Source organism: Tetrao urogallus, assembly GCF_951394365.1.
Source record: "Tetrao urogallus genome assembly, chromosome: 6".
NCBI lineage: Eukaryota > Metazoa > Chordata > Aves > Galliformes > Phasianidae > Tetrao > Tetrao urogallus.
The window spans coordinates 7,905,811-8,049,989 of NC_136819.1; the positions used below are offsets into that span (position 1 = coordinate 7,905,811).

The 144,179-nt window shown below is 41.9% G+C and overlaps 1 protein-coding gene across 2 annotated transcripts; it reads right to left on the reverse strand.

Annotated features, from left to right (window-relative positions):
• Positions 1-14,568: 14,568 nt before the first annotated feature.
• TEAD1 (TEA domain transcription factor 1) lies at positions 14,569-100,988 on the reverse strand (the record flags this gene model as incomplete). Of its 2 annotated transcripts, XM_079536803.1 has the most annotated exons (12): positions 14,569-14,682; positions 15,665-15,817; positions 17,718-17,858; positions 28,863-29,036; positions 37,707-37,831; positions 39,661-39,722; positions 40,305-40,351; positions 40,536-40,670; positions 41,844-41,855; positions 48,827-48,889; positions 51,855-51,915; positions 100,792-100,943. In XM_079536803.1, 12 exons carry the CDS (start codon positions 100,941-100,943, stop codon positions 14,569-14,571), a joined length of 1,239 nt encoding a protein of 412 aa, XP_079392929.1. The 2 variants fall into 2 exon arrangements, with proteins under 2 accessions (XP_079392929.1, XP_079392930.1); XM_079536804.1 differs by lacking the exon at positions 41,844-41,855 and having other exon boundaries at positions 100,792-100,988.
• Positions 100,989-144,179: the final 43,191 nt, after the last annotated feature.

Sequence of the window (144,179 nt, forward strand, 5' to 3'; positions counted from 1 at the left end):
GACCAGTGAAGATGTGCCAAAGTATTGAACATCTTGTGCAGGCAGTGGCTGCTGAGTCAGGCATACCACCAATCCCACTATAACAGTTCGGAGATTGAACACCATAGCATAAGGTGCATATACATAGAAACTAAATCAGATCTGTGAGGGCAGTGTCAGTTTAGGCATGCCCTAGTAGAAGATACTTGATTCTTAGCCTGTAATTCCTTATTGTAGCTTTTCTCAGCACAGAAGGTAGTGTCTTTTGACCTACAACTTGTGTAAAGCTGGAAAACAGCCCTGACCTAGCAGTATAATTTTACAACATTCACACATCTGTTTCTGCTGAGAGCTTTGAAGCCCAGTAACAATGGATATGATAAAAAAAAAAAAAAAAGAGAGAATAAGAAAAAAAAAACCTGCCTCTAGAAATATGACTAATACCCAGACCTGTCTGCACTTGTTAACATGTGCCAGAATAACAATATTAACAGCTTGGCCAAACATCAGAAAATCTCTGCTTCTTCTGATGCTATTAGCTGAGTTATTCAGTAAAAGCAGGGCTGAAAAATTAGTGATGCCTCCCTGGGCCTGAGGGTGGAGTGGCAGAGATATCTCACAGCCTTGACTAAGAGATGCCAATGAGCCTGGCCTCTTAAGCAAGCTACTGCATGCTGCCTTCGGTGACCCAGTCCCACTGGGCCTGAAAAGCTGCCTGTCTCTAAGCAAGGGTTCATCTGGACAATGTGTAACCAATGATGATGCTTCAGAAAGAGGCAAAAATACCATTTTACTTGTAAGACTATGCTCAGGCTGCGTGTGAGCCATTCAGTGTGAGCTACCAGCCACCTGTGAATGAGCAGCATGCCTGATCACTGCTTCTAAATGTCCCACTTCACCAGGAGGGGATTTTTGAACAGAGAGAAAGATAAATCCTGCTGTCAGCTCCTGCATTATAACTTGGACAGTTATATTTGGTGTATATCTTTGCTTGTGTGAAGACATGTCAGGTGAAGGAATTGGCCTTTGGAGTTGTGCCTTGCAGTTCTTTTAAAATGCTGCTTGCTACCTTCAGGTTACAGGCCTCATCATGTCTGCCTTCCAGTGAGGCTTGGCTCTCCTGCATGGCCAAGAGTCAGGCAGATCTGCTGTGCTTGTGCTCAGTCCTGTCTGTCCAAGTGTCAGCCCCTGAGCAAAAAGTGATGCAGCAGAAAGAGTCTGTGATAAAGCCAGAGGTGTTTTATTCTGCTGCTTCGCGTTTCCTGGAAATGTGTCTAGGAATAAAGGACGGTGCTTTAAAGTGCACTTGCCGTAGGCATATGCTTCATTATGTTCTTCATGCAAGCACATATTGAAATTCAGTTCAAAGAGAGCAGGAAAACCATTTTGCAGTATCCAGAGATCAGATTATTTGGTAAGCAAAAACCCTTTTGAGTAATGACTTTTCTGTGGAGAGTCAGATGGTTTCTACACATTTCCAGGTTCCCTGGAACTGTGTAACTCAATTGAGGTGTCTTACTAAGCTTTTAAACCATCTCATGCCAAGGTACCACAGCACAGCAGTGTATCTGTCTTGTATTCCTACAGTCCTGATCTTCAGCTGAGGGATACAAAAGTAATCTGACTGACTACTGTTGAGGTCTATTTCCTCCACTCACCAACTGTCAGCAGTAGTTGGGAGCAACGTTTGAAAGTAACTTGGTGCTTTGAATTTCTGCTTGTGCTACAGCATGGGTACACTGAGTTCTCTGGGAATGACAAGAACCTCCATTATTTTAGGGCATGGCACAGGCCAGCTGATGGAAAGCTTGGATCCAAGCCAAGAGAATACATGGCTTCTTGTACTGGCAGTGATGTGAAGGAATACAGACAAATAAGACCTTGACCTGAAGTAGAACCAACAATTAGACATTTTTTGAAAGTGTGAACTTTGTTGTCTCAGCAGAACCCAAGATGCCAATATGTTATGTTAACTGGCATGTTTTCCATGTGTTAAGCAGGGATGAGGGCTAATGTTTAATTGATTTTAGCAATTGAAAGTGATAGGTATGTTTGCTGTTACAGGGGAGAGCTTTAGAAGAAAATGGAAAAGTTGATATATTACATTTCCCTATTAAGAACACATGTAGACTAAGGTGGTGGATAAGAGGTATTCCCTAATATCAGACTGTTTTTGCACTGGACTGTAGAGAGAAATGGGAGGAGGATGAATAGGTTTTTTTTTGCGGAAGCTGTTCAGGTGGGTCAAAACAACTTTGGTGCCTGGTTTATGCTGATGGATACATTTCTGCATTATGTATACAGATAGTGCACTAGAGACCGCAACAAAAGTGTGAAACTAAATATCTCATCAAATCCTGCTCAACTTGTGCTGAGGGTTTCACTCAGTCTTGCGTTAACTAGTCAATAAAGATTTGACCCATCTCCAAAGGAGACTCGGAAGCAGTTGCTGCTATAGTTATTCATGAAGAGTTTTGGTAGCTGTTCTTTCTGAACACGAGTCTAGAGAATGGAGGACAGACAGCCTTAAGATCTATGGCTGATCAAAGGAAGGTTGGTGGCTGGCAGGAATACTGCAAGAGAGGTGAGAATGTAATGTTGAAAAACTACAGTGACCCAATTTGCCTGCAAGACACCGGTGTCTTCAAATTGGTAGTTATTTTCTCTTGTGCTAATTAGTAGAGCCTACAGTGAAAGTGCATATTCTGTCAACTCAGTTAGTCAAGGAGGTAGACTATGCCTTTTAGGTATTCTTTTAGGATAAACCCTTCCTATTAGGCACAATGTATTATCTAGCGTCCGATCCTTCATTTGAGATACTAGAAAATTTCCTGTTTCCCAGCCGGGATCATAAGTGCATCCAGAAAGATGAAGAACGAAGGCATATTTCTTTTGAGGATATCCTAGCAAAGAGTGCTTGAATGAACAGAGCACCCTGGACAGATGGATCATGATTTGTTTGTACTACCTATATGTCCTATATATCTCTATGTTTCTTATTTATCTTTATATATATTTATTAATTCAAAGACCATTTAAAATGATTCCCTCTATTTAAACATCCTCTAGATTCTATCTGCTTGTTTGTGCCTCCAGGAAAATCAATCAGTACGCTACACGTAGCGTACTGAGCACAACTGTAATAAGGGAGAAAGAAATAAAATAGACAGTGAAATATGATGTGCTCTCTCCAGAAGGGAAAGTAGAAGCCTGAAGCCAAAGTCCAAAGGTTACATACTGTGGTAATGGTCTTATCTAATCAGATTATACCTACTACTTGCAGGTAAACAGATTGAGACATGCTGCAGTCATGAAAGGACTGCAGGAAAGCCTGGTGAGACTCCTGGTCACCCTGTGCGCTGTGCATTGCAGCAACAGGCACGAGAGCTCTTCAAGATCTAGCTGTTGTCTTGAGCTGTCTTTCTTTAGACGTCTGCAAAGGTTCAGGCTGCTTTTGCAGAGGGTCTGAGGTGAAAATTTGGAACGTGCATGAGCCTCCTGCGCTTCTGGGGGAGGGGTTTTGTCAGACATCTAGATCACAAAGTGACTCTTCGTTGTAAGCACAAAGGCCAACTTCACTACCAGGTGGAGGTTTAAATCCACTTATTGCTGAGATTGATACAATCTTGAGATAAAAGAAAGTGGGAACGAGTGTTGCTTTTTGAAACATACAGGGCTACATTTTGGTCAGACTTCCAGTGGTGTTTTTTTGTTCACTTGCTGGCAGAGATGTTTCTGCTATTTTGCCTCCTTCTGCAGCCTCTCTGTACACCTTGTATGCATTTCCTATACATGTCGGGCTGAACCGTGGAACGGTATGTACTGTGCACTGCACTGAGGCTGTTTCTTAGGCCTCAGCAGAGCTGAGCGACACATAATCTGAGCCCGGAGTCACAGCTTTAGCTGCACTGTCAACAGCTGAACAGAATCTTTTTTTGTTTATCTGCTGTACAGGAACCTTAAATTTTTAGATTTTTCGCATGTTCTTGTTAGAAAACCTATCAACCCCCCTCTCCTCCTTTGCTCTTCCCAGCCCCATTACAAAGGGTGATTACTTGCCTGTCATATTGGGACCACGAGGGTAACAATCTACATATCTACACTGTGCAGATTTCTCAGTTATACTGTAGAAGTGCCAGTGCCTGTTGATCTTCTTTGTAATTGTGACCACCTCTTATGCATAGCTACTTGTCTGTCCTGTCAACAGGCAGCCAGAAATGAGCTCCAGACAATGTGCTGTTTTTTTCCGACATGAGCATGTGTTTGAAGACCTGTTAGTTTCACCACTTCCCTCGTCCCCCTGTTTTGCAGGCACAAGTACACCACACTGTCTCCTGTCACTACAGGTTCTTCTAGCAAGGAAGAGCTGGTTGCTTGATCTAGCAGCCCATTTCACAGTTCTCCACTGTGCTGCTCAACTTCCACGGCTTTCGTCTCCTTGCTCTCCCTACCTCCCGTCTCCCTGCCTCTCAGTGAACCTGTTGGCAGCCCTGATCTTGAACTCTCCACACCCTTCTAGATCTGTCTTATCTGTCAATTCAAATTCTGCTGCATACACAGGTTTCCATGCATCTTGTAGGCACACCTGAGAATAGCCTAGTTTTGCAGTAACTTGACTGCAGTCACCGTTTTCCAGCTACCTGAACATACAGAGCTCTGCGCCTGATTTGTTTGGTGGCTTTTTGTCAGTATTTCAGGAACTGCCTGATGTTTGTGTCCCCTTCTGCCACTCACTGTCTCCCTACCAAATATAGACCATGTTAATGAGCACCCTGTATATTTGCCTCAGTTTGGTTCTCTGGGTTCATTTCTCTTTCACTGATACTTTTCCAGCTGCATTCACTTGATTAGTGCTGACTTTTGTCTGTGTCTTTTTAATGTGTCTGACCAGGGATAATGGAAAAAAACTTTTATGCAGTTCTCTGAAACAGCCTTTGCCCTATATCTCCTGCTTCATCCCCAGATGATGACTAATCTCCATACCTAATGCTTCCCTTCCACTAGTATCCAAGTATCTTCAAGCTGACTTTCTCCATTGTGCCTATATTATCCCCTTGGTACTGCCATTTTCAGGTGTAGAGTGTTCTCTTCCCAACTCCTCCTAAACTGAGAAACCACAATGGCCTAGTGCAGGACACAGGCAAAGCCTGCCTGACCAACCGGAGCTGCCCTGTTTGTTTCCTGTCTGTGGGTCTTGAGCCCTTAGACCTCCTCTCTTGGAGTAGCCATTATCTTGGGACCACTTCCAGCACTGACGTTGATGTTCTTCATGGGAAAACATTTGGTTTGTATGGAAAAAAAGCCAGGCTGGTACCACAGTTGTGTACGTGCTAGTTCACTGCCCGCATGCCTCTCTGTATTTTTGCTGATGGGGAGGCGTGTGCCAGTGAGCAGAACTGACTTGTCATCCTGTGCCTGCAGCTAGCAGGCCATCTCCCAGTGGCTGGGAGTCTGCTTGGTGCTGTGCCTGTGCAGCGCTACCTGCTCCTGTGCAGTTATCCAGAGCCCATCACTGGGGAGGGAGTCTCGGGGCACCTCCCAAACATTGCTCACCACCACCGCCCTCAAGGAGATCGTTGGCGGAGATAGGGGAATGCCTGCCCTGCTGCAACTGGTGCTGTGGCTGCCGTGTTATTGCTGGCGACTGTGGAGGTAGACTGCACTGCCAAGTCTTTTCATTGTGGTGTTCTGATGACAAAGCTTAGATTAAAACCTATTAAAAATACAATATAGTCAAAGTAAAACCAATGTAAATATTTTATGATTAAGTAATCAAATGCTCTGTGCTGTGGAATGGTGCAATGCGTGCACAACATGGCTGATTGTAGTACTTCTTTGTCTGAGTTGGTCACACGTAGGTTCAGTTTAACACTAATGGTGAGGCCAAGCATGAAGAAGATGTGGGTATCCTCACCTTCCGATAGATGTAGAGCTGCTTTGAAAAGGAGATGTTCTCATAGTGTACCAAAGGAAATGGGTTATGAGACTGAATGCAGTTCTTGTACATTTTGCCAAGTGTAATGTTAGCTATGAAGATCAATTTCACAGGTGGAAGAATAAGAAAAGACGACTACCTTGGAAAAAGTAAATTCTCTGATAATGCTGCAGAGGATGTATGATCTTAGCAGAAAGGAATTTTAAAAGTCTGGGAAAAAACCTTATTCTTTAGGCTCTGCCAATAATAATAATAATTAAAAAAAATAGAAGGATCTTTAAATATGCCTAATAAACTTTCATATTTGGGGCAGGAAAAGAAATCAGTTGGCAGTGTGTTAGCCTGCTGGGAAGGTTGACTGCACATACAGCTTAGCGCTCTGTTTGAACAGCAAGTAAGTCTCTGCATACTCTGCATTTGCTGGAAGTCTTGAAAGCAGAGCATTATGGTGCACTGCAAGGTAAGCAGTAGTAGTGAATTAGTCTCCTTTTTGAACCATGTAAAAGAAAAAGGACATAACACAGCTCTGGCATCATTTGCTCCGATGGGCCCAGCCACCATTTTAACTGGCACCCTTATCTCACCAGGGAGAGGGAAGGGGAAGAGCTGTAATTCCTGAGGCTCAAAAACTGCACCCTCTGTGTGAATATCTCGAAAAGCTGACAAAGACTTTTGGAAGCAGACTTCTGAAAAAAATATGTTTGGCTATCTGCTCGTTTAACAGCAGGGTTGTTTTTTTACGCTCTAATCTCTACAACAGGGTGAGGGGCATGGAAAGCAGTATTATTTCTGAAATTATCAATCTAAGCCAATGATGACTTGGTACATTTGTGTGTGTTGCATGTGTCTGTGCATTTCCCACCCCCTCCCCAAGCATGTATGTGTAGAAGGCAGTCAGCTTGAACAACTACCGCTGCTGGATGAACTGAGACCAGTTGCTTGTGCTCAAGTGTCTTTGCTCAGTCGGTAGTTTCAGATTATGTTCTGGATATTGCTTTCTCACTCTGTTTTCCAACTGAAACCAAGGTGACGACTCTTCATCAATCAGGGAGGCTACTGGGTACCTTGCTGAGATTTTGGGTTTTTTTTCTGCTGAGCTCCCATGAGGAATGCAACAATTCTAACATAAGGGAGGCTTCCAGCAGCCCTTTACCCTTCAGCTCAAAGAGAGTCCTTAAGAACATACGTCCCAGTAATAGGAAGGACAAACAAGAAACAATTTAGGAGCAAAAAAAAGGTAATTCTATTTACGCATATAAAGGTGGATATTTGTTGTAGACTTTCAGATTTCCTCCCTTCTTCTGATGGAATTTTTGTTTTTGCTGGTCTTGAAACTGTCTTTGTCATCCTTTCTTACTATTTTCTTCTTTGCTCAGATTTTCATTTTCTTTGCATAGTTAATATTCCATTTTTCTTCCCCTCTCTTCCCCCCCCCCTCCCTTGCACTCTGGTTTTCTACAATTTTCCTTTTCAATCTTCTCCTCACACATTCTCTACCCACTCCCTCCTGCCTTTCCCATCTTCACCACACCTCGAGTCTCCAGCACAGCTCCAGCTCTCACAAAACAACAGCAATCATATAACAATTTACAACCATTAGCCAATTGAGTGTAACACCTCTCTACAAGGTAGGTAATCATTTACGAATGCTGCTAAGCTACTGCTGTTTGGTGTGACAGATTGTTCAGCTGCTTCTGCTCTCTCAAAGGGCCCCAGACAACAATAGTAAGGCTGTGAAAGCACAGGGTTGGGATGAACAGCCAGAGCAGTGTGTGAGGAACTACAGACATCTGCTGAGCTCTGAACTGTCTTTTTACTCCTGGTTTAGTGAGCATTAAATGTGTTGTGTGCCTCTATTGTCAAACTGGCTGCATCTTGAGGGGAAAAAAAGAACAGAAGAAAAAGCAGACGAGATGTCTGTGGCCCACTTAGAGCTCATCATGAAACACTTCATAAAACAGGACGCAGCAACTGGTCTGTCTTCTTCGTCCTGTGACCACAATGCTGTAATCATGCAAGCTACACTGTGCTTAAGTAGGGAGAGGCCACTGTATCTGCTGAAGGCAGTCAGTGAGTACAGAACAGCACGATGCTACGTGGGGACTGCCAACCTGAAATGCTGTGTGGCATTTTTCCTAAAGGTAGGTTTATGGTCTTTAACCTAAATTAATTAAGACATGGAGCGTTAATGAAGGAGCAGGTTGCTTCTGAAACAAGTAACCCACTTCAAAGTGCTGAAACCATATTCTTAATGGGGAACAAAGAAGTGAAAACAGGGTCAAAGCAGACCATGTCTGCGTGTTGTTCTCAACCCATTCATCTCCCACACGGGGTGAGCTGTGGTGGCATTTTAAAAATTGCAGCGTAACATCTGCCATCCAAAAGGGGAATTGGGGTGTGTGGGAGGAACATGGTTTATTCAAAAGCCACTGCTCTCCTTTTGAAGGAGAAGATGAGCCATATGTACTTTTTTCTCCTCCCCTCAAGTCCTGGTCATGTTCCCACTGACTCCAGTTGATGTAGGATATCCCCCTTTACTCTCTTTTTTCTTTCTTTCACCACAACCCCACTTAACTGCTCTGTTCCTGTCAGTTCTAGTTGTCATGTGATGAACTGATACTGTTTATTATGTAAGATTCTGAATAGATCATTCCTGCTTCTGGCACACAGGGCGTTGGGTGGCTTTTCTCATTTAAACAGTACGACCTGAATTGCGTTTCAAAAACCTCACTACTGTTTCTTTAGGAAGACATACAAGCCAGAGGTCTGCAAAGCACACAGACTCATAGTGGAGCAGAGCTTCCAGATGTGCCGTCCCTACAGGTACTGGTGAATTGGGCCAGATGTCCATCTGAACCTTTAGGTAAGCACGCAGACATTTCCACAAGTCTGGTCTTGTGCTGCTTTGCTAAGTGCTTTTGAAAGTCGCACCCAATGTTAAAAAGAGATTGATGTGGGAGATTAAGATAAATGCACAAAACACTTTCATTTTCTTTATTTTCAATCGATACTGTATGAATACAAAGTTTCTAGAAAGCTACAAAAATTCTACCACTTTATCAAGAAGGCATCAAAATGTGTCACTTTGCAAAGACATGAAAACACCTGCAGTAACCGACACAAAAATAGCATTTTTAGAGTGATGAAATAATTGCACTTAACTGTCATGGATATTAAAGTTATCACACATATGTACCGCGAAAGCTAGAATACATTTTTTTTTTTTTTACAAAGCACTTTATAAAAAAATTCTCTGCACACAAAACCTATAATTTTCATATTACTATCATACTAAAGATAAATTCACTTTAAAGCCAACACTTAAAACATTTTAAACAAAAAAAGGTACCAGTACCTACACACAGACAATAACAAATACAAGAATACTGTACTGCCAAGAGGTTTGACTGAAACTCCTTTTGAAAGCTTCTGTAAATATGTTAAGAAAACATTGGAGAACGTTCGGTGTTGGTTTTTTTTCAAAGATCCTTCCCTCCCTGTCTAACCTAGAGGTACTTTATCATCAAAAGGCAAGTTCTACATCAAAAGTTACCAGCAGCAGTACAATATTAAAGTAACCACTGACCATATATGAATATGCTTAAGTCACAAACCCATTTTATACACATTACACAAATAAACATAAAGTGAGAATTCCATTAAGTCATTTACAAATGTGAACAAATGCACATGGCAAAGAAAAAAAAAAAAGGAAAAAAAAAGAAAAAAAAAAAAAAAGAAAATCCAAACAAAACAAAACCCCAACCTGTTTTACATAAAATGTACTGAAGAATTAAAGGCTATTCAGGTTTTCAATGTTATAAAATTCTCTTGTCTTTCTTTTTCAGGCACATATTGTATTTTTTGTCTGCAGTCATGAGCCTGAATCAAAGAGGCCCATAAAACAAAACAAAACAAAAACACATATTCTGAAAGGAGGTAACAGGGATCTGTCTCCTTTTTGTCAACTGAGTGCATTTAAGATTTAATTTACACGCTAAACTAATTACATGATCTCAGCAAGAATGACCTGAAAAGTTAAAAGATGAAAAATCTCCAAAGCACGTTTTCTATTTTGAATTATCCAGCCTTGATCTTTTTTAGGGGGCTAAGCATCTGGTCATGAAAGGTAGGAGGGGGGAACAGAGATCATCCTGAGAAAAATACAAAACTAGACTCTGCTATCACATCTGCTGTTTGACCGGGTATGTGAATCAGTATGGGTCAAGTAAAGAACAGAGAAAACATTTCTCAGTATGAATGATCCAGGAAAACTGTAAGGGGAACTGCTTCCAAAGCGAGTATGCCCTAGGAGCTGCAGTGGAAAAATAAATAGATATTAGTATGTCAAATGTTGTATCTGCCTTGAACTGGCCAGTTACTTACATTCAACAGTAATGTACACCCTTCATTACTTAAAATAGCCTACAGCGTGGAGGTTTTAACGGAAGAAGCTACTGCCAACCTGACTGAGCTGTAGTTGCAGTAGAAAGGGAACGCGAGAAACAGGCATTATATCTGCAATTCCTTCAAAATAGTGGTGCAGTACCTAAATAAAATCATTTTGGAATTCAAGTAAGTAAAACTACAGTTGCTAGTAGCAATTTTTAACAGCCCCAAACGGTACCGTTATGCTTATTTTAATCAGACAGAAGTGTACTTTACCACAAGTACGGATTAGTAAGACTGAAATGTTCGGTAGTAACTGAAAATATATGCTCTGCTTGCGGGGTGAAATCATCTTTGCCCTACCTCAGTTTCATCGAATTCAACACGATTACTTGTCTCACAGAGGTAAGTGAGATTTAGACCTTGAAGGATTAACAAAAATAATATTTTGGAGACAGGGAATTTGAATTATCACAATATTTACCACACAGTGTCACAATATTTCTATATATAAAAAGTTAATCTTAGATTTCATCAAATACTTTAAAAATCAAGTTAAAATCGTATTCACAACTATATAATCCCTCTGACAGCTTTTGGTTTTGCTGATATTTGTTCCTTCTAACATCTTTTTCTTAAAATCTTGCCCCTCTTCCCACCAATTTTAGTTGTAGTGTACACAGTACGGCCCCCGTTCACAGAAGATATCAAACAAGACACATCTTTCAGAGGAGCTGATTTTTTTCTACCAAGACATCGATTGGGAGAAAAACAAAACAAAGCAACCCTGTGTTTTGAGCAGCGCTGGCCAGTTTCTCCAACAGCACCTTCATCCACAATGCTCACACTTAACAGTTCAATGCTTAAAAACACACCACCACGTTTACTCTAGCTACTGTCCTCCATTTTCATCTTGTTTTATGCATCTGACCTCCAGCATGCACAGTTTTGTAAACAAAGTCTTCCATCTAAACAAAAAATCCTCACAGACACCGAAATATTATTAGAGGAGAACAATAAAGTCACATTTGTCCACTTTCTGAGATTCTGCAGTGCGTGGATCTCATTATGCAGATACACGGCTGGATGAAGAGAATATAAATGTGAACAATTTTTGTTTTTTCATCACAGATCAATCAGTAGCTGGTTTGTAGTGCTGTCAGAAATGGCAAACAGTACATCATTCTCCAGCAGGTTGATCATTAGCAAAATTACCTTGCTATAAATGGTGCTCTTTTGTGAATGGAGGCCTGCATTTTCAACTTATTCCAATAAACCAAAGGCATTACGGTGATAACTAAATATTTTTGGTCTCTCTACAAATTGTCATTATTATGGCAGCACTTTTCTAAGCTGGAATTTCAAACCAAAGGCACTTTCATGCTAGAGTGCAGAAGAGTCACAATTAATTATTTGGTCATGAAATTTTAAAAGGCAGCATTATTAATACAATCCTCTTTTCACGGAGAACTATGAATCTGTAACCTTTCCTTTTGGTATAGACATTTAATCATGTAGCGATGGGACTGACTTGTACTGAGGGTTGGTTTAGACCAAGCAGTCAAGGAGCTTTTTCTGCGGGGAAAAATACAGTTTATTTAAAAATGGAACCAATTAATAAAACAACGTATCAAATTTATGTTAAGAGGCTAAAGGTATTTCTAATATAACGCTAAGGCACTGCATATTGTAATGCTTTGGCAGCTCTCAATTAAAAGATTCCTACAAAAAGTAACAGTAACAAGATAAATACTTCCAGCTTACAAAAGAGCTCACAGTTTACAGGCAGCCTGTTGGACTACACACCACACACTGAACAGTTGAAGGATTAAGGCTTTTAAGAATTAACACATACAGGGTATGGATCATTTACAGAAGTGTAAAGAAAAGATGAAGGAAGTCGTTTCCCTAATATTACATACGTGAACACCAATAAACATTGTGACTTTTTATACCCTATAGTTATGACATATGTAGTGTGCCAGATTCTACTAAAAAACTGTACCTGGTTTTGCAAATTGCCTTCATACTTGATACGCCTCAAAGAGTTCGCTTGTTATTAAAACAAAAAATCACCAAAACCACAATTCAAACCCTAAATAAAAGACAACTTTAGAACAAAATAAAACAAAACAAAAAAAAAGTAGTTTTTGACTTGTAACACCAAGTGCTTAGAATAAAGGGCTACCGTTAGGCTGTTACAATGCAGTGCTTTTCCTGATGTGATTGTTAGTGTTAAAAATGAGCGTTAGAGACCCTACCATGGACATATTTCACTGTTCTGTTCACAGAATATAAACTGAAAGATCATTAGCCCTAATATCCACAGCTAGACATCACAGCAATCATCCACCTACTGGAGTTAGGTCAGCGGCAAGCTGAGGGATTTGAGCAGTCTCCCTTCCTTTCAGATGTTTGTATCGTGTGTCCACAACAACCCACTGCTACGCCTGGGCAGTATTCTGGTCTAGATAAATTCAATTATTGGCAATTCTGAGAGAGTACAATACAATTTTTTAAAAATCCAGAAATTGAGACTTTTTCAAAGACTATGGCACTGTTGCCAGGGAGTAAATTCTAGACATAAATCATGCATAGGCATGTAAAGGGCAGTGAGGAGGGAGCTGTTAAATGCTACTCTTCTTCGATTCAGAGCTGCAGAAGACCTTCCCAAGAACGCTCTTTGCCGACCTTTAAGGTGACTTGTGCTTGGCCAAGCAGTCCTGAGCCTTTCAGACAAATGTTTTATTACACGAGGACCCACTGCTGGTCCAGCACCTGCTTAAACAACTGCTGCCTGGGCAGCTGAAGGACAGCGCTGGGTGTGCAGAAGAGAAGCAACTGAGGAACACTCTGGCTTAGGTAGGAAGAATGAGAATACTTATCTCACATGTGCGTACCTCAGATAACCACTCACGCCCACATCCTTGTTTTGAATCTGCACAGTATTAAAATATCTCCAGCTGCACTTCACTTCCTGGAATCTTCCCTGATACAGCAGAAGGATGAATACTACCACAGCCAGATACAAAAAGGACAGCAGAACCCATGTGGCACATACGCGTTTGTTTCCTGTAAGATCTTTGCCAGTAGGAACTGGAGAGAGAACTGGAGAGAGCTGTTAGAGCACCGTGATAAAAAGGAAAAGAAGAAAAAAATCTCCATTTTCCAAGCTTCCTTGTCTGATATTGCTTGTGATTTTCTAGCATCTCACAGATATTAAAGCTAATGATCCTTTCAGAAGTGTATGCATTCTTTTCTCAAACACTTCAGTGTTTTGCTTTCAGTTTACGAATTACTCAATGCTGTAGCAATGTCAGTTGTTTCCATTTATCTGCTAATTTCAGAGTTGCAAGGTTTTCACTCAACTAGAAAACATAGTTGTCCATATAAAATATAACTGCATACGCAAGACTACATATAATGTGAGTCTAAATCTTCAGTATTTACCTACTTATTGCAAAACGAGCCATCTTCTTTTCATTAAATTATCAATTTTTCATATTAGTACAATACAACTTTATAATCTTTTAAAATACACTAGATATGTTAAGGGTAAGGGATGATGTTTTCTTTCTCTGTAATACCTGTTTGAAAGTTTAATGGATTAGAAGATTAGTTTTAGCATTGAGAAAAAAAATACAAAATTTGCCTAATTTTAGGACCTGTCTGTTCCTTAACAGGTATTTCTTAAGGCTATATTTTTTCATTTGGTTTCAAACAGAAAAATGTTTCATTTTAAAAAATAATTTAGTGAATTATATTTGTCCATATCTTCCACCCTAATTAGTTACAAAGATAATTCTATAAAGGTAATTAACTTTTCTTATTCATTTACAGTTATAGCTAAAGATTCATTTCAATTTCACTTGCATTGTAAAACATGTATTTTGTGTTGGAAAAAAAACCAAACTATCTTATAAACGCTGTCAGTTTTTCCCCATGGCAAATGCTCTGTCATACATTTTTCTATCAGAATTAAAAATAGGCCTCCACAGACAGAGGCATTAGGTTCTTAAATACAGTCTTCCCAAAGAACGGTGGTTTACAAATTTGAAGAACACTTAGTTTTAGAAATAATTTTTACAACTGTACCAGAATTTCACAGCTACAATTATATATGAACACATTAAAAATGACTCACTAAAACAGGATTTAGAAAAATGTGGGTGAAAGTTGGGCCAGAGGCACTGCCACTTAGTGTTGAGGTTTACAGTCTGTGTTTTGATAAAGAAGTGAAATGAACTGTATATATAAATAACTGCTCAGTCCTTTACAAGCCTGTAGATATGATGCTGTGCTCCATGTTCACTGTTTGACACTTCAAATACACAAGCCATGCAGAGTAGGGTTTCTTGTGTATCCCTGTTCGTTACAACCTATTTGAGAGGAAGGAAGAGGTAGACAATACATTACAAACTTGAAAATGCCACAGCCAAAAGAAGAAACAATTGGTTAAATTTAGGCAATGTTTAAATGTCACTGTTTGAAATGTCCCCTCTCTCTTAAACCGACCTGTGTGACTGCACTCACACAGCAGAAGCTCCTGGCACAGGGTCATGGAGATTCGTCTCACCCTGGCTTCTTGACTGTGAGCCACTGGCTTGCTGTTTCTCAACCCACACCAACCTCAGTCCCAATTCAACAAGGAGAGTGCACCCTTGTCCCCTTGTGTTTGGTTACGAAAAGGCAGCTGAGCTGAGCACACTCCTCTCTCACACACTGCGTGGCTCTGAGTTTGCTGCCTTGCCTCTTCCCCGCTGCTATCAGCCATCAGCCCTGCCTGAATCCTATGGTGGCAGCAGCACTGCATGGATCTAAATGCAACATGAACGCATTAAAAATGACTCTGCAAAGCCACACTGAAAAAGCAGGGTAGCTGGATGACACTAGCTTAAAGGCAAATACACAGACCATTCTTCATATTTTAGATCACCTGTTGGGTGTATCCTCACCATTACTGCATGCTTTCCTGGCCCAAGAACTAATGAACACCACTGACATTTGCAGTATTATAACTGCCATCTCAGTGAGAACACATTATGTGAATGGGATGGTTTCAAGTTACTGCCTCAGGCTCTCTACAAAATCCAAACAGAGACTTGAATTAAAATAAGAGCAGTAAGCTGAATATCTGGGAAATAACAGAGATGTTTGTTCATGTTTTCAGCCAGCTTATCCTTCTCATCCTTGGCATCTATAGTGCACGATTCCAAGGGTATTCTGAAGTCAATGAGATTTTTTGTTCAGTAAGCAACACGACGAAGGGATTCGGAATCTAGTTCTAAATGTTGCACGTTAAGCAAGCCATACAATGCCTGAGAGTATTCTACAGATGAAAAACAAAGAGTGAATCCATACCAATAAAATCGTAAAATTTTCCAACACGCTGTTCATCATGTATTTCTCTGGTAGATGCTTCAGCTTGTGTATGAAGTTGATCATATATTCACACATTGGAGAGCGATTTATTCTGTACACAAATCGACCATTCTCAAACCTTGCATATTCAGTCTAAAAGAAAAGCGTTTAGAGTAAGTCACTTTAGACAGAGCAGAACCATGAATGCTACATTTGTGTTTTGCTTTTTTATTTGTTACTGTTATTCTTATTTACAGAAGAATGAGAAAGTGAGTTTAGCCACACAAACACCCACACTCCCACCTGTGCTATACAGTGCCTTGCTGAAAATTCAAAGACTAATTATTACAAGTTGCATCACAATTTGTTCTCCAACCTGTGAATTAAAAACTGGGAAGAAGATTTACACAAAGTAAACCCAAATCCATTAAAAATGAATTAAGTGGAAAAGTTATGATGAGATAGTTATGACTGATTTTACAGCAGTTTTTGAGACAAGCAGCTGCGAAGAGCAGAATTACGCTTACATATTTATGTATAAATATATACATGTAAACAGAGCTACATATTACTGCCTGATTTAATAGGCAACTTGTAAATTATACAGAGATGCAAGGCTGCAGTCAGAAGAAAACCAGACTGATTGATATTGCAGTGGTTCATGGGCTGGAGGAGGGTGCCTGTGGTTTCTGCACTCCTGCTGCTGATCACTGTTCATACGATCTCCTCACTCGTTTGTGGGATTTCTTGGTTTCCTCTAAGCATGGAATAATGGAAACGATGGAAAACTTTTAATGGCCACCATGCACAGGAACCACATATGCAAGGGCTGCTCTGAAAGTAATGCCTCCTATTTTATTATATCAGTCCACAACAGATATTGTTGGGATGGTGACAGAGGTGGAACTTTCCTGCAAATCCATTACATGTTGTTGCCATGTGACAAGTGGCAGCAGAGGGGCGCTCTGACAAAATGGTGTCTGACATGGAAGTGCGCATGAAGCAAAGGGACATCACTGAATTGTGATGTGGAAAAAATGGCACCCACTGATATTCATCAACGCTTGCTGAACATTTACAGAGATCAAACAGTGAGTGCTGGCACAGTGAGGTGATAGGAGGTGCATTGCAGCAGTGGTAACAACAGTGTGAAAGACAAGTCACTTTCCGGACAGCCATGCAGTGTTATGAGGGCGGCATGCATCTTGTTCATCACTGGTGAAAATGTGCAACCAGTGGCGGTGACTGTGCTGAAAAACAGTGTTTTGCAGCTGAGAATTTGGTTGATCAAACAGTCAAATAGTGTTCCGTCTATCTGTGTTTATCACAGAAATAATTAGGAGGCATTACTTTGGGAGTCACTTACGCTGTACAATGAGGACATGGGCAGAGACCAACACACCTACAGAACGCTCCACCTGCAGCTGTAAGCCAACTGCACATACAGAAATTATTCTGCATGCAGCAGATGTGGCTGTGGGGCTTAATATAAAGAAGACAAGTTGAGTAGATACAGTATCATTCCTCAGTAAACCAAGTATCTACCTGACCACCCCGTACAATTTGGGGGTTTAGAAAAATAGGTAAAGGCCTTGGCATGTTAGAAAACATTCATCTTTCCATTTAAAAGCTACTGGTGGCCATGGAAATTATGCCGTTCTGTGTGTAAGATAACTGTAGGTAGTGAAGAAATACAGACCACCATACTTTGTCATTGCAATACTGTTCAAACACGCCACTTGGTTGGATGAGTATTTAGAAATGGGGGCAAAAAGCATTTTTCCTTCAACACTTTTGTGGTGTGACAGAGAAGGTTGCACTGATGTCAGCTGCAGGCTGAAGGCTGCCACAGGCAGGACGGAGATGGATTCCAAGCAACAGGTATCTAGACTTTCATATACTGCAGTGTCACCGGACACACAGTGATTTACAGCAGACCGAACGTTCCTGGGAAGGAGAATACTTGTTCAGGAAGGACTATAGGAAAGTACGAATAGCGTAAGTAAGAACCAAAAGGAACCAGAGACTCATGGCAGCCCATCCCAATACCCACCTCTACTTTTTCTACTACTTGCTTTCCAAAGGAGCAGACTTTGGTGGAACAGGTGATTGTCATGTTTTCTGAGCTCTCGTACTGACTGGTGACTCCATAAAATGCTCCTGTATCATCTTGAATGTTGCAGTTTAAGTCAGCCTGTTGGAAAAAAGCAACAGCTGTTGAAGATGTTATTTTTCATTTGACGACATCAGAAGCATAAACTGTAAGTAGCTCACTGTGCTTGTTTTCAGAAATAGGGGAGGGAAAAGGGAGTTTGATAGTGACAACAATGGCAGTGGACAGCCTCAAAGAAAGCACCTGCATAAATCATTGAAGTAGAAACCTTAGGGAAGCAACAATTTCTTCAAACTTCTTTAAACAACAAAAGAGAACTGTATTTCTCTTAGCTACGAGTGACCTTTCTTGTCTGGAAGAGAGAGGAAGTCCTTTTCCTTTCTTAAAACAATTAAATCACTGCTACAAAGGAAGATGGCTGTGCAACTTGGGAATCGATCTCTAATAAACTCTGTCAAGCCATATGGCCCCAATTCAGTGAGCTGTTTAACTTCACTGAGCTGTATGACGCAGTTCACAGGCTTCACGTTACCTGTGTGCTTGCTGAGCCGTGCCTACCGGACCAATAAAATAGTACTGAAAGTATTTGATTTCTTTCAGTATTCTGCTGCAGCCTGAATAACGACCCAGCTGCCTTTCAAATCTAGCACCAGAGACTGAGACGTGCAGGATCAAGTGAGGAACAGTGCTACCTTCAATTATTTATGTCCGAGTCTTGTGCACAGCATGATTCATTTGTTTACAAAGCAAGTGCACGGGTCACATGCTGAATCCTGCCTCCCCAGGCTGCAACAGAACTGAAGCTCTTCTGCCACTGTGCTCTTTGTCATCATGAAACCGTTTTCACAAAGCCCTCAACTTGAAAGAGCACTAATATGGACATAGGCAGAGACCAGAGATATCCACAGCTGGATTTGTTGATTCAGGTATTAGCGCTGCTGATATCTTTGGTGCCTGAGGAGAGAGTGGGCAGGGTTTTCTTTTTATGTGTAAACAGCCCATCAGCTACTGAGGCATAACATGTAGAAAATCATATGAGCTTACAGCTACCCTGAGACAAGCATCTGATCACAGAAATACACTTCTGCAGCAGTTTCACTTACAATTCTAGCTTGACTTGTTCTTACTGCTTTTTATTGCTAAAACAGAAATAACACAGAACTTTTGACAAATATCTTCTTGTCTACCTGAAGACTTTTTAAAAATGTGTTTATTTATTAGCTATCGTGGAACATCTATAATTCTGCCTTTGCTGTATTTCAGGTCGTTTGTAACTGCTCTTTAATGTTTGACTAGGCAACAGCTCATTAATTCTACTTAGTGTCTACAATCCATATTTGTGGTACAACCTTCTGAGGCAATATGTTGATAACAGCAATACTGAGCTAGTTTGTGGTATGGAGAAGCCGTGGGTCTAATATTATTTCAGGCTAGTTTTGGTAAATTAATCAGTGGGGAAGTCTCTGGAGATTTACAGGCTGCAACACAAAGAGCCTTATAGTCACGTCTTTTGCATAACAGAAAGAAATCCTACCAGCATTACACCTTGTTTCTTGCACAAGTATTGCACGAGGTCAGCAGTTAGCATTGAACGTACAGCTAAAGCAGCATTCACTGCGCTCCGCCATAAACTGTTCCAAGCTAATGGTAAGTAAGCAATTTGTCATCACAGCTGGTTTGCAGTTACAGCTAAATATGAAAAACTGTAGCTGCCATCAGCTCCTCACAGCTGCTCTGCTGGAATTTCTGAAGAATAAGTATTTCTGATAAAACAATTATACTGTTTTGAACCATCCCATTTTCTTAACAAGTGGTTATTTCTGCTGCTCCTGCAATCACACTTTTACTACACAATGATTTTTCTTTCCCTTTCAAGAATTAGAAATATATTTACAAATTGTATACAAAACGCTCCTCACAATTTCATGTTGTCAGAAGGATCAAATGCATATACCTGACATTGCAAGCTACCATAACAACTACTAGCAGAGACGACAAAATAACTTTTCTTCTCTTTCTTTCTTATTTTGAAGCCCACTGAAAAAAATACACTTGACATTTAACCTGGAAAGCAACACATGGCCATCTGGCACACTGTTGATCACTCCCACAGCACTTCCAGCTCTGGCTGAAATCACCAGGAGTCCTGTGCACACCAAAAATAGACACTGAGGCTCTGAAGCTTGAATGAAGAACACTTGAAATTATCACTCAACTCTTGCACAATCACAACGCTGTTGCAAAAAACATAATCTTAGATCTAAAACAGACATAAATTATCTGCATTTGCTCTCTGATTAGGGAGTCTAGCATGCAAAGAAAGTGTTTTCAATGGAAAGATGACTCTTCCTTTTAAACAACAGTTTTAATGTTTAACTAGCTACCAACTGCTAAGCACTGAAGCTGTAAGACTCCTCCAGAAAGTGTAACACCGACATAAAAACACTTAGAAGTTGGCACCAGCAAACAGTCCTGAATGAAAACCTTCTCATGACAGAATAATCTTCTCTAATCTCTCCTACTAAAGACATCTTGCCCCTCAACACGGGTTCAGATGTTTTTACTAGAGGATGAGTACATGAGCACCAGGAAGGAGCAGGTACCGTTGTGAAGAGGGGACTGTCACTTCAAGGAAGTTGTCTTAATCAGCATGGAAAATAAATCAAATTCCAGATTATCTTTTTATCTCTGCTACCTTTTTTTCCTTCTTTTCAAGAAAAGGAAAGATCGCCACTGATAAAATACAAAGCTTTTAAATTATTAGAAATATTGGCAACAGACTTGTTAAATATATTGGTATGGCTTCCATAGCAAGTGTTCCATTTAATCACACCACTGACAAGTGAAGATGTAATCCCTCAAATTAAAGCAAGCAGCTCACAGTTAAAATTTTGAGGATCTTTTTCCCCAAAGTTATAGTGATGGTACCCCTCCCCCCCAAAAAAAACCTGTGAAAACTGAGACCTGCTGTGGCTATGAGAGTTGCAGATGTCGTTTTGAGTGGGGAACAGCCACGTACTACCTATGCATTCAGTTTTAGCAGGCTCCTTGCTAAAATATTGACTCCAGTTTCTGTGTCCACATTTTAGAAAGGATGTAGGAAAATTGGAAAAGGTTCAGAAAAGAGTTACAAGAATGATTTCAGGTCTGGAAAACATCCTTTGTAGTGAATGACTAATGAAACTCCATCTACTTAGTTTTTCCAAGAGAAGTTTTTCCACGACTTTGTCATAGTCTACAAGTTGCTACATGGGGAAGAGTTTTCTGACAGATTAAATCTTGCACGAAAGGACATTAAAAGACAAAAAGCTAAAGCTACACAAAAGCTAAATGAAAAACAAGGCGGATGCCAATATCTCCAATGGCAGCAAAATGCTGGAATCATTATGAAATATGGTACAATCACTGTTTCTTAGGAATTTTTAACCAGCCCATCTACCTAATTAACAGGGATGCATAGCCCAAGTTGGCCTGTTGTTTGGACACAGAAATGACTTAGGTTCATTGCCTGTCTCACATACAGGAGAGGCAAGACTAGATAAACATAATAATTCCAAAACTGACATCTTTGACTTTATCTTATTAACCTCAGTTAACCTTCTTATAATTTTTTTCTTCAATGTGAAAAACTTGACAACAGTCAAGCTGGAGCACTGTACCTGCAGCCTCTCCTGAGAACCAGCTTTGTCTCATTTCTTTGGTACTCTCCATCTTGGTTCACTTGCATTTTAGACATAAGACTGCAAGGCTTCCTGGGCTGTAAACCATCTTTCCCTTCTGTGCAGCGTCTAGTGCAGCTATGACCCGATCCCTGTCTGCAGGGATTAGGACTGGTGAGAGCTAGTGCAGCATATACAGATAAGTAACGTTTAGAATGGAGGGATGATCACTTGTAATGAACAAGAGTTCAGTTACTCATTGAAAAATTCTCATTTAAATAATGATTTAAAATATAAGATCAATAGAATTTAGGAGAAAAAGAAAATCCAATGACTTAAAACCGTAAATGTTGTTGGATTCTTGGTGGTTTTGTTTGTTTTTTTAATGTGGCCATTTTTAAAAGTAAAAGTCATCTAGATTATTTCTACAAGCTAAGCTCTATAGTAGCTGAATGCATCAGGAGGCAAAAGCACTCAGTTTTCTGGCACCTTTTTGATGTGGCTGCTTAAGAACATGATTAATTAATTAATACAACATAGCTTGTCAAAGGGTAGCACTAAAAATATTAAAAGTACCGAAAATATTCAGAGCATTAAGAGAACTGGGTGTTTCACACGCTGCCTGGAGATGCCTCTGCCAGAATGCCAGAGCAAGCACTAAAACAGAGCTAGCTGCAACCAAAATAAAGCGGAAAGATATCAGAAAACAATGGCAAAATACTTCCTATCCACCTCCCAGGTGCTCTCATGCCGTGTTAAAGGCAAGGGCACAGAGTGCCTGTGTAGTAATAACAGCTCTGGCCAACAAAAAAGCAAGTCCAGCAAAATTACAGAGTCTAAATTCTTTCTGCTGAGTAGAAGGAAAACAGCACCTATTGGAAACAGTGGGATCTGAGGAGGGCCAGAATAATTTACGCTGGCATTCAGTAGTTAACATTAAGCACAGAAGGTCATTTGTTAACGACATACAGGTTTGAACGGCTGCTGACTGCAGGGAGGTGTGTTACTCATATGACCGCATCGTGCCTCCCCTCCTCCTCTCCAAAGAGTGATCAAAGAGCAGAGATTCCAAATTGTGAAGCAATTTTTTCCAAGGGGAGCATCTGGGGCGCTGGCACGTTTCAGCGTGTGTTACGCTGCAGCTCAGGAATTGCGTCCAGGTTTGCCACATGGTTGGGCTCGTGATGGACAGACCAAGCTGCTCAGCTCCCCAGCTGCTCAGCCCTTCCACTCATTATCCAGGCTCAAGCACTAATGTCCTCGCATCAATTGCTGAGGGGGTCCTCCACGAGCACCACGTGAGCTCCCTGCACGGATGGGGTTGTGATGCGGAAAAGAAAATGGATGTCTGCTTTCTTCCGTATCTAATTTGTTTTGCATACATTTGCATGCTGGCCATAGTCCCATTCACATTACAGCTCCCATTTGTGAGTGACAGATCATTTGCCAGTCAAAGTTGGCGAGTGTGCACGCGTGTGTTTGTGTGGATGGAGGGAAATCCAAGATTGTGCAAGAGAAACTGCATGTAGAAACGGCAAGAAAAAAAAACACAACGGGCAGTAGCCACAATTGTGTGCGTGGATGAAGGGCACAAAAAATGGCTGCACCTTTTAAGACTGCTGGAGGCGCATGGGGACACATTTGGGAGGGGTGGGAGGCAACCACAGGCGCAAGCCATTTCTGAACACTGATTACATGGGTAAATTGTTTGTTCCACTGTATCACAAAGAGAAGGAGCATTATTTTTCATGCCACAGCTGTTTTGAATAAGAATAGGAATAAACTTAGCCATCCTCCTCATGTTACTTACTGCTAATTATGGCATATATTTACATCTATAAAACAGTCAAATTTGGGGGACATAATTTAATGCCCCTTTATTGTGTAGATCTCTTTATTCCATCCCACATTTGAATTTCAAAAATGTTTAGGACTTCAAAGCATCTTTAAAAGCTTGCCCTAATTATAATATGCATTACTTTTGAAAACTCCTAGTTTGCATTGCAGATTCCTGCAAATAGAGGCATTCATTTTAAACATCAATTAATATCATCCACACATCTTCAGATGAGCTTTAGTCTTTCTTTCAGAGTTTCACTGGGCTCTAAGTAAGCTTCCCTCAGTTTGAAGAATAGTTTAAGCTCTTGCAAATACTTGAAAAATTAAGTCAGTTGCTCAGAATGGTGGAAAGCCTGAAAGCCCAATATTTATTTTTATTAGCTGCTTTTTTTCACTTGTCTCTACTTTGAAAATGTCCTTCTGCCTTTTAGATATATTTGTTGTTATATATGTCTATGCCCAGAGCTGCAAAATCAGAGCTTAGTCTTGGCAGAGGGCACCTGTCAGTGTCAAGACACACAAAATCCACAGCCACAGCACTGAAAAGTTGTGCTCACACCAGCACCAAGGATCCCAGCAGAGGCATGGAGCCCTCTGCATGAGCCCTATGGGCAACAGAAGTTGTGCAGTCAGACAGCAAGGCAAAATGTGAGAGAGCAACAATTACCTAGAACAGATTTAGAAGTCTAGGCTGCAATGGACAGGTACATGTTGATGAATTAATGTTAAAAGCTCTCAGTAAAAAGTGGCTATCAGATTAGCTAGTGCTAGATAGCACTAGTTACTGACTACACTTAGGTCCTAGAGCAATTCCTGTGCTGGTGGAGATGCACAAGATAAAATAATAGCAGTCAAACTGATGGTGCTTGTTGCTGGAGATGTGTACCGCGAACTTTGTGCAAGAGAAAATGGAAAGCTATGGGCAGAGTACTGAGGGCAGAGAAGGCAGGGCCAGCTTTCATGTTTAAGAAGCATTTTGGGATAACCCTGGAGGTATACGTACAGCATTTACTTTTGCAAGAGGCCTAAGTGTATTATTTAATGTTAGATAATTCATGAATAGTGGTAGATCAGCCTTTTAAACGGAATTAGAATACTACGTGAGTAGAACTTTCACCAATAAAAGAATCCAACAAAGGCAACATATGTTGATTTAGCTCTCAGATAGGCTGATGAGGATTTCAAAGACCAGAAAACATGGGGGTTTTTCCACAAATTATCAAAACAGCTCAAGCAAAAACTAGGCAACACGCATGTTGTCCTAAGATTAGATGGCACAAATCATACCTGCTTATCTTACATAGATTTGATCATTTTGTGACAACGTGAACTGAAAAACTGTGCACTCATCCTGCATGCAGGCAAAGGTTTCACTGAATTCTCTGAATTCCTTGCCAGTTTTCTAGGTGATTACTTTTACACTTACTTAAGAACATTTACTTTTGTTTTCATTTTATATCCCTGTCATCTCTAGTTTCATATAATTGTGTCACACAAATTTCCTGTGCTATATTGTTGGTGTGTTGTTCCTTACTTATTGCACTGAGTGCATAATATAGTAAGTACAAGTCCATCTCTGGGGTGACTTCCCTGAACTAGTTCCCAGTGACTGCCCGAGACAAACTGAAGATTCACTGCACTTAAGGTACAAGACAAAGACTGAGGAATTGCTTAGCAGGGCTGTGGGGTTGGTCATTTGAGTGACGTAAATGGAGTAGTGGCGTAGTCTCTTTCTTTTACACCTCCTGCAGGTAGGTAGGAAAAGGCCTCAAAGTGCGACATCCAGATGTGTCTCCAGGGCTGAGGCCAGAGGCTTTCCCATTCCCAGCACCAGGCTCACAGGAGATACAATCAGAGTGAACCATTAAGCCTCCGCAAAGCAAAACAATTTGGCTTTGTACCTAATACATGTAATGCTTTGCAGCGTCAACTCCAAAGTTACCAAATGTCTTCTTGCAAGATCTCAGACCCTCCCCTCCCACTTTGTAATCAAATCTTGTTACTTCTATCATGGGAAAAATCAAAAGGCAACTGTGCTGCTGAGAAGCCTCCAGGAGAGCAACATGGGGAAGGAGCAAGGGGAACATTCTTTCCAGCTACCAGAGTTAAGCTACTTTCTGCCTTGGTCATTTCTCAATGCGAGTGTTCCTTTCTGGTCTTCCTGTTCCCCATCTTTCTTTCGCACACTAGATTTAATGTCTAAACAAAACATCCTTTCTGTCACCTCCAGGGACGGGCTGACCTTTCTTTAAATCTGTTTACAAGCTCACCATCCCTTCTGGCATCACATCCGCACCTTTGCTTTCACACTTCCACAGCAACAACATCCAACTGCTTTCCTGAGCCAGTTTCCCTTGACTTCTTTTACTCGTAGTCCTTGGTTTTCTTTTGCTGAGACCCCTTGCAATGCCTTCCCACCTGCGTAATTTACCCAGTACAACTCTGTATTCCTCTTTTACTCACATTACAATCAAATCCCACCAAAGCCCAGACTGTCACTGAACCTGGTTTACACCACCAAGCAAACCATCAGTGGCTAAATAGCAATAAAGGGAAAAGACAACAAAAATGATAAAAAGTGAGAAATAGCTAAACAAACAGCGAGGGGAAATACTGTGAATAAGCAATGAACAGAACCTGGGAGAAGTTGAACTTTTCAGAGGAGGAGTTGGTAGTGGACGAGACGCAGACAGTGGATACTGCTTCAGAAGTGGATACTGAATTTAAAATAAAGGACAAGAATACAAAATTTAATCTATTTTTACATTAATAAACTGGAAATTACAATCAGGGTCCAAAACACCGTCAACCTTTGTCAGATATACAGTGGTAACAGATATCTGTTTTAGAACAGTTTCTAAAGACTCCCCTCAATAACGGCAAATGTCTTTTTTTTTTTTTCCTGAAAAACGTCCCATCAGGGTGAAAGAAATTAAGCATTTCTTAATATTATTAAATAAATTAAGAAATTAAGACAGTGAGTTGACAGTTTAGGATCTAACTCTCGTGACTCACCACAGCCATCTTCTCTTTTTCCTATATATATATTTTTCTAGCTGTGGGGGCACTGGTGTGAAGTCTATTCCTAGAGGAGCATTCATCATCAGCCTTGCTACACCCGAATGCTTGCCCCTGGCACCCTCCCTCTGCCTTTGCACACCCAACAAGAAAGAAAATCCACTGGCCTATTTTAAGGCCGTGGCTTAGGAAGGCATTCCCATCACATTTTTAATATACAGCTCAGCAGGATGGTAAGCACTGTGCGCTTTTTAACCTTCACATTATGCAAAATTGTATTAAAAGATCATGAAGTTGGAAGACACTGTAAGGTTAGGAAATGCTGAATTGAAGTTTCCCACTCATCCTTACTGCTGAACTGCATCATGGAACCTTTACTTACATGACTGCACACTCACCCACTGAGCAGCTATACAATATTTCTCATTATTTTCATTATTCGGTGTGCCCAAATCCCTGCCTCCCTCACACTACTCAAAACCTGCACTGAACTTAGAATTATTAAAATTCTCCTAATGGTGTATATATATACAGTATATATATATATATATATATGTTTTTTTTTTTTTTTAAATGGATGCCAGTGAGTTTGATTTCTTAATGATGACCTGAGATGAAGGGATGGCATCACTATGATGCTGGGAAACTGAGGTAAGAGGCTTAAAGTTGAGCAATGCTTGTAGGAGATCAAGCATAGAAAGCTGGTACACTAAACTTCTAGGTCACGAGTACAACACTGACCTTAATGATACAAGAAAGCTCTGCAATGGTTTTAGATACATCTTTGAGATTCAGCACTCCTGAAAATCAATTTCCACATGGAGAAGCAACAGAAAATACAGAAAAACATCAAAACAGCACCAATCTCTGCTGCTTCCATGTACAATGTAGTCTAAGGCTTACAATCACAGAATCAATTGAGTTGAAAGAAACCTTGAAGGCCCTCCAGTCCAACTGCCCTGTAGTGACAGGACATCCACAGCTACATCAGGCTGGTCATTCTCATGCAACTGAGAACAGGCAGGTGGGGTGAGGTTCATTGTGCCAGTGGGTTTTGCAAGTATTTTATTAAGCAAAGTGGGTTGGTGAGATGATGGGCCTCAGTTCAAGCCCAAGTTTTGCAAGGAAATGAACTCAGTGGTTATAGACCATAATTCCAACTGCTGTTTCTCTGCAGCCATATTTCTTTCATCATTATGCTTGCTCTGCTCCCAACTCTCACAGGCATCTCTGCTGTGTGCTGTCATCCATCCCCGCAGACTCCTTACCACAAATGCTCCCACTTCCCACTCCTTATCCCTTTTTGACTCTGTGCTCTCACCTGCCTTCTGCAGGCTCCTGGTTTCTGTGTATTTCAGCTTCCAGTTTTCTGCTGCCACCTGTTTCTGGACTCTTTGCTCAGCCAGCCCTCAAACACTCAGTCTGTAGTTCCATTTCTAGTTTTAAGCTCCATAAATTTCTCGATGTGATTCTCGATGCTTGTGGCGCAGCACAGCTCCTACTCAGTGGTTTATCTCTTCTGCACCCAGACTGGAGAGAAGAGCCTCCCTCATTCTCAGTTCCCATACTTTTGGCAATATGTGAAGTCTTGGGTACATACAGATTGGAGAGTATTTCAGATCACACAGACAAACGTCAACGGAGAAAGACCAATACCATAAGCAGTGGTTCCAGATCAACCTTTTCTAATGTCAGCACCAATCTTTCCACTCTGTAATTAGTCCCTGAATGTGCCTCTTTCACTGAGGCTTTAAGAAAGAAACTCTGGTATAAAGAGGAGCCTATTACAAACAACAAATTGGTGCAAAGAAGAAGAGTAAGCAGAAATAAGGTCTCTACTCTTGAGATCTGGTGATCCTTTTGGATGAACCTTTAGCATTATCACCATGGGGTTTTGCAAATGCAACAAATTAGACCTGGTGTATCAGTGAAATTTACTAAAACTAGATCAATATATTTTCCAACATCTCAGCTTTCCATTCAAATTCTGCTTTCATTCCTGCTTGCAATGGGCAGATTGCTGGAGCAGAGTCCCACAGCTCACTAACAAGCAGGCGAGGGAAAAGCAGACGTACTGTAGCAATCAAAAAACCTTTTAAAAAAAACCCTGAAACTCTCACAAGCTCATGACTGACCCAAAGCATGCTTGATCCAAGTCCTTCTTGGTCCTATTTGCTATCTGCAGGCTGATCCTTGCATTATGTGCATTTGACAAGAGTTCTACATCAGAAAGAGTAAAAGCAGTCTCTATTTGCTGCTTCCCTGGTGTTCTCAGACCACTAGATGGCAGTTCCCCATTTACAAACAAGTGCTCCATTACCTGCTTGCTCCTGCTCAGCAGCTACCAAGCACAGCTGAGGCATGTATCTGCCCCTCCATGTCACCTTTGACACAGGCTTGTGGAGCTGCCAGCAAGAGCGAGCGGCTCTGGGACAGGAGCCTACCAGAAGGATACACAGCTTATCTATGCTTTTAGGCAAGAGAAGACATTTCCACAAGCACCCCAAAGCTAAGCACTACACATAGGCCACACTGCCAAGAAAGGCTCGCAATGTCATGTCTTACTCACCCAGAATTTTACGAGGAAGAAAGCATTTTGGGGCCCCTTCCCAAACAGCTCCTTTAGACCACCCTTCTTTTCAGGAAATTTGTCATAAATCTGACGAATGTCCACCGATTCAAGCAACGGGTCGCTGTAAGAATGGTTTGCGTGTCCAATGTGTACGAAGAGGTGTTTATTGTACTGCAAGAAAGAAACAGGAAAATCAGCACCGAACAAAAAGAACAGAGGTTTATTAAGACACAGGGCTGCATGTGTTCCTGCAGAGGGAAGCGTGCTTTGATGGATTCAATGACTCGCACGTTATTCCTGGGACTATGATTTTCTGCAGTATGATTTCCATGAAAAACTTCAGTGATTGTGAAGTAGCCCCTAGTGAGCAAGGGTCAACTTCAAAACCCCACGGACCTTCTGCACACCACCAAAAATGGTCATCTTCTAGGGAGTAATTTACACTGACTGAATGGCAGCAAGGTGCTAAAGAGCCCACTGCAGGGCATAATCAGATGAATATGTGCTGGAGGAAAGCCTCTTTCTGCTGCTTCGAGCCATGCTTCTTCGTGTCCCACATCCTCCAAGCCCCGATTTCTGCTGGTATCCCAAAGGCCTGAACCTACACACTTTTTATTTGTCTATTAAAAAACAAACAAACAAAACAACAGCAAACCTCAACCTATGGCATATGCTAACAGCACTTAAGAAAGACAGAAAGGAGTTTCTTTAAACCTAAGGATGACAAACGCGCGAAGGCCAGCCACTCAGTATTGCTGCTACTTTATGAGTAGACCTTGCCACATGCCCTCCACTGTTTTGACCTAAGTACTGAAAGGAGCCAACCTTCACCTAGGGAGCCCTAGAGAGTGAGTGTCACTGACCACTCTCTATGCCAAAATGCGCTCTGCTTCCACTTCCTCATTTCTTAACCTCACCTCGCTGCATCTCATTGCCCACCTCCACAGCCCCTGCCCTGGCTGGGGGAACTCTGCAGGCCAGGGGAGCCCAAGACAGCTCCCACTCAGACCAATGTGGTCTTCTGGGTGCTTTCAGCACCATGCAAGCAGACTGAAGGAGCTGCAGAGCAGTGAGATTAAGCATGTTTTTTAACCACAGAGGTCACAAAAGATGTTTCTAACTCAATTAAAGGAAAACTGATATGCTGTCAATGAACACACTAGAAAACTGTCACATCCAACAGATGCTATATATAAGGGGCAATTCCCAACTGGTAAGCACAAATAAAATATTTAAAACCCCAAAGCAGACCCCATTTAAGCTATTTAGTTTACAACATACCTGCTGAATGAACAAATTGAAATGACAAATCTCAATTAATTGGACATCCTCTCACAGCCTTCCTTCACTGTGACAGGGACCTTCCTTAGCAGATGTCCAAGGCTTTGGGGACAAGGAAATGGACTCGCAACATTTCTGTACTTAGGAAATTGTAATCTATTTGACAACCTTCTAGCACAGTGCAATCTGAATTTAGAATCAAGGAACACTCACCCCTTTTGTGGACAAAGGTGAGGTAAAGTCTATGCTTTTTAAAGAGTCAGGTGGTCCATTTTGTGAAAGAAAAAACAGAAAGTGTAACAGCACGCAAAGGTGTTTGCACATGCAAGTCTTGAGCTCAATGTATCAGACAAATGAGCACCACTTGCATGGATTGTCCTTGTAGGCTTCTTTCAAAATAATGCCATCCCAGCTTCCCCTGTGCACAGAGAACTTGCCCCGTGTGTCCCAGAGGGACAGAGCTGGTCTGAATAAGCTGTTTCTACCATAAAAACACATATGGCAGAGAAATAAACGCGTAGATGGGAGCTGAGTGTATGTGTGCTGGAGGGAGCGTGCCCTGGTCTGGCTCACGAGCTGATCATTTACACAAGGACTCAGGAAATCACTGATCTGGTTGGTAAACACGACAAGTTATCACAGCAGTGTCTGCAGTCAGAGGTAGCATTTTACTTCACTCAATAATGAACAAAGTGAACTTAGGAAACACTTGAGCTTGGAAAAAAAAATAGAACAAAAAAAAGCAAACTAACATGAGAAGGAACCATGTTTCCAATTTCTATTTTTTGACACACATTAAGCTGGCAGCACTGTGACTGAATGTCAGACTGGACGGTTTTTGCTCCCTACTTTGATCTAAAGCTTTGCATAGGACACCAAACCAAAAGGCCATGGTGCCCACTGCCCCAGGAGCTGGCACAGGAGGGCTCCAGAAGCATGCTTCTGTTGCTCTTCTAGGCTAGCAGGAGCAAAATGCAATCAAAAGGGTGTGGGATGAGTCACCTAACATGGCTGCTGATAGATGCCCAGCTTGACCAAGGAAAAGGGCGAGCACTTCCCTGAGGGAGGTGAGTACTTCAGCCTTCCATGAGAAACAAAGCCAAAACATTCCCCATTCCCTGCAAACTCTTAATGAGCCAAGAAGGGCACTCCCTGGGGATGTGCACCTCTGTTCTCCCTCATTCAGAATAAAGGCTGACACAGTAAAAGTTGCTCAGCATCTAAACTTCAGCAAAAGAAATCCTGTACAGGAACACAGAGCGGTTCAAGAAGTCTTTATGCTGTTTAAATACAAAAGCAGAGCTGAAGGCAGCTGTAAAGCTACCACAGTTGTCTGCTGAGCTTGCCAACGTACCAGATGCTGCTGTAGCAACATTTCTGAGCGGGTACAGTGGGACAGATGGTATGACATCACCTGACAACATTCCTAGGATGGAAATGTTTATTTTGACATTGCAATGTGTGATTATTTTCTCCTTCTGTTTCTGCAATTCCTATACTAAGTAAGTCATTACTAACCTAATTAAATATGGCACATTTCTACAAACTAATGAACAATACTGTATTAGGAGCAGGGCAAATGGATACTGAAATGATCCCTGCAGTTTCCATACATACTTCACGGTGGGAACTTACGCATAAATAGAAGCAAAGAGGCTAAGCTGCATGCCTACATTTTCAAGCCCATTATGTCTGAAAAGCTTAGAAATGTCCTCACTATCATCAGAATCCACTGTTGCCTCAGACTGTATTCCAGTCACTGAGGCACCTTACGTGTGGAGGAATTTGCTCCTGCCACCGCATTGGAAAGGTCTGCATCCAGCAGCGTACTTCATCTGCTGTCAACCACCACAGGTCAGATCCTGTGTTTTCCAAGGATAAAAACTCCGTAAAAATGCACAAAGAATGTTTGCAGTCACTTTGTCTGCAGCATCTGCATTACACAACATGCCCTGAAGATGGCCGCCTCTTACTGAGCTCCCTTCCTTAAAAAATTCCAACTATCCAAAGAATGCAGTAAAGCCATGAAATATGACTGTTGTCAAATAATACCACGAGAAAAATTATAATCCACTTAGGAATTTAAAAGAACTGAGACAAATTGCCAATGGCAGAGGATGCTTGCATTTAGCTAGAGTAGAACAAAGACGAATCACCTCCACCTGTTCTATCTGCCAGTGCGTGTAATCTGTAACATCTCCTCCCCAGTTCTGCTCTTGCACACCAAGGCAATAGCCATCCCTGTATGTGAAACAGCAGTTCTGTGGGCAGCCGAGCAGGACACAGCCTAAGGGCAGCAGCTCGCTCGCTGGGGCTGAAACAAGAGGCACCAGTGCTTCACAAGTGCTGGGCCCTGTGCATCGGTCCTGGTCTGCCCTGCCTCAGAGCCTGTGGCCTGCATAGCACTGCACTACTGAAGGAGGGGGCCAGGCAGCGCAGACTGATTAGAAAGCAGTCAATGCACTGCTGTCACCTGCAGCCTGCCCTGCACAGTGCTGCTGCCTCGCTCTGTCTTCTATCTTGTACATCTGATGCTCTTTAATTTCCTGCTGATGTAAGAAAGTCACTCGCTCTACCAACAGTTCTTATTTCTACCAAAACACTGGTAAGCGCATAGTTCGTTGCCACTGCTTCTATCTTCCACCAAAGCAGACTGGGACTTGTATTCATAATGCTCTCATCCTGTCTGTAACCAGAGACTTCACCGAGTCCTGTTAGGGATTTTAACACTTTCACAACCATCCTGTGGTTGTGTGTTATGACACAATGCACAGTCTCCCCTGTTTTTTTTAGGACCTCCACCCATCAGCCTCCTGCCTGTCTCTGCTCAGGGTGCAATCAGGAATGTGCCCTAAGAGAAGTTCTTAGACAGCTTTCTAGTTGCAGAAATAGGGAGGCAGGAGCTGAGCAGGGCAGAACCCTGCTGGGGAGGCAGCGCAGCCCCCAGCCTGACACAGTACTGCTGCCCAGCACTTCCCATGCACTGCCACAAGAGTCCCAGTGTGCAGCCGGGACTTGCTGGCAAGGCAAGGTGCTCATAACTCATCTGCTTTCCTGCAGCACTGCAGACACAGCCTTCCATTCTAGCCTGCCTGATCCGAGACCCCACGGTTCCAATTCCACAAGTGCTGAGAGCTCAGATGGGAAAATTATGCCTGAATATAGGAAGCTCTCAATAAAGCTAAGTATTTGGAAAAATCGGGCTCATAACAAAACAAAGTGGACCCTCAAAATCAGAGGCCCATTCATTCTTTTGCACCTGAAGTTCTTGGTTTGTCAGATGTCAGCAAGAGTGCCCCTCAATCTCAGAGCCGACTGCACTGATACATCTGTGAAATGCAGATGGAGGAAATTATTAATTATCTTTGGAGGAGAGTGCAGATACTGCTCAGCAAGCAGGGCATGGGGCCACGCATTTCAACAACAGAATAAAACAAACTGCTGAATAGCGGCTTATCAAAGAAGGGCCGCTGCATCTACACCAAATGAAGGAGGAAAAAAAGGAGCACGTGAGCACATGACACCCGAGAACAAACATTTTATGGAGATGGAAGTGTGCTGCTCAGCACCGCACAAGGAATGACCCTTCCATCCCTTCCATTTTTTAAACTTGGATGGATTTCAGATTCAAACGACCCAAAATTCTGAATGTGCCACTCCACAACGTTCGTCCAAGCATGGCTTTGCTTCCTCTTCCTTTCACACCAATGCTTACCGGAGACTTCCTTATGGCCAAAAAGCTGAGCTGCCTTCCACACATTTTATGGGAAATAAAGAAAGGACAAACAAGGCCTTTAACGACAGATATGGTTCAAATATGGAGGGTTTCTTTTGAAAGGACCTCATTGATTTTTCATCACTTAGGTGGTTTGATTAACTTTGGTGAATTTTACTGCATCTGGCTATTGATGGTGGGCTGTTTTTACGGCCCTTTCGCAACTGCTTTCACTTTCTGTTTCTCAGGCACATTTCTCTCCGGGCTCACAAAGCCCCTTTACAACAACAGTAAAACCTGAACGAAAACATAAAGAATATTTTATTTCATCATCACTTTTCAAAATACGTTTTAAAGAAATTTGGACCTACCACCATCTGATGGTTTGGATGTGTGTGTTAATACCAGAAAGGCCCAGCAGCCATGTTCCTTCCAGGCCTAAGACAGAAAGCTGCCTGAAATGCATGCAGCAGTAAGAATCCCTGAAGAGGCAGAGAGAAGAAGGGCTTTATTCTGGGAAGTAGCACAGTATTTTCCTGGTTTGGAAGTAGGTATGAATGAACTTACGAGAAATTGGAATTATTTCCCTTTCAGTGTTGGAGTCTCTGAATGCTCTCTCTATCTGTATATCAGCCCTTTGTTTTCACACACAGTTTGTATTTTTGGGGTACGTGGGCTTTTTCAGTGTAGGCATTTGTCCTGAAATTTCAAAGAACCACTACAGTAAAAATAGAAAGCTTCCCTTAAATAAAACCTGCCCTGAAAGCAACAGGTTGCATGAATTTGTCAGCCCTGGAGAGTATACTTACATAGGGCTGGCAACAAAGAGAAGCACCCACAAGGAACACGAATGCTTGGATGTACCAGGGCGGCTCCTAAGCACTATTTAAGAATTGTGATTGAGCATAAAATGCCACAAAGGGGAAATACAGCTTGACATTTATAAACTGAATTGATTTTCATGTCAGAGGAGGAGTAATCTTACCTATCCTTAGCCTCAGAGTCAGTATTCCAAGATTTTGCAACTGTATCATCTTACGCCCTTCCAAATGGCCTTCTGCCATGCAGAACTACAGCAAGGGATGTTTATTGTTTCCTCCCTATATTTTATTCTTTTGTAAATGGAGCGATTTTGTGGCTAGGCAAGGGAAGGAAGAAGGAAGTCAGCAGCCCCCAACAAGTGACAGGGCTCTTTGGAGCACGTTTCTGACCCGTAAGAATGCCCACCTGGAATTAACCTAACTGCCTGACATCAAGGGGCTTTTGTACTTCTAAGCACCAATTGACATTGGAAGAATCCCAGAAATGCTTAATGCCCCACTCCTTGGATGAATTCTCAGTGGGTGGACCTTTTATGTCCATGCACAGCCCCACTGAAGTCCTTGGCAGTCAGCACGGGCAGACACCTGAATCCATAATCGCTATACAGGAACACAGGCTGCAAGAGGCCTCCCAGGGTCACCAAGCCCTGGCCCGAGGTCACATTTTAAGGAGGAATTGGTCTGTTTGTCCTCACCACTACCAGGCATTCTGACCAGGTTTTCAGATGAGGGAAGGAGGAACCATCATTTTTTTCTTTTTCTTTTTCTTTTTTTTCCCAACAAAACATTAGAAATTCATTTGATCAAAAGAATACTTAACTGGAGCTATACAATGATGGCAGAGTGCAGCACAGGGTGACCAGCAGCCAAGGATAACAGCCAGGCAGCATCTGCTGCATGCCCACCGCACCTTGCAGCACATGCAGAGCAGGGATAGAGAATGATCCATGCTGGAATTCATCCATGAAAAACAATAGAATTGTCTTCATGTCGTATTTTTGCAATCTTATAGCATGTGATTCTGAGTCTTTAAAAACAAGTCTGGGTACTTCCATGCTTCTGCTTCTCTCCAACCCCTCCTGCATCTACCAAATGCACTCTGCAGTAGTTATGCTTGCAAGCTGGAACAAGCACCAGTGGGCCTCCCTGCACCTCTGGAATTCCAAATAACACGGGTTTACTCTAAAAAAAGCTTCATAGCAGCTAGGAGGCTATGTCGGCTAACTGTGTTTCAGGCCCCCACCCCTTATGCACTGCCTTCCCACAGCCTACACCTACAGGAAAACTGAGAGCCCCAGTGCACCCTCAGCGCAGAACCTCCTGCAGCCCAGAAGCACTGCCGCAGGCTCTGGCAGAACTGTAACTCAGGATGCGCCAAGCTGCCATTCACCCACATGCAGTGCAGTCACGCCGCACGCTGCTCGGCTGTACCGTCTGCCAACACGCTCCAGGCACATGTGCAGTATCCCCTGTCAGAGCAGCCCGAGTGCAGCAGGGATCAGTAGGGCACACTGTGCAGCACCCAGCCACAGGTGTTTGGTTGGGCTGCCCGCAGGGATACCTGGGTGCTGCCTTCCCTGCATCAGAAACAGAAACCCCTGCCTGGCAGAGCACAGCACTCAAGCAGAGTTGTTCCAGCTGTGGCTCAGCCCGGGGCATACTGAGATTCAGGGTGACTGAGGCTGCAGCCTGCCTGTGCAGCCCACAGGGCCTGGACTGCCTGACAGCATGTGCTAGACCCTGGTTGCTCCAGGTGGCAGTGCAGCCAGTCTCAGTGAAGCCGTGCAGCAGCAACCCATCCAGCTAGAGCGGAGCCAACAGTACCTGCTGGCAGACACCGCCTTCCTCAGCATTAACTGAGCCTGGCCAAACGGGACGCTCAGCAGCCCTCCACACTGCCACATATTTAGTGTATGAATAGCTGAGATATGGCATATTTCCGTTGGGGTGTTTCTCTGCCAGGAGCATTCCTTTGTTGTAAGGTTTCTGGGCTATGTCTCCAGTCTCCATTATGCAGGGTAAACACTCCCTGGATAACACCTCTGGACAGAGCCCATAAAGGCTATGGTTTCCAGTACTTAATTACAAAGAGCAAGCGATAACTTCTCACCGCTCCAAGCTACTGTATTTTACCAGGCATCTGAACAAGAATGACCTGTCTACATCACCCATTCATGACAGTATTTGCTTTTCAGAAATTATCTCAATAAAAATTTTCAGGCTCGAGCTAAAAGAAGCTCTTTTGATTTTTTTTGTGACACAGTAGAAACCATGCTAGGCTACTCACAAATGCCTGTGGTAAATATGTAATGATTAATATCAAGGTTCATGGCTAACTGGCATAAATAAAATACTACAGCCAATCCCATAATCTACCCCCGCAGGTGCAGTACAAAGACTTATAAACCAAAACCTTCCTCAAGAAAACAAAACAAAAAAAAGAAGCCCAAACGAAAAAAAAAAACCTCAGACTGGATCCCAAGGCACGAAATCAAGCAAGACCCAATGACCACAGATTTAGAAATGTAATCTCAAAAAAAGAAAAAAAGAAGCAATGCAGACAAATGCTGCATGCTAGGAAGGCTTGAACTCAAAGGGACTATCACTGTCCCAAAAACACCCAGAGGATGACCCTAACATCAGTTTTGTAAAGGGCCATGCATAATTTCTATACAAGTCCTTGATTTTGTTTCTGCTAGGAAATAGATTAAATTGTAACTTACAGTTAGGCACTGAACTGCTGCCAAAAACATGATGCAATTTGGTACAGCTGCTAAAGTAGGTTAACAGTGAGGCACAGTGAACCATGCCTGCTCTCAGACAGGCCTCTCTCCCTTCAGCAAACAGAGAAAGAGGGCAAGAAAGAATAATGTGGTACCATCACAAAAGCAATATTACACTGAGCGGTAGTGAACACAGCAATACCAGGAGTGTATTCCCCCAGGCTTAGTCCTGGAAAGCACGCTCCGCATGGGAAGGGACTGAGGAAAGCCAAAGCTGAGCAGACATGAGGGCAACACTTACTGATTCGGGATCCCTCTGCTGTTCAAGGAAAGCTGAAAACTCCACCAGCCTGAGCTTGGTCGTACCAATCGATCGGCCCTGCCACGCAGGGACCGACGGAGCTGGAGCTGACGTAGGCTCAAATCCTAAAGAAAAGGAACCATTTTCATCAAGACGTTGATCATTCCTCAGTTTATATTTTCTGAATTAAATATAACCAGCAATCACCCAGGTAACTCTTGGTCATTTATATTCATTTTAACAAATAATGAATGAAAATAAGGACAACAGAGAAAACACGTAGGAAAAGAGGTCCCAACCCAACAAGCTAAAAATGGTACAAATAAAAGGTTGGCTCCACTGTTTGCTTGAGGTTGTAACTCACTGCAGAATTTTTGCTTAAATTATATACTGGATTTTAGAGATTTACAGAGATTTCACGCAGACTTCAAACAGACTAAAAGCTGACTCTTGCCTGGAAACAAGCAGCAAGGCTCCGAGGAGGTATTACTGCCTCAAGGAGTTAAGAGAACTGGCCTCCATTTCTGGTTCCTAATGTGCCACATGTTACAAGTAAACCACCTCTCTTTCTGCCTATTTCTTCTGCCACTCTCAATTCCTCTCTTCTATTTAGTGTATACTCTTTCCAAGGCAGGGACCGTTTCTTACTATGTATTTGCACATTGGGTCCTTGTCTTCTTTTGGAGCTTTTAGGCATCATTATATTACAGATAATAATAAATAATTACTGTAAAGAGCTGAATCATACTCTAAAAAGAAAGTTTTAAATTGATAATAAAGAGGGAATGACATGCTCTAGAGAGAGAAGGGATGTTAGCCACCATCTCTAATTCACCTCAAGAGAATGAATAAATGCTATCTTCTGCTCCTCATTGTGGAAAATTAGATGAGAAGGAAACAAAACAGTAAAGGAAGAAGAGAAAGGCTGCAGCTGGAAGGCAGAAGCTGATCCTGGGAGACACACAAGAAAGGTTAGAAAACCAGGATAACACGGTTAAGAACCAGGGAGAGGTCACAGATAGTTTGTGTCCATATCTCTTAGTGAGTTTGGGAGCTGGATCCAACCCTCAAATTTACACAAAGAGGGTTTGAGGCTTGTGAAACAGGGAATTACAACAATGACTGGTTATGTGTGAACAGGAACTCTGATGAAGCAAATGCATGAATTCTGACTGATTTAGAAAAATTAATAATCCCATTCTGAAAGAGAACAGCAGGTAAAAAAAGATTCAAAGTATTTGACAGACACAAATATGGTATAGCAGGAAGTTAGAAACAACACAAAGTATGAGGGAGTCAGAAAACCGCAGCTGGGAGTCAGAAGTGTGGTGTAGTTTGGCAAGAGAAGTGTAAAGTTAGTTGTCACCTGCAAAGAAATAGATATCTTTCCTGGTGTTAGGTGTGAAAAGGAGAATGGAAGAAGCCATGGAAAGGGCATTATCAGTATGAGCAGAGAAGTCAGAGTGTCAGAGCAAGCATTATGCATCCAACAAAGGGGTATCAGGTAGAGCTGAAGCTTCAGGAGGAGAAGAGTTACCAATAACAGACACATAGACTTATATCAAAAACAAGGCTAAACGCAAATGATTTCTGAAGAGATTTAGCCCTAATTAACAATAAATGGAGGCTTATTATTACAGCTGTTAAAATACAAACATGCATCCTACTATTCATTTTTTACAATGCATTTTGCTACAGTATGAAACACTGGCTAGAGATCATGTATCACAGCAACTCCTCACATATGTATTAACACTTGCTATCCAAAATGTAACATCAAACACGAAACTCCCAAACTCACTGATTCTCCCTCATAACAAGTACCAGGACACTGGTATTTGTTAGAGACTAGTGTTTGGTTTGGTTGCTGGGGTCATTAGAAACGGAGTAGTGGCTCTGTCCATTTCAGGACACAATCCAACCCTTTTTAGTGGAGACAAGAAACAAAAGTTACCTGAAATGGGAGCTGTGACTGATGGCTGTATAGGGTAGGCCTGCTGAACGAATGGCTTTACACTGGAATAAATAGTTACAAAAAAATCATACACCATGCCATCAACAGTAAATTCCATTAGAGTCACACACGCAGTTAATGAACTTTATTCACAAATGTATTTGACTCCTACGTAGCATATGTAGCAACCATAAAGAGGCAACAGCAAGAGAGAGAAGCATGAGAACTACATACTCCCAATGTGCTGAAGTGAGGAACTTGTCCATGCTTCTGCCCTGCCTGCTGCAACCATCCCAGCAGATGCAGATGCTTTGCCTCCCAATAAATCCAGAGGACATCGAAGTACTGGGGCACAAAGATTCCCATGGAGCTCAAGGAAATGAGGCAGGGAGAAGATGAAAAATAAGGCTGGGAGACGTTGCTCCAGAGCCACTGCAGAGATAAGGGATTGCATTTCCCATGGCTGATGAGGGATGCGATCCCTTGCAACTTTTCAAATATGAGATCACATCACTGCAAGTCTCTACCCTATAACCACTTTTCCTTCTTTTTGAAAAATGTGCAAATTATTGCAAGACTGATATCCTGTGGCAACAAAGCACCCCACACTGCAGATAGAAACATACTCAAATTTTCAGACTTACTCTTGCGAGGATCCAGGCTGCCCCGTTTGAATCATGCCAGGCCAAAACTGAAAGAAGAACAAACAGACCCACATTTGTTTTCCCTGTTGAAAGATTTGGGATATTTCTGAACAAGCACGATTCCTTTTGCAAAGACACAAGTGAAAGCATTAATCCATTCACTCAGCCTTAGATTTCTACTGAACAGTGTTAGAGAATACAGGGATTTTCGGGACTCAGCTAACAACTTACCCCAGGTGCCCCAGGAAATGTAGGACGGGGAATTCCTGGCAGGCCCAGCTTGTTGTGAATAGCAGTAGCTGAGACTATCTGAGCTGATGACATTGCTGCCATGTGCTGGAGTGCTTTGTCCTTTGCTGTCTGATCCTTTAATATGACAATTACATGGAGTCTTAAAACATTTGGCACAACAAATGATGTTAAATAACTGCAGCTACAAGCACATAAATCAAAACTTAAAAAGCCACACAGAAAATGCAAAAATAGCAAACCATGCAGGAAAAAAAAAAACCAGGACAAAGGCTAACACTCAGACTACCTGAAGGCAAAACCTCCTCTCAGACATGCATGGTAGACCTGGATTCTCACAGTCTGCTCTGCCAACATGCAAGAAGCTTGGGGAGAGCAAACTGCTGCCCACCTATTTATCTGGGTAGATTCTGCTGGTTTTAAGTGAGGACAGAGTAAGTCAGTCTGCTGCTAAGGCTCTGCTTGCCAGAGAGGGACCGCTGAGATCTGAGCTCTATCATTTAGAACTAAGAGAAATCTGCCTTTAGCATTACACTGCAAAATGAGAACGCAGAACTGCGACCGACTGTAAATGACGACAGATTTTATTTGTCTTTACATGTTTAGAGCCAGCTCAGAGTCTGTCTTACAACAAGTATTTTAAAAACTGGATCACCAAAATCCAATTAATACCAAAATACAATTTAAACTCCCAGTTGTAGTGCATCACTGGCTGACAGCGATCCCAAAGAAAACAGACAGCCATAACATTTCTGCTGTTTTCAAGCATATAGGAACAAGTTTAGGAAAAGAGTTACTGATTACTTGTGTTAAATTTGGAGTCCTAGACGCTGCCCATCAGGCACGATCACAGAACAGAAAAGGAACATCTCTTAATGCAGCGGGGTATTTTAGGACCGATAACAAAGGTAACCAACAGACTGCTGCTATCTGGAATGGTGGGGTTCCCTGTCTGGAGATACTGTATTAATATGTGCTAACATTTAGGTATGTGACTTAGGATGAAAGAACACAAGCAATATTAGGCAAGGATGTTGTTGGCCTTCAGGTTTTACTTCACAAGCAAAGTAGCACGCATGCTGGCAAGAGACGCATGCTTTTATATACAGTATACAACTTTGCACATATGCTCCCTCTAAAGCTTATATGGAGCAGTATGATAGGTGAGCAGTCCTTCCTTTGAATAGCTCCTTCAGAAACAGCACAGGCTGAGAGTACAGGAAAAGCTAGCCAAAAATTCCGCCAAGCACAGCTAAGGTACATAATACTTGGTTTAGTTAGAATACTTACCATGCTTGTTACCTGGATACAACAACAAACAGTTTATTAAAATGCTTGTGTAGAATAGCAGATTTTCAGCAAAATATGAACAAAATAGTAAGGGACAAAGGAAGAGCATTTTGCTCAACGTTAAATACCAGGTTTAAACAAACATGTCACTTTCACCAAGGGACTGATTCATTAAAAGGAAATAAAAATAACAAACTAAAAGCCCAGCAACGCTCTGGGGGTAATTTACAGCAGGTCCCCACGTGCAACAGAGGTGCAGGGGATCACTGCCCTCATCTCCCTGAGCTGGGAGAGAAGAGCCCCTGGCAGCAAAGGGGCAGGGGAGAGGCTGTAGCCAGTCCCTCACACCTGTGGCAGGACAGCACGCTGCCATCTGACCTGTCTAACCCTCAGGATCCCCACACCATAGCTCATGTGATATCTGCAGGGCAGCTTCTGTTCTCTTGTTGTATGCTACCTCAACTTGGCCACCTCACCAACTTGCAGCTTTCCCTTCTAACCACAACCATCTCACCTGAGCCCAACCCTGACCGCCCCTGACAATGCAGGAAGGTGTGAGGGGTGCAGTGGCATGAGACCTCTTACTACAGGTTCTTCCATGCCTTCCTTGTAGCAATTGCTGCATTTGGTAGTGGCCACTTTTCAGTCCTTTGATTACATGTTAGAAAGATGGAGAAAAAGCAAAATGGAGAGGTGCCAGCTCAGCACATATCCCTTGCAGGAGGACTCTTCTTGAGGAGTTTCATCCCCATGGTGACACATCTGCCAGCCCTGCTGAGCATCAAGACACAATATCTATCAATGGGAAGTTTCACCTTTTACAGGTTTAGGAACCCATGGAAGTCAGTAGACCATTTTAACTAAAAGCAAACATATCTTACATTGAAATATGGCAGAAATCAAATTCAGAATCAAAAGCAAATGCTAAGAGATTCTGAATTCTACTAGCACACAGCACTTCCAGCTCCAGGTGGTGGGCTGCACATGTATTACTAGGCGGATTACACAGGCTTCAAAAAGAAACAGAAAAACCACATTTTGAAGCTGCTTATTTGAACTGAAATATCAGCTTGCCTACGACTTTAAAAAACAAATAGACTGGGCTTTTTTCATACTGCAGCAGAGAGTGCCTGCAACCAGCAGGGAATGACTCTTTCCACCTATCACTGCAATGTGCTGCTTCTGGGATGAAACTTGATAACTGATTAATAACACACAATGGTATTACATCACAGTTTAGGCGGCAAGAGAAGTAATATGTCCAATTAAAACTGCAAGAGTAATTTAAACAGACAGATTACAGTAATTACCCAGGTTGGAATTTGGCCAGGACAAATGGGTTAACACCCCTACTCTAAACAGGAACGTTGTGGGATTTTTAATGACCGCAAAGAGTTAAGACTTGGATTTCCTATCTTGTCCAAGAAGAAGGGCTTGGTTTTACTCACGTGTGCCATTGTGTAAAGCTGGAATAAATCCTTCTGGTCAAGGACGTTTGCACTGATGTACATAAAATGAAAGTATGGCCCAGCATGCTGTAGAGTACTGTGGTGAGGTTCGTCAGGAGCTGCAGGGGGACAGCATCTGCCACCGAATCACTAAATCCCATCAGAGCTTAAGGTATTCCTTGGATAGGTCCCATCTGGCCCTGCCCTGACTTGACCCTACTTAATTTATGAGCTCCGATGGGACTGTAGAAGCCCAGGAATTACGCTGTAGTAAGTAACAGGCTGCACCCTTTCACTACTGTCTTCCCTTCTTCTTAAAAGTAGGTAATTGGAGATGTTACTGAGGTGGATTTAGAGCGCAATCAATGAAAATCTGGAATAGTTTCACCAAATCCCTAAAACATCATCACCATAACGGAGAACAGGATCTGCTTCTTGTTTGAGCTGACTGCTCTGGGCTGCAGCTGCAAACACCTTGTGTTAGGAAGGGGTAAGCTCTAAGAACCTAACGGAAGGAGACTATGCAACTTTTAATGAATCAGGCCCTTGAGTTTTACTTTTCACCCATTAGTTTTTTGGAATGCAAAAGACATAGTTAAATTAGATAAGATACTGCCCCAGTATCATCCAATTATAATTCTTAATATCCATAAAAGCCCCACGTGAAACAAGTGTTCTACATGACAAGCACAAAGGGATTTGTGCTCGACTTTCTTTTAATCCAACATAAACAGCAGAACAATTCAATCAATCAGTTCTACAGCAAGAGAAAAAAAAACAAAAACCTGTTATCCTAGAATGATAAATGGGGCTTTGCATACCACATTGTCTATGACTTTAGGGGAAAAAAAAAAACCCAACAAACAAAACTAGGACAGCATGAGGAAAATTATGCACAACAGAACACAGTATTAATTCAAGAAAGCCTAAAACCTGCACGAATATTTAAAATACAAAACTTTTGTAAGGAAAAAAATATGACATAAGAAACAACAATATGCTACAAAATGGATAGTACAGTAACACTAGCATAAAATACTATCCTAATAAGCAATTTTGCAGATGTTAATTCTGCTCAGATCTTGTATTGATTCAAATAACCTTTGCAATAATTAGCTGTAGCTCAAAAAGGATAAACAAATCACGAAAATATACAATTGTTCCGGACAAAAGATAGAGAGCACTTCAGTGTTTCTAGCCCTGATCTCCAATTTGCTTATTATTAGAGAAGACAGGAGTAAATACAAAAGCTGGCTATTTCAGCCAGGCAATAGCTAATGCCAAGAAGAGAATGCGCATTCAAAGCTGTCCCAACTTGCTGCCTAATGAGTAGCAATTAATCCATCTTATTGTATTTCAAAATGCTGAAGACTCCATTCACATCAAAGGGAATTTTTCAAGGCTTTTATCATTGTTCATTTAAAAAGTATAGAGCTATCTTTAGCATTTTATAATTGACAACAATATTTTCTTTTTATCCCTCAATGTGGAATGTAGAATAATGGATTTTACAACATGTAATATATGTGTGAATTGTAGGCATTTTAATGTTTCTTTTTGTCTCTGTCTAATTAATCTTGCTCTATGAAAAACATATCTGAAATGAAAGTCTAAGATAGATGTATGTCCTGCTGTGAAGACCTTTACTCTTTGTTTGGGCCCAACTTCCAATCTACCTTTTCTCCTGATTGATTCAGGCTCCCTGCCAGCGCAAAGGTGGGAAATGCTGCAACCTGACACTACAGACGGCTGTATTTTAGAAGGAAAAACATTATAAATTAAAAATTCTGCTGCACAAGAGGAAATGTCATGAAGAGGAGCCACCTTTCAGATCTGTCTCCAAGGACCACTTTATCTCAACCTTTCTTTCCTCTTTCATGAGACGAAATTTCGCTAACCTCAGGAAGATTTTAATAACCTCAGAAAATTAAGATAAAATCCCTAAAACAGGATTGTTTTTCTGTTGGAAAAGAAATTCAAATGTGTAACATCACTAGAAGGGCCAGCAGGGCATTCTCATTTGGTGGTCCTGAAATACAGCAATAGCACTAACAGGTAGAACTCCTTGCAGGCTAAGGATTCATCCATCTGCAGCAGCTGCTGGCATGTGTCCCCAGGGAAAAGGAACTTCATTGGACCAAGGGAACATCACAGCAAGAAGCCAAGATTTCTTGTCTTCGCCAAGCTTCAGTAATACTCTACCCAATGCCATTGACAGATACATTCAAAGTCACGTGGACAGCTCTGAAATCTTTCCATCCATATGGATTTCGCAGAAGACAGCCACAAGAAGATCTGACACGTTCAGCCACAAGGACGGTTCAAACCAATGCGAGACATAAATATCTCCTGGTCTAAAATAAACCCAGAAGGTACTTGGATAAGAAGACTTGCTGGTTACACCGTTTGTCAGTGTAAAAGATCAGGAACTGAGGTCAATGGGACAGACTGGCCAGATCCCAAAAGATCAATTAGAAATGATATTACAAAAAAAAACTGCTAGTAAAGGACATCAGCTGGGGAGTGAGGGCCTCCGTGCTATGCTCCTGCAACCCTCAACTCCCTGCTCATGATTATTTCACTTAATGCAGCACTGGCACACACAGGGAAGCACCATCTTCTTTGCAGTAACCTTCCATGTGCACAAGTGGGATGTTCATGGAGCTGGGAGGCCTGGTGGCAAGAGGAAGAAACATGGGAGACATAAAGGGCCTCAAGTCAGAGCTGACTGAAATTATAGCTACAGACTGGCATGAAGAATCTCCGAATTTCATCCATGGAGTACTTTCCTCTCATGTTGTATGTGGCAAATCTGATATCAGGTACCTCTCTTATTTTCAGTAGTAGTTGCTCTCCTGCACATACCACCAACTGAGCATTTTAGAGTTTTACAGGGCTTTACAACTAGGAAGAGATAGCTCACTGTTAAAATAGCTGAAAGTGACCTGAGGCAGAAATGGTTTATTCCTTTGCCTATGTTCTTTCTGGCTCTTATCACGAGGAAATGCTGGCAACACTGCTTTAGGATAAATGAGAGTCCATCACCTTTCTGGGGTTCCTGATAGGGCAGTTTGAACTGCCACCAAAACAGTCCACACTGAAAACCACTTGAGAAGTACATCACTGATGTGAAATGAATGCAAGGTGAACACATTTTTTTGCATCTGCAAATGCTCTCTGTTACAAAGAGCATTGGAGAAGATGGATAGTTCAATAAAGGAATAGTAAGAGAAATGCAGGCAGTGCTGCAGAGGAGGCTGCAATTTCTCTGGTAAGGTACTGTGCAGATGTTGTGCCGTGGCACCTTATTCACTAACCAAGAGCAGAAAGAAAAAGGGAAAGGAGACGGAGAGAACCTGGCTCCTCTGTTGCTTCTGGGCACCCCTCAGGCGAGGGGTCCTGGAAGAGTCACCTGGGCTGTGCTTGGGCTCCTGCGGGAGCTAAATCTTGTGGGCAGGATGGCTACCTAGAGGTAGCAGGGCAGGAAGAACAGATGCTGACCAGCAGAGCCTGCTGGGGAAGGACTGAGGCAGATTCTGTCGTTAGTGATATCTGGAGAGTATTCTAAGTGCAGGGGTTGGCAACCTTATGTCACTGGCACGCTCCCCATCCTCACGGAGCAGCTGTAGGAAGTCTTGAAGCAAATGTTTTCCACAGAGCAGCAGTGACATGGGCATGAGAGGCTCCTCACATATGGATGAATTTCTTGAAACATAATGGCAGCTTCCCTGTTCTCTGCTCAGCCCTGGAAGAGCTGCAACCCGCTGACGGGTGGGAATGAGCAGGGGGATCTGAAGGCCTCGTGAAGTACCTTGTTGCCCTGACAGATCTTCCCTTCTTCAGGCGACTCCTCAAGATGAAAAATCCCCTGGGGGCCCTATTTACTGCAAATGCCACTTAGGGCAGAGGTCTCAAATAGTACTAGATGGCATTTAGCTGCTTGTTCCTTCGGAAAGCTCTGACAAAAATCTGATAGCAGGTGCAGCAACTAAGAATATGTTTTGCTTTAGAATTGTCTTCATTTTTATGTTATTTTTAGCATTGAGAAAAGGAAATATTTTAGAAGAGCAAATCCAATATTTTTGTTAGGCTCCTAAATCTGCATTTTAGTAGCTAGGTGGGTTTCCTGCTGTTTGTAGTCTAGGTGCTCACCAGCCCTGCAAAACACCCTGAGAGCTGCTGGTGCTGAGCACCTCTTACAGTAAGGCCACCTCCTTACATAAGTAATTTTAGGCATCAAGGATTGACAATTTAAGCTTAAAATGCTACATATCTCTGTATTATTGCACCCTCGGTTAAAAAGCAGTATGTTTAGGTTGTCTTAGTTGTTCTTTACAAACCCCAACTGCTCAGCCAGTGCAGCTAAAAAGCCAGCCACCAACAGCCATACAAGCTTGCCAGCATGCTGCCCACTGCGGATGAAAAACCCAGTGCTTCTGTCAAGAAGGCCTGTTACACAGCCAGGCTGTTATTTATACGCTGCAGCTCCAGGACTGTGGTAAGCATCTGCAGCGCTCACCACTTAGCCTCGTGAAATTACTTGCTGAAACATTTCGTTTTTCAGCTAGAACAAAAACGCGATTTGTTCTCATTCGGAAAATAAAAATCAACAAAAAGGAAAAAGGATGGAAGGAAAAGATTTACAAGTTCTTTTGCTTTTCATTAAAAAGAAAAAGCGTGGAAAAAATTGCAAAACCCCCTCTTCCACTTTTAAGTAACGTGAAAGCAAAATGCATCCCAGGATCTCTGCTGGAAATCTTAAAAAAACAAGCCATCCAAGAAACCCTCATCAAACATTTCCAAGAGTTTCTTTTTAGCCTTAGAATATACTGGAGGGAAACGAGAGAAAATGGGGACACGTACGGTTCATCACGTCAGATTAAGCAAACATACTTAGTTTTCCTTGGACAGGGCTCTCACTGAGGCTCTCCAAAGATTAAATGCCAACGTTTTACTTCAAAAAAATAAAATTCCATAGAATTTTGCAAATAATATTTAGCTTCAGGTGATACTAGATTGCACTTTAGTAGTGTCTTGTAGCTAGAGCAATCTGGATAAGCTGTGCTCTCTGGCACAATCTATTTTAAGTATTCTTGATAGCATTTCAAAAGCAGAGACAAAAAACATTTGGGAACAGAAAACAATCACCCTATCTAAAAAAGAAAAAAAGAAAAAAAAAAGAAAAAAAAAGTATATCTACACAACTGTATAAAAACCTTGTGTATGTAAATACACTCGTAGCACTCAGCTGTTCAAAAATAAAACAAAAAATTAATGGATGGGTTAAAAATCAGGTTTAGGTGCTGAGCGGTTACAAAGAGTAGTTCACTTTGCATTTGGACAGTGTTAAGACAATGTTTTTAATGTGGATGCTAGTGCAGAAACCAGAGATTAAACACAAAGAGACGCAGACAGCTACCACATGCAGGAAAAGGAGGTTACAGGCATGGCAGCACCAGGAGCTCGCCCATCACCACGGGGAGGAGGAAGGGACAGGCATAGCAACCACAAGCCCAAAAGCAGAAAAGCGCATACCTTCAGCTTGGAATGAAAATCACGAGATTTCCTTCTGGCAAGAACCTGAATGTGACTAGACACCTGCAGGGTAGGGGAAGGGAGGAAACAAAGGAAAAGCCTGTAACCATGGAGATGAAAAGCCCCCTACAACTGGGCAAGCCAAACGTACCTTAATGGCGGCTTGAATTTCTCGAACTTTCTTTCTTGCTAAGACCTGTATGTGACTAGACACCTACATTGTTCAGGTTTATAGGAACAAAAAAGAAAAAAGAAAAAAAAAACAAACAAACAAACAAAAGAAAAACAAAAAGCAAATCAAATTTAAAATATCTATTTTTCTCTTTTTTAAAAAAAAAAGAAAAAAAAAATTCCAAGGGAATTGAGTTATTTGCATCTTCAGTAAGCTCTGTTGTTAAAGATACCACATTCCCAGACAGATACCCAGCTCTTACAATAACTTAACAATACTGGTCATCACTGCAGTGACTTGATTAAGGAAAAAAGACGTGCAGCCTACTGGGTTGTGCACTCAGCTACAAGACAGAGGACACAGCCTGCAGCTGGTTGCAGCCCGCATGCTTTGGGACAGACCCCATCCACAGGTGGGTCCCACATTCTGCAGCACGCAGCCCACAGGACTTCCACCTCTCAACCAGGGCTGCAGATGCCCACCCTGACCCCTGGGCACTAGGCTGAAGACATAACGATGGCGAGAAGTTGCATCCATTCGTTCGTATTGTGTTCTGCAGCTCCAGCAAGGAGCTTCAGGCTGTTTCGGCCCCACTGCTGTGTTTTGGCCCCACTGAAATGTTTCAAGTTCTGGAACAAATGGTAAAATATTGGCACAATGCAGTCCCAGAAACCACTCTGCCTGTCTCTGCAATCTCAGCATCAAATCTGCCCACAAAATGTTCATGTAACTAGAGACAAGTAACTGGGCATCAGCTCGAGTAATGACTAGGTTTGGTCTGTTATTACATTTTGCATTTTGGTGAGAAATGTGTGTAATCCCTGCCCTGCACCAGACCATTTCATAGCCCAGTTGTTGCCTGTGCAGTGAAGGGTCGGGATCCTGACTCACATTCCTATTTATTCTGCCACTTGTTGATATCCATGATATCGATGCCGACCAGCATTGCTTGGTACTGCTCAGCACCCCCCAGACCTCTATGTGAAGGTTTAAAAACTGCAGTGATGGGAAAAACTGCTAAAGAAAAATCTTTAGTCTGATTTGATCGAGGGCATACCATACCAGGTGTTGTACGGTTTTCCTGAGTTAGTTAAAATTCCTGACTGGGAAAGAACACAAGCAAAAGAAAAGGAGAAACAAAGTTTCATTTCCTCCCTCTGTAAGATTATTCCATGACAATAGCAACAACAACAACAAAACAACAACAACAACAAAAAGCAAGCCTGATTTTTTAGTGGAGAAGCAAATAACAATGCATAAGTGAGCGCAGCCCCTGAAGGCCACCTTCAGAGAGCTCTTCAGGAAGCAGCTCGGGAACCAGACTGCAGTAATTTAGCGTTATACTTTTGCTTACTAAGCAATTTTGTGGTCAAACACGTAGACCAAGTTTTGACACGTGTTCACTTGTTTTGCTTTCAGCAGGATATTAGTGGTGTTAAAGGTTATACAGGAAGCACAACTGTAACATTCAATTGTTCAGTTGAAACTCGGAACTAATGACAAAGCCTTCTAGACATCAAAACTGATTAATGAAATATTACAGAGGGACGCACAAGAACAGAGGCCATGTGCAAGCCATCACAGCCCTCTTGGTTTTACCGCAGCTCTGCCAGCACACGCTGGACATGGATCCAGCCCAGTCTGCATTTGAAATCCCGATGCCATTTTAAGATCCCCACTGTAGCTCCCAACTGGGGGAGTCTACATGTGCATAACACAGGGCAGAGCTTGGGCCTTTGCCTTTTGTTCGCAGATTTCTTTGCCAATCTTTTGTTTGCTCCTTTTCTCCATGCACTGCAGTTTCTCTCCTTTCTCATAGCTTTTTTCATCTCTCATACATATGCTTTCTCCCCAGTTGACAAAGACCACCACCCAGGGCAAAATATCACCCACTTCAAAATGCTTTAAGCACGAGGTTTGGCAGCAGGCCATCTTTATGTGTTCTGACTCAGTGTCACCTTTCTCTGCTTTACAAAACACGCATAGCATGCAAGTGTATGAGATGCTGCCTTCTCCTTTGCCACACACGTGGAGGGGAATCTCAAACTTAACATTAGGGAAAACAAATGGACTCTGCAATTGGCAAAGCATTTTGAAACAGTGCAAGGGCTCAAGAACCACCACACAAACCATACAGATCGTGTGCCTTCTGTAAGGCTGCTGAACCCCATGGATATTATAAATCAAAGGATTTAGTCATATGTTATTAACTTAATGGTTATGCAATAATTGTCTAAAAAAGACTCAAGACTGGCTCAAGGTATATTCTGAGTCGTTGATGAATGAAATCTTGCCATGGTCACAGACTAGGAGCCTGAAGGCTCTGTGAGGAATTTTTATTATTATTATTTCATCCTGTAGCAAGCACTGCCCACGAGCTGAAAGCATGATTAGCATCAGTCTCACTAGATAATTTTTATTCATTCACCTCTCATATCCAATAATCACAACCTTTATTATATTGGTGAATTGGCTGGACATTCAGAAATTATTATTGGTTATTCACCGTCTCAAAATAATCATTTCATTCTGTAATTATCCTTATGTAGAAAACAGGAACAATGCTATATGCTTCTGCTTTGACTTTTTGAGTTTTTTTTTCCCCAAATACAGGGGATAATAATCTCATACACACGTAGACCAACAGAAAATGCACCTCCAGCTTTCACTGAGATGATGCACATTAAAAAAATCTGGAATTTAAAATATTTTTCCTAAAAAGTGTGAATTAGGTTGTGAAGTCAGTGAAGTCGATACACCATCTTGTCAGAGCTGAAGCACAGACAACCACCGCAGCCAAAAACACCATGTTTTGTTATTCACCGAAACGCATACTTCCCCACTGGGTTATTTTACCTGCTTCCTGGTCCGTGTCTTCCCTGTTCTAAGTTTGATGTATCTGGCTATCAATTCATTCCTACCTGAAACAAAGAAAAATGAATGGTAAGGGACAAGCAGCAACACATCCATAAACACAATCAAAATATGACACTGAAACATATGAGCTGCATGTATATGAGACCGACCTTTTCTTGTACCTACTCTGCTTTCACTTTGCAAACTATTCATCAATCAATATCAACAGTATTTCTCTTCCATCTCCTGTATATGTCCTACCATCAGCACACAGAGGCTATCTTGGTTTTCCAATTAAGACCTGGAACTGTAGGCAGGTAGAGTGGCAGCACTATGGCCACTGACCAGGATGGTCTCGGGCTAGGGACATCTGTCCCAAGGGCTGACACAAGGTCTAGCCTCTCCCTGTTTATCTTCCAACTACACCGGGTGGTGTTTGCCACCCAGGCCTACCTGGGTCTTGTGAAGACCACTTACCACTCAACCCAAAGCACTGATCAGCCTGATAGTACGGTTTTGTGTTGGCATTTTCTCCAGCTTCTTCAAGGAGGAGAGCAAAATCTTCTGTTGGGAAGCATTCTGCCTCTTCCACTGACTGAAATCACTGTCTCACCATGTTGTAAATTACATCCTTAATGCCATGCACAAGAGTGGTAACCCTGCGGCGCAGAAGTTCCTGCTGCAGCGTGGCTGATCAACACGGTGGTTTGTTATTTAGAGCTCTGTTTCCCTTGGAAATATAGAGTATTTCCAAGTGTCTAAAATGGCTATTTGACTCTTCTTCAGTCACACACTGCGCTACTTAATACGAACTAATATTTTCTTTCCAAATAATTTCCTTCCTAAATATTGCTGACATGGATGATAACAAAGTTCTGTGTGGTGTCCTGTTTATTTTCACTGCATATTATGTTACTTCTTCATGAGTTGTAACAACTTAAATATACATGTTTAACAAGTCCTAAGTTATGGAGCTATTTGCATTCAGCACAGGGGAAAAGCCCAAGTGCAGAAAATGAGAAAACTGACTTAGCAGTGAGCTGAAAATGGGAAGGCTAAGAAAATAACCTGTCGCCCACCAAATTGTTTTAAAGTGGATGAGTACACAGCTGGGGAGTGTAGAAAGAAGAGAAATGGAGCTGCTCTACCTTTCATTAGCATTAAATGGAAAAGCTTTTTGGAGCTTTTTTTGAAGATGGAGAAGTTTACAGTCTGGGAAAAAAAAAAAACAAGGGAGAGATCAAGATCCTGAGGCCATGGCAACAAGGAAAAGAAAATGGCCTACGATGATAGCAGGTAATACTAAACAGGCTAAACAGGGCAACAATACTAAACAGGGCAAGAGTCTTCCAATACTTTTCGCTTCTGCTCTGTCCCTTTAACAAGCACTGCTTGAGCAGACAAAAATGAACAGAAAAACAGGAGGACACACTCGACTGCCTGCAGCTGGGAAGCCCAAAGGGGCAGCAGCCTGTAAGCCCAGCAGCAGCCCTTCTGAGACGCAGACGAACTGTGGTCACAGCACGGCTCACTCCAGACAACTAAGTCCATTCCAGCAGCCCTGTGCAGCCCTCAGCTGCAGCTGAGGCAGGAAGAGTTAAACCTTCTCATGGCTTCACAGTATTCTCCCCAGTCAAGAGAGCTAAAAAACTGTTTTTAAAAGAAAGCTCAGATTCCCAGGCAGCCACTTGACACAAAAAGCAGCTATATAAAAAAACACTGAGCACTGAAAGTCTAGACTGCATTACTCAAATTATCAGTAAGTGCCGTCCCCACTTAGGCCCCAGGTCCATCCATGAAGCTCTTCGGCTGGAATCAGGAGGGGGCTGGCCAGCCCCGCTCCAGCCCAGCAGGGAGAAGAATGACAAGATTGTGGCTTTCCCTTAAGGTGAGATCCAGCTGGAGTCCAGCTCAAGAAGAGTCAATACAAGGTGGAACAGCATGACAAAGGGAGCTCTACAAGGAACTGTGCAAAGTGATCAAGGCAACAGCCTTATTTTTCCTTTACAGCTACATTTTCAACATGGAAATATGCACCTTGCTCAGCCAGAGCAGGGGATATTCAAAAGCTTTATGAAGCTCAGTACATATCTTTTGCCTAACCAGAATGATCTGAAAAGATGTGGAATCTGTTTTGGACTCCCAAAATACCATAAACACAAACATAAGCACTGCTTGACATACACAAGATAGGTGCCCTGAGTCAAAGCTTACAGCCTTTGTGTTATCTACCAAACACTGCTGCTCTTCTTTACCAGCTGCGATGGATCCTAACAGAAAAGACCTTACCTCCTGACCCATCAAGGCCAGAAGAGGATTTTAAGGAGAGGAAGGACAAATAACCCTAAAAACACTCTTTCCTCTTCTTGGGAATGAGAAGAGTTTGAAATAAAAGGCTCAAAAACTTCTTTAACTGGCCACTAAAAACATTAGGGTGAAAAATGTCAGTTAATAAACAGATCTGTTTTTCTCTAAGAAGGGCTCAGCTGTGGAAATACTTTCCATACACACCCTCTCGATCTCTCCCTGTCACATATATATACGGGAAATTGCCTAGTAGAAGAGGAGAGGTCAGGTTTATGAACTGTAAATGTTCAGCTCCTTCTCCTTGTCATCTGCTATGACAGTCTCCTGCTATGAATGATTTGGTTCAGGTATGAAAGCGAGGTGTGGGGAAGTGATCAGTCAGATAAGATATCTTCACTGCTCAGCAGTCCTTTCCAGGGACCTCCAAAGGGTTGGGAGAGGACAACATGAAACATTTTATATGGGCTTTTCTGAATGTTTGTTTTGCTTTTAAAGTCACTCTTTACCCGTCATGCCCTTCTGTAACATCAGTGCAATTGCAAAATGTGTTTCTCCCTGCACTGACACGGGGGAAGATGCATTTTACGCAACACAACATCTTTCTCAGTCGTGGCCGGAAAGACAAAAGGGTTCTGCTGGCTAACAGCCCCACCTGGGCTCCCAGGCTTCCTTTGCCTGCTCTGAGGAGCATCACCCCAAACGAAGGAGAGGACAGCAATCCCAGACACCTCACAAGCAGCGAGTGAGGAGGACTGACATTTCTGCTCTTCTCCTCCTAAATAAGTAGGAGCAGCTGCTGAGAGGGGAGGCTCCCACCCACCCCCCCGGGAGGCAGTTGTTACTCTAACAGAGGGTCCTTGTCCGGGGAAACCTCCCCCGCTACCATTATTTCCAAAAGCAGCCTTAAGAGGCTTAGCATCAGCCCCCATACAGGTCTCTGTGAGGCTTCTGGGTGCCACCCTTGGTGCACCCTTTGGTGGCAAAATGGGCACCCCATAGGCAGCTCTGCAGGGCCTTGAGTGGGTTGTGGAGGTGGCCCAGGCACGACGGGTGCTGGCTGCAGGTGTTCCTGCTCAATCCTGTGGCATCACGGCGTATGGGGCAGGCAGCTGGCTTTATTTAGAACATGAATAACACAAATCAAGCTCCTGCCCCCAGATCCCGGTAACAGGCACCATCCAAATGTGATAAAAATAGACAAGTATGGGAAATTTAGTTGGTTAGCCATTGGAAAATGAACAGCTGATTTCCACACTCAGCAAAAATTGTAAGCAATGACCATGTAGCAACACCTATTTTTAAATTTTTTTTCAAATAACAGCATACTATGATTTTCACAAGTTCTTCAAGACTGTGGCTTGACACAGGTATTTCATATACTTAGCACACAGCCTGGACACAGACCTATGTGCTCGACTTCACTTAAAACAAACATTCCACTTTCTATGTCATGTTCGTGGCCATATTTCCAACATGGCAAAGCTCTGTCAGGATCTGGGCTCCATCAGGAGCCTCCAGCATGCTCCCAGGCCTCGGGCAGAGCCCATGTGTGTGCTGCCAGCAGCACCGCATCCCTTTGTCTGTGCTGCTCACACACGAGCCAGCATGAGCCGGACTAAAGGCCCAGCCAACACGGGGGTCTGCACACAGACATGGGGGTGCAGGCTGGTTGGGGTGAAGGTTTTCCTCCAGTGGAAGGCAGCTGTGGGATCCAAGGCAGCTGAGCTTTCCTGCTGCCTTTTGCCAGCAAGAACTCCCAACTTTGGGAGAGCTTGCCTAAAATTGGCTGGTGCCGCTTTCTGAAGACGCTCGAAAGCTAAATTGGCTAACAAAAAACCTCTTGTAGATAAAAGAGCTCAGTAAGTCAACAACTGGCTAAGCAGTTTAAACCCCTAAGTAAGGCATCCTCTATTTAAACGTTATAGGCAAATCTAATTTAAGCTTTTAAAAATATTATGGGCAGGTGTTTAAGTTGCCCGCACCCTGGGTTTGGGGGGCTGGAGGGGGCTGGGCGGTGCTTCCAGGCAGGCAGCATTTTGTTCAGACAAGCTTTCTGTACGGGGCCACGTGACGCAGGCCAAATAAACAGCATCTGGGGATTTTCAATTACAGACCTTCACCCAGCATGCCTGCACTGTAATCTCTACCAGATGAGGCTCAGGCCTCACTATTTTCAATAATTCACACACTGTGTACACATAACATGACAATAAGGGCATTCATGCAACCGCCTGATTCGCACATCAAAGCTCCCAAATGGCCAGCTGTAAGCATGCTTACTGCTGAATAATTCATTCTTTTCACAGGCTTGAAAAAACGCTCAGCGGGAGTTGGCAAGCTTGTGTTCTTTCCTGTGTGGTATGCTAAACTCAAATTTTGAAAGAGGTACAGCCCCACTAAAAAGAGTCAGGGATCCAACTATTTAAATGTGCATTTGTGAGCTCTTGGATGGCTCCTTCAAATAAAAAAAAAAAAAAGCAAAGTGGGAAAAAAAACCCAAACCCATCATCTAAATGAGCAACATTTCCAAGTGGGCAGAGGAGATAAGATGAAATAGCCTGCATGCTTGCTGGGGCAGGTGTTTAATAAAAATAAAACGATTAAACTGTTTTCCTGACAGTCAGATTTGTTGTACACATATTACTCCTCACCGAGTACCCCACATACACCAGATGCATCACAGTCAACAAGTTCGGCAAACTTGAAATTTCCACACACACAGCATAAATTTCCTACTCTACAACAAAGAGGGTTTTAGTCAAGACTAACACGTAAGAAAAAGGCAAACACAGACCCAGCTCTGCTGTTCCTGTAGCTCCTTTTCGGTGTTCTTACAGCACCGGGCTGAATACTAATTTCTAGATGATATTTTAACAACCTACATTTGCAGTGGGGACTCTGAACATTCAGCTTGCAACCTGTGAGCCTTCCAAATGTTGAAAATACTTTGGCTTTATGCAACGGACTCGTCATTTCCTTAAGACAGACAAAAAAGAGAGAGAGAAAAAAAGTGTCCGCTTCATAATATCAGGTTTTCTTGACTGTCAATCAATGCCAGAACCAGCAGGATCAACTAGTCGTGACCTCTCCTTACAGCAAACACATGCTGCTCACCAGCTGTGGACTGTGTTTTTTACACCCTTTTCTCTATCATTCAGAAGGCTTCCTCCTAATCACAATAATCCCAAAAGTGCTAAAACATATCAATCGTCCTTTAAGCCTGGCCTACAAAAGGCCAGCCGTCCTGCCTTTATGGGCTTGTCCAACAGCAGCTGATACTTCATTCAACTACAAATCCAATTTAGCAGTTACAAGAGGTTTAGCATCACTGGAAAAATATTGGTGTTGATCCTGCGCTCTTAAGTCAGCAAATATTCTTTTGCCATATTGTTCAGCTTTTTCTGCCATATTTCCACTTCTGCTGGATTTCCCTGAATGACTTCAACAACAGCTTTTAACCTCCGAACTGGTAATATTTACAGTTAATCAAACAGCTATTTTTAAAATATGTTTACTACAATTACAAAAACATAAGCCTATTTCTATTCCAACCGTTACAATACTAAAAAACAAAAAACAACAAAAAAAAAAACAACACAGAAAAACCAACACAACAAACGCAACTTAGCCAACAACTCTAAAAAGAAACACAGTCATTTCATGCAAAACCATAGAGAACATTTATGCAGGAGTTAGGCAGGATGTTATTTATTACAGCCCTTTGGGCAAGTTCATGGCAATTCTTTCACTTATGTATTTTTAATTGCCAAATGAGCCCATGCAAATGCTTCCTTCATTCTCCTCTTCTGCTTTTTTCCCCAACTTTAAGCATCAGTGTAAGCACATGTGATGCCTTAAGGTAAAGATGAGACACTTCACTTAGAGAATTTACCGTTCACCAGCCCCAGATGTGTCAGGCCACTGTTTGGGCAGCCTTTAGTAAATGTAAGGCAGGAAACAACTCTGCTGGCCCCCAGGAGAGAACGGGTACTGCTTTTCCCTTGCTGTGCAACAAAACCATTGGCCCTAAACCTGCATCAAGCACTGGTTTTCTACCTCTCTGTATGTGCACTTGCTGGAGGACACAGAATGGGCCCAGGGACAAAGCAAAATAACCAAGCATCTGATATCTTCCAGAGCTCATTGCTTAACTCCTGCACCCAGACCTTCCCAAATCAAGGCTCTGGATTTAGGTAGGGACCATGCAGAAAAGCCTTCATCCCAGGACTGGACTGGCATGAGAGAAAGACCTTGGGTCCCTAAAAGGGTTCCGAGGGCTGCCTGATGGTGTGTGCACAGAGACACACGTTTCATATTACAGTAAGCCACTTCAGTATTACTATACACAAATTAACTGTTTGCACAGTGTACTGTTACCAGGTTGCCCAAGAGGATGGAGGAAAATGAAGATGCAAGAAATAAAATAACTGAAACAATCCTTTTGGATGCTAATGAGCTAACCACTGCAATTACTCGTTAAAGTTATATCACGATACTTCCAAATAAAATAACTCTTTTGTACTGCATTAAAAACAACGAAGAGATTCCAGATTGAAGCAACACCACAACTTAATTTATACAGCAAAAGGGAAATGACCTCGTGGTAGCATGGAATGACATTCTCATCATGTCAAGTCCTAACCTTCTGGTTTCATTCCAGCCTCAGTTTTAAACAAAACAACAAAGGCAGCCCATCTACACATCTGGTTTAGAAATCTTCACTGACACTAATGCAATGCATTGGATTCCGTTTGGAAGGTTTTCACACTGGGAAATATTCCATATAAGCTATGTTTATTAATTTTCTTCTGAGTTTTTCAAAACACGGGCAGAACATATTTCAAAGAGAAAGAAGAGTGATCCAGAGATCTCTCTGAATATTCATTAATTAAGATTTTGTCAGTGTCAGTTGTCTCAACAAAAGAAGGTTTTATAATTCACTCTAAGCCGTGTTTAATTAAAATTTAAATGTTATAAAAACACATGGAAATTTTCGCTCTCTCACAATTAAATTATTTTCTACTTACTATAAACTGTATTTTACTGCAATCAAAAACGCATTTCAAAACAAACAGCTATTTTAGGTTTCAGAATACACAAAGAAATCCCCATAGGAAAAAAATCCCCAAACTTGACCTTTGCCATCTATCTGGATAAGCTACAGATGTAGTGGATTATATAAAAAACCCTATGTCCTTAATCTGACATGTTTTTTTTTTAATTATTTCCCCTGCTATGATAGGAACTCTCAGTAACCTATCTGCAAAGACCCTGCACGACTTCCACACACAGATGGAACCACTGCCCTGTTTTGCATGGTAGCTGCAGTTCTGCAGTGACACGAGAAGTTTAGACACAAGGCTGTGCCCAGCACAACCCACCGAAACCGGCCGGGAATCCTTCAAACACACAGACAGTGGGGCTGGCTGACCTGTCATGCATGATGGATGAGTTAAGGGGATTAAAACCACTATTTGCATCAGAATAGATAAAAATTAGCAAAATAGAATTTCTCAGTAGGTGGCTTCATTTCTGTTTGTACTTAGGCAAAATGAAGTTCACTTTTGAAGGAATTACAGTTGTTTAAGCAATGCTCATTTGCAGAGGAGAAATTCTGTCTGCCTGTTTGCTTTCTACTGTTTATTTTTTAAGGAAATACTTTTAACTGTGACTAAATAGCATCTTTCCTTGCTCACGTTCAATATTAAAGCGTTACATGACTCCAATGCTCTACCCTCTTTAAGCTGTAGGTATGTCTTATCGCTTACGCATTTCTAACCTCCGTACACCAAAAAGTCTTTTGAATTCACAGCAGAATGATCCAAAAAGCCAAAAAAATTGCTTTAAATTGTGCATTGATGTGCCGTGAGTTCTGAGCATGAGCCTGTGACTCAAGAACTGTGAGAGGCAGCTGCTGGAAATGCTGTGTTTCCTTTGACTGGACTCATATGGCACACACTGATGGTACTTAAAAGCCTGGGAAATGGCTGCACAAAGCAACATAATGAAAGGCTCGCCTTGAAGAACAGCATTATATTGTTTATACAATATAACTTTGAAAGAAGTCTGGATGAACATGTCAGTGCACACAAGCTGGATAATACGCATAGAAACTCCAGAAACATCCACAGACGAACTCTCCCCCCTTCCTGCATACAGGACTAGGTTTTGTCTGTCAGACACAGGTGTGGAGCTGCAAGTGAGTGGAGGTCCCTCTCTCTGCAAGGCTCACGTATCCAGTCTGCGGGCAGTGAGCAGCCTCAAGAAAACTCAGTACATTCTGTAAAACATCTCTGTCTACTGTCAAATATGCCTTTGAACTCCTCTGCTATAGTAATAGCAGACTGCACTCACTTGGGGATATATTCTGCTGTGCCCCATCACAGCATTAATAGAGAGCAAAGCAGAGCATTCAACAGGTAGATTTCTCCCACTGATGATATTACAAATGGGAAGAGCTGTGACATGATTTTTCATTCAGCATTTACTGTAATGAGATTTTAATGGAGAAGGGTCACTTCCCTTCCTCAGTGATTAGGACTGTGGGCAGATCCAGAAGCTGTCTTAAGAAGTCAGCTATGAGCACTGCTCCCAGGGCTGCAGTAGAGAGGGCCTTCATTTGCACCTCCACAGACTCAGCGCTGGCATTTCCTGCAGCTCTTTGCAAAAGCTGTTTATTTAGCCCATGAATTACTTGGTGTCTGTGTCCCATGCAGTTGAGAGCTTTGTTTTCACAGCAGGTGCAAAGAGGTATTTAAATTTGCATTACATCCAGAGTATTTACACTGCAGTTTGCGTTACATGACGGCCTCTGACAGCAGATGGGCCAAGTGGAAAAACGTTTGACCAGTATATGAAAAAGCCTGGGATACATCCAACACCAACCTTGGTTTCCAAGTCATTTCACAAGCACAAAGTGACATTTTGTGGAGACTTTATAGCTAACAATGCAGTTCTAGCTACAGTACAAAAAATATTTTGCTCCACAAGAGAGACCCATAACACACTTCAGCTAGCAAGCAACTCATTTCTTACAGACCTGGACCGAGAACTGGAATAGTTCAGCTCTTTTTAGCCTAAAGAAGGAGCAGTTGGACTTGTCCATGATTCCAGGATTGACAGGGACCAGTCCAGATCAGCTCTGTCCCTGCTGCCCTGCTGATCCACCTGGGCCACTGATGTTCCAACAGGTGTGGCGGGGACGAACAGCACCCATGCACGCCTAGAGGATGCCCAGGACAAGGGGAGAAAAAGAAACCTTAATGCCACCACGAGCTCAGTATGAAAGCACAGCAAGCTGTCGGAACGGAAAAAACACCTCCACTTATTTAGAAGCCTAGCCACAAGAGACAGCAACGAAGAGCTAGGGCAGTCAAAAGATACCACACCATAACATGCTTTGTTTATGTATGAAAGTGCTCCTCACTACCTGCTCATTCATCATTATGAATGATGCCTGCCTGCTCCTGCCCCTCTTTCCCCAGGCCCTGCTGCCACCAGTGAGCCCAGAAGCCTGCTGCCAGCCATGTAGCCACTGCCCAGCTCTTTCACTGGTGCCTTTCAAAATCTGCAGGAGTACTCTGGAGAATCAGAAAGAAATTCTGCTTAGTGTACTTGCCAAATGCATTACAGTATGTTTCTAATTTTCTTTTCAAATCACTGTACTTAAGGTGGTTACTTTGGATGATGGGGAGGGCAGTTTTATTAAAAATAATTTTAAGGGGTACTGCATGCCAGAGAACGAGAAGAAAACTGCAGTTATAAATAATCTTTTTACCACTAACTTATTTCCACTGTAAATCATAATTCTGTTTTCCAACTCATACTTTCACTTTATATAGCATTTATCCAAAAAGCATGCATTTTGGAAACCTTCTCTTTATTTGCATTGGATAACTAAGTAATGAACTGTGACCTGGCTTCATGTCTAATTCTTAATCCCACTCTTGGCCGGAGGCTGGATGGATGCACCTTGACAGTACTGAGCAAAGGAGTGGTCTTCAGCTCCACTGGTGAGCAGCTGAGAGCAACAAATCAAACAAGTTTTTAAAGTGTTTAATACTGTACAGCCAGTTTCGTTCTGCTGACAGAGATAAAAGCCCCTTGGCAAACCAGTACCTTCCACAATGCAATCAGCATCCCATCCTAAGTTACAAGTTTCTGCATACGCAAGCCCAGAAATAATCATCCTGACCTGTGCTAAAAAAACAGGCAACACACAGTGCCATACCTAAACTTCTGTCAAGCCCACCTGGCTCCAGATCTCTTCATTTTACAAACTTTCAGCACACAGCTTTTGATCACTATATAGCACATACATGGTCATAAAAGTTTGCTCACCAAGGCAGCTGGCAAGTTCATTCTGGCAATGGCACCAGTACTAACATTTTAGCACATATCATGTTTTTGATGTTCAAAGATGTAAAGAAATGGCCATTAGATTGCCAAAAAAGTTCTGCCTGACACCAAGCAGAGCTATGATAACATATGCATGAAGTGATTGAACTGATGCTGCAGAGACTTATCAGGAGTGCTCACAACAGCAACATCCCTTTCATCTGTTGTGAGATGCACATGAACATATCAGTGCCCACCTCCCACTCTGGATGGTAAATTGAGCCGCAGGCTCATTTTCCATAAGACATAAGACCAAGAAGGAAAAATATACTTACTTACCTCAGAGGCTCACAAATGTTTATATGGAGCTATTAAAAGGCTGAGATGTAAAACAACACATTCGTCTAAAAGAAAATGAAAGGCTGTTTCTGGTACAGCCAATGCAGTTATATGTTTTCTGTTGGGGGAAATTTATAGCCACATTACAGATGTCAAGGAGGGTAGTGAGCCACAAGGATTTCCAGATGCCATGTGTGAAGTTTCTCATTTCCCCAACTATACTAAAGTACATTATCACCCAAACGCAAACAAGCTTTAAAAAGTATCTATCATTAAAACATGTGTGGCCCCCTTGCCTGGCCTTAAAGAGATTGAGTTTTTTCTTTTCTTTCATTTCTTTGGAAGCCACGTGGGAGACTGTGCTGCAGCACTCCCTGGGGGCCTAATGCTGATCTTACTGATGTCAACAGCAATACTGCGGCACGCTGTGCTGTGTCACTCAGAAAACCTGGCACTGCTGAGCACTGATGTTTCCCTTCTGAGAGTCAATCAAAAAAGGGGAAGAATCGCTGCCGCATTTCTCCTGACGGCTCTGAAGGTGAGAACAGAGGTATGAAAGGAGCATGGAAGATGAAAGGAAAAGCGAGTTCAAGTTCTTTCTGTAGCTGTAAATGCAGCTTGTTGAGCCAGCAGATGGCTGCAAGGGACTCATCCTGCTGTACCAATACCTGCAGGCAGCAGGGCCTCACACCCAGCAGTGTGCTCGCAGAGATGGCAATCCAAGTCAAAAGTGCACTCAAGAGGTGAAGGCCGCCTCCAGGACAGCTTCTGAAAGCCTGAAGCAGAAGGGTCTGCCTCATGTCTATGTGGGACTGCTGTATGCTCAGGCATGAGGCTCTCAAGTGGCAATGGGTGCAAAAACACACCTTGCAATTTATCAGCCTTCAGCTCTAACCTAGAAGAAAATGGGAGGAGAATTAAAGCTAAAAAAACTGATGCAAGGAAATGAGCTTATTTCCCAAGTGGATTTGTTGTTACAGTAGGAAACAAAATTTATGCAAAGATCATCACAAGAGTGCTGAAATGAAGAGAGCAATGTAAGCATCTGACACTCAGTAGTCCTCACGGATTAATATTTATTTACGGTGAAAGCCATGGTCTCAGTGCAGGTGTTTTGTTAAGTGACATTAACCCGAGTGTTTTGCTGAAGATAAAATCTAAATGGGAGATGCTGATTCCAAAGACGGAGCTGTCTTTTCTGTCTCACATCTGGAAGAACATCATCAGCAAAGAGTTGAGTGGGAGCAAGGAAGACAGATCTGTTCAAAACAATGAACCAAAGAGAATATCTGTTAAGGAAACAGAGGCATGCTGGCACCTCTCGCTCCAGCTGGAAAACCTCTTGCCCAGTTCCATCCAACAAAACCACAGCAGGACTCCACGACTAAGCTATGCTTAGCAAAACCAGAATGAAGGCAGAGGAAAGCACCGTGTCAGCCACAGCAACAGAGATGGTTGTATGGCAGTGCTAACATATCCGCTTATGACCACTATCTCAATAGTTTCTGTGTCTCCCCAAAGGACTCAGATCTGACATCCACAGATATCAAAAAGACAATCTTTGAAGTACCATAGCAAATCCCCGAAGCTGTTTTCTTGATTACATCTGACACTTGGCTTGCAGTTGCACCATAGCATTTTCTGAAAGAAAGATCTGAGTAATAAAAACCGTCCCTCAGAAACCGTCATGCTGCATATTCATACTTTGGAAAAGAGGAACTGAATCTCTGGTACAGCAAAACCTGTAAATAGCTGCAGACTCAAGGTGCAGAGCATGCAGGCTTCAAGAAACAAAAAACTGGCGATGCAATTATTTCCAGAAATTCACGTCAGTATGACAAACACCTTTTGAAATCTATACGGGGCAAATCATCGTCTTGCTGCAGTGTCATGATTGAAGCTGAACTGCCTGAATCTTCACTCTCTTAGAGCTGAATAAATTCACTCAGAGTGTCTGCTGCACCTGTCAGTGCTTGATACCCCAGTCTGGTTAAAACCTAAGAATACATTGCAAATCAAAGTGTCACTAAAAGAGAGAAAGCAATCAGAGCCACCTACAGTCACTGAGAAGGTACACAGCAGTGCACGTGCAGTACAGGACAGGTGGTGCGGTAGGATCCAGGTCTCTCAGCAGAAAATGCCTTTGCTTGGTCTCCACCTTTGCCAAACATTATTCTCTACCAACAATCCACCTTGTCAGTGCCATCTCCTCAATTTAGAGCTCTTACTGCATTGCTGCCAAAGTACTTTTGTGCGCAGCAGGACTGAGCAAGCCTTTATGACATACCCTAAAAAGCATCACCTCGTTCCAGTTTGCTTAACTCTGAGCTAAGGATTGGCAGAAATTAATGGGCAGAACTGAGACAGACAGACACTTGTGGACAGCTTTGGAGCTGCTGACAAATGAAAAGTTCAAGGGAGAGTCCTGTTTCAATGCAGTATTCAAACATGAATTTAAAACCAAGCTGCTTATGACATTTAAGCACGACTGCAAGCGATGGGTGAAGAAAACTCTGCTCAGCTATGTTTGGCATCTGAATCCTCTACTCTTTTATTAAAAAGCAGTACAGATCACAGGAAGAGAACAACAGAGAGCAAACTGCATTGAGAATTTTCCTTCTTTTAAAAATATTCTCTTTTAAGTTCATAGTTTCATGTGTTTGAGCAGAGGAGGCAACAGAAACCTAGCTTGAAGATGGCTTTATGTCAGAGACATCACTGGATAAAAATAGCAAAATCTCTCCTGGTTGTTTCTGGTCTTTTATGTAGCTGATGGTTTACTCAGTACATACTTCTTACTAAGACTGGGTTAAAATTGGCTTAAGATTAAATAGAAATGACTAATATTTTTACAGGTGAAAACTCTGAGATAGTAAAACTGTTGCATTTGAAGTAAATGTTTATCGGGCTTTAGCAATGAGTAAATTGTGTTAACTAAGGTATATTAACTAACTGTTATAGCTTATTCAAACTTGAGAAGGTTAAAATCAGTGCAGATTTTATAAATTAGGCACACTTAATCTCCATGCTTAAGGACACCTCTTAAGGTCAGCCTTGTTCCTTGCAATTTGAAAGGTTAAGTTGAAGCTGTTGTCAGTGGCATCTCGAGGCACGGATATTTATATTTTATATATTATGAATATTAAATATAAAAACATTTATATTTTATGTATGTTTACTTTAAAATTATGTCATTAATTAGAATTTAAAAGATTCTAGGTTCTTTTTTTTTTTTTTTTTTTTTTCCCTTTTTTTGTTTGTTTGTTTCTTTTTCCACTCTAAAATGTGGGAAGTAAAACCATCTAGCATTCAATACTGGGCTCAGTAGAAAATCATTGGCCTGAAAGTTCAGGCTGCTTTCTACAACCTAAAATCCAATACCTCCAGTAACAGATTACATTATATTTGACCTAAACAGCGGGCAGGGTTCTTTAGTGAGAAATAATGTCCTTTTGCACAAAACCAGTGTTTTCAAAGATTGTATCTTAGAGTGCTGTATGGAAATATAAGACCTCTTGTATTCTCAGGAAGATTACACTAAACCCAGTCACGTTATACACTTAAGTCCAACAAGGCAGAAACACCTACTGTGCCATGTAGAGACCTCAAGCATAAACACCCACCATTTTTTTCAGCATCAAAGAAACTATATCTAGCAATTAAGTCATCCGAGTGTAAATTAGTCTTCAAGAAGAATGCACACATTTCACAGGAAAACAGGCATCCTCCAGAAGATTTGGACAAGATTTCCCCATTTTTTATTTCATTACCCACACAACCTGCAACACACATGCAGGATTCAGTTAAAAAAAAAACAAAAACAAAAAAAAAACAAAAAATACAGCATGCCGAAGGCATCTGAAAGAGCAGTAAATTACTAGTAGATTGGAAAGATTGATTTGTGAAGAAGTCACATCGAAGTGGAGACATTGCAATCAGCATGTGGATGGTGTAACAACAGTCCTCCAGCTAACTCTGAATGCCCTCAATTCCCACTGGCAAACTGAAATCAGTGGGAGGTTCAGGACACTCAGCAATTCATAAAAATTGAAGCAGGGCAATGGCTGCGCTTATTGTTTGGCTTTGGCCCTACCCTCTACAAGCTAGATGTTGAAGGAATGTACGGCCTATGCTCTAACAACTTTGCAATTTAGGAAGATGTAGCAGAAGGGAAAGTGAAAAGAGGTACCAGTCAATGAAGTTGACTGTAATACAGGGATCTGATAATTTGCTCCATCAAATAGTGTTACTGTGCTCTTCGTATCCATTGTGGTTTCCATGGAAGTAACAGGAGGTACTATTTTCAGAGTGACCTACGTGCATTCCTCTATATCTGGGAGTTTAATGACTATACCCACCACAAGACTCTCCTTGCTCAACTTTTTCTTAAACAAAACAGAGTAACGGTCAATAATTCACTGGATGATTCCTCCAGTAAAACTGGAGCAAAGCAGCATTGTATTGACTGCATGTTTCTTCTTTCTCTCCCTTTTTCTAAGGGATTTTACTTTTTATTCAGACCTATACCTTACATTTCTTACGTGCCTGGAATATGCCAAAGACAAGTCATCTTTTCTCTGAGGAAAAATAAATTAAAATAAAATAAAGACCTGCTGCAAATGCAGGGAGCTCTACCACCTTGAACTTCCTTCCAACACTTAACACCAGGCTTAAAATTGTACTATATAAACACACAGAAGCTGAAACGGCACCAGCAGCTCTTCTGTCTACTTCGCTTTACACATTAAGCCACGATTCAGAGTCCATTAAGGCATCTAAATGTGACTTACCACATGAGTTAATTGGATGGGGGGAAACAATGAAGAAAGAAAATGCAACCCTCGAATGTGGACATTTATGTATTCCCATTATTCAGACCCTCCTGATGCCACAATCTCCCACTTCTATAGTTTATAAATGTTTGATTTAAAATATAGCCATTTTATCATTTGTACCACATTTACCTCATCTTACCACCATTCTGACTGGATGAGAAGCTAATGTAGCCTACACTGTCTGGTCAATTATTGCACGGACACCAGGGACCAATTAATGCCATCCATAAAAGCCTGAATCATTCTGTCAATTAACTAGAACTAACTATGTCATCAGATATATTACTGGTGAGCAAGTCTATTTGGTTGCAATATGTCTTAAAGGAGAGCAGTATCAAATGAATCACAATTGACTTGGACAACCGCTAGCATAATTTCAGAAGATGAAAAGACAAATGTGGTAGTTATTAGAGGTCCCCTGAGGAATTACGGCCAAGCAATTGTAATGTGCTAAGACTGTACTAGCAGGTGCCCACAGCACAAATCAGGCAGAGGGTTAAATCAATATTTTCAATTTCTTAGGATCAATCCAGTGTTTGAACAAGATGGAAACTTGTTAGCAATTGGCAGAATGTGTAAATGAAAAGTCAAACTTCTTATTATTTGTTAAAAAGGAATCAGTGCTCTGCATCATGCCCTTGGCACAAGGTAATGCTTTCATGATCCAGTTCCTTGGGCATTCACTAAAAATCTAGCAGTTCTTAAATTTTAATAGAGTGCAAAAGGTTACTTTAATATACGCCGAACATTCAAGATCTTTAAAAATGATTGAAGTGTCAATAGGAAAGTTTTTGAGCTGTGACAACAGCATAGTTATTAATGATTAGTGCTAGAAGCAGAAAAATCTTGATTGCTTTAGGAAAGTATCTCACCAGGAATGCAGCCTGACATCTTTGGTACGACTTCACATTTATTTTGTTCCATACAGAAGAACATGAGGATCATTAAGTGATTCTTTACCAACTGAATACAAAATTAAAAAGTGGCCTTAAAAACTGATTGCATTTAGCACTGCTGGGTATCTACAGAATTAGTGTTGAATTCCATAATTTTAACACAACAGTATCAAACTCGCCTTTACACCTTACTGTTGTTTTACAAAAAGAAGTCTCCAGCTACTCCAACAATCAGGTGAAGTCTGCATAATACATTTAAATGAGTTTGGGAAACATGCCCTTTAAATTACATCTTATCAAGGTACAGACAAACCTTTGAGATTCAGAAGGAAAGAACAGATGATGACATAGAAAGCATGGGGTCACACTCAACTCCTTACATCCATTATTTCCAACATGAAAAACAGGAACCTTTGTTTATCACTTTGTAAAACTAAAACCACTGTCAATAGGAAAACAAATAGAAAGCCCTGATGGTTAATTTAAAGATAGGAATTGTAACAAAAGGCATTTTTACAAGACATATACCTAGAAAAGTATCTATGCTCCCAACAGATGAATACACTTATCTATATGTTTGGCTAATATAGGAAATCTCAGTCTTCACTGACACAGGCCAAAATAATAAAGAGCTCTTGAGTTTCAAGAAACTGCAAACCCTTGACAGCCTTATATGAGATGCTGCAGATGAAGTCGAAAATACTTACTTCTCAAGACTTTCCAATAGAAAACAAGAATGAAAAATCAAATGAAATTTAAAAAACATAAATAAATCAGGATAATGGATTTCTGTATTTCAGGGTTGACTTAGCTAACGTATTATCAATCTTTAACCCACTGCAGCTTTGTCTCATTTCTGCAATATTTCTCTCTTTCAAGAAGACCTTTTCCCATATATGCATTTAGCACAACATGGGGGATGCTCCACATCACAGAGCATTGGGTCCAAAGTACACAGATAACAATATCAGTGTAAGACAAGTACGATAAAACTACAGAAAAAACATAGCAGCACTTCCTACTAAACTGCCCCCTATTAATTACAAAAAAAAAAAAAAAAAGAGAAAGAACTCATTAAAGTAATGACAGAGTTATTATTTGAAGAATAATGTAGGGAAGATAAGCCTGTAATACAAGATACACCGCCAATAGATTTTTGCTTGCCTAAACCCTCTATCTATGCTCTGTTCATCAGTAATGTATTTTTGGCTACACACCCCTAGGTGAAAACCATTAGCAGGCTTTATGGAAGATGTAGCATACCAGTCCTTCCTTGTGTTGGGCTGGGGTGGCTCAAAGCATCTACACCTTTAAGAAGCACAGCGACACGATAAAATATGGAGTAACTTGAAACCAGCCCACGCAGTGCTGAAGAGAAATCTCCAGCTTGTCTTGCTCTCAGACACACCCTTGCAGCTCTTCGGGAAAGCTGTGCCCTGCTTGCAAGACAAGGAGCTAATTGATTCCATTGTCTTCTGTGTGTGCAACTATAAAATAAAGTGCCTAAAGAACAGTGCGGACATGCAGCTCAGCTGACTGCGTTAAATGACTCTGCTGTCTGACAGTGTGCGGATGGTTAAACAAGTGCCCCGATTGTTCCAGCCAGACGCCACGGGACCAAGAATGCATAATTTCAGTACTTGCATGTCCAACAGTAGGGTGCACTGGCAGCAGAGTGGCAGTCTAACATCAAACTGAGCCATTGCTGACACCTTCCTCTTTTAGGCCAGGTGCTCCTGAGGCAGCACAGCCAGGGCAGGTCCTTCCCCCTCCCACAGACATCCACCAGGTGCCTCAGCCCACTGCATCGCACGGCTGTCTTTCTGCTAAGCAAAGACATTCAGTCAATTCCACTAAGGATGGAAGGAGAGAAATGTTATGTCAGAAACCACTCTGCGAACTCTGAACTCAAGTGCTGCTCTTGGATCTCAAACATAATAAAGCTAGATTCATAGTTATATGAATATAAAGCTGAGCACTGAAGCACAAAAACACAAGGCTGAAGATGCCTCTAAAATGCTTTCTCAAGAAATGATAATACAAACAATCTTTAGAATATATAATCTACACTTTGTGAAAAAGCCTTTCTGAAACTTTGCAAAAACTACAGAAAACCATAGAATGGAAAAACAATTCTGAGCAAACTTTCACAGTCATCAAATTTCTAGTATAATTTCCTGTGGATTAGGTACGGAGTAATTCCACCAAACAGGGCAACAAAGTCACACTGCTGTAAATCAGGGAAGTGTCTGAGGAGGGTCAGATCTAACACACTGATTGGATTCCATGGATTTAGGCACACAACAGATAATCTCATGAACATAAGATCTCTAACAGGTATGGAGGACCTACAGTCATAGCCAAGCTAGAAATTAATTTGTAGGTCTTCACTAGCTAAATTAAGGAGCAGGCTTCAGTCCTCAAGGCAGTTGAGAGCAGCCCCCATCACAGGAACCAGCAAACAGCATCAACACCTAGAAGAACATCTGCAAAGAAAATCAGTCTGTAGCTACACAACCTGTTCATTCCTCATCTAATACTACTATTGTTGTTATTGTTGTGGTTCACATCATGCTTCCAGTATATTTAAGCCAAGTAAAAAAATGTACACAAAAATAAAGACTTACTTAAATCTTTCACTTCCAGGATTAACAAGCTTTGAAAAGCAGAAACAAAACTCTGAACATCCTTTCTTTAACTAAAATTTCTCCTCAGGGATGTTGCGAAATAGACAGTGTGTGTTATACCTGTTAATGTTTTGCCTAGATATCATTCTGCTATTAGCCATAACGGAGAGCCGTAATCATTCTGCCTGATCATCACTCCAGAAAGGACACCACAACCAGAAAAATCAGTGCAGCTAACATGAAACTAACATGAAACTAAAGGCAATTACTTTGTGATTAAATTTATGTCCTACGCTTCATTAGGATAGTCACAAAAATGTACACAATTACTTACAACTCAAATCTAGCACACAAGGCTAACTAAAATAGAATTGTAAGCATTGGAATGGACCCTTAAAAGCTGTCTGGTCCAACTCCCCTGCAATGAACAGGGATGCTCACAGCCAGACTAGGTGCTCAGAGTCCCATCCAGCCTCACCTTGAGTATCTCTGAAGGACAAGGCTTCCACCACAACTCTGGGCACTAAAAGATTCAGGGAAACTTTACAGAGAAAAGGTGATTTTTTGTTTAAAGCAAACTTTAATTTGTAATTTGTGTCCCTGTTTTTTTAACATTTACTGAAAAACACAGCTTTTCAAATTGAATTATAAACTCTAAACGTACTTAGCTAATTGGATCAATTGCAAGTCACTAGCAAAACACATTCTAATTTTCACGGCAGATGAAATTTTGCCACCTCTCAGCTGCTGTGAGAGCTGACGTCAGGTGAAAAGTAAGATAAACCAGACAAATATGTCTTCCAAGCACCACACTGCAGCAATTTCTGTGTCGTGTTTGGAGAGATGGTCCCTGCAGATCTTTAATTTGCTGCAGTTTTATCTTACTGAGTCTGCTGAGCAACAACCACTCTTTTGAAGAGGCAACAACCTCTTTTAGACAGGTCCCATGGGTCCCTTCGTTTCCCAAGAATGAAACAGGCCAGTCCTCAAAATCCCCTTTATGAATTTATGAACTTCTGCATATACAAAGAGGTGAAATCTCAAAATAGCTCCTAATAGCTACTGTGCCAAACCATAATGTCTCACCTTATTCTAATGGACCTGGAGCAGGGACCGAAGCCTCTCCTCAGGCAATTTCTCTAGCTATCATGACGGTGCCACCATTTTTCTTCCATAGTTGAGCTTGGAAGGCTGCAGCGTCAGTCCAGCACTACATGAACTCCACTGAATAACCACAACTGAAGCCAGCCTCTTATGACTCTGGATCAACAAACCTTTCGGGTTTCCTCTCTCTTTTCTGAAACATTGGTCCATTCTTTCTTCTGCTATGGTGAGGTCTTTCAGATGAAGAACACTTAATTATGACTGTGAAGTGGTTACAGTAACGAAGCAGAAAGCATAGAGCAGAGCATGACAATCAGATCTGCAGTGCTCTAGCTAGGTAAAGTCATCAGACCATATGGTTATAAGGCACTGCTCTTTGCAGGCCTCCAGTAATTCTGCCTTGGTTACATACACTGTCATTCCCACAAGGAATTACCTGGCTTGAATGGTACAAGGCTTGAAGGTACTCCAGACCAAGAAGGCAAAACCGAGCCCCATACAAATGGCTTGCAAATGCTAAGGATCAATACTTGCTGTCAATCTACTGCAAACAGAAAGCAAAAATAAGCATATATACAGTAATTGCCAGTTTGTTTCACTGTTGTTTCCTCTTACTGTAAACATCATCCTGAAAGCTCCTGATGACACAGCAGTTGTAAAATGACTGTTCTCATACAATAATATTTATGCAATGTATAATCACAGCACACTGAGATCGACACAAAGGCACTTTTAAAAAGAATTAGTATCGCATTATAATTACATAGCTATATTATTTATGAGTTGCAATATTTGCTGTTACTTTGAGGTTTCAATTACATAGTACAGGCTTTTGAAAACAGTTCCTCAAAGAGCTTTCTTAGCAAAGAAAATCAGAGACAACAGGTAGATGTAATGGGCAGGCAAAAGGCACAGCAGAGAAGTAAGAATAGCCTGACAGCTGTGCCAGATAAAGTAACCAGTATTTTCCTCTTTTTAAATAAATTTTGGCACACATAGAGCAGGCAAATCAAAGCAATTCAAACGCAGCCAGAGCCCTATTGACATCTGTACAGTGTGCTGCTTCTCTAAAAAATGAATTTCCTCTAAAGCTCTCCACAAGCTCCAGGGACAGGGAACGCATCACCCTCTCTAATCTCTAACAAACACAGGATGTCTAGGCTTGGAAGAAAGCACCAAGAGGCACGAGGATCCTGAGTAAAGATATACGGCTGGAAGATCAGGAGTGAAACAGCAAGGAGAATACAGGATGTGCAAGAGAAAAAACTGAAGAGCAATATGGTCCTAGATGAGTGAGATGGTGTGCCAAGCCAGGCCAAAGTCAGCCCAGAGCCACAGAGTACACAAATGCGGGGACAGCCCAAGAGAGTTCTCCCAGATTCACATAATTGGCAGCTCAGCAGTGTTCTGAGCCAGAAGTGGTGCCTCTAGATACAATGGAATTTTTCTGCTGTCTGTTTGCTGTTAGACCTTATGTAAGCATTTGCCTTTTACTGTATTTCACAAGAAATTTCCCAGCTATACTACATTCTGTATGGAGTGTTATCTTCCTTTTTCCATTTTGACCCCCTGACATAAACTTTAAAATTACTACAGAAGAAATGGTAAACAGCTGCTCCTCACTCACTTTTGTGCAACTTGATTTTGCAGACTTTAACCCTACCCACCTTGAGTCACCTCTTCTAGACTGAAGAGGTGACCAAGTCATTGCTTGTGCTGGACTTGATCACAGGGAAGTTCTTTGATCCTCCCTCTTTCCTTCTTTGAACCCCTCCCAGGTCTGCTGTTCCCTCTGAGAGGGACAACAGGAGTTATGTAGGCATGCAGCAAGTCTGCCCTGGCTTACAGGCAGAGCCACCTCCCTCAGTCTGGCAGCACCAAAGAAAGGCCAGGTTTCTCAAACAAAAATCCAGGAGCTGCTTTTGCAGTGCTGCCACGAAGACTCACTTCTAATACAATCACTTAATACAATTTATGCTGAAAATCAAATAATCACTTGCCACTTTATTTCCTCACTCTTTCTCCTTCCTTGCAAGTGTGAGAACATTGGCATGGACTGGATTGCTTCAATTTCAGAAATGTATAATCCTTTCACAATATCTTTTGATATTTTATGGATCTCCAGACATCCGCAGACCACATGCAGAGAACACTGCTGTTCAGTGCTTAACAGACAGCCAAATGGGAGTTATGGGGACAAAACAAGTTTGACTCAAACTGCCCTCTATGGTACGACTAAGTGCTCAGGAATTCTCTGTATATATTCAAAACCACTAAGACATAATCTGATGTTCATTTCCCATGCAATAAATTCACACGTGTACACTCAAGTGTGGTTCTCTGTTTTGGACCTGAGGCACAACAGAGATTAATGCTTGCTTCTGAGGATGTATCTTAATATGGAGGTAAGCCCAAGAACCATGGGGAGCAAAATCCCTGGGCACAGCAGAAAAATATGACCAAAAGCCTATTAAAGACATTACGCCTGTATTTTTAGGGCAAATACTAATAAACACCAACTGTTTTCTCATAGTAGCTGACCTATGTGCAATTTTTAATGACTCACTGAAAACTTGGAACAGCTGTAAGAAACGGTCAGTAAAGTAGATTTAAGCAAGACCAGAGCAATCAGATCGTGGGATCAGCAATTGTACTGAAATAAAACAGTACAAATCTGAGCAATAAAGTGCATGAGATATCCATAATGGGAGGCTTGAGGCTGCTCTTGCAATGGACTGTCTACAAAGATGGAATGGCCAGATGACAAAGTCAATATTCCTATAGCTTTATCCACTTTATTGCTTCCAATCAGCCGTCTAACTTTGTCAAACACAGGCTGGATAAATTCTGATTGAAGGAATATGCTATACCAGCTAAAAGTTTTACATTTGCTTGAATTTATTACTAACTGACATCACAATTCCAACAATTCATAAATTTCTACACTGGTCAGCAAGCTATGACCTACATGGAAAATGTTATGCTGACCTCACTGCAACAGCATCACTAAAAACTAGAAGACAGAATTATCAGTACTTCAGTGATGGCATTTAGATGGATTCAAAAAAAAAAAGATAAAGAACTCATTAGGATCCACAAAGGTTGTAAAATTACTGTGATACTCAAAGGTAAATGCTATGGAAAAGAAAAAATCGAGTCTGTGTGTTATGGTAAAATTAAATAGGATAGCAACTCCTTGGAAGAAAGACTTTAAAGACGAAATACGATATTTAAAATCTTCGTATCCAAAGATATGTAGATTTATAATTTTAGACTTGTTGGTAGATCTAACAAAGCCACAAGGAGAAGTTCTAAGAGAAAACAATCAACATCCTCCCACCTCCAACATGAAGGAAAATGGTAACATTTAAGTATTTGGTCTCGTGTAGTCTCTAAGCACTCCTGTTTTGCCTCAGTAAGTTCACCTAGTTTAATCCTGTTTCTGTTAGGTGTGTTTTAGATGTTCCAGGTAAGGTTCAAAAACATGGCAGAATAACTTGCCCCAGTTTATTGCCAGTTTGTAACCTGAAGAATGAAAGTTTATACTCCTATAAAATGTTCATTTCTTCCAACACTGTTAGAAGTTCTTGCTTTCCACTTAAATATTTTCCCTTGCATCTCAGATGCTACAGCATCACAATCCTAAGGAAGGACGCACATTTCTAACCACTACTCAAAATACATCAGTTTACATGTTACTTGGTTTCATTAACAACCTAGATATTTCATTTTGCAGTCCCATTTTGCACCTATGGATCCAGTTCTACTGACTTAGTTGTAATGAAAATTAATTCCTACACCTAGCCAACTTCACACTACAGGTGCTGCTGAGCAGCTATTCTGTTCTACCTGTCTCAGAGGCACAAGACAAGAAGACGGCTGAAGGCACCCAGCCATGCCTGAACAGCCTTCAGTCCAATTCCAGAGCACTGCAGGAGGGGAAGGACACTACCAAGACTTTCCTAAGGAGCCATGTGGTGACACTGCATGTGCTGTATTCTTGAGTTTCTGACTGTGTATTGAAATCCATCAAGCCACAAACAGGGTTGGTATTCCAGATTAATGGCAAGACATACACATGCAGTAATGAAGTAGTCATCCCAAATGACAATTAACTAAATGCCACCATCAGAATCGTCTTTGGGGACTGGTGAACAGAACCATCTTTGCAAACTCCTAGACATACACTCAGGAGGGAAACACAACCTGGCTGCTCATAGGGAGCAAGTCCTGAAGGAGGACCACCCAGCCCTCGTGATTCTAACACAAGATCTAATGAGTGTTTAATTATATGGATATGCTTTGAGAGTGCTCAGCATCAAGGTTCCCCTTTTCTTGCTGTTTTGTATTTGCTGTATATTGTATTGAACTTAATGCTCCATAATTATTATGCAGATTATATGTAATCTGTACCAGCTGTGCCTACAGTGTACTGCAAATACAGTTTGGATGGAGAGGCAGTAAAACTAGAAATGCTCAGGCCTCCAGTGCAATTCAGAGAATAGATCTGGCAACACAGAAGCCAAGAAAACGTGCACCAAAGATTAACCTTTCAGGAACAAGACAGGCTTACTCTGAGCATTAGTGCTGATAGGAATGAGGTTGTGGTTTCAGTTCAGTCTTTAATAGTCTTAATCATAAAAGCACTACAGATATTATTCCATATCAGTGATTTCTGATCAGGAGAGTCCTACAAGCAATTTTCCAGAGCGTACTGCTACTAATCTACTGTTGTAATCTGGAAAAAAATAAATAAATAAATAAATAAAGAAAGAAAAAAAAAAGTGCTCTGCTATACATGTATCAACAGAAAATCCAGTCAAAACAACCTATCTTGGCTGCCTTGTCATTTTAAGGGGCTAGCCACATCTTCCGTTAAAACTAGCAGCCAAAAACCCCGATTCCACACTCACAGTATGTTCTCAGGTGTACAAAACTCAATCTTTTATTGTTGCTTAGCAGTGGTGACTCCCTTACTACCTGTACTGCAATACTTCTACTTTTCTGGATGAATTTAATGCAAATTATCTGATTTTAATCTATTTTGTTGGGGAAAAAAAGAAACAAACAAACTGTTGGGAAAAACAATGTGAATTATAATCAGTTAAGCACAAAAGTTCACTTTTATCCCCCTCTATTTAAAATTAGCGTAGATGGTTATGATTAATTGCTGAATCACACCATGTGCTCTTTTCTACAGTAATTGCTAACTGAAATCAACAGCAGTAATGTCATCCATTTTAATGGGTTGGGATCAAGCCACAAGACACAAAATAAAGACACTTCTTGCTTCAAAATGCTTAGGATCAAAACAAGAAAAACACAAGAGACACACTGGGAAACCCAGAGGGATGAATGACTAGGAATTTAATTTCTCATTTATTGCTAATATTATTGTTGACTTGCTTGTTAATGTAATGTAACACTTACATTAAGGGATCTATGTTGGTGACCCGCTAATGATGATTTCTGGCTGCTGCCAGGATAGGCAGACATACAAGAGACTATTTTGGTGGTGTTCAGGAGCTATTTCCTTGTTATATATGGGATTCAAAGCTCTTAAACAATTTTGGGGTTACTTTTTAATAATTAGAGCCAGCTGAATTGTAGCTCAAAAAGGACAGAACAGGTAAGGGGCCTCTGCTTTCTACACTGCAATCACAGCATAAGGGAAAAGGCAGAAACTGCAGGGCTGGTTTTATTCCCCACTTCATCAGGTGGGGAGGGTGGAAGAATCCCCTAATTGCTCTTGTGCAGTGTTGCAGCGAGCACAGCTATGTCCCTCTGCAGGTGAAGACAAAGAACAGGATCTCTTGAGCCTCCATGGCTCCCTGCCTATAAATACAAACATTTTTGTGCCACCCTAAGACACTGCCTCGTCTTTCAGGTTATCGCAGACAGCTCCACACAGTCCAGAGGTTGAGGAAAGGGCCATGGGGAAAGAAGAGGGAGAAACCTCACCCCCGTCCAACTAAACCAGACCCCATTGGATTGGGCTTAGGTAAGCCGTAACTATCCAGCCAAAAAAAGCCCTACAGCTGCTAAGTGTGGTCTGAAGAAGGAGTATAAGGCAGTGGCAAACGCACACTTAGGAACTTCAGTTTCTAAGACAAAATGAAAACCAGCTCCTTGTAACGGCAGGCATGGACATGGGCATAGGTGAGACTGCTGTAATACCAGGTTGGATTGGTTTTGCCTAGCTGTTTTTCAAAATGGAACACTTCCTAGGAAATTGGTACCACTCACCAATGAACTCTGTAATCCCTTATTTACAGTGAACAGTCATGGACACAATTGTCTGAGCAGAACAGGCAGAACACAGCTAACAGTATTTGAGTGGCAAGTAAACAACTGCTGCTTTGAATCACGGGTAATGTTTATATCTGTGTAAGTGGGAGTAAAATTCTGTTCTTAAGACAAAATGAGGAACTAAACCCTTGGCAACTGCAATGGCAGTCACAACAGCCCTCCAGCATGACTATGAGAAGCAGCATCAGCAGAAAAAAAAACCTCTCAATTCTTCACATGTGCGTGCTTGCTTGTTTTTTAATCAGGACCAAACAGAAGCCATCACATAACTATGGCTGACACTGGAAGATAAACTGGGAAACAGGTATTACCCATTGCCTTGCAAACCTGAGCCAAACCAGCCATGTTTCTTGCTGTCCCCTCCTTAGCTGGGCTGGTGCTTCGCCCGCTCCAGCTATGGCTATTCAGTCTGCAAGGCTCCGTGTGCCAGGGACCACCTACTGTGTGCAATCATCTACATCCTCCTGAACAAGGCTTCTGTTTTTGCTGGTTCTCCCTAGGCTAGACCATAATAAATATGATTATTTTAACAATAACACACACATTAATAGTTGCTAATGCATTGCTTGAATTTTCCTTTGAAATGCAATCTGTGCTCTCCTCCCTCTCAGCAGCATAATCGCTGGCTGAACTTTTCTCAGCTAACCGAAAGTGCCACAGGTAAGATTTCTTGCATTATCAGCGCTTTTAATCTTTCAGTAATTTAAAGAAAATACATCTTTCACTGTGATTGCAAATTAGCCCAACTGCTGTTTGGTTGGTTTGGTTTTGCTTTTGTTTTTTTGCCTCTACCAAGCTGTTAAGTTCCTCTCAAAGAGCAACCCATCCCGGCAGCAGCAGCTCGGCCATGACAGCTCCACCCGGCACAGAGCGATCCCCTTCCCTGCCCGCCAGTCAGAGACCTGTCTAAACACTATGAATCTGGCTGGCAGGTGGGAGAAGGGAGTCACCCACGGCTGCCCTGGCAACTGTTAGGGCTGGCTCAGCAGCGTCCGTGCTTCCCACAGTGGCTACACGTGCACTGCACAAGGCCCTGCCATGCCCTCTGCACCAGCTCACCACCATAAAGAGAAAAGCCCAGTCTGCTCAAGGAAGAAGATAAAACAACATTTCAGCTTGTTTGCCTGGGTTTTAAGGAACTTTTCTCCTCGTGGTCAATTCCTCTTATCTCACTCTTAACCCAGTATCCAATTTATGAGCAGTACATATGACAGGAGGACAGGGGCCCCATCATGGACCTAAACCCTACTGTGTTAAGCGCTGTATAAAGACAGCAAAGAGATGATCCTTTGCCCAAAGAGCTTACATCTAAGCATAAAATGGAAAAATCCCATTATTGACAGATTAATGACAATCTGTCAGAGTAACCATTCCTATTAGGAATGTCTTGTGCAGTAAAGTAGTGCAGAGGTCCTTATAATTAGCTACCGATAGCTAATATGATGCAAAAAACGTAGAGTTAAAATTAAGGACTCACCTCCATGGCAACATTAGATTGAAAATGGGATGAGCACACAGAAGCATTTCAAACTGAACGTGCAGACAGGCAACTATGGGGAACAGTTTCAGTGCATGGGCTTCTTTCATGAACTTCATAAGAACACACAGCATCGGCATCCTGAGAACTGACATTTTTATGTCTATGAATTTTCTTCTTTCATCCCAGTTTATTGAGCTGGTTTTACAAAAGTAAATAATCATGGACTGGCTACAGTTAGAATTCTTTGCATATTGTTGCTACCTTACATGTATTTGTGGAAATAAGATTTTCCTCAGATTAGTTCTTTTGCTTAGTGATCTATAAATCAGTTATCAAATGTTGACTAAACACTGTGTTAAACTTTGTGAGTCACTGAGCTGTCATAATTACAAGAAGTTAGTACAAACAAAAGGTTGTAAGTATTTCTTCTGCACGTACGGATTGCTAACACACACAGAGCTTGCAACAGCCTAAGAACAATTTCACACTACTCTCCTCCAGTCTCCCAGCTGCCATCTGAGATGGAGAAGCCTTTTGATATTCAATACAGTCTTAGACAGTGCCAGCACTTAGATGATATCTAAGTATATGTCAAGAAATACAGCTAGAAGGAGCTTGAGGAAAAAGGATCTTACATCCTCACGTGGTATAAATGGGTATGCACTCATGCCTGCCCCTGAAAATCACGCCAATTTACACAACGTGAGCATCTGTCTCTTTTCCACGGGTAAGGACTTGCTGCCCAAGGGTAAGAAGCAGCCCATGACATTATTTCACATGGGCATATGGTTTTCCTTGCATTACTACTGGGTAGATCCCACATGGTTTCTCCCATCCTTAGGAGCGAAAGACACTGATTTTGCCTTCAAATTAAATTATTCAGACCAAAATTAAATGGCCATAAACTCCTTGGGTCCACAGCTCAGGCTGAAAGACCTATTGTTCCATTCATTTTTAATCTGAGTACTAGGACCTCTGAATTTCCATACATTTATTTTGACTAGTCTTGATGTTTGCCAGTCATGCCACCAGCAGGATATACACCCAAATACTTAGAGCTAATCCTTCAGCCCTTAGATTAAAAACAAAACAAAACAAAAAAACCCACCTAATTACCCCAAATTAAGTACCAGTACTGAATTAAACCTTTCATTACAGACTTGTAAAAGGTGTCTGAAACCAAACACCACACAGCAAGCAAAATTGTTTGATACTGAAATGCAAAATATATGCATTTTTAGTTTAATGAAAATGAGGTGGTCATTCCCAGTTGTTTTGCTGATCAATAGGATGAAATATGTGTGCTAAATATGAAAAGAGCTTAAAATTAAGCGAAAACATATGGCAGAACACAAACGGGGGAGTTCCACTTTTCTAAAAATTAAGATCTGCTAGAAGCTAGAAATGATAGCCCACGAGTACCTAATGCTCTTTACAGCATATGCAATGCTTATGAAACATCCAAAGATGAAGGAGGAACTGTTCCAGATTTTACACAGTTAATGTATTATACAGAAGAAATGCCTATTTTTGATGTTTTTCATTGACACACACTGATATACATTATGTCATATCAACAAACAGCAGCTTGTCTGTACTTAATAACTACAAGGCGTGGGTAAGAAACAGCTAAAGCATAAAACCCTAAGGACAGGGCTTCATTGTGAGCATTAAATAATCGTTACAATGCAAAATTACTCAGTTATATCTCTGTTTTACTTCAAGTTATGCAAAGTCTGATCCAGAGCTGAATTTACTGTCAATTCCAGTTACAGTGGCATTTCACATGGTATTTTTTGGTATTTTTTACATACAATTCAAGGGACAAAATCAATTTTATTTTTTAACCATCAGATTTCATTCATTAAATCCAGTTTGTTTGGTTTTTATAATAAGGAGAACTGTGCTCCAAACGTGCTTTATGTGCAAGTCCTTCTGAAGTCCATCTGATCTAGTTTCTCATGTCAAAAGCTCTCTACCTCAAGAGATGACCGTGCAGGGGAAAAAACACTTGGGCTTTTCTTTTTTCAAAACTGACAAACAATTATTATTAAGAAATTTGAAATTAATGGTGAGATGAAAATAACAATAAATGGTCTTCTAGCCATCGCTACTTTTACACAAAAGTAGACGCAACAAAGGGTCTTACAACTGGCAGTATACTTTCAAATAATGTCAGTATTTAAATTCAGACATTCTACAGCTGTCCAAAGAAACGTGGTACATGGATTTTCCTTGGTAGAGGAGCTGTGGAGACGGCTCATAAAAACGCTGCTTTAAACTGAGCAGTAAGAAACCTATAGCACACTCTCTGTCAAACCCAAGAGCAGAACCTTGCTGTGCTAGTTGAAAAACGAATAAAATAATTAATAAATACACTGCAGTGGGTCCAATTGGTAGGGCCAGCAGGCCTAATTTCCTCCTAGCACTGTATAACAAAAAACCCTGACAAAAACCAAATCAGCACTAGACCTGCAAACACACCAAAGAAGTCCCGCTGAAGTGTGTTGTGTGGGGCCCACCCAAGCCTACGCTGATGGGGCTTTCCCTCCTGCAGAGCAGGTCTTTCCTTGAGCAAAGGAAACACATTTTTTCCTGGAGTGTATGCAGATCTAAAGCGACGACAGCTGAAATATATGTCATTGTAATGGGTTCTGTCATAACTGGGCAAAACACGGCAATGTTAGAAAGCATTTATCAAAGATATGACAGGGCTTTCAAATTATGCTGCCTTTCATCCATTGCTTAATAAAAATGTGCGAAGTGATAGAGTACTACCTCGCCAATATCACTAGCAGCAAAATACTTATTTTCTTTGGGAGCAGCTATTCAGAAATAACTTCACCGAACTTCAGAATCATAATTACAGGAACTACCGTGGAGGGATTTTAAAAAAAACAACAATCTGTGTGACAAAGCAATTATATAAACCTATTATCTTTAAACAAACGTTTCAGCTCTAATAAAGTTATTTGCTCTCCTTTACTGAGATAAGAAAAAAATCCTTTTGTTCCTGTCAGCCCACCTGAGCAGGATGTCTTGCCTGAGCACGGGCTGCAGCACTGCGTCCTCATGCCTCCACCGTCCTTGGCATTTGGAGGATGATTCAGTTGAACAGGCTTCAGTGGTACACTCCTGAGCTTTCTACTCTGCTCAGTATTACCATGAGTTTTAAAAAGCTTGAGCTGGGGACTACCCCTTAAGCCCTCAGAGGACAAGAAGAGCGTACACTGATTCGAGTTTGGCCAGGAGCATCTGGAGAAGCTGACATCCACTGAAGATACTAATGAGTTTTCATGAACGTCAGCTACAAAAACAAGGCCCCATCTCCTGTCACCCTTCAAGCATACACTGAAGCATCGCTCAGTTATTACATACAGAGAAGAAACCCCCTTCAAGGTCTGCAGACTTGTACAAAACTAGGATCTCACCAAGCAAAATTTTGACAGGCTGCAGGTTCAGCAGAGTATGCAAGAATATGCAAGTTACTGGGAAGTTTTTTGACTGGCTTTTGGGATGCGAAGTGTCCCCAGCTACAACCCCGTAAGTTACTTCTAAAGCTCCAGTTGCCGCAGTAACACAGCACCTTGCTGCGAGCATCCCTGACAGGCAGATCTCTATTTCTGCTTGTTTATGGTCTCAGGAGTATAGACTTCAGCAACTGGCTAAGACTTTGCCTTTTACATCTGAACCCGGCTAATACTCACTGTGACAGTGTTGAGAAAGAGAGCACATATTTTCATAGGTTAGCTTTTATATGTGAAGGACTCTGATGTTACAAACATCCTTACATTTCATTACACACTACAGCCCATGTGTAATGGGCATCTTTCCCTCTGCCTGCTTTGTACCTACCTAGACTCAAGAACCTGCAGTGCCAAATTTCCATCGCTTAAGCTCCAAATGGTTTACATTTCTTTCACGACTGTTGCACTCTCTTTTCTACTTACAGCACAGAAACATAATCCAAACTCCCCCCAATTACTGAGATCTCCTCTATCTCCCCAAGCCTTTATCCTTACAGGAAACAGAGGGGCCCTCCCTCCTACCATGGGTGCCCCAGAATCTGAGCAGGATTAGAACCACTCTGAAAGGGAGAAAGTCTTCTGCGTGAACATCCTTACATAAAATCCTCCTAACACCTAAAATCCCACTGACAGAAGACTGGGATGCTTCCCCACCATGGAGAACTGAACTCAGGAACGTGAACAGATACTGGTTATGTCAGTTTTAACTGGATCGGTTCTAAATGACATATGGTATTGCTCTGTTTCTGCACAAAGGCTTGGATTTCACCACTGCAGGAAACCCAGACACAAGAACTCAGTCTTTCTTGGTATTGCATTTCCCCCCAGAGACACAAGCCCCTCCTGGGCCACCACCAGTCAAGGAGCTGGGGACTTGCATTTAGCCCCAGCGCACCACCACATTTCAGCCTTCCCCGCAACCCTTGGTATCTTAGATAATCAACAAAGAGGGCAGAGCTGTAAAATAAACTCAGCGGTCACATGCCTCTTCCTCTATGATTTCTCCCAGAGTTCCTAATAAAACCCATTATGTTAAAACACACACAAAGTGGTCAGACACATACATGCACACACTCCCGTTTATCAGACACAGCAGCTTAACATTTAAAGCATATCAGAGCCCTGAACAGAATTTTTAATTTGCATATTAAGCAGTTATTCTTTTGTCAAGAAATGCGTTTAAGTCTACATTTACACGAAGTTACTGATTTTGTATGGATTCTCTAGGGGCATTCACACTAATCCATGCATGTGCCCAGCTGCCTGCAGGGATCTCTGGCACAGCAGCAGCCATGGGAAGGGTTTCTTATGCGTGCAAGACCCTCAAACACATAACCCTTATTTGGAAGGAATGCCAGGAAAAATAAACTGTGGCCTCAGTTCAACCTGCCATGGCCACATAGTTTTGCTCAAGAGTGGTCTTCTACTTATATTCAAGAAGTGAAATAGAAGAACCATCCTGCCAAGTTTCTGTCCACTGTGAAATCCTGCCTTGTGATGTCCCAGAACAGAACAGAAAGAATATGTGCAAAATATCCTTGTCAGCGCTCCCCAACTGCAGAGCTGTGGTCCAAAATCTTTAAGATGCAATTTCCCAGAGGAGTTGGTTTTCAGGCCAGAATCTCACCTCATCTGTGCTGAAGAAACTCCAGTCAAGACGCATTGGTGATCCTGGCACTTAATGTGTAACCTGCTATAACATTTCTGTCTAGAGAATTTTGTTCTGTATTTTAGCATCATTTTTCTTATGAACCTGCAAGACAATTTTCTTCCAAGAAAGCTCGTTTGACTTTATATCTCTGACCTTAGGTTATCTTTTACAGTTTAACCTACACGAGCTTAGAAATCAACTTTTGCCTGTGATAGCCAGTTCATCAATTCATCTGATTGTCCAGAACAACTTACAATTCTCACAAGCAATTTGACAATTGCAGAGTATTTCGCATTGCGTGTTATAAAGTCCGGTGCTGTAGAAATAATGAGACCTGGAATTACATACTGTATTGCAAATCTACTCATTCAGCAGTTAATGCTCAGGTAATCTAGGTGTTTTGATAACAGACATACCATAGGCCAACCTGCCATATTACTCTTTTCACAAATATGTCACGTGCCGCTCTCCAGGCTTACACACGAGTCAACTCCCATTGGTCCTCTCCATACCTCCCTTAATTTACTGGATACATAAGAAGAATAGGCTATTTTTAATGGATGGTTTTCAAACAAGCAAAGTCCTCCAGTCACTGAAGAGCACTCTGGAAGCATTTACTAAAGCTTTTAAGTTCATTACTAAGGAACATATGAATCTTCCTTGATGGGAAAGAAATCTAGGTTATTGTTGCCTGCTGGCAACAGAACTGGACTCTGCACCCACAGATTTCTGATGCAAGTGGGTGAGGAAAGGAGGTATCCTGCATTGCCCCTCAGTCCCACACAATGATAGGGCCAGAAGCTGGGGAGAGGGCATCGTCCCAGCTACTGGGACAGGAGAGCCTGGTGAGATTGTGGTGGGCTCCTGGCAGCAATGGTACTGCAGACAGCAGCATCAAGGTGGTCATAGACTGCATGATTTACAGAACAGGAAGGATTTAGGAAATATCATGAGATTAGACAAAATTGTAAAACAAATGACAAATCAAAACTAGGCAACCGAGTGGCCAGTGTCAGGAGACCAGAGTACATTCTGGCCTCAGGCAGCAGCTGCTGGCTACTCCACATCACCAGATGCCCTTTGCCTCCCACTGTCCTCCTTTACCTACTCACTGCTCAGTTTACCTGGGCTCACTGCATGCCCCTAGCAGGTGGGAGCAAACATGTTGTACCCCATAATTCAGTGCCTGCCCTACAAATCAGTCTTTGCAACTGTTTGCATAGCCCAAGTTCAGCAACCTGTAGCAACAACTCAAATCCTTCTTATTGCTGTTTTTAATATTAGCTTTTCTGCTTACTGCTTTGTTTCTGCAGTTAATGCACAGCCTGTAGTCTGAACTTCAAAGCCTTCCAATGTGCTATAGCATGGGGTTAACATGCAGTATCTTCTTAAATTACAAGGATGGCTTAATTCAAAGAAAAAAATAGCAGGTACAGAACAGCCTGTCTGAAAGCAGATTGTAAACACCGCTTTCTTTCTAGCAAGTTCAATTCACTTCCAATTCTCATATTCTTACAGGTTTAATGAATCTATCAGTTTGACATCATGCAGTGAGATAAATGAGCAGTCAGTTTTGTTTTTCAGGTTTTGTTTTCACGTTTCCCATTGAAAACAAGCAATTAATGGGAAACATTAAAATATAAGAATTCAGCAGCTTTTAAACATATGGGAGCTTTCATCTGAGCAAGAAATTTGCCTGGAAAAGATTTAGGTGAGCTCACAACTTTCAATCAAAGATCTCTTTATTTTTAAAATAAACATTTAAGGTTACCATGTAATAGATGATTTTACACAACTGTATAGTTTTGGCTTTTACTAGAATGAATTATTGATGCCTTACTTTCATAACTGAGTGACTTGAAACAAACAATTTACAGTAGGTTTCACTGCTGTATGCTCTTCAGACAATGCATCTCTGGGAAAGCAAGCCCAACTTCCATCTGGATTGCATGTCAACAAAAACAAGATTGTAAAGGATACAGTCACTTTGAAAACAGATCAGTCTCAAAATGTTAATTTCTGTACCTGAATCCAATTGATAACTTATCGGTTCGGATAGCTTTTCTTGTTTTCAAAAAGTTTTTCTCAGTAACTGACAGAAGCTGAACATCAATTTCAGTAGAACAATTCCAGTTTACACAAGATGAGGATGCGGCCCATATTTTCAAGAAGGGAGGTCCTTCCCACTGGTTTGCCATCTGCCAGCCTCTACTTTCAGCTAATTAAACAGTGTCAAGTTCTAGCAGGCGCTTTGAGTTTTCCATTTCTGATACTGAGCAGGTCTGGCTTCAGGAGAGCCGAGCTGTAGATTCAAAGGTGCTGACAACACTGAACACCTTTTTAAATGTTGGAAAGCACCCTGACAGTTTGGACATTTTGCAGTTTCCATCCAAGATTAGTTTACGTAAGACCCATGAATGTGACCAATCAACCTGCTGGAGAACAGAAGGGCATTTTATTTACTTTCTACTATGGGCAGAAAAGTAACAAATGTCAGGTGTCTGAAAGAAGCCTAAATGAACAGTTATTCCATGTAACCATGGATTTCCTATAATTCCGAGCATTTTCTTTCCCTTTCTGCTATTCATATGATAAGCCCATTTATGCTACTGGTCTTAAAACAGACTGTAAACAGCTGGAACAGAGATCATCTCGTCTTGTGTGCACAAGACCTACAACAATGGAACCTTTATCATGCTGCAGACTTTCAGCACTGCTATAATTCAAATACTGCTACTAATGATAGTGACTGTGGAATAGTATGAGTGAGACATTAACACGAACAGAGAATAACCCTTCATCAACCAGATGCTGTATAGGAATAACAGAGCACACCAGCCACATTTGCAGCATTTGCACGCATCTGGCTTTTAGTCCTGAAAGAGCCCCAGACACCTCAAATCTCTGGAAATATTGCTTCCAACATATCATAACAAATGAAGCCTATTCTTGAAGATTCAGCAGCCCCATATGCCATTTGGGGCTATGGAGTAGAACAGGCCCTGCCAGATGAAACTGTCTCTGGAGAAGGGAAGGTGCTTCTGGCCATCAAGCTGGTTTCCATCCTGCCTAGGATGAAATAAAATCTACCCTAGTCTAAATCAGCTTCTTGCGCATCACACTGTCTGCTGAGAAATCAAGTAAACAATGCTGGATGGGGCTCCAGGCAGGATGAGGCAGTGAGCAACCTGGTCTAGTGGGAGGTGTCCCTCCCTACTGCTAGGGGGATGGAACTAGATGATCTTACAGGTCCAACTCAAACCACTCCATCAAATAAAAACAAACAGAAAGCAAATTAAACAAGTATGAATAAACAAAATGTCCATCAGACAGGAAAATGCTGGTACTCCTCATGTGGCCTCCCACATCATGAGCATACTGCCTTTAGGCCAGACACCATTGTCAGATCAGAGTATTCAGATTTGTATGACCACGATAGGTCTTCCACTTCCTTCCCTAATTAATTGATCGTATGGAACCAGCACTGGTGGGTTTCCCTTAAAATTGTCACAGTGAAGGAAGACAAATGGGCCTGCAGCACCCAGCACAGTTGAGCAGCTGCAGCCACATCCCCTCAGTGTGAGCTGAAGTGCTCTGAGATGGCCCAGGGAGGGGCCAGGGCTGCAGGAAGGGCTGTACCTCCAAGGCTGGAGTGGGGACAGGCAGGGAGCAGCAATTTGCTGGACAGGAGATCCAGAAGCACAGCTCTCTGTTTTAAAAGGCATGGTGTTGCTGAGAAGTCACATGCTTTAAAACTGGACATAAATCATTGCAAACTTCAACTTTTGTTTCTACAGAACTTTTAAAATGCTTTTGCTTTCACACACAGGGCCCTGTTCAGCATCGTACTGCCATGGTGTTTTTCTATCTTGACAATTCACTTCCGTGAGCAGGCATGCAGCCAACTCAAATGAGACTCAACGCAGTGAAAAGCCCTTCAGGTAAACAGTGTGATAAGCTAAACTGCAAAAACGAGACAATGTTTTTGGACTATGAAAGCAGTTGCTATGGAGACGGTTGCTAATTAACTGCATTCAGCCAAGAGAACAAAGGGTTTAAGGGCAGACAGGACTCTGTATCTTAGAGTGAGCAATGCATAATGTCTTATGCAATCTGCACAACTATCATATCTGGAATACCTGAGCCTTTGCTTAGGTTGCAAAATACCTCCAGAAATGACAACAGGGTGGTTTATTCGGTTAAATTTGAACTAATTTTTAGGTAATTAATGACCTATAGGTATTTAAAAACAAACAAGATGCATGTTTAGGAGCCACAGGTATCATTAATCAGTGCACAGAGCCAGGACCGCTCTAAATACTGAAATGATTTACGTTCACCCAGAGTTACTGCTTTCACAGCCAATAAAAATGCCATGGAAAAATCACTTTTAAGACAATATAGTGTACCTAATCTATAATTCTCTCTTATATCTTAAAAATGGTTAGTTTACAACACTCAGAAAAATTAAATCTTTGATTCCTTTCAAAGTTCTCTGACGGAGGCCTTGGACCTTAATATCGTGTTTCCCTTGGAAAGAGCTACTCTAAGTGTACATTATTTTATAGGGTTTACATTTGGGGATAGATGGATATTATGACTCTATACAAATTCTATAACGCGATGAAAAGACCGCCATTTTATCAGCAGCGACACAAATCCTTGTCCAGCATAGCTCCAGCTTGCAGAACTGCTGTGTGAGGCTCCAGAAGCCCAAGCAAGCCCCATCTCAGGTGGAACCACCAAGCCCTGCCAGCAGGCCACGGGCAGTCCCCAACCAGCCCTCCTGCACCACACACCCATTGCCTTGGCTGCTCCTGCCAGGAGTCCCCAGAAGTGGGACTCAACACAGTTCTGACTTGAGGCATTTCTTTGTGACATCCACAGCTTCTAAGTCTTCTAAGGCTTTGTTTTCTCAGTGCCCATCGGCCAATAGCGAAACACAGAACAACCGCAACAGTTGTGCAGACCAGGCACTTCTGTATGGAGCACAACTCACCTGTCAAACCAGCCAACAGACACATTTAAGCTAACACAAGACTTCTTAAAGCCTGGATAAATAAAGCAACTTTTTTTCCTTTTTAAGGCTTTAAATATATAACTTTTATTAAATCAAAAGAGAGATTTTTTTTTATGATTTAAATGCTGCTAGGATTTATAGGGTCACAATCAGTTTTGAAGTTAAGGCCCTACTAAGGGGAAGGAGATGAGTTCACGCCTCATATGAGGCTATTACTTAAGCAAAGCTTGCTGCACACTGAACAAGCACCATATTAATATACTACATGAAAGCCTAAGGATTGGGGTTTTTTTTTTGACATTTTAAATTATGAGGTATCTGCAAACAGATCCTAAATCTGAATTGCACATGGATTTTCCACACCAGCCAATTCAGATTGCCCCAAGACATCCCTTCCAGCATTAATCACTCACCCACGCTGCTGTAGTTCATATTTCTTTTACTGAAACAGAGGTCTGCAAGATTCTTAAACCCTTGCCTAGAAAACAGAAATTATTACTTATGTGGCAAACTAAGTTTTAAGCATAAGGGACCCAATTCTGCCTTCAGTTACACTGCCATAAATCTTTAACAACTCCATTAGATTTATAACAGTGTAACTGAGGAGGAAATTGAGCCCAGGATATTTTCTAAATCGGTAATTAAATAGCAGAATTTTTGCTTGGCACAGAGTTAAGACCACTTAGATTATGTCTCTGGATAAGCTACATACTTTTCTGTTCCTTGAATAACGATGTTATGAACAAATTAAATCATCTTATTTTCACCAGTCTCTATATTATTACTCTGTGGACGGGCCACACTTCACATCATCTCACGGAGCATCAACATCAGGCTAAATATCCCTCGCTCTTCCACCCACCTTCCCTCTCTTCTCCATATAGAAGTTAAGCTCTTTATAGACGTCCATTATTTATACAAGCACCACGAGGGCCTTTTCATGTTTGGTTTCAAGGCACTGCTATATTAAAAAAAAAAAGCCTAATAAAATGGCATTTAGCCAACTCCCTTACCAGAGGCGCAAGGCATCCTGTGGGCAGACTGGACTTCTAAGAAGATGCAGCCTGCTCTCCCAGCGCACAGGATGTGGTGCAGGAAACATGGTTTTGCCACAGTTGCCCTAAGCTCCCCAAGGATCACTGGATAAACTGTGAAAGGGGCCCCTTCAGCATTAAACCATAGATGGCTGAAGGGAGGGGGGGGCAAGGGGACTCAATTCCTTGCTTAGCTATAAAGCTCTTGATGACATCGGACAAGTTATTTAATCCCTCTATACTTCTTTTCTTCACTGGGGTAAAGGCAGCTTGTAAAACTTCTTGTCTCATATTTTTAATAGGAGTCCTTTTTCATTGCATTCTTACCTCACTTGTCTCTCTGCTCAGTATTTCCAGCCCTAAATCATCTCTGCTGTGCTTCCTCCCTCCCCCAACCACACACACCAGGGACCTGCCACCCACTCCAGCGCCACAGGCCCACCAAGGCCAGAGCTAGAGCTGGGCACAGGGGCTTTTTTTTCATCTGCTAGTGACACTCCTCTGGCAATCCTGTTACAGAGACCCAGGAGTCTTTTGTCACTGCCTCACAGGATGGAAAATTCTGCGGGTAGCTCCTCCGCACGCTATCCCTTACAGTAATTCTCCTCAGCACTTCACAGCCTCTGGTGATTAGACCTCCTATAGCTAGAAATACATCGTGCACTCTAAATATGTAACGTACAATATATGCCCGCATGCTTCGCCTATCTAAATATATGCTAACATATCTATCTAATAACTGCTACGAATATGAATCACAGCATTTCTTTGCAGAGAGCTCACCCGGTGGGATGCAGTCAGACACAGAAGCAGAGAAGGGAGGCTGCCAGCCAGGCGGTGGCTAGTTGGTTCTGAGCAGACCTCCTTGTTGAGGTCTTAAATTTCACTGGGGTTGAAGGGAAATGATTGTATGCACATATACTTATTCACAGACACGTGTGTATGTATGTACCTATTAGTAAGCATTTATTTCATCATTAATTGTGCTAGAAGGTTTATTGCTAACAGGCTACGGAAGTACTAAATGAATGAAAATGCAATTCTTGTTCTAAGAATTAAATGCCTTCATGTGATCTGGTATCTCTAGCATCTCTTAAACTAATTCAAACACTATTTTTACTACAGAAAATTATTCTACTACTTATCTATTGTCAGCAATATCCACAAAGAGTAAGTCTGCCGTCTCCAACCAAACAGAATTGGAACATTTTCCCAGTATCTAAGACAGTATAGTTACCTGCTACTTCAGGGGTAAAACTTTGATGCTTGAATCCAAGCAGCTGAAGATACTTTCCTCATCTGTCTTTCCTACCACCCACAGTACTGCTAACAGTTTAAGCTATAATTTCTATTTAAGTAATGCTCTTCTTTTCTATGCTAGCAAAACACCAGTTGACGTTAACATATAAGCAACTTCAGGCAAATAAGCTTGAAATGCAAATTTAGTATAATCCAGCTCACTTAATTTCACATAGATTACTGGAATATGCTCCCCAACACCCACCAGTGTATATCCCATGCCACCCTCCCTAGAACTTTCAGACATCGAGTTTGTTGCCTGTACTGCAGAAAACCCAACATCCAGCCTGAGCCAATTGCACTGCTGCTTATCTGGGCCCCCACCTTATTTCTTCTGAGGATGACAACCACATAATTGGGTTGATTTTCAGATCTGTTTTGATGCTTTATACATATGGTAACCTCTGGCAGATTTAGTGCCCTCTTAAAAAAGTTGGCCAAATTTTGTGCTAACTATAAAATTTAAGCAAGTTCCTAAATTCTACCAGATTTTGCGAGTACACAAGATTTCCTCTTTTCTGGATTTCTCTTGCCATTTTTTTTCTTCCAGAATGAGCTAGAGAGACCTCAGTCAAAGCATAAAATCTGCCTATATCCAGGAAAATCCCCAGGAGGCCTGACCTAGATGGAGATGGCTGTTGTAGAAAGGCTGTAATTAAGCAGTTGCGATAGTGACGCTGACTTCTCACAGTAGAGAATGTGTGTGTTGACCACAGTTTCTATTAGCAGTGCTTATTTGAGCCCTCTGTAGGTAACATTGCAATGGTGTTTGACTGACATCCCCAGCAACTCCCATGGTATGCAATGCTCTCGGGATTTCTGTTTCCTCGTGTATCCAGGATGCATTGTTGTCTCTTGTACAACGCGTCCAACAAATCATGCTACTTCCCCACATTTAAAAGAGCATTCTTGACATAGTATTAGCATATTTATGCCCATCTCTCTTCTCCTTCACCTAATTTGTGTCATTTTTGCTCACAAAAACATGTGCTTTAATCATCCACTGTAAAATTTTTAGTCTGCCTACAACAAAAGCAAAAAAAGCTTCAGAGGAAGCATTTTCTGTTAGCTAAATCATTACTTCCACCAAAAGTCTGTAAACTGTTAATCCATTAACGTCCAATTCTTTAAACTATATGGTCAGACTAAAATCATCTGGAAGCCCAGACACTGGAGTGTCTCTCTGATGTTCCAGGCAAAGTGTCCTACATTAAACTGTTCGTAGGATAGGAAAATATTCATGCAGTGGTATGACTACAGCTTCTCAAGGGTATCACAAAAAAACATCCTGCGTGCATTTGTGAGGAAATCCCTGTAAGACACGGTTACGATACATACTAATTTTGAATAGCATGGCACCCTGGGAATTGTGTAAGACTCATGTCACAACCATTGCATTTACTCTCCAACAGTTATCCGGGTTTGCTCCTGAGAGGTGTAGGGAAGGATATAAGCCAATTTCTCTGGGAAACTGCACATCTTCAGAAAGCCAAAGATGCTGTAAGAATTTTTTCATGCTACCACTGCCTCTCTTGTTCCCCATCACGTTATTTGTAATCACATCCATAGTGTGCAAACCTACTAGGGGAGTGGGAGAAGGCTAGGATGAAGTTTCCTTCCCAGCGTGGTTTGGATGCCTGGCTTTCACCACTCATCTCAGTGGCCCCAGCTCTGCCTGCCTTGAACAGCCGGCCAGAAGTCTCCAATTCCAGCGGCTCTTGGATACTGGTACAAGTCACCACGGTGGTGGTGCAGGTGCCAATTTTCAACCTTTTCTCATTTGTTACTTGGCCAAGCAAAGTGCTCCCTGCACCATCCAAGTTTCTCTCTGTATAAAAATAACAGTTCCTACATTTTCCTACATCTTCTGTTTCTATAAACATGCTCAGAACAGTGGTATCTGACAGGAATATAGCACACATTCCACACCTTCATATAAGCACTTTATGGGGGATATGGATCAATGGGATCCTCCTAGAATTCTGCAAGATAATACAGCTGGCACCTGAAGTTAGTAAAAGAGGAGACACTTCTACCATAACTTCATAGTGGTATAATGAAAAGGATACTAAACCTAACAGACCATTATAAACCCTAAGTGTGTTTGGGGTCTCACTTGTCCAATTCAAACTGTCCCCAGGTTGTCTGAAACAGGTGATATTCACTCTGTCATGCATGGTGCAATCACAGTTCTGTAAGAAATTAGCTCAAAGAAACGAGTATATTTTCTTTTATGCTATTTACATGTAGGATTTCCAACTTTCTTAAGCTCTCCATACTACATAATCAACTAACACACTAAAACAATCTAATCAAGGCTGTTTTACCTACCTCCCTAGTGGAAAAAGCCTACTGCTTAAGCCTGCAAAAACTATGCCTCTGCAATTACAGGATCACAAGTTCATCTTGTGAAATCAGAGCTTGAGGAAAAGTGACCTAGTATAATATCATACTAGACAATCTTCTAAACAGATCCTGGATGTTGTAGAGAGGCAGCATTAAGTCAGTGGTGTCAATGGTCTCATTCTAACATGTCATTTTTGAGCAGGGGTTTTACTAAAAGAACAATGTTAAAAAGGAAAAACATCCTCTTGCTCCATTTACAATAGACATTTGAATACGAATAGACATTTAATGACTCTTAAGTGTTTAAAGGCCTGGTCTGAACCTGTCCTTGCAACTTCCACTTAGTTCTAGGAAGAACTAATGCTGCTAGTAACTCCTCTATACAAGTGTACCCACTAGAAAACTTGAGTACCATCTGTACGGTTTACTTGATGTCGTCTGCCATGAGCAGGATAGTTATAACTTTCTGTAGTTTCATCTTTAAATCAATGACTGAAGACAAGATGCTTGGTACAGAGAACAAAGAAAGCGAAGCGCTAGAAAGCATTTCCAAAGGATGTCCTGCTCCTTTAGGTGCATAACTTTTGAGCAGAACTTGCCAGTATTACTTCCGATTTCCTTTGGAACGATCATTCTCCTGAACCAACACAGCAAAAGGAAGTGCCACGGATGACCCTGCACAACATTACTCACACTTTCAGACACAGTGCTTCCCACAGCCTGCTCTCATCCGCCCACTCCCCAGGTAGGAGTCAATACCCTTATCACAGCTTACCCTTAGCACAGCTCTTACAGTCCCACTTAGATTTTCTCATGAGAATAACCACTTATGGCAGTGGTGGGCCATAAAGAATCTCCATCTTGCTAAGGCTCAGCTGTTGACAACTTACTCTTGAAAGCCAAAAAGAAAGATTAAATCTTGTTCCCCCACATTCCAGAAATCCTAGACTACAAATAAGCCCCATACCCTTCATTACTAATGGCAGAAGTGCCAACTGCTCATCTCACACAAGCAGGCTGCTTTCCTGCAAACACAGCATAATACTGCAAGAACACTACTGGATTACAGAAATCCTTATAGGCAGACTTGTTCATAGTCTGAGCAATTTAAGTAGTAACTTTTCAAACAGACACCATATCTTAGGGCCTTCATCCTCTTCTCCTTTAGCTGGCTGCCAATTGCTCAGCACACGCTTGTAGCCTGCCTTCATGCATGCACTGTGCGATGATGTAATGTAGAGTGCAATCACAGGATTGCAGGAATGTTTCTAGACAGACTTGTTTACAATCTAAGAAACCCAAATAGTAACTTTCATAACAGAAGCCCTATCTCCAGTGCATTTTGTGTACGCTGCTGTGAGATCAAAAAAAAAAGAGGAAAGAAAACCGAAAAGAGCCTACTGCTATAGAACCACTGCAGTAACAGATGAATAAACGTGCAACCTGATACCTCACATCTGGTATTTCATCATTCCAAATACCTTATTCACATTCAAATATAATTAATACCGTGGAAACTTTATAAGGTACTGATGTCTTTATAGAGGCAATAACTTGTATGGAACTTTTAAAATTAAAAGCCAATAGTAAAAATAATTTGTAACATGTTACTGTTTTCTTCATAAAGCTAGTCACCTTGCATTTTCCTAACAAAAACTCAGACACCTAGTGATAGCACTTACCAACAGAATCAAATAAGCCACAGAACTGGATTTCTCTTGCTGAGGCATCAGTTCAAGTTCAATATTCAATTTATACAGGGTGCTTTGAAATTACTATTATTACTCATTGTACATAAGTCTTATCATCTGAAGATAAATTTTTATGAAAGTATCATTTTTCCTTTACTATCACAGTAATTCAAGCCAAGAGATTTTATCCATGACCTAATAAATGTATACAACAGTTTTGAAAGGCTGCTATGTACCTTCCTGCATTAAATAGCACTTAGTCCTCTTTGTAAAGCAACTAAACACGTTACAGAGCTTCCTTCTTAAGTAATCATTAATGCTCTCTTAAGCAGTTCTGTTGCACAGCTAAACACATCCAATGCAAATGACATCCACCTACTTCCTTGTCTTACAGGCAAAAGCTGTCTTTGCTACCTCAAGGCTAAGTTAGCAATGCACATCTGCAGGCACTGCACTTACCGGCGATGTACATTACATTGGCACTGTCCCTGCAGCTGCACTGAAGCTGCATCTAGGTATGGCAACTCTTCAAAAAAGAGGAAAACACACCTGTGGCCAAACCCACTTCCACTGTAACTCCAGTGTCTTCAGTATAACACCAGGGATAGAAGTATGGCTGCGTTTCACAGCAGTTCTCATTCTTCCAGTCTTTTCCAAAGCACTCTCCCAGGAGCAAAGACAAGCACAGGCAAATACCCTGCCAACAAGTGAGTTCACAGGAGTTGCTACAAGTAACTGAACTGCCAACAGCAAAAGACCAACAAGTTGAGCAAAGTACAAATGCAGGACAGCCAATGCACTCTAATGGGCTAGGTTTACTACATGTAGGTAAGCAAGGACACAGGAAGTTCCGTTCTGAAACAAATCATAGGGTGCCCCAATTCAGTCTGTGGATGAAACTTGCAGTTTATCAATTTTATTTTTACACAATACAAATGAAAAATACCAACATCTTGCAAGACAAATGAAAATAAGTCCAAGAGAGGAGCCTTCTACAAGCTTAGCTTAACTACTTCCAGAGGGAGTAAGAGCATGAAGTTATGGATGTGTTCCTCTACCCTGCTTAAAGCCTTCCTCTGTTTATTCCCTCCTCACCCTTTTTCTTTCCATTTACTAGTCCACACTATACTAGCAGCAAAGCCAGAAACGTAAGATCACCTCCAGCACACAAGTACACTGGAAGGGGGAAAAAGCAATGGCAGGCAGCACTTTCGTGCAGAAACCTTACCACTTGTCCCTCGGCCTTACTGTGCACTCCCTTTCTCTCAAGAATCTCCAAGCTAAGATTCTTGGAATTTGATCCCTCTGAACCGAAACAAGTGTCTTTGCTTCTTACTCAATCATTTCCTATAAATTAAAAAATAAGAGTTTCATTAAGTTTTTGTTTTCTGAGGGCTTCTTCAGGTAGCCCTCGCCTAGGACTGAAGGCAGAGCGAGCAGCAGCTCAAAATGCTCACAGCTTCATCCAGGTCATGACTTAGTCCTTACAACATAAGGATGCTGCGGAGCAACAAAGCACAGCACACTCTCCCTCTTCCTGTCTCTCCAGCCATGTGGTACCAATGGTCCTTGACACAATCTTTCATTCCCATCGCCATCTGCTGCCCTAAGTTACTTTTTCAGAAGGCAAGGAGAGAAGGAAGGAAACACCCTTCCTGTCCTTTCCTTCTCCTTCCCTCCCAGCGCCAGATCACAGCTGTAGCAGACAGCTGAAGTGACTTGTGCTGCTGGGGAGGTGAGGGACATCCACCAGAGTGCTTCCAACCACCACAAAGAACAGCAAAGAAACTCCAGCTTCAGGCTACACGAATGTCACAGAGCTCTCATTAAATCAAAGACTTAACAATGCTTCTTCGAGCAAACTCCCTGCTCATCTCCAAAGGAAAAGAAGTACAGTTGCTTAACTTAATCCACACAGAGTGATCATTGTATTTGCCTCCGTAAAGATCATATTTGTTCTAGTGCCTACATCTAAAGGCAATTTCAGTCAGAAAATGAAATGGTGCTCTCTTGACCTTTTGTCTTACATGGTTCACGAGTTACTGACATTACAATATCCCCCAACACTATGGAAGCCGAGAGATATTGCAATGTCTCTCTTGTAAGTGAAATAAACTTGGTATGCCACTAAAAGGCATTAAATTATTTTCATTATGCCACACAGAATCTAAAACACTTACACTGTTTTGATTTCAAAATCCTTGGAGAACAATTATGCTCTCATGGCCATAAGACTCTATTATAAAGTCCTCAGAAACCTAGCATGGTTTCAATAAATCCTCCAGCACTACAAAGCAGTTACTCAGCTTGGAGAATGAAAACATGAGTTCATCCACTGCAAAGTCAGCATGTAAATTCTACTAATTCAGGATCCCACACTTCTTAACACATTTTTTTTCTGACCAGGACAATGCTCCAAGTCAAGCTTTCAGCATAATACACACACTTCCTTTTTCTGATTGAAAATGAACATGATTCAATTTAGAATGAGCATAAATAAATGAGACACGCATATATGTTTATGGTATTATTAGCTAGCAGTAGTAATCAGCAATTAGATATGCATAAATAGTTTCCTATGTATATACAATTTAACAAATGTTAAGGTTTGGTATTAAAGAACCATTAAATTAAATCGGTGACTGTCAACGTGAATAGAGAAATATGTTAATTTCTTTAATTTATACCGTGTCACAAAGAATGCTTTAGAACACCATAAATCAGATTTCAGGAGTGACTGTTGTGAATCCTGATTTAAGAAAATGCAGCCACCCTTATTAGAGCTGATGAGGCTGTTCAAACCTAAGTAGAGCTTTTGACCATAAATACACAATAAGCTTGTTTGTATATACATGCTTATGTCCCCCTAGAAAGAGCACAACCTTCTAATTAAGCAAATCATCCCATTGCCAAAGGAAAATAACAACAAAATGCAATCAAAACAAGCAGAAATTACTGAGGGGGTTGACAAGAGAAATTGTATTCCCCTATTCTGGGGGGAAAGTTGGAAAAAGAGGAAAAAAAAGAAAAAGAAAAAAAAAAAAGGGGGGGGGGGGGGGGGGAGAAAATAAAAGAACAAAAGAAGCAAACACCCGGGCAGGAAACTGGGACCCAGCAACTTTCTGCCAACGGCAGCTGAGATGCTTCATCACAACTTGCTTTTTCCAGACCCGACACTTCGTGTGGCCACCAGGGTCACATGGCAGCTGCAAAGGGAGGCCGGGGGAGCCGGTCCCGCTGCCGGCCCCCAAAGAGCCGGAGGCAGCAGCAGTGTCCCTGTTTCCATGACCTCATGCGGGGGGGTTGCGGGGGCACAGCTGGTGGCAGCTGCAGCACCATCTGCTCAGGGCTGAGCCCGTGGCCTCCTGCCTGCCTCGGGACACACAGCCAGGTAGGGAGCGAGGTCACCTCTCTCTGGGCTCCCCCAGGGCACGGCCACCACTGGCAGCTGCTGCAGGGTGAGGGGCCGGAGGGACATTCTGCAGCCCACAAAGAAAAGTTTGCAAAATGGAAAAGAAAAGGCAGCCAGGCCTTGGGAGCGAGAGAGCTTCAGTGAGCGGGATGAGAGCAACACAGCTATGGTTAGTGCGTGCAGATGTCAGCATCAGTCGCAGGAGCATGTCTTTATGGAACACTGTCACCACATCATCTGATTTATAGCAGTCTGTGCTGAAAAAAGGGGGGGGAAATGTAATGAAAGGCACAAAAGCACCCCTAACTTGCCTCTTCTGTCAAGAGGATTCTGAACACGACAAGAACTTGATCGCTTTGCAATTTAATATTGCATGTTTCGTCACGTGATCCTGCCACCATATTCCCCATTTCTATTTATGCACCACTTATAAAAAAAATAATGAAAAATGCTTAAATATTTTCTGTGCTCAAGGAATGACACATTTAAAAGTTTCTTTTAAACATTCTAGGCAAATTATAGTATTCATTAAGGACACAGTTATGCACTAACATTGCTTCCAAGTGCCAGCAATACATCAGCCCACTGGAGGTCTCTCAACTTGATTTCATCAAGATTTACTCTGTAATTGCCAAAGTCAGAGCCAGGAACGGCATGTAAAAACAAGCTGGCCTTTATGGCTCATACAGGGACAATTATTTCCAAAGGCTAACTGAGCACCACTTACCATACATTTTGCCTTCATCTGATAAGATGATTTTCCTCCTCCCACATGGTGGATAGATAGCTAGAGCCTCCTGAAAGCTCTGCTCTATGTCAGGGCTCCAGACACCTTCTGCATCGTTGTCAATAGGCTTATCTGCAGAATCGCTCATTCTTTCAATGTCTTCGGCAGGGCTCTCGCTGCCGCTCCAGCTGCTGGGCTCAATGGTGATGGCTGGGGTCTCCAAGCTTAAGCTTGGAGTCTTAAAGGAAATAAACCTACAAAACAAACAGACAAGCCCACAAGGCATTAAGGGCATGGAACTTCAGGAAAACATTTCTGGTTACTTCTAATTCTAATTAACAGCAGCTGAGCTTTAATGGGAATAAAGCTAGCATGGGAAGCACCCCAAAAAAGTACAGCATTATTGGACTCTACTTCTCTGATGTTACCCAAATTGATAATACAACCTGAACACAAGCTACATGAGAACAAAAATCTTTGAAATGATAATACCAGAAAAAGGAATTACAAGATGTGCATTTTGCCTGTTTTAAGAGGTCTGTGTCACAGAATCATAGCAAAACAAAATTACAAGCTTCAAGTTGCTGAATCTATTTAATAAGAAATAATTTAATGTCGCTGCACCTGCTCACACCACCAGAGCTGCAGATCTTGTCAGTGTTCCTTTTAGATTTTTTGAGAGAAATACAACTCTGCTATAAAGATTTGCTCCAGGCAAAAAAGCTGCTATACCAGACCAAATTCATCTCTGGTGCAATTCTTCATCCAGCCAGTGAAATAACACCAGGAACAGATTTGGCTCAGCATGTCTAAGCACAACACAGCTTTATTTTCAAAAAAGAAGAATTTTGGTGACTCTGACTGATTTAAGTGGATGGTAGTGTTAAAACACACATGCATATGTTGCACGTGCACTTAAAAATCCAGTTAATTCCCTGAACACTTTAAAACATCCCAACCATACATACAATAACAGGGCGGTTAATGGATGGTACCAGATACCAGTACAAGTGGTGTTTTCCTTTATCCCATCAGGAAAGGATTCTGAGAGGACCAGGAAAACCCATCTGATCAATACATGGCTAAGAGGCTACTGAGAATGCAGGAGTTTTGGCTTTTCCAACCATGGGGTAGTTTACTTGGCACCTGGCCTGATGGCTGCTGATAGGATCCACCTGGATCATAAGGGGATCTAGGCTCATTGACAGGGCTTTAGCCTAGGTTTGAAGGGGGAAGGAGGTGACAGAGCCTGACCACAGCAAGGTGCAGGATAGCACAGCTAAATTAAAGGGATGTGGTGCTGGGGGGAGAGGAGGCCTTCAACCTGTTGCATCTTATGATGATGAAGGCAACAGGGAGACTAAAGGTAAATACCAAAGGAATTAAGGAGCTATCTTCTAAGAAGGTGACAAGACCAGCTGCCCAGCTGAAATGCCTCTACAACAACACATGCAGCTTGAGAAAAGCTTGAGAAACAAACAGGAGGAGCTGGAAGCCACTGTGCTTCTGGAAAATCATGATGTAGTTCAGTCACTGAAACCTGGCGGGATGATTCCCACGACTGGAATGTGTCTACTGACGGCTACATGTTGCTCAGAAGGGCCAGGCAAGGAAGGAGAGGCCTAAACCACCAAAACCAACAGGTGAAAAGCCTGTTGCAGAACAGCAAACAGCTGATGGAAGAAAAGGGGGAGCTGGAGGCTGCAGCAGCTCTGACAAAACACCTGAGCTCAAGAACTCTCTGACAGAAGAAATTTGGGCCCCTCACTGCAAGAAAGACATTGAGGCCCTGGAACGTGTTCAAAGGAGGGCAACAAAGCTGGGGAGGGGTCTGGAGCACAGGCCATATGAGGAGAGGCTGAAGGAGCTGGGAATGTTCAGCCTGGAGAAGAGGAGGCTCAGGGGAGACCTTATTGCTCTCTATAACTTCCTGAAGGGAGGCTGTAGTGAGCTGGGGGTCGGCCTCTTCTCTCGTGTCATTAGTGATAGGACCAGAGGGAATGGCTTCAAGCTACGGCAGGGGAGATTCAGGCTGGACATGAGGAAGTATTACTTTTCATAGAGGGTGGTCAGGCAGTGCAATGGACTGCCCAGGGAGGTGGTGGAGTCACCGAGCCTGGGGGTGTTCAAGGAAAGGCTGGATGTTGTGTTGAGGGACATGGTTTAGTGGGAGCTGTTGGGAATAGGTGAACGGTTGGACTGGATGATCTTTTAGGTCTTTTCCAACCTTGGTGATTCTATGATTCTATGAAATTTGTTCCCCAGCCAGCCAGTCACTGGATATTCGAAACCTGACAGTCTGGGCTATCTGAGGCCCAGAGGCCATGGGGCCATGCAAACAAAACAAAACAAACAACAACAACCAAAAACTGTAGCAGAAACTGGGGAAACTGGGAGTAGTCTCATCTCATCTCACTAACTGCTGTTACCAGTCCAGCTCCTAAACCATGGGGTGTTTCCACTGCCCTGGGCTCCAGTAGGAACCCGGAAGAATGAGCACATGTGAGATTAACTCCCTAGAGCTTTACTTTCCCTACTTGCACAGCTTTTTTTTTTTTTTTTTTTTTTTTTTTTTTTTTTTTTTTTTGCAAGGAGGCATTCCTGAACTTAGCATTGGTTTGAACATCTCAGCACAGCTTAGGACAACATTAGTCCCTACCCACCAGTAACCTCATGGCTGACCACAGTGTCTTGAATGCCTGATAAACTGATAATGAGGCAGCAGATGGATTCACAGGGAGCTATGCACAAATGAGGTGCAAGCGAAAAGTCTGCTCAGATGCACCACTTATTGTCCAAAGAGCACTCGCTGCAAAGAGGGAGATGGAAATATTTGTAAAACACTGAAGCACTGTCTTTTACAATTTGCAGAAGGCTGAAGACTTGACTAAACCCTTGTAATAGTTAAACCTTGTAGCTGAAACAGAAGAAAACAACAATAATGGGCAAGAACTGACAGAAATGATCATTTCTACTTAAGTCTTCAAATACAGGGGGATTTTTTTGTAAACGACATGTAATTACATGGTGACTAGGATAATTAGCAGGTTTTCAGTTTTACTGCTACAGCGCACAGGAAAAGGGCTACAGGAGATTTTATTGACCTCACATGCTCAAGACCACAGCTCAGCATTTCGCCAGAAAACAGCACAGAGCAGGATTGTTTAACCTGGTCAGCTCCTTGAAGGTGACTGGGAAGGAAATCCTTCCCCTTCTTAGTCATGGGCACTGCATCCTGCAACGCGCAGCACATGCAGCTCAGCAGTGCTCTGCTTACAAAATCTGCCACAGTCATAGCCCCAAGTCTTAGTATCATCCTATAAACCAGCCCTTGTTATTATATTATGCCAAAATAATAATTAAAATGCATACAAGGAAAACAGAGAGGCTCGAAAGTAATTTTTACTTGATATTCATGTTAGATCTTGCATTGCATTTACTGGTGAATTTTCACTATTCTGCTATCTTTTCCCTTCCCATCCCTTTTTACCTACTTGGATATCATCTTGAGGTATTGAGCTACTATAGCAGCCTCTAAAACAAAGTGAACGTTTCTTCCAGAATCTCTGTATGATATGGGTTGAGAGCAGTCTCCTCCCCAAAAATCCTCTTCTGCTCCAAAGGTTCTTTTTAGCTGTCTCCATTTTGGTAAACACTGACACTGAACATCAAGCTAGAGGACCGAGAAAACCTGGTACCGCAGCCACTAAATGGCTCCCTCTTATTGCAGGAAAATAATGAGCTACTCATTTAATCACTTCCAGCCCAGCTCAATATATCAAAAGGCAATTCCACCTCGTCCTTAGCTTGAATTCTAAAGATCCAACTGTGATGAAAAATTTCAGACCTATTATGCTGCAGTTCAACGTGACTATCAAAAATAATACAAGCTGTAAATAGAGGAGCTTTGTTGCACATTTCTAACTGGCTACAAATCTCATGGAAGAAATACGGAGTTCCAGTCCAATTAAGAAAAAAAAAAAAGCCTTCCTTATATTAACAAAATTCAAGCCTCATAATACCAAGTTCTAGTGGAGGGAGAGTTAATTTCCTGGAGGCAATTAACATAAACAACCAACCAAAAATGTTCCTTTTCCACACAGGGCACATCAGGCAGAAGAGTTCTATATTTGCTTTATGTTAACTTTGTTAGAACCAATTTCATGCTTGTATTTCCTCTTAGCAAAACTGAAACACCTGCATGCACCCCAGAAAACCACCACCAACCAAAACAATAGTAATGATTTTAAAACGTCACCATGTTTCAGCTAACCTTTTTGCCCTTTCTAAGATTGCTTAAGACACATTGCTGTGCTTCCAGAGGTCTCTCTTCACAGTTTTCCTTTTAATGCCAATGCCTCTCTGTTACTTCCCCTGCAGGTAAGCTCCTTTAGTTGCCACTCAGAACACATCTTTCTGTGATTACTTTCTATCCCACCCAGTTCAGCCAATTCCAAGCACCTCTGTTTTTCTCTTGCTCCTGTAGTTACTAAGACACTCATTGCTACCGGTGACAGAGGTACATTCCCCTCCCAAACAACATGGCATTTTCTATTTAGCAAAGCAGAAACTATTTTCTAAATATGTTTTTATAAGAAATACCCATTTAATACAGCTTCATGAGGTACAAGACTACTTACATGGTTGAAAATGTGAAACTCGGAGAAAGAAGGATAGCTACAGAGCAGATCAAACAAACGAATTTAACCAAAACCAAACGGCAGTCTGGAACATCTTATCAAGTGAATGCTTTACTTGGTTGCATAGAAGATTCTCAGATGCACTCACTTTATGAGCAACGCAGTCCTGAACTCACCCAGAAAGTTGCTGCTCACAGACCAACAGCTGAGATCAATTGCTTTTCACAGTGTAGGACAAGCGCAGATCTAAGACCTCAGTATGTTTCACATCTTTCAGTACTAATGCAATGAAGTAGTAGCACACAAACGTTGTTTTCAACAGTCATTTGAGCTGAATCTTATTTTATAACATCCTGCACACGTCAAACCATTTTTCCTGCATGTTCAATTAACTTATTTTCTTGAATTTCAGCATACAGGTGTTGAAGGGTACCTATACGGAGGAATCACTTGCATACATACATAGCCACTGGAAGAGGTTTTGTATTCCGCAGGTACTGGTGTAGAAATACAAGTAAGACCAAACACATGGCCTTGGTTCCAAAAAAAAAAACAAACAACCAACAGTCACGTCTCCTTGGTCTTCTAAATTCTGTCTGCTTGAAGGGGACTGAGTACAGATAGTTGTGAGACAGCCTGCAGTGCTATCTGTAAGAGTTTACAGGTGAGAAAGCAGCAGTGTAGTTACCCAAACCAGCTTCAGAAGGATATGAAACGTTTCTAACTAGCCCAATATTTCTAAAACAGATCTTCCAGAAAGACTTTAATCCTTGATGAAAAGATTTCAATAGCTGAAGTGGTTAATTACGCTTCTAAGAATACTTTTTATTTGGGAACAACTTCATCTTTGCTTCAGCTCGACAAAAACAATGGGATTGGGAATCCAACGAGCTTTTTATAAACATAGACAATAATGAGCAGATGAGTAAAAACCAACTAATTCTAAATTTGCAGATGACAAATTCTCTCCTAAGGCTTGAAAAGTAACAGGCCCATGGGATTTTCTTCTGCTTTGTTCAGCAGTGCAAATCCACAGCTGGAGTGCTAAGACTTCAGGAAAGAACTGCTGGAGAGGATCCAGGGGAAGAAAGTTATCAGATCTAGAAAGCATGACCTACCAGGAAAGGAATTGGGTTTGTTTGAATTCAGAGAAGACTGATGTGAGAAGATAACCATTTTCAAATAAGGAAAAGGTAACAGTGAAGCAGAAAAGCAGCTCTTCTCGTGGCATCTCCAAGGGGATACAGAAACCTGCTTCTGACTCTCCCTAACAGAGCACCCCAGGAAAAGAAGCTTAGGTAGGTGACTTCCCACAGGCTGAAGCTATGTTTGTTGAAGCAGTTGTTGAACTTCTTTTTTCCGAACAAAACCAAACTGAAGTTTCTACATTGCCAGTAAAAGTATTTTTGTGGTATTTATGCAAGTCAAGCAATATGATTAAGCCTTTTTGTTTTGTTTTGTTTTTAAATAAAAGATAAACTTTTTATTTTAAAATAAATTCATATTCTGGATATCCTAATTATAAAATTCAAGCATGTATGGATTCCTCTGATTCCTCTGAGGCATTCAAATGGCATGACTTTCAAGGAAACTATATATACTTAAGCAATTTTATATTTAATTTAGTTTTATGAGGAAAGGATATAACAGTAAAATAAAATGTAAATGAATTAAAACTTAAATCATTTACAGAGCATTCAATGGCAAAATCATTAGCTCAAAATGACTTCATTGCATTTATGTTACAAGCTCTACTCATCAGCAGTTATTCCCTCTAAGAAAAAAACAAGCACCCAGAGAGAGAAGCAGCCTATTTCCAGGATAAAGCATTCCTTTAAAACTCAGCCAGACTAATTCAGCCATTTGTTTCTGCCATTGGAAAGAAGAGTTTTTCTCTGTCTGTATGAATACTGCCAGAAGAAATTCAGATGCTGGGCTTTTTTTGCCATCAAACAATTGCGTCCAGTGACGCTTCCTTATTCTTCTTATCAAATGCACTAATTCTGTATATCAGAGCTAGCTTAAATTCCCATTTCACACTTAGGATACAACACAACTTATGACTTTTAGGTGTTCCTTTGGGATCTTTGAGATCTGTGCGGGAACAACATAATCAGTTGAATCACCAACAGCTAGAGAACACCTGCAGAAAAGAGCACCAGGATTTTTTCCGATTTTCCAAATCAAGCACGTTATTCAGCAAGAGAATTGAAGCATTACTTTCCTCCCTTCAGCTACAGTGCTCAGAGTCATGCAGAAAAGCAGCAGGAAGACAGACAGTGCCAAGCCAATGTGCAAAATACCAAAACCACATGACCTAACCAATAAAGAGATCGTTTCATACAGAATCATACAGAATCACAGGACTGCAGGGGCTGGGAGGGACCTGTGGAAATCATGAAGTCCAACCTCCTGCTAAAGCAGGTTCCACACAGCAGGTTACATAGGAAAACATCCAGCCTTTAATATCTCCAGAGAAGCAGAGTCCATAACCCTCTACGCAGCCTGTTCCAGTGCTCCATCACTCTCACAGTTAAGAAGTTCTTTCTCATGTTTTTATGGAATTTCCTATCATTAATTTTTTGCCTGTTGTCCCCTGTTCGATCACTGCACACCACTGAAAAAGATTCTGGCCCCATCCACTCGACTCCCACACTTTAGTTATTTATAAACAGTGATGAGATCACCTTTCAGTCTTCTCCAGACTGAAGAGCCCCAGGTGTCTCAACCTCTCCTCATACAGCAGATGTTCCAGGCTCTTAATCATCTTTATGGCACTCTGCTGAAATCCTAGGAGATCCTTGTCTTTTTTGAATTGGAGAGCCCAGAACTGGACACGTTATTCCAGCTGTGGCCTCACCAAAGCAGCGCTCAGGATGAGGACCACCCCCCTCCACCTGCTGGCCGTGCTCTCTGTGACGCACCCCAGGATCCCAGTGGTCTTTCTGGCCACACGGGCACACTGCTGGCTCGTGGCCAACCAACCAGTGGCACACAGGGACACCCAGGTCCTACTCTGTTGGGCTCCTCTCCAGCAGGTCAGTCCCTAACCTGTACCAACACACGCAGTTATTCCTCCCCAAGTGCAGGACTCTACACTTGCTCTAGTAGAACTTGATCGAGTTCCTCTCTGCCCAACTTGCTAGCCTGTCTAGGTCTTGTTGAATGACACCACAGCCTTCTGGTGTGTCAGCCACTCCTCCCAGCTCTGCAGCATCAGAAACGTTGCTGAGAGTGCATCCTGCTCATCTGGAAAGATGTAGCTTCATGAACTGTGAGGAAACTTACTCAACATAATATTACTTAGATTTGCAAGATTAGGCAGTATACAGACACAAATAAGGATTATATGAACAGTTTCGTCAAAGGAACTTGGCGTTCTCCTTGAATTGCTCATTTTTTGCTTCTAGAAATAGATTACTAAGAACAGAATGGGCCAATGTTCATACATGGGAATTCTTCCCTTTGCAAACCGCTTTCATCTCTCTGCACCCTTTATGCAACTGAAAAGAGTATTTAATACCACTAATGTTTCTTTTCAAAAGCTGTTTTTATTAATATATAACTATTGCTGAATAAAACAGTACACCTCCTCAGTGGGCAAACAACCAGACTCCGCCTGTGAGTTCACCACCCTCCATGGCTCTGTTGGCTTCGTACTGCTCTGCAGGACCTCTCACACAGGCAGCATCAGCTTCAACTCACCCACATCCAGACAGTGCCCAGCAACTCAGAGCTCACGGTGCTTTGTGAGGGGCTGCACGTGGCTCATGATTCATGAGCTGTGCTGATTAACAAGTTAGTGCTGGGTAGGTGAATCTTAACATGCGAGTTGTGAATCCCAATCTTATTACAGTCACAGCTGTTCAAGAAACAATTCCTTCCCCGTGTGATACCAAATGAATGTGACATTCATCCTAGGTGCAAGTCCTCATTTATGCCCAGCTGGTTTCACTTACAAAGGTGTTCCTGGGACTTAACCCAGCTCAAATACCGCATTGGGGTACTAACCAAAAAAGATGATTCTAAATTCAACTTGGCACTCAGCAGAATGAAGAACAGTGAGAATTGTGTCTGACTTGATTTTGCTAATTACCAACATGAAGCAAAGGAAAGGATAAAATATTTACCAGCACTCAGAAAGAGAAAGCATCCTTCTTTCAACTGCAGGAGGTGGCTGTGCAGCGAGCCAGCACTGCACTAAGCAGCAGAAGCAGATTGTGCACCCACCATCACCTGACAAGCACGGCTTATAAATGGCAACAGCAATATCTATTATCAGTGTACCACTGTGGATAGCTGTATTCCAGCTGTGCATTTTCTATAGCAAGAGCTGCTATACCATGAAGCAGATTGTTAATACTTCACCCATCTACCCATTATGCAGCATTCAGAAGAATGCTCTGTGATGGAGGGTCTTGGGGCAAGTGGAATGGCTCAGGCTGTCCAAAGGGCAACGCTTCGGCACTGAAAATACGAGGCCCTGGACTGCCTTGTTTGTTGCAGAAGGAAGCTCTCCAGCCCCAAGACCTGCAAATAGAGGCCACAGTATAGTCCCCTAGGGCAAGGTCTGCAGTCACTATTTCACTTGGGTTGTGTTTACAGAGCAGGTGTTTGGTTGGTTGCTATAATTCATCCTGTTGCCCGTGTGTGCACACAGAAGAATGAAAACTAGCATATGTATCTATCAAGACAATTGGTTTTAATAGATACAAGACTGATTTAATAAATAAACAAATGAATGAATGAATGAATGAATGAATGAATGCAATTCTTGCTTTATTCTAACAACAGTCTAATTATTCCTTGAAGGCTCTGACACCCAAAGGAGGCTCAGAGAGGGATTCAGCCTTCACAGAGCCTCTGTACCTTTCAAGTGACTGCACAAATTATGAACTAGTCTAAAACTTTTCCAAAGAAAACAGACACTGGCCTTCCTTCAGCTCTTGGTAGTGTTCGTATCTCCCCATCCTTCCATACACATAACCCCAGTGTCCAGACCTGGATACAGACATAGGTGCCTGCACACCTTTGGAGCTGGCCATTTTGTGCTTTTGTGGGTCATTTAGCCACTGTTCCAATCCCATGGACCATGGAGTACACTAAGGACGTAAACGCAGCCAATGGCTTTCATACGTGCAGTCTCTTCCCTGTAGTTTGCTGAAACTGCTTTCCCACAGCATCCTTAAGCATGACAATTTTTCACCCCAGAAGCTAAACTGGAACTATTAATACCACATACCAAGTATTGTAAGTATTGGAGTAAGGTAAATCCTTGATCTCTAATATGTTACCAGCTTCCTGCTAGGACCACATATGACGCACTGCTCATACATACGACAGACCTGGCAGCAAGCTATTCTGTCTAGACATAGCCCTGAAAGTCTTCATTCTCCCCATTCCCTAAGCCTCTCTGGTTTTACTGGCATTTATTTGGCCACGTCACAAAGACGTGCAAAATGAGCTCCAATCCTTTATGCTCACGGCTCTCTTATTTTACTCCCGATATATGAGTAACCGGTTTTCTGCTCCAATATCAGATGCTCCTCTTTCTTGATTAGCTTGTTTTCAGGATGAAAGTATTTTTTCCACAATGGCTGCAAAAACACGAGTGTTCACTCTTAACAGCTCTGGGTTAGCAGTGAGGTGGGAAAAGTGACAGAAAGCCACCTGTTTGAACAACAGTATAAGTTCAGTCAGGAAAGGGAAAACCAATGCTATTTGAAGGGTGGTCCAACGTCTGACTGGCTTGTACGTAACATAAGACTTTCGTCTATATAAAAAATATTTTATATAATGATTTAAGTACTCTGTTAAAAAGGTACAAAACAGGCACAGTAACTTAAAAGGTTCGTTCATTTACTCAGGTGCATTTGTTTAAACAAGAGATAGCCACAAGATTAACCCTTTCTTATACAAATCTGAAGAAGTGCCTTCCATTTCTGAAGCAAGAAAAAGGCAAGCTTTGCAGCTAACTCCTGCAACGCCCAATTGGCCAAATACACCCCTGGATTCCAGCAGTTGGCACCTTCTATCCCTTTGTCTGCTTAGCCTCTCTGCTTTGCAGATGTCATACAAACACTTCTTCATGTAACTACAAAGGCACGCACATGCTTTCTCAAACCTATGTTGGAAGGACTAAATCTTAGCTAAAATTCATTTTTACAAATTAAGAAACACTGCCAATCATTATTTATAAGCTGTATCAGTCTTTAAAGTAGCTACCTGTTCCTGGCAGTTAAAAACCAAACCTCGTAGATGCCTCGTGCTCACCTGAATGTTACCTAATAGAACCAAAAGAAAACAGTTTAACTCTGCTTTGGTGTTACTACTGAAATACAGCCCTGGGCTCTGATCCTGCCAGCACAAAGCCATTTTATACATACAAATAATCAGTCCAAGTTTAATGAAGCTCTTCATGTCTCCATTAGCAATTGTTTTGGCTGGAATAAGGCACTGCCTATCAGCCCCGGAGGAGCCTGGAAACAGAGGAGAGATAATACTGGGAGGCGCGCTTTGGGAAAGGCTGTGGTGTTCTGGCAACAGGACAGTCACAAGAGGAAAAGAGAAGGGAAGGGACGGGAAGAGAAGGAGAAAGGAGAAAGGAGAAAGGAGAAAGGAGAAAGGAGAAAGGAGAAAGGAGAAAGGAGAAAGGAGAAAGGAGAAAGGAGAAAGGAGAAAGGAGAAAGGAGAAAGGAGAAAGGAGAAAGGAGAAAGGAGAAAGGAGAGAGAGAAATCACAGCACCACAGCCCTCAGCAAGGCTAGGATTTCATCCCAGGTTCCTAGCCTTGTTCTCATTAACTTTAAATATAAAGACATTTCAGAAACCAGCAAGTGAGATCAGATGAAACTTGGGGTCCTACCTAAGATGTTAACTAGTCCCAACTTGTACATTGGCTTGTCTACATCACAAGCCAATACTGGAAACCCCACCTTGTGTTTTTGTGTATAGAAAGAAATCACCGTAATGATTTTGTTTGCAAGGGCATGAGCTGTCAGTTATTTTTTGTTTTCCAACTACTAACGTTAGTTTTATGAGCAATTTACCTGCCAAATTACAGTTTAAGTGTGAGCTGTTTATCTCTGTGGTGCAAAGGAAGCCTCTTGTGTAAGGAAATGAGCACTACTATTACAGCACTTGCACTCGAGCTACTTTTTTCCATCTCATACTTGCCTCCAACACGATCAGACAGTGAATGCACTGGAATCAGCTTCACTTTGTCAGTGTGACTGTTTGCTATGGCTAATGGCAGATCTATAACTTGCATTTTGTCCTTAACAAAAAATTTATTTCTGACATCTCAAATTCTCCTGAGAAGTAAGGCAGCTTTTATAGAGCAGGACTCGCAACTTCTAGAAAGGAGCAGAAAATACTCCCCTGCTGAGACAATGATACAATCCCAGACTGTGGCAAACTTTAATTGCTAAACATAAGTAAGGCTACAATGACTAGCAATAGCATTTTCAAAGCCCAATATAATAGTTATGTGGTTATTCTGTACTTCTCTTGTTGTTATCACCTGTTGAGGAAGCAATTTCTGTCTTAAGCTCTGACTTATGTTTCCAGTCTATTTCAACTCCTTGCTCGCTGTAGTTTAATCCTACTTCAGGAGGTGTCAATTTTCCACAAAAATAACTTTGCTGGCAACCATCAAAATTGCAATTTCACTGGACGCCGGCAGAGTTAAAGAAGAGATGACGCAGTCCAGGCAGCAGAAAACAAAACACACCTATGAAGACCGAAACAAAAAGTACAAAGCCTGGCAACTAATGCTCGTAACTGAACTTTAAAGATCTTGAATCTAACAGAAACGCCAATTTCACAGCACACCGTCATTTCTCCCACAGCAGCCCTTCCCTCTACTCACCAGTCATAGTTTCACGGGCAATCATCACCTGCCTCTCTGTCTGCTTGAAGAACACCCTGCACATCCAAAATCTCCTTATGTCCTGCTTTGTCAGCAGACCCAAGTGCCTCTCACAAGCTGCCCTGACAGAGCATGGGATGCCTTTTGAAGGCAGAGACCAGGACACCAGGGTTTCCCTGGGCTGGCTGGGCCTGTGGGAACAGGTCTGTGCCTGACCTTAGCAGACCCCTGCCATTTTTCACCACCACCAGTCACACTTGTGTCACGCCATAGCTACTGCTGTTTCTTGGAAGGGAAGCATCAGACTCACATGACTAGAATGAAGATCCGTGCTGGGGATTTTCACTGCTCACCAACCTGGGACTGGCAACTACTCCTGACAAATGCAGAAGGGGGTAGGAAATGAGCACAAATGGGTTTTCAGGAATCTGTCCAAAGCAACGTGAGAAACTCAGGGCAAATTAGAGAAATAGAAAGGAAGCTCACAGATATGGGTTGTCCCAAACTACTCTCCCCTCAGGACCTCCATCAGTCCCCTGTTTGGCAGGCGGGATACAAAAAGGGAACATACCTGCTTGTTTCAGCTCTGCGTGAGCAACTGCTCCAACACCTGGTCATGTTTTCTCCTTTTTCCAGTGCTGGAACTGCTGCTGTGCACTCAGATGCCTGCATGCTGTGGGCCCAGGGGCTGCCCTGTCACTCATGCCTGGTTAGCCTCCTCTGAGAAAATGGTGCCCAGATCATCAAAGCTGGCCAAGTGAAGCTGTCACCAAGGTGACGTAAACTGCCTACTGTAACTGACTGCAATGCTTGCTTTTTGGTAAGACTCCAGTCAGGTTCGAGGAGACCTGAAGTGGTTGTGCTGGCAGCACGTGGCCTGTGCTACTCCTGGAATTGCACAAGCACTGCAGCACAGCTCAGTCTTCTGCCCAACATGAGCAGAAATACCTTGCTAGGAACAATGTTATTGAAGTTGCAAGTTCTCTGAAAGAAAGACAAGGAAGTTTCTCAATGGTATGGATATAGCTTTAGCATCCTACCTGAGGTTTTCAGGAGAGAGTTTTGCGGCAAATATGAAAATATATTCACTTCATCTCCTCTGGGAAATCTGTAATAAAATTCCAGTAATGTCTTCTGTGACAAAATGTGTCTCTGCCCAGAGTGGTCAGGAACACATTGCAAAAACTGGGCTCCTAACACAAGCATTTCACACAGTATCAAAATGTGTTTATGAAGTATAGTTGATATACACTGCATATGGTAAACATTTATTGCATGCACTCAGTTCTATACAAAAATGTTTTGTCAAGCTCAGAAAAATATTAACAGACTATTCAGATTTCTAAATTACAATAAATCACATTTGCTCTTTAAAATTACCTCTGTTTTTCATAACCTTGATGATTCACAAAAGTTCCATTAACTCAGTGGATCCTTTTGTCAATGGGAAAACTGAACAATTTTAGCATGGTTTCTCCTCTACTTTTCGAATTAGGTTAAGGATGGTTTCATGGTGATAGCTGAGACTTTAAATGTTAGCATTCAGCCAGAAAAAACTCTGGTCTGAGACATCTAACTATCAATCCTGAACTTTCTAGTGGTGCCTCTTATGAAATGCACATTTCAAGTATTATAGTCCTCTTGAGTCTTCTCCTACTTAAGATGCTGACAAGCTACATGGTTATTTAAGCCCTTCTATGCGATGCCTTATGCATTTGCATGATCTCCTGTGCTGAGAAGCTCAATCAGGCTACGATCCACTGCCTTCAAAACCAAGCAGGCCTTTTTCTACTTACTGCCAGTAAAATCCTTGAAAATCCTAGGCAAATGTATTTCATGAGTACTTTTTTTTTTTTTTTACCACTAAATAAGTATGAAGAAAAGGGAGAGAGGGACCCAGGCAAAAAAGAATGACCCAGAAAGGGAATGAGCCAGGAAATGACCCAGAGAAATGCAAGTACTTTGGCTTTCTGCTTAGACTAGTAGTTAGCTTCCTCAAATTACTTTTTAAAAAATTTTATTTGAAAGCATAAGAAAAAAAATGGTTGATGAACGTAGAAGAAATAAGGTTGGTTCTTGGTAGAAAAACATGTATGACTTAGATCCAAGGACATTTATTTTTCACTTTTGAATTATTTTCTGAACAGCAATTCCTGGCTTAATGTCACTGCACCACGGACAGATGCGATAGTAGATAAGTGTGTGAAATTTTAGATCAACATGACTGTTGCTTTTACACTTGTTGTCAGAGCTCAAAGGTGGTTTTATTTCTGCTATGCATGGAATATGCTGTATTACATGCTGTTTTACTAATACGTTTTTCTTTTTAAAAGGGAAGCTAATATATATTTTTGGACAGCGCCGCTGCAATTCAATAGTTGGATTTAACAACCATGTAACAAACTCTTCCATTTTCTTTCCCTCTCAAACATACCTTTCTGCCATCTTGATTTATTTCTGTTCCACAGCTGCAATTACCAAATGATTCTTATTCTCACTCCACACTTTTCCACCTCTCCTTGCAGCTGACTCAAACTAAAACACCATTTTTCTGGGAACGTGAAATTAAACAATTCTCACAACAAGAATAGAAGGGAGCATCAATAACAACCAGAATTTAGGGGAACAATTTACTGGGGGGGGAGGGGGGACAAATGAACAAACAAAAAAAGCCCCACACATTTGAAGGGTAACAGTTAAAAATTTAGAAAAAATAAATAAATCCAGGAAAGTTAAGAAATTCTCAGTTGAGGCAGCACCGCTCACAGTCACAACAGCACACCAGTAGCCATCTGTAACAAGGTACTCCGATAGACTCTATCCAAATTACCCATCTCCAGCATTTACAGCAGTAACACCATGAGCAGTAATTGCTTGAGTTACATGAATATAGTCACTCACAAGCCCCAAATATCCTGCTTTCAGAATTAGTACTGCTGCTTCTAAAACTGGCAAGGAAAAAGCCTAATAGAACAAATATTACTGCAAATATGAAACAATCCAAATAAATAATCAAAGCCAGATGGAAACAAAGCAGAGAACACGCAAATGCCGAGGAGTGATTGCAACAAATTAGTAGGTGAGACAAGATAAGTACACATGGGAGCCTGCTCCCAGCTGCAGGTCCTGCACCAGCACTCTGTGGCACCATGGTTGCTACACAATCCCATGCTCAGCCCCCCAGCGTGCGTGCACCCTGCAGGCTTGCTCAGCCTTTACAGGTTAACCACTGAAAGTTACTTAACCTTGGGTCAGATCCTGAGCTAAAGAGCTTGGGCATCCTTAATCTCACAGAGAGCGGGCCAAAGGCACAGCGCCCAGTTTGCCTTCCTTTCGTGGTAGCCATGCCCTGTGCTCCTGTGTCGGTACGCTAGGCAGCACCCCTCTGCGGCAGGCTCTGCACACCAGCAGAACATGCAAATCCCAATTACTCAGGGACTCTGGAAGCGCAGCCCAGCTGCCAGCCACACAGAGATTTCCAGCGATAACAATTATACTTAAAAGCGCCACTACACGTTTGGATGCATTTACACATTCTCCTTTTACTCTCTATTTATTATTAATGGCAACTCAACTAACATCAAGGCCCCAGTGTGTTTGGCACTGTAGGTGCACAGAGAAACAGCAAGCTCTTGCTCTGAGGAGTTTACAGTCTAATTATAAATGACAGCAGATGGAGGGCGAACATTATGAGCTGTTCTGCTTTGCATCAGGAAATTTAACTCAAACGGGTAACAATTTTTAACCAGATAGAAGCAATTACACGTAAATCATGTACCACAGGCTCGGCTGCAGACACATCCTTGTGAATCTTGTACACTGTAGTGACAGCAGCCACTTGCAAGACATACAACTGAGCCCCAAAAGTCTCAGGGCTCTATAGGCAATTGCCTGTACAGAAGCAAATGTGAAATTCAGCTTTGCTCAAGTCAGTCACATGCATGCTTACAGATAAGCACGTATTTGAAACCAAAGAACTGAAGCTTATGCAAGCCCAGCACAAGCGTCTGGTGGCATTTTGAACCTCCTCACGTGTTCAGTGTCATTCAAAGGCCACCATAAATGAACTGCCTATATAACCTCATATTAATCCAGCCGGGAGATCATAAAGTCACAGGTGACTGTTACAGACAGATACAGTTCGCCCACCAGAAGGCTATACTGTCTGCTTGTTGTGAAGCTGTGGCCTTACCAGCCTTTCACACACCCAAACAAATGCTGTACACTTCTGTGCCATGCTGGCCCAGCTGGCAACCCAGGCTCCGTGCTGCAGGACTCAACTGCAGATGCCCTCTGAGGAGCCCTCTAGAGCCTTCATGCAAGAAAGCACTGCAAGCTGGATCAGAGATGAGCACAGCACGATGGGAGCTGCTCCCATGAAAAGGCATAAGCCATTGCTATACAGAGGGACCCTCACGGCTGTAGCTTCAGAGCCAAGCCCAGGTGAGCATGCAACAAGAGGACCTGAACCTTGCTCCCCAGGATGGTATCTCATGTCATGGAGATGACTGGAGCAGGATGCCTACATTCTGGCCTGTTAAGAGGCCATAACAGTACAAAACCACAGCTTACAAGCTGTGCTTCAGATACAAGATATTAACATCATGCTGAGACTTCATCTTCTGTGTTTCCTACTGCTTTACAAAAGGACTTGAACCTTGACTCCACAGACACCCTCCAAGACCAGAGGCCTACTGAGCCGTGCCAGGGTCCTGGGAGTCGCTGAACTGCATGCTCAGACTGGTTTGCAAACACTGGCTGACGGCAGAGAGCAGGTGGTGCCAAGCACCATGGAACCTGCTGCTATCACAGGGTCAAGAGCCATGTTTGTTGATGTAGGCTATCTCAGATGCCACTTCCAGGATTTTACAGAAAATGGGTACATCAAGTCTTGACTCCTGCACGTGCGTGCTGCTGCGTCAGGAAGATAATAGAGCCTAGCAAAATCCTGCTTACAAGCTACTGATGTCCATGTAGAAGAAGGGTTATTTATTGCACAACACTGTGGGAATGACTGCATCAGCTTTTAGAGCTCTGGCCTTAAGATTTGTTTTGTTCCCAACTGTTTTCTCACAAAAAAAACCTCACAGAACAGGAGCAAAAGTATCCATGGCTCCCCAGTTTCCAAGCCCTTCCTGGGATGCCTTTACCCACCTCCCAAGGTCAGGACACCTAGGGCTATTCTGACCCTTCCCTACGCACCAAGAGCACCCACCATATGTCACAAGTTGACAGAGGAGATCATTCTCCAGGAGAACTATACCCGCAACACATCAACACTGACAACAGATACTGCAAGGCCAGAATTCTTTCCGACTTTCAATCTCTAACACACCCTTCCCTTCACAGAGGAAGATCTGCGGATCTCTCTGTAAGTCCCTATCTGTGTCTTTCTCCCTGGGCTGCAGGGGCAGGTGGAAGGGAACCTGGCGCTTGTGCACGCTGATGCCCACCATCTCCCTGCACTTGATCCAGCCAGGAACAGATGGCCAGCCGTCATACACAGGCCCACTGTCCTGAAGACCAGGCAGGCAACCGAGCTACTGTTACAGAGGAATAGCACAAATAGGAGATATGCTTCACAGCACAAAAGGGTCAGAAGACCATTTTGCTATTGAAAGAATTAAGAACTGACTTATGGCAGAACTGGACAATTAATCTTTTCGATTCCATCTGTGCCTGAAAGAGATTGTGCAATCTTCTTTACTCATCAGCCGCGAAAAAAACTTGGTAACTTGGGGTAAAATGCTTTGTATTTCAGACATCCCCTTCCTCAAAAACAAAGCCCTTTCCAGAAGGACTGCTGACCTACCAAGATTTGTGAGAAGAATGTTCAAGGACTGCAGAAACTTGGAATGTCTGAAACAAGGTGTGATTCTCCCTCAGAAACCACCATGGATCAGCTAAAGAATAAAATAAAAGGGGATACAGCTGAATTTGAATACCACACACCTTCCTAGGTGCCATGCTGAGAGAAAAAAGTTTAAACCCTCAAAGGACAGAATATTAACTTGAATCACAGCTTCCCGCTCCCTGGCTGGAAGCATCATGGCTTGACAACTGATGCAGAAAACAGAATTGAAAGAATGAGAATGCCTTGAGGATTTGCTACAATACATTTACAGTATTGCACATTTTGAAATAATCCTCAAGCCTTCAATCCTCGAATCCGGTACTGCTTTCTTCAAATGACTTCAGATATTTTAGCAGGTCAAGGATGACAACAGAGTGTACAGGGGCTTTGGTGACACCAAGCAAAATTGGCTGCAGAGCACTCAGCATCAGAAACAGGGGGTGAAGTCTCAAAGACGAGAAGGATTCTTTCCAGCTCCTAAAATGTGAATGGGATCTTCTAGGAGGCTCCTGACTTTGCCATCATGAACATACCAATTCACAGCCAGGACTGATCCAGATGTAGTGCGTAATTTCACTTCAGCAACTCCTGAGTTCAGAGAGATTTCACACCAAAGCCAGAAAGTGGAGCTGCACACTGGGGCCAGGTGGGCACCCTTATCAAGTGGCTTCTTGTTGCCTTGCACCCTCCACTACTCTGGGAAGAAACTGGCAGAAAACCTTCCCCTCGGGCTTTCAGCATACTCCAAGTAGGGAAAGGGCACTGTCAGCTTGCAACATCACATGCCTAGTCTCCTCTTTCTTCTCATCCACTAACAAAGCTTGTGAAGGACTATCAGCAGCAAGTCTGAGCTAAGTGTGCATTCACTGTGCAACTGTCCAAGAATTTGGACACCGATTGTCCATCACCAGGCATCTCCAGGGAGAGGAGATTCTGAACAGTTCCCGCTGGTTTCAGTGTGAATTCAGCTGATTATACAACACTTAAAAAGCAGCCTAGGACACAGGCGATACTCCACACAAATAGCCAGACATACTGCACCTCTGCCTAGCCCAAGAAATGGCTATTGAGGCACATACACACCATCATACACAAGCACACAGCTGTAAAATATGTTGAGCTGAATTCTGCAAAGTGAAGAAAATATCAGAGCTCATCAGTGACCTCATACTCACTGTGGAGCACAGAACATTTAATTTCTGCATCTTATTCCAACAAAGTTGCTCTCATTTTCAGGGAGTTTGGCTTTTAGAATTGGACAAATGTGATTATGAGTGATTTGCATGAGGGACTTTCCCAGGCATACTTTATAAGCTCAATAAGGCTTCTGAAATTGTGTCAGCCTTCTCTGCTTCACAGTAAAACGCTGAGATTTCTTTCCCAGAGACTCGGAACTGCATGTGCAATATTTTGTTAGTAAGTGAAAACTTTTCCTATGAAAAACATGCCAAAATCCGAGTATCTGTATCCCTCTATCTTCTCCTTTCTCATCTTTCTAGCTTTTCTCCCACAATTCTAATGTCCTAAGTCCTGCAAATAATTATTCTTAAGGCAAAAATTAGGAAATGTTCTTTCCAGGCATTTAGCACTGAATCTTTATCTGTGTCTACGAGCCCACTGAGAGTTTCACATAAATTCCAATTGCTTTTCCACTCCACTCTTTTTCCATTCTTGAAGATGGTTGTTGCATAAACGACTGTAAGATTCTATTTTGTATTTACTTTTTCTGCTATATAAATTATCCATTCCTATCTGGTACTCTTTCCCTTTCAATGACTTACTTTCCTGAAGGGAAGGGGAAAGGAAAAAGCAAGCTTTGAATGTGCAAGTAAATACACGTAAGTGCAGGAATAGATCAGTAACTACACACCAAAAGGTAGAAATCAGAAATCAAAAGAACAGAAATACAAATATGCAAATAATAGAAACTGTCTCTTGATAGACACATTAGGAAGCTGCTGTGACATCAGACCTGTGGTCGTGGAAGCCAAAAGCAGTTAAAATCTGTGGAGAACACTGCAGATTCGATTTAAGATATGCACTGAGTTCTCCACATTAGTAACTCTGCCATTACTTTCCATCTTGATTGATGTTTTAATGTTTAACTTAATTTTGGTTTTTGCTTTTTAAAAAATGAACGCTAACCAATGGTTTCATTACAGTGTTAAGGATGGCTTCGTTTCATGTGCAAAGCAAACATTTAGTGAAGGGCGTGATTAAGGGAAAAGAAGTAGATGTTTTACAGAGATAGCTTAGTAGCTACAGCACAACAAAACAACTACCGAAGTGCTGAAAATCTATCCTGAGTGCACAGATGCCCAACTTCACCTCTCTCCCATCTTCCTTTTTCCTTTTTCTACTCTTTCGCTTGTCATTTTATCCAAAACCACAAATGTATTGCAAACAGAACAGTATTTTCTTTGCCAAAACAGGTTCTGGTACACATTTACTCAAGAGGATATTGCTAGTGGTGAGCAGGCTAAACGTGGCTCACTCCAAGTGCCTTCAGCAAGCATGGCTGAGTGTAAAATCGAGGTGAGGGGAAACAAATCAGTACATTCGGCTCTCAGCAATGACTGAAGCAGCAGAGCTTCCATTTACCTCAAGTGTTTACCCAGTAATTCACCAGGAAGTAAACAAAAGTTAGAGCCTAACCTAGCATTTAGACTTCCATCTAATATGGAAATTTATGCCCAGACACCAAACTACCCGGAGAGAGAGGAACTTCTAATCCACTCTGTAGAGGAACGCACAGTCCAAAGCCCAGGTGCCAGGCACCAGAGCCACGGCAGATGTGGTGGATCCAGACTCAGTTTCAGTCTGTGCCAAAGCAGGGGCGCTGTGCCAGCAGCACTGCATGGTGGGGCTGCTGGGCCGCACGTGGCACCGGTAGAGCGGAGGCAGGTAGCAGCCCCACACCCGACCATCTGTGCAGGGAGGTGCGCCATTGTGTGCCAGCAGCAACCCGGGAATGATCTTTCTCTGGAGAAAAACTACCTTCAAGATAAAAGGGTGGTTTTCTGCTTGACAGTGAAAGTAATTACTGCGAGCAAAATCTTACACAACTAGTTCCCGAGCTTTGAAATCTAGGGGGATTTCCTCTCTGCTCAGAAAAGTTTCTAAAAAGTCTTCCCCGTTCCCCATCCATACCGGATAGTTTATGAAGAGGAGGGCAGACACAGACCTGGCAGTAAATCAGCCCTCAAACCGATCCAGAGCCCGTTACCAAGTGTGTTTTGCTACAAGTATGGCTTCGATCATTTCTGCAATGCATTGCAGGCTATTTCTGGAAGCTTTAAAAATGCACCATGCTTCTGCATTTTAATGCTCAACGACATAGCTATTTCAGTTTATTAAGCAAAAAAAGAGGGAATCTGCTTAACTGCAAGTGCCTTTCATGTCACAAAAGGACTAAGTCAGCGCAAAGCAGCCAAGCAGGAACCCTATTTAAGTCCAGCACGAAGAAAACCTTTTCAACCTCTTACACCAATTAGGATAATCTGAGTCTTTTGATGTTTAAATCCCCAAGAATCATATGGAAATCATAAAAAGCACAGCATTTAAAACAGATTCAGAAGGCAGATAAAACCATTTTTTCCTTCGTAGTATTTCCAGCAGAGCTGGGGGCACCATCAGCTAGCAAATCTTTTGTGAAGCTCGTGCTACTCATACAGCAGGGTCTGCTCTGAGCCAGTGGGCATGGAGTGGCCCTCTCTGAGAGCTGCCATACACTGCGGCCAGCTCTGGGCCCTGGACACTAGCACATCCCAGCCGAGGAAGGAACCCAACGACTACCAAGGTGATGGGAGGGCCAGTTGCCGCAGTCACAATCTGGGATGCTGCCATGGGCCTGCTGCAGACTGCCCAAACTGGGCAGTATCTGCTGAGAACGTGGAGCTTCCATAAGTGGAAGCTACAGGCATTGAAATAATATGCCTGAATCCGAGCAATGGCTTATTTTTCAGAAGAAAAGCACTTCAATCTTGCATTTTTCCTTTACCTTGAACTCTTTCTGAAGAATCCACATTTCAAAGTTTCCTGCTTCCAAGGAGGATGAGGGTAAGAGTTCTGTTTGCCTTGACCATTTAGAAAAGGCTACGGGCAAGAGAGAGGGATGTTTTGCTGGACACATAATTGCAAAGCTAGAGGGACATTTTGCTTCAATAAAATCCTGATCAACTATGTTTTCCTATAAAATCTGACACAGCAATGAACCTCTGCCAGAAAATGAGAGAAACAGAGAAGAAAATTTTACAATGATCTTCGAGGCTGAAACACAGTGTTTTGTGTTATGGGAGACGTTAAGCACACCTTCTTGTGCAATACAAGGCATGGCAATGGAACCAGCTACACACTTCTATTGCGGGTGGCTGAGGGGTAGCACAGTGCCGCTCCCTAGATGCAAGGGAATGAGGAGGTGAAAAGATACCGGGGGTGGGGAGGGGGAAGAAGGGGTCAAAGACAACTCACGAACCTTACACTGACATTTGAACAAACTGGAAAGTAAGCAAAACTGTTCCTGTTTATACAAGCAACTCGACTGTACGCTAACAGAGTATGAGGGTATGAAACCATGTCCTTATAAAGTAACACTCATCTTTACTTATCTAACACAGAGAAACACGGGAGAGGGTCAGAGGCTGCTAAAGGAAAAATATCCAAGTGTTAAGGCTGGAGAAATGGAAAACAAAGTTTAACTCAGATAGAATTATTTGCAGATACAGCACACATTAAAAAAAAAAAAAAAAGCTTAAACACCATTTGCAACACCCCTGCAAGCTTCCTATTTAAATTGTCAGTTTGACAACCAATGAAAATGATGTTAAATAAAGATGGGTGTTACAGCTGCACAAATAATTGGTACTACTGCTACACGTGAACAAATGCAAAGTCTTTCCAACTAATTAGCCTGATTTTCAGTTACGGCTTATGAAATCTTGATACAGTTTCACATTTCCCTTTATTCTTAAGGTAATGCCAGAACTATAATTAACATTAATTACAACTCTAAGTTCACGGTGCCTGAACTGCTTGCTATTCCCAGTGTTTGTAGGAAACAAGCTGTGCAGTTCCTGACACAAATATTATTCCTTATTAGTTTCGCAGCTGAATAATATTCAGCCTGTAATAGAATCCTCTTAGGACCGAAAAGTGCTCTTGTGCACACGGGTACACGCACAAAAACAACAACTAAACGCTAAAAGCAAACTCGCAGAGAACTTCTGGGTCAGCTTTTGACATCACCCATAGGAATGAAATCAGACACCGACCAATCAGGCACGGCGAGGCTGGCAACACAAAATAAACAAAAGCTGGACCCGGGGCTCACAATGAGGGAGGGAAGTGGAAGAGACTATTGTTCCGAAAGCTTTTAAATGATGTTGCTTTATTTATTTCTTTTGACAATGCCTGAACTGAATCTTTAAAAAGGGAAAGGCCCCTCCCCCACAGGATCTGTAAAACCGGAGTTGGGGGTTTCGCCTTTGTTCTCCCTCACAATGTTTTGCAAGCCCTGCAAAGCAAACAGCGCTAACCCGGCGCGCTGTGTGGGAAGGCGACGTCCTTCCCAGCATCGCCAGAGAGGCTCCGCATGGCAGCTCGGTGCCAGCTTTTCTGAAAAGCGGGGCAGGCCGGGCACTCCGCTCTTTTCAGAGCCCGACCCCCAGTTCGGTGCCTCCCAGGAAGCAGAGGCCTTTGCAAACCTGGCACGGAGGCAAGAAGCGGGCCATGTAGCCGCTCATCTGCCCGCTCTGCTGCACTGCCGAGGCTGGATCTGCCCCAGCCGCAGCTCCTATGCGAGAGCGCGCTCAGTCACTCACTGAGCAGGCCGGGGGACGATGCCCCTCGCGGCGTCATTGTGGCGGCTAAGGCGCAGCCGATGATTCACTTCTTGGACGCTCTGGCCTGTCAATGAACTCAAAAGATTTAGGATTAGGCCCAGAGTTCACTAAAAGCACACATGGCGAGTTTTGTCAGAGTTCAGCTCAGCTGAACAAAGCTTACTGAGTGACTTGAATCCTCTCAGTGCTTCCCCAAGGAATTAAACAAAAAAAGTAACACATTTGTGCAGTTCAGGCTGGACTTGCTGCCCTCGTTCCCATTCTTCACTGAGCCGCAGAGGGAAGCATACAGGGACAAGTAAAGGCATTCCTGAAGGAGGACATAAACGCGCGCGTCCCGAAGTCATACAGGTAAAGAGCATCAGTTATTCTCACACCTTTAATAAAACAGACCTTTACTCTCACCATGCAAACGATTACATATTGTGGAACAGTCAATTACAACAAATGCCATAGAATTCAAGCAGCCCCAACACTTGGCCACAATTTCAAATGCTTTACAGATGTTTATGGTTTGTTGCACAACTTTCGTCGAGTTACCCACACAGCACAGTGTTTACCCAACAGTTTTGGCACGTGGTAATTCATTTTCTTTGTGCAGGTGTTGCATTCCAGAAATAGTTTGTCTTCTTATAGAAAGCTGCTGGAGTTCTACTTAAAAAATAATAATAAAATCAGGAAGGAAATCAGATCCTCTCATCTGGGAGAGAAGAAGTGCTCCCCAAACTCAGCTCATTTCCCTTTTCCTTGTTTTCAGGTAGAAGAGAACTCCCTTACAGGTAGAAGCTATTTCAATGTATGTCACAGACGTGAGTACCCCTACAAAACTTCCAAATGTGAAGCACAGTCCTCAACAACGTGAGGCCACAGGCTGTTTCTGACAAAGGCACTGGGGTAGGAAGCCCCCAGGGGTATTTCAGTGGCCAGCTTCACTTGTTGGAAGCCCACTGTTCGTGTGACTGCAACACCTACCCTTGGATTGCAGTAGGAGGTCTCACCAGGAGACTTCACCCAGCAGGTTTCAGGCAGAGCCACAGGGAGGACCTTGCAGGCACACAGGCAAAGCTGGCACAGGCAGCGCCCACATCCCAGCGTGCATCATCCCCTCAGCCTCAGCACAAAAGCACCACTGGCACCCAAGCCGCTGCCTTTTGTCCTAAGCTTTTATTCCACGCTTCGTGGGGCAGGAAGCAACCCCATAGCACAGGGAGTGTGCAGCACTTGAGGCCTTTTGCTGACTGGGAGCTGTGAGGAGGCAAAGCAGAATGAAAGCTTTGGGATTCAAGAACTATCACTTTGAAGCATATGGAAATCTAACTTAATCTTAAACTTAAAATTTTCCAGCAGCAGACATGAATCCAGATAACGTCTCATTTTGCAGATATGGAAAAATACTACCAGCTATCTTTGACTCGCTGCACGTGCAAGCCACTAACTTTTCCTATGGAGTGGGAGAGCAAAGATGAAAATGCCAAACAACTGTGAACCTTTAGAGACCCATTTTAACAGATAAAACAACTGAATGCAGATAAATTAGAATAAAACTTAATCAATCGCCCATTCCCCAGCTATGCTTACCACAGAAGAAAAACTTACAATTAAGAAAGAAACAGCAGAAAACGCTGACATCTTAAATGGAGCAAGCTCCCGTCTCTGCTGCACAGCTTCCCTGATGATACCAAATACTGCAATTCCCAAGAGCTGCATTACCGACTTGCTGTCTTAGCAGCCCTTTTATGAGTAATCAGTGAAAGAGAACATTTAAACAATGTTTTGGAGCGTGTATCTGAATTTGACTGTTGTTCTGTAATTTAGGGCAAGACGAACCCAACTTCATGATTTACATCCCTTAATTGAAATCCCTCAATCAGCATTCTTATTTTCTGTGTGGTAGCTGCGACCCACTAATTCACATGCTCCAATACAGTGGTTAAGAATATATAATCCTTTAATCTTTTGTTCTGCGACTCCACCCACAACTCCTGGCGCTACCTTCAGAACACAGACCACAATGGATCAGATGAGCACAGTGTTCAAGTGAGACTGTCACAGGCAGCACTCTGTTGCCAAAAGAGATGTGAAAGTTACGTAGGTGCCAGGGAGAATACAACAGGAACCCTAATTTTTAAGTGCCAGATGAGGAATGTGTCAGCATACATCTACAAGACGATGTTAAAAAGAAGCTTAAATATGCATTACTAAAAAACAAACTCTTCTACTCAGTGCATCATTGATCATTTAAATAATACTCTAACGTTATGATAACCTACATTACGTTTTATCTTCATCTAAACTTTTCTTTGAGTGTTTTCATGATTTCACATTTTATGCAAGCTGTATGCATGTCACCATTTCATCCCTTCTTTTACTGGAGAAATCTAAACCGCTGAGTGGATAGCTGGCACTGCCTGGGCATCCAAAACACTTTATCCTTATGTTTTATCCTTTTTTTTTTTCTTTTTTTTTTCCCCCCCCCTTTTCAACAGTATTTTTTCTACAGATACAGCAACAATTGTCTTACTTTTCAGCTATTTCAGTTCATAATTAATTCACTGCAAATTAAGAAAACAATTAGGAAAGCAGAAAAGTTTGTTTTCTTCTTTTAACCCATTAATAAAATTGAGATGTGCAACAGTAGACATTGGTAGCTCCAGAAACTTGGAGTATGTGGTGTCCAGCAACAATCAGCACAACACTATGGTACTAGTTCTGTGCAACACATCAGGTTTAAAAGGACAATATGTTCCAAGATGGATATTTTTTTCCTTGCATGCCAGAACGTCAAACATAGTTAAATTTCTTTAGTAATTTAAAGCAGTCTTTAAATATTGCTTTTGTACATTGCAATTGAATTCAAATTACACGACTTTGCTACGCACAAATCACAAGATTTTTTTTAATCTATTATTCCTGTTAAGAAAGATGATTCACTATTTTCTAGTGTAATAAGAATGTAAAAATATGGCATGTGAAGAAATGCATGGTAATCTGTGCATAAGCATTTAAGAAACCCAATTCTGTTTAACAAAAAGCTCTGGTTAGCAAATGATACTGGCCAGTAAAATTGAGTCTTTGTTTAGGAAAGTAACTGGAAAGCAAAAACGCAAGACAATACTACACTTAATTATTTAAATCAGAATGCTCTGTTTGCTGATTTAAATAGTGATTAATTTAAATCCCTGATATTAATCAACTCTGGATTGCATAAACATGTTAATAAGAGGGAGCAGTAGCTTTGTCAGCTGAGAAGTCACTCAGGTAAAGAACTGTGACAGAGCACAAAGAAAGGGTGGGGGAGCTCATTAATGGGTGTCCCCTAACTGCCCAAACTCTCCAGTTTTTACCACAGAGAAAGAGAGAAGACAAGCTTGAGAGCAGGAGGATGTATGCACAGGGGTGTGAGTGCATAAGAGCACATACAGGTACTCTGGCATAAAGTGACAATGATATTTCTTCATGAAAAGTAGGATTTCACTCCTCAATCCTGAATGAAACAGATTAATTATATATTTCAATTGGTTTTATTTATTTTGTTATGAAGGTCGCTATAGCAGTCCACTAACTGGATCTTGGAGCACATTCCCTGTTGGCATTAACTACTGCGTCACTGAAATGGAAAGCTACTCTGAATTTTATACCAAAATGGATTCAGCCCCTCACTCAGGTACTCCCATCCAGCTCATGCTCCTCTTTCTGCCCAATCCTGTAATCTACATTTCTTCCTCAACAGCAAGGAGCTGAATAGAACAACCCAAGCAGAATGAGTTACTCTGGAAGAAGGCTGCTTCTCCTTCTCTAGAAATCCACTGCAGTGAGAACAAGGCAAACAAACAAAAATACCAAACAAACAAAATACCAGTACAGTGATGACAGGCCATGAAGTACGTACGGTACCTGACAGCACAGCCTACACTGTATTTACTCTAAGGATGCTTTACTGTCTTCCATGAGAACATCCTCTCAAGTAATGCTATTTATTTTTCAACAGAGGTCCAATTATAATTAAAAATAAATACAAGCAGGTAAGCCTTTCTTCTTTCTCTTTTGCAGCTTGATTGTGAAGGACACAAATTATTCCAGCCGAGCTCACTTCTAATAGAAACTCCTTTTCTTTCTTGATTTTACAAGAAAGTGTTTTACAATCCAGAGAGGATGAGTCATCAGAAAATCCTTGTCTAGTTGCCAAAAACCTGCCCCTCTTCATTAGGAACATAAAGATAAAAGCTCTTACAGTACATTAGCTGGCATACGCCTACACAGACAGTACAAATAAATTAATTGTGCCTAGCCTCAAACATCCAAAGAGGTGTAGTAGGAGCTCAGTCCATCTTGTTTCATTAACAAATTAAACTGTAACAGAGCATCAACAGTTCTCTTACGTACATATGCTTAGCTGTCACACAGAACGGTTTTGTAGGTATCACCCTTGCTTACATTCATATTTTGTACTTCTTCTAACGTTTACATTGTTTGCATATATTACATAAACTTCAATACAAATAATACATGCTGGGAAAAAGTAATAGATATTGGTAAGTCCATCAGTCACCCTACAAAGCTACTCAGAAACTTGCTACGGCCTTGGAACCCAAGACTGGGATAGTGATATTCACTGAAAAGGGAATTCTTGGTATGACAGTATTTCACACATGTAAAAGCTACACACTGTTTTCCATCTGGGAAGGACAAAGAGCATTCTTGGAAGTGTGAGCAGATTGTGAGTGAACTTGTACATTCAGATTCATTTGAAAACCGCACTGTTTGGCTATTTATAAAAATTATATATACATTTGTATTTTACAACTCGGCCGATAAGAGAGCAGATCTAAAAGAAAGTCATTTTATAAAATATCATATGTGGATCAGGGGCCTGAATTACTGGAAATAATCAACATTTACCATCAAACTCATGCCACAGACAAACTGTTTTCCTTCTGGAATGCTCACAATCTTTAGCATGAGAAAGTTATACATAACCAACTTGAAAAACGAGTTTAACTCTACTTAGCCACAAGCTAAGATTACACCCTCAAACACACCTTTCTAAGATTTCTTATGAGAGGTTTGTTTGTGCAATCCAGTTAAGGGCAATTTGTTAAAATTGCTCTCTGATTTTCTTTATCCTTTAACTGCATAATTTAAGGAACCTGCATTTTATAAGTTCAAAGAATTTTTTTTTGTAATTACATATTTCTGTGTGTTCTTACCTCCTGAGAAATAAACACAGTTTATTTCACAGTAGATGGAGAAAGAAAACAGAAAAAAAAGAGAGCTGCTGAGCTCAGACTATCATAGAAATCAACTTCTTAATTAAAGAGAATGAAGAGCAAGTCATAAAACACGTGAAATAAAAAGAGCAAGACATAAAACACATCGGTTCAGAACCACCCGCAGTCTCATTACCATTGCCCTATCTTTTTGGCCTCGAGTATCAGGGCTCCAAGTAGCCAGAGCAAAAACCAAGGCAGTGACTCCTCCAAAGACCTGCCACTAGAAGCCAGCAGCTCCCACCTGTCCCCCAACAGAGAATTTTCGCCTCCCTGCTTCTGTCAAGCGCGAGGTCAAACAGGTTACAAGGCCCCTTCCCAGGGGTAGCAAGGCATGGCTGCGGCTGTGAAGTTCTGGCTGACTTTCAGCTAGGGCTTGCTTCCAGCTTCACCCATCCTGCGGTGCCGTCTTGTATGTCAGACCAGAGATACTTGTCATCCCTTGGTAACTCGGGAAAGCACGGTGCTCTCTCTGACACCAGGAGCTGTCGCATGGGATCATGGAGGCGGACGCAGCCTCAGCAGCTCTCGAACAAGCTGCAAACCACACTTGTCAAGGCTGCCTCACAGCAGTGTGGGGCTCACCTCTCCCACTGCACAGCTATGCTTTTCCCCAGCATGGATTTGGACAGGCAGAGAGGCCAGGGCAGACATTCAAGCCCAGACTTGCAGCTTCACCTGATTAATCAATCCGAGGGAGATCCGGCAGCTGCAGCCACCGCCAGCCAGCCAGCCCGAGAGAGAACGGCAGCCGTGCGCGCCGGATAACACAACAGCAACTCACTTCTCCATGCAGCACTCCAGCCAATAACTTTCTCAGAGGCATGCTGTACACGGCACACATTTTTTACACAGCCTCTTTCTGTAAGCTGCACAGCCCCTACCAGCCCCTCGGGAGGTGCCATAGCCCACCCTGCTGCTGGGGAAGCAGGGGATGCCTGTGGCAGCACCAGAGGCAGGGAGGTGATGACAGTGCCTATGTGGGTCCATGGTGCAGCCCAAGGTCCCCCAGCCTCTGTCATACAGAGCAGGGCCAGCCCTGCAGCCTTCAAACGACAGGTTCTGTTTGTTTGTTTTTTTTTTCCTTTACAAAACAGTGCCTCATTATTGCACAACGATAGGAGTGCTTTATTAATGCTATGGGTTAATCACTGCACCTGAAGAGTTTTACTCTCTTTTGTGGAAAAGGAAGCCAGCCCCGCCACCCATTACCCAGCTTCCAGCATCAACTCCAACAAAGCACCATTCCTGGCCAAAGCCGACCGCGGCCATCGCACAGATAGGTAATGTCTGATGCGTAACTGTAGATATCCTCTCTTTTATGGGGTTAATACATGCCCTTGGGGATAATTGTGCAGGACTTTAGATAAGAGATGTCCATAAAAGGCGGTAAGAGTCACCCAGCTAAAACCACACATAACTCAGCCTAGTTTACCCCTTTGCATTATTTAAATGCCTCCCTTTAATGCATCAATTTAAAGGCACTGTGTTGCCAGTGCTCCAGGCAGGCAGCTCTTCTCCTTCAACCAAATGCATCCCTCCAGAATTTAAATTTGCATGCATTTCACAAGTGTATCTATTTGTAGGCCTCCTGGCTGTTAGGAAACAAAGGCATAAATGCGTATTTTCTGTTGTTGTTGGCAAGCCTGCAGTCACAGTCCTACTGCACCCTCTGAAGCAGCATCAGCATGCAGCAGGGGTCAGGCAGGTAGGGGCTTTGCCCTCTGAACCAGATGTCAGTACTGCTGTCCAGCACAAGGGCATTTCAGAGCAATGGCACTGCTCCCATTGACAGTCCCTGGCCACCTCATCAGCAGACCCAGGGGAACATGCGGCCACCCAGATGTCCCATTCTGCTTCCCTGCTCCGGTGGCGATTCCGGCCCTGATTCCTGCCCTCCTTGCTAGTGCTTCTGCTTTCTAGGAGTTCCACATCCTACACACAGGTAGGTAAGGCAGGGAGCAAGTCACATTACTCATGTCTTCTCCAGATCACTTACAGGCTTGGCCTTCCATTTTAAGAGGCTAATTGGGTCTTCAGAAGTTTGTTTCATTCCTTTCTAGTGTACAGCTACCACAAAGGATGCTGGCAAGGCTGAAGTTTCAACAAGGCTGAAGAAAGTCTTTTTTAGAGAAACTTTGGTTTTAACATTAAATTTAAAAAGTACAAAGAGTAGCAAGAGCAAGGTAGGAGTTCTGTTGATTACATGCTCCATTCTCCAGCAACATACACAAACTTGTTTCCTGGGCAAGGAGAATTTTTGTGGATAGGAAAAAAGTAATTCCACCATCCATTCAGTCTCTGAATATTTTGTTTTTATAAAGCACACAGGTTTTGTCGAGTCAGGTTACCTAAGGGTGAAAGTTAGGTCTCATAATCCCTAATTCTATTGCCCATTACACACCATCTGGTGACACAGTTGAAGATAATCTGATTTTTATATTTTAAAAACATCACATAGCCATATCATATGGAGCATACAATACAGTAAGTTAGGTATTTAAATAGAGTGCTTCTGTTTAGTTTACAAACCTAGGGTCACTCTCAGTTAACCTGACAACGCTTTTGGGCAGGATGTTTTGTTTGTCATCCCCAGCTGAGGTTTCTGTTTACAGTTACACCTGAAATAGTACCAGACTAACATCTAACCAGCTTTCAAGAACCTCTTCTTGGAATTCAAAGCCTTACATCTAAATTAGAACAAATACCATGACAAAGCAGTTTTGTGCCCTAGAAGCAAAGATGTCTTATTGCAATATCTTTATAAAAAGAAGAGCCTGATATAGTTTAATTATGGACTGTGTGTTCAGTCTGATGCAGGAGTTCTCAAATATTTCGAGCAGATTCTGGGAGATTGCCATGAAGAGCTCCTTGAAAGATAATGGTCCATCAGTATATCTGCAGGTTTGCTTTTGTCACTTTATTTTCAGTCTCCAAAAGTAATCAAAATAGTGGGTTGCCAAAAGTTATAACCATCAAGAAAACGAGAGAATCAATCATGCTGGGCAAAAGAAAACTCTTACACAACTAACCTGGGGAAGTGAAATAGGACATCTGCTGTTGCTCAAGTCCTTTGCCTAAGTATTCCAATGGCCCTCACGTTCTCCAAGGCCAAGCCCTCCAACAGCTATCTCACCTAATGTCACCTTTTTCTGAGGCACAAGGCACACCCAAAATATTTTCAAGAGGGTTGGAAAGCAGCAACAGAAGGTTTCTGCAATTTGCAGTCAGGTTCTTCTGGGAAGATGACATATTTCTAAGAGAATATAATGTACACATATATCTGTGCCTCCGATATAATCACATAATCAACTTTCAAATCTAGGTAGCTATTTTTCCCCAAAGATTTTTATTACTTTCTCTGCCTGGAATAATTAGCTATTTGGGGGATTAATTTTTTTTTTTTTAAACTTTTGATAACAATTATCACTGAACTTTTCCACATCATTTCGAAGCAGGAAGGCCAGCTTTGAGGCCAACTTTAAATCAGACTAACAGATTATCGTGTCCTTTTGCACTGTCAGGTTTCACTCCCGTCAGACCCTCTGGACAAGCCAAAGTACATCCCTGGAATCATCTCATTTATTGACACACCTGCATTACTCACCACAATTTTCCAGGCTTTCCTGCCTTGTTCGAGAAGAAGGAGTTAATACTGCTGGGATGAATTGCAACTTCCTGTGGAGTTTTCAGCTGCTGGGGTGGCAGACCCTGCACCGCAGGGAAGCACAGAGCATTTCCCAAAGCTGGTGAGCATGAAGAAGTTACACGAGCCCCAGGTGTAAGGTCACAGGTGTTCCATTACACTGCTTCTCTCTCATGCGCACCTGTGAAGCCCAGAAAGCACCACACCTCATCCCCAAACCATGCACGGTTTCTCCCATTTCTTCTGACCTCTCAATCTGATTGTCCAACTCTATTTCCCTCTGACCGGGCTGCCCAGTTCCCTATGCTTCCCTATGCTCTGCTACCAATTGGGATCTGAATAAATTGTTCAAGCATTGGCAAGCATTTTCTTCAATGAAGACAAGCTATGAACTAGGCAATCATATTTTCAGCTGTGCTGCCTGCCAGAAAAGCACACAAACTTCCAATAGCAAAGAAATGAGGTCATTTTGGTCAACTGCCAAAATCAGCACATTTCCTCTTTTGGTTCTGGATGCTGCACCTACACACTCCATGATATGCAACAAGTGGTGAGACAGAGGTGCAGTCCCAGAAAAGACAAAAAAAAAAAAAAAAAAAAAAAAGGAGAAGAAGAAAAAATCCCAGATGTCCCATGACCTCTTTCTGAGGATTTATTTAAAGTCCAGTCTAACCTTTCTAAAAATACACTGATACTGCAGAAATGTAAAGCCTTGTCGAATTTAATAGACACACACGAGGGATGAAGCTTTTGGTTATACAGCTACTCAAACTTAGCAGATCAGGTTTAAAATTTGGTCTTCTCACAGGGCTTCACTAAGACCCTTCTCTTGCCAAGGACCCTATCTTCTGCATGTCTTGTCTATTTAAGAAATAAGTTTTCCTGAGTTAGGAACATGTTTTGACATCAAAGCAGAGTCTGAAACAATGTATTCCAGATGTTTTAATTGGGTCTCTTAATGCTAGCGCGGCACAAACAAATGGCAGTAGTAGTAATAATAATAATTACCTCCTAAGTCTTTATTTTCAAGTTAGTATCTGCCAAAAAATGTTAGAAAATTATTCTCACTGTGGCAACTACTCTATTTATGTGCATAATTTACAAGAAGCTCATCTGAATAATTTGAATTTTTTATTAAGACTATTTTCTCATTTTCCATTGAGAAGCCTTCTTAGATACTGACTCACATTCAGCCTTGTAGGGAAGAGTGCCGAGCATTTGTTTTTCTTATGTCTCCAGTAGTTATGTGACTCCTGCATTAAGCTCAGCAAAGCCAAGCCTGAATAGGAACAAACTTAATTATTAAATACATTTCTAACTTTGCTGCGACTTTAAGAAATATATATCTTTCATGTGGGGTATTGGAAACATGCCAGGAAGATCTTAAAGAAAAACAACATAACAAACAACAACAGCAACAACAAAATCCACACCACTTAATCTAATTTTTTCTGCACCCCTTTTTCTTTCTGCCTTTCTCATAATAGGGTTAGGTGAATTCAAATCTACTGAGCCAGGCTGAGCTACTTTCGCTTCAGGTTTGTCAGAGAAAAGTTACTGGGGCATCATGCCAAGCTTTTCACTTTTGAGATAAATATGAGTTTCTTAGGTCGGTTTTGTAAGGGGCAAAGCAAGAGTCTCATATACTTTGGCAATTCAACTGCAGATTTTACACCGTGGCAGCTGCAGCCGCTTCATTACAAACAACAGATCACTCTGAAGTCCTCTTAAGAAGTTTACAAAAGAGACAGTGTATGTATGTGACGTCCTGCTGCAGTGGTGCAGTCAGACAAATGGCCTTTGACTCTCACCTTCCGCATCACACAGATCCAAACCCAGTTCTAAACAAAGCAGAAATTTCATTTGCCTGCTCTTTTCCTGATGACAGTCCTCTCGTCTATGTGATGATCAGAGCCAAAGAACCAGCTTACTTTCCTTGGGAGGGTCAAATTGGCAGATGAACTATAGTGAGGAGAGGAAACATGTTAAGTATGAAAACATTCTCATAAGCCCTCACAGGAAAAGGATGTAGCTAACAACAAAAGAGAATACTGCGTTTCTCTGCCAAACCTTATTATACAAGATTATGCATTTCCCAAACTTATATTTATACCAGTTGAGTATTGGCAGTACTACATCTGGAGGAGCCATATTCCGAAATACCCCTCCTGCATTCTCCATGTTATGTCAGCTCTGAAGGTTTCTTTCTGAGGTTAGCAGTAGCTACATGTATCACCACCCTACTTGACTCAGGATACCACAAGAGTGCTGGGACTTGCAGGGTGAAGCACTTCACTGCTACCTGACCAGTCCTCTAACAGATCCACCAAGGAACATCTCCAAGACCCATTGAGGCAAGGCTGTCTGCAATCTCCATTCACTAGATCCTCTCCTGCAGCATGGATGGCCCGGCCTCCTGTCGGGCACACTATTTGCAGCAGAATTGGAAGACCAATTACTTAAGGTTTATCCTTCCTGTTCCAGGCTTGTTCCAAGCACTTCTTCAATTTTGCAAAGCTGGCACAGTAAAGCCAACAAGCTGATAAAAGTACGGTGCGGGCATAGGTTTTAACTGCTTGTCTTTGCTTGGCTCAGTAGCCATATCATTTGTGGTTTCACTGAAAGGCTTCAGCTCTGACCATTCCAGACAAGCTTCCTAGTTTTCTGTACCTTTCTAGGGAACAATCAGAAGCAGATTTCTGGTAGGCTATTGCTGGTCCAAGCATTATTCCCAGAAACGCACCAGCCAGCAAGGACTGATTGAACTTCCCCACTTCATACATCCATGGACTTGTCTGCCAAGTGGCTGGTAATGCCGCACTGGGGATTTTCCCTCTGCACAGGATGCTGCAAAGACATTCATGCGCAGCCGTCAGTTTGCAGTTGGTGTCCAGTCATTGGACGGAATGCTGAGGTCAATACCTGTACTCAATTCTACAACTGCAAAAGGAGAAAGAAATGCTGCTAGTAGGTTGTTCTCAACAAAGGATCCAAGGGGCTCTGAAAGGTGCATTATCCTCATAGATCTGGAACTGCTGCGCACAATGAAAGTCTGTTAACAGTTGGTTGTAAAACACACCCAGAGATTTTATGTTCTAAATTATGTATATGATTGTTTTGCTTGCTTGCTGTCTGTGAGCGTAGTGGGAAGTCGAAGTCACTGCTATTACACCTCTAACTGAGGATTTCTTAACTGTTGCTTAAATTAAAAAGGAAGATAAAGACAAGCCCTTAGAATAATATATCAAAAAGCTGCGATAATTCTGTGAGTGGCCTTCAGTACTGACTGGTAGCTTTTCTGGTCCTTCACGAGTTCCAACATGTTACTTCACAGAAGCAGCAGCTCTTCTGCAAGGACTGAGGTCTATGCATCAGTTTCAAAGCTTAAAAATGTTTTCTTTACATACATTTTCATAGTAAAGCACTTTATAACTATTACCCAATTATTGCTTACAGCATTAAGTAGCAAAGTATTATTACTGCAATTTTACAGAAGGGAACAAATCATGAAATATGAAATACTTATGCTGTGTTTGCGTAGGTTTTCTCATATTAATTAATTATGAGACTTAATTACACTCAATCTTACCATTCCAAGCCAATTACACAAATTTGTGTAAAGTGGAGAAGTAGAGAAACCTTTATCTCAGAGACAATCATTCATACTGACAGCACTTTCCACAAAGATATACAGAAAGGACTTCCCAAATATTAACTTGTACATCCAATGCAACGAGATGGATTTTTCTCTAATGTTCCCCCACCCAACTACTCCAACACAAGCTAACAAAGAAACCAAAAAAACAAGCATGTTCAAGTCACCAAGGTACAAGAGTTCTAATCCAGCAACATAAACCATGGGTTGGTAAGAGTCATCGCATACATGCACACTGCAAAATATTTAATATTTTTCTGTTTGTTTTGAATCTACTGTAATTTTGTTAGCTTTAGTCTATAAGAGAAACACTAAACATCTAAAAGATCACTTTAGAAGTTACACAGAACAATCTACGAGCACGTCTACATCCTATGCTGAAACGTTCATTCATGATTTCCCACAGTATGTACCCGCAGGGAATCACAACACGTCAATGCCTTCAACAGCAATAGCATTCCATGGGAAGCTGCTCCTTTTTGCAAGTCATGCTTCTTACAAGAATGGACTAATCCAAGGAAAAACAGCCTTTCTGTATTAACACGAACTGATTCTCCCATAAACAGCACTCATTTGAAATCAAGAGCAGTTACTATCTTCGGAATTTCCTCCAAAGAGATCTGTGAGTTCCAAGTACATCTACTTGATTAAAATTTGAGAGACATGGAACTGACCAATATTTACCATAATTCTCAATCAGATATGTTTTAAATACACATTCTTCCTTATCCAGGCAAGCTCTGCTGCCTTCTTTGGTGGGTAAGTGATACTGCCATTAGACCATGGAGGACTGACTACAGGAAGAGATACAGGAGGCATTCAGAAGAATGACCTGAATTTCCATATCTAGTAACAACTTCCCCTCATCCCAGGAAACTCCTCCTTCCCCCTATTCAAAGGAGATGCCACCTGGCTCAGTTTAGGCACAAGGGGTGGATGGCCAGCCTCTTCCCCTGCACGTCTTCATCGAGACACAGCTCTTTCCTCTGAATATATTGAAGACTAGAAGTCTTTCTTAGTGAGAATGGCTTACCGAAAATCTAGAAATGAACTACATATCCAGTTTGCCTAGTTTGGACCCCTTCCTTCAAGCTTCCTAACAAACTCTTCCTGAGCAAGTTATAAATTGCAAGCATGAACCTACATCTATTATAGTATTGTTAAACCAATTATCAGCACAAATTTGGTGTTAATGACAGTCATGTGTTTTCTATTCTTCTAAGTCTAACCCCTCAGCTTAATTATTTTATTTAGTGTCTAGGGCATCAACACTTCCTACACAGCACCCGTCATCAGTCTAGCAATTAATTGCATACCACTGACCTTCAGAGAGCACCATGGAAATTTTATTACTGTACAATTCAATTACATTTCACATAACCCTGTTCCACAACCATGTTTTATTATTAAAAAATAAAACTGTGCTTAGAAAAAGGGTAGTTGAGCAAATCAGACTATTTATAATTCACAAAAATAAAAAAAACATTTCACAAGGTCTGCAACATATACAGAAAGCTTTGCAGCCTTAATATAAGATGAACGTTACTAAGATTCACATTATAGACAAATGTGGAATGGAAAACATTCCCTGAGGTCATAATGGCAGCGTTACAAAGCATGCCATTTAAAAGCTATTCACCAACAATGTCCTTTTCCTTTTAGCCAGAACCCTACGGTGAAAATTCAGCTGAAGAAAGTCAATTAATTGAAATGGTGATTCCACAACTGAGGGACTGGAGGTGTATGATGAAACAGCTGCAGGAAAAGACTAGGCAATTCCATATAGTATTCAGAAGTAAATAAATAAATAAATAAAAGAGGGCTAGCAGCCACGACCTAGGTCTCCTACCTTGGTGTTGACCTCTCTGCAAGTATGCTGCTTTGAAGGGACTATAATGCTGCTTACATTCTGCCTTAGTCTCTGCTCCTGTTCTAAAGAAAATGCTACAACTCAGCATATTTCTTCTACATTCAGGAGTCTCTCTGCTCCATTCCAAACCAAGTTTCACAGAGTAAATAATAATTGCATGACTACTCTAATTTCAATCTGGCACGTTAATGTAAGAGCTAAAGTAAGTCAGGGCATGAAGACGGTCTCTCAGAATTGAGGCCTGCATCCAGAATGAAATAACTCATCGCACCCAGGATTTCAGTGCAGGCCTCTAATTTCCCAGACTCCAGAGACTCAGCAGCTCCACACTAGCACACCAGTGGCAGGCCCAGAGGAACAAAGGGGCTAGCACAGCAGCCAGCGTGGGCTTGCATGAGTGCCCTGAGAGACTCCCGTTACGGTAGTTTCACCCATCCTTGTGCACTTTTCAGTCCTCCCAATTTCTTGCTGGAGGCAGTGAGCTGGCAACAAGTCCCATGCACCATGAGGTGAATCACCCATCCTCTAGAGTCAAAACCCAGAGAACGCCTAAAGATAACAACAGAGTAAACCAAAGGTCACCAACAAGTGACCTATCAAGTCAAATGAGTAGGTATTGCATGGACTTTACAATCACACCACGTGAATACCTTACTTAATTTTCCACACGCAATGAAAAAGCTTTCTACCATAGAAAATTAGACAGCTGTATGAGGGCTGCTCCAAAACTAATGCCTCCTATTTTATGACGTTGGCCACAACATCAGAGGTGGATGTTGGTGGTGTGTTGAACCATCCCACCAATATCCCACTCCATGTTGCTGCATGACAGATGACAGCAGAGGGGCACTCTGAGCGGTGCCTGACATGAATGTGCAGATGAAGCAAAGGTGTGTCACTGAATTCCGCCGTTTGGAAAAATCTGCACCCACTGACATTCACCAGTGCTTGCTGAATGTCTCCAAGAGACAACCAGTGGATGTCAGCGTAGTGATCTGCTGGAGTAGGTTTTCGTAAGTACAGCATGCAGGCTCTTGTTCATTGCCGGAAAAAAATGCACAGCTAATGGTGGTAACTATGTTGAAAACGTGTTTTGTAGCTGAGACTTTGCTCCACCAAACAGTGTTACCTTGCTCTTTGTATCTGTTGCAGTTTCCATGCAAATAAATAAGAGACGTTACTTTCAGAGCGACCTATGCACATTACAGGCAGTGCACTTAATCTCATCAAATCCCAGATAAAATTGGTTTTACTGTGTCAATCCTGTGACCTCCTTTAGGTAAGGACTTGTAAACTACACTGCCAATGATAGTGGGATTATCCAATAAACAGAACTCTTCCACAATGCTTTGCTTTAAAGAATTGCCTACATATTAAATGAATTGCGATTGAGGCAACTCACAGCTATACAGTATTATTTTTGTTTTTCTTTCTTAAACAAAGTTCTTTTAAAAAAAACTCAGTTGAAATAATCAGTTTATTACTACCTGCTTTTAATAGTCCTATTTTTTCAATAAAGCAGGGGAAATCTGAAGTGAAACCAGCTTCAATGAATAAAATATTTCATAACCAAATCCAGTTTGCCCCCCCCCCCCACACACAGTCACAAATGTACGCAGAACTTGAACAAGAGAAGAAATAGACATAAATTGATCCTACAAGAAAACACGCATCATTTTTATATCTCTTTTGCTACAGAAGCCTGGGTTACAAAGCAGACTGGCAAGTGCACACATTACTGAGATGTCATGGCAAGGCTATGATTTGGAGACAACAGTGCTGCAGTTTGAAACTAAATTCAGAATTCCCATCAGTTTTGCCAAGACCAGTGTTTAGATATTCTTGAGACCTGATCACAGAACATACATACACACACACACACACACACATATATATATATATACATATATACACTCCCTGAGCTGTGGGTCCATGCAAGTGCAGCGTGAATTAAACAGCATTACATGTTCTTTCTGACATGCTGTTGTCAGTCATTCAGAATACTATTTTTCTTTATGTGGATTTTTTTTTTTTTTTTAAATGGGATGAGAAAAAGTAAGAGTCTCAAGGATCAGAATACATCAGAAGCCAGGCAATACTGAATATATCCCTGTAACCATGAATACGTACATCAGCACAAGCACGCACGCACATTAAGATTTAAGTATTTTGGAAAACAGTCACAACAATTAAAAAAAAAATAAAAAAACAATGAAGAGGAAGACTCATTAATTTAGGACTTAAACAAGGCTCTCATTTGCATAGATCACTTACAGCAACAGCAATTCATGAAATTCTTCCACAAAAATTGTGCTATATTTTGTCTACAGTGACACATTCCTTGCAGATCACAGTGCCTTTCTCATCCTGCTAATAAGATAATCTGTTACATGAGGCTTACAAATCCATTTAAATTGATTTTAATTAACAAATCAATCACCAGCCACTGATGACTTGGTCTACAGACAGTAAGCAATTCAAAGCCCCAGGCCTCTAATTCCAAACCAAAATGCACATTAGAGCAACAGGACATCTCTCTGATCAATAGGAATAGAAAGATGTTGGGTTCATACACATTTGGAGAGTACAAACTTGATAAAAATGCATCTTTGGATCATACACATTACAATCCCCATGATCAGCTAGGAAAACAAGATTAAGTCATTTACGCTTCTTTACAAGTGAAACAAATAAATCAAGTATGATCATAGCCTGCTTCTAAACTTTTAGATGCTTTTTCCATTTGAAACAGGTTTTTTGTTCTTTTATAGTCCGTTAACACTAAGTAACAGAAAACTGCACTTCTCATGGTCTCAAAGATGAACAATGACTTTTACACATGCTTTGATCCTGTGCAAATTTACTGCTATTATCTGCTGCTAAGGTTGTCCTAAAAAAAAAAAAAAAAAAAAAAAAAAAAAAAAAAAAAAGCCTATCCCAAAAAGAACATCTTTGTTATTTCAGTAAGTTAATTATTGTAATCGTTGTTACTACAAGAAGTTAATTACAAAGTAGTAAGTTAAATCCACAATAGGTGGTGTGATGCTAAGCACTACAATCCCTGGAGCATCAGCATCTGGCTCCCTGCAGCAGAGAGAACACCTGAGTGAGGCTTCTCACTGTGCACACCAACAGCCAGTGCTTTAGCACAGCATCTGTTAATTAAAGATAGGTTTGGCATTTATGTGCTGCTGGTTAGACAGTTAAACTAACCAAACAATAAGTACAAGATACCAAACTATCTCCCACTGTATTTAAGAAAAACAGAAAGAGTTGAATACTTCCCAGTTGTAAACACATTAAGATCAACATTGTACCAAACCTGAATCCAGCCCAGTTAGCACAAGAAGGTAAATAGTAAATCCTCTCGAACAGATGTTGGAGAGTACAGGCACTCCACATTTAAAGAGACAGATTCTGCAGCCAACAATGCTTCACTGACACTGAGACAATCAATGTGTCCTTGATTATGAGGAGGCAAACAGTTTTCACTACAAAAAAGGAGACTGAAAAACAAATCATGTGTTTTTATTTTACAAGTTCCAAGTTTGGGTTGGGTTTTTTTCAAGCTCTCTTGGAGCACTGAAACAGAATAAAAATAGTTTGTTTCACAAGAACAAGACGAGTAGCTGCTAAATAAACACGTTAGATTTACTCCTATGCATTCGGTTCTCGTTGCCATTACTGCTCAGGAGTTGGATGATACCACTGAAATAATGCTCTTTTCCCAGCAAACTGACTAGATGGGTTTCATCCAAGAACCGTGCCACAGAGCTCTCCCTCTATTTCATTCTCTGTGTAACACTGCTGGAAAATGTATTGCAGCACAGAACGTAGCATACGCCACTGTATCCTGACGCTCAAATCAAGACCACAGATTATAAACAGTTTCAGCAAATTGACTAGAGTGCCTTTGTTCCTCAGACATACATCTTCCTATTGCTTACAAAAGCAGCATATACTAACCACTAACACTGCCATAGCCAGTACTGGGAAAGGAAGTTATTGAAGCCTGGATTTCCTGCTTTCAGCTGAAGCCAAGAACTGTGAGGCTTGCAGTGGTTTCAGGAACTGACTCATCTAATGATTCATGGATAAGATACTGGTTTTAATATATTTCTGATCATAAGACTCAAACTTCAAAAACAGCAATGCTTAGTTTTTATTTCAAAGTTTAAAAAGTACATAAATCAAGAAAACAAATACTATCACGGGACACACTGGCTAATAATTGTAAGTGTGCTTTACGACACACTCCATATTTAAAAAGGAGCACGTTAAAATTCCTGGAAATTCATTTCAAGAGAACGCTGACAGCGAGTTCAACCCAGTGTTAAAAAAAGCAAGGATTCCTCTTGCAATCCTGACACCTCTAAGCTTCAGGTTGGGGACAAGTGAGATACCAACTGCATTTTTAACTATACCTAGAGACGCAGCTGTATCTACTGCCATATTCATCAAGGCATCCTAGAGCCACTGTTATAAATGCACATGGTTTCTTTAATTATGCATAAAGAGTTCCAGCAGAAGCTCATCTGCTAACAATACATTTGGATGCCCAAAACAAGAGTTGTTCTGTTTTGAGGATGACCAGAGCTGCAGGACTCAAGCTTAACGCAGTGGTTAATAGGATCTTAAGTCCTCATCAACACACACATTTGGTGATATCTTGGAGTTTACAATCAGACATTTTCACACAGCTAGTTGGTCCCCAGGGAAGCGTGCCCTCCAGTGTATCCAAAC